The sequence below is a fragment of the Bufo bufo genome, chromosome 8, assembly GCF_905171765.1.
Source record: "Bufo bufo chromosome 8, aBufBuf1.1, whole genome shotgun sequence".
Lineage (NCBI taxonomy): Eukaryota > Metazoa > Chordata > Amphibia > Anura > Bufonidae > Bufo > Bufo bufo.
This window is the reverse complement of record NC_053396.1, coordinates 211,718,215-211,862,393: the sequence shown is the minus strand read 5'-3', so window position 1 is coordinate 211,862,393 and position 144,179 is coordinate 211,718,215. Positions and strand designations below refer to the sequence as shown.

General features: G+C 46.6%; 2 protein-coding genes across 12 annotated transcripts; both read left to right on the top strand.

Moving 5' to 3' along the window:
- Positions 1-39,405: 39,405 nt before the first annotated feature.
- Positions 39,406-103,267, top strand: LOC120978282. Of its 8 annotated transcripts, none has more exons than XM_040406528.1 (9): positions 39,406-39,542; positions 49,757-49,885; positions 56,135-56,227; positions 59,001-59,147; positions 69,244-69,351; positions 80,722-80,826; positions 83,598-83,813; positions 95,738-95,900; positions 102,408-103,267. In XM_040406528.1, exons 2-9 carry the CDS (start codon positions 49,852-49,854, stop codon positions 103,081-103,083), a joined length of 1,542 nt encoding a protein of 513 aa, XP_040262462.1. In that variant the 5' UTR covers positions 39,406-39,542; positions 49,757-49,851; the 3' UTR covers positions 103,084-103,267. The 8 variants fall into 8 exon arrangements, with proteins under 8 accessions (XP_040262462.1, XP_040262463.1, XP_040262464.1 ...); XM_040406529.1 differs by having other exon boundaries at positions 59,001-59,114; positions 102,408-103,264; XM_040406530.1 differs by lacking the exons at positions 95,738-95,900; positions 102,408-103,267 and adding exons at positions 92,287-92,440; positions 93,387-94,220.
- An 18,294-nt stretch (positions 103,268-121,561) lies between these two features.
- On the top strand, positions 121,562-131,493 carry LOC120977354 (zinc finger protein 585A-like). 4 transcript variants are annotated; one of them, XM_040405274.1, is made up of 6 exons: positions 121,562-121,645; positions 123,003-123,196; positions 123,440-123,551; positions 125,077-125,200; positions 127,997-128,098; positions 128,993-131,493. In XM_040405274.1, the coding sequence occupies exons 3-6, from the start codon at positions 123,477-123,479 to the stop codon at positions 131,458-131,460; spliced, it is 2,769 nt and encodes a 922-aa protein (XP_040261208.1). In that variant the 5' UTR covers positions 121,562-121,645; positions 123,003-123,196; positions 123,440-123,476; the 3' UTR covers positions 131,461-131,493. The 4 variants fall into 4 exon arrangements, with proteins under 4 accessions (XP_040261208.1, XP_040261204.1, XP_040261205.1 ...); XM_040405270.1 differs by having other exon boundaries at positions 123,003-123,551; XM_040405271.1 differs by lacking the exon at positions 123,003-123,196 and having other exon boundaries at positions 121,564-121,645.
- Positions 131,494-144,179: the final 12,686 nt, after the last annotated feature.

The window sequence follows — 144,179 nt, the reverse complement described above, 5'->3', positions numbered from 1 at the left end:
CTGTGAGTTGATCGCGCATGCGCGATCCTCACTTGTGCCGCGGCTACCTCCAACTTTCTAACTGCGGCTAATAGCTGATCGCGCATGCGCGATCCTCACTTGTGCCGCGGCTCTTCATTCGGCACTTGTCTAACAGAACTATAGATCGATGTGCTCCGCTCCTCCTGCTCTACAGATTGGATAGCATGCTCATCATCACAGGTTCCCTTTTAAAGGGAATCTGTCACTAGCAATGTTTAAAAAGTACCTTTTTTCCATCTGTGTTCTTCTTTTCCATGTCAGTCTTGTCCTTTCTTCTAAAAATCGATTCTTAGGATATGCAAATGACGCTGTAAGGAGCCCAGAGGGGCGTTTTTCTTTCTCCACGGTGCCCGGGAACGCCCCTCTGAAGTGCCGTGCCCGCCTAAATATGAAAACTACTAACGCCTCCATGTTTAGCTGAATCGCCTCCCAGAGGCGCGGCTAAGTCCTCAACACCCCCCCTCCTCCTCCTCAGCGCCGCGCTCTACAAACACCCGATCCTCCTCTCGTCGGCGTCCCAAATCCCGCGCAGGCGCAGTGCCGGCGATTGCCTGCGCTCTGATAATACGGCTGAGGGCAACAGCTTCAACATCGTCACTGGGCATCCTGATTAATTTTTAGGTTTTATTTTTTTTCCCATAACTCGGATAACCCCTTTAATATATATTTGAAATCTTAATTCTTAGGAGTGTCGTCCCTGTCCAATCATTTAAAAAGCATGAACTATCTACGGTATATCCAACATTGATTTATCATCCAGACTAAATAATGCTGACCGCAACTGAAAATACCTAAACCAAGAGAGGTTTTCTACATTATGTGATAACTCCGTGAACGACTTAATCTCTCTATCCTTAACTACTTGTGAAATGTAAAAAATCCTATTCTTTTGCCAAAATGTATCCGCTGCTATACCATCTAACATCTGTAGATGAACGTTATGCCAAAGAGGCGTGAATGTAAGTGAACCCTTTACCCTCAACCATATTCTAGTAGTAGCCCACATTTTAGAAAGTAATTTTATAATCCCTTTATAACCCCGCTCTTGGCTAATCAATAGTCCAGATTCCAAAAGAGTAAATATGTTATTATATGAATAACTCCCTACTAGGCTCCTTAAAAGTGCACTATTTTTCCATTCGTAACACATCAATAACTGGGCAGCAATAAAATAACCTTTGAAATAGGGGAGGTTTAAACCCCCACATTCCAATGGTTTGTATAGATGTTCCAATTTTAACCTGACTCGTTTTCTTCCCCACACTAAATCATTAATTATTCTTTCCATAAGTTTAAAATATTTCTCTTCTATCCAGGTAGGTGTATTCCTGAGCACATACAGAAATTGTGGTAGGATCACCTTTTTGACCAGTGAAACTCGATCAGCTCTAGATAGAGGGAGTTTCAACCAAATCCCTATTTTTGCTCTGGTTTTCGTTATTAATGGGATCAAATTGAGTTGGACAAAGTTTTCAACCCTGAGCGATATCATCAAGCCCAAGAATTGAAAAGTATCAACAACATCCAACTGAGTTATAAGAACCTCCTTCTGGGGTAGCGGGTCTATTGGCATCAGACTGGTCTTAGACCAATTTATATGAAAACCAGATACCTCACCAAATAGTTTAACCATTCGGATGATTCTTGGGAGGGTTATTTCCGTGTGGTCTATAAAAAAAAGGACATCATCCGCATATAAGGAGATACGATCTTCCACTCCTAATGTTCCAAATCCTTTAACTTGATCATCCTGCCTAATGGCCAGAGCTAGGGGCTCGATGTAAATATCGAATCACAATGGAGATAGTGGGCAACCCTGGCGAGTACCTCTATTTAGATCAAAACTAGTAGTCAGGATCCCATTAAGACTCAGTTTCGCCGTAGGGGATCTATACAGTAATTTAAGGATATTTATGAATCTTTCCCCAAAACCCATCCTTGTCAGAACCCTCCAGAGGAAACGCCACTCCATCCTGTCAAAGGCCTTAGAGGCATCCAATGACAGGATGGAGCGAGCCGATGGAGATTGTGATGCGTGGCCTTGTTTTGAATAAAGCCATTCTGGTCCGGATGGACAATGGAGGAAATAACCCTAGAGAGCCTTGTGGCCAAAATCCTTGCGAGGAGCTTTACATCTGCATTAAGCTGTGAAATCGGTCTATACGATCCCAGATCTGAGGGGTCCTTGCCTTTTTTTGGAATTAATGTTATTACGGCTTCCATTATTGAATCTGGCAATTTCCCATCCTCCACCGATTCAGCAAAGACCCCCAACAATCTAGGGAGAATAAACTCCTTGTATTTGCTATAAAATTCATATGGGAGTCCATCTGAACCAGGGGTGGAATTACCCGAACATAATTTAATTGCCCCCTCAAGTTCCTGAATCGAGAAATCTACCTCATGTGCTTTCTTTTGGGCCACAGTAATAGTTGTAAAAACAATACCATTGAGATAAGAATCCATAATTTCATCTGAAATCTTAGATTCAGCTTTATAAAGATCTGAAAAATAATCCAAAAAAGCTTTCTATACAGAACTTTGTCCACTAACCATCCTACCATTGGCCAGTCGGACATTATCTATATATTTTTTGGATTCTTGACTCGAGATCACTCTAGATAGAAGTTTCCCAGGTCGCCCTGACTCTGTAAAATATCTTTGCCCCTTAAAAAATAAACTTTGTTGGGCCTTGTCCAACAAAAAGTTAGAGTATGCTTGTGTGGTCTTCTGCATATTTTCCCTGTTCTCTTCCATGTTATTTATATAACATGATTCTGTAGCTGAGGACACTAGTTCTTCTAAGTTTTTCTAACCCTAAAGGGTTAACAAAGTTTGTAACATCAGTTTTTATTAATTTGAGGGGTGTAGTTTCTAAAATGGGATCATTCATGGATGGTTTCCATTATGTAAGCACCTCAAAATCACTTTATAACTGAATTGGTACTTAAAAAAATGGTTTTGGAAAATTTGTTAAAAATGTGAAAAATGGCTTCTAAACTCCTAGCGTCCTAAAAAAAAAAAAAAAATGACATTTACAAAATGATGCCAACATAAAGCAGATATATGGGGAATGATGACTGATAACACCAATTCGGCTTGAGCATCTCGATGCTCGGTACATGGCGGTACTCGGCCGAGTACCACATGTGCTCGAGTGCCATGCTCGAGTCTCCTCCCTGCATGTTTCTTGGCTGCTAAAATAAACGTGCAGGTAAGAACTGCCATCACTGTAATGCCGTAGCCATGTTGGCTGCTAGCATTACAGTGCTTGACTGGCCGGAACGCTTCATGATGCATGTTCGGCTCATTCGTAGTCAGAGAAAGCTGAGCATAGGAAGGGACAGAGAGTGTAGGGAGTGTAATTGAAGTTATTTTTTCACAAAAATGTATCAGAGACTTAAAAGTCCTTTTAAGGACAATTGTGTGTGATAGCAGCAATATATTTTTATAGCGCAAAATGCGCTAAATTGCTCAGTTGTAGGGAGAGCTGAGCATAGGAAGGGACAGACAGTGTATGGATTGTAATTGAAGGTATTTTTACACAAAAACGTTTCAGAGACCCAAAAGTCCTTTTAAGGACTATTGTGTGTGACAGCAGCAAAATATATTTTTAGGGCATCCTGCGCTAAATACTGTGTAATAGGCCGCTCCGGACAGTAAAATTATTCGTGCCACATCTCCAGTGTAAAGTGTGCACATCCAAATAATATCAGTGACATCCAGTGTACTTTTTCAATAGACGGTGTCCACTGCTGAGCGTGATATTACCAGGCCCACATCTAAAGTGTAAGGTGTGCGTTTAAAAAAATTATCAGTGACATACAGTGTGCATTTTCCATAGACGCTGCGAACAGTGAAATTACCTGTGGCACTTGTCCTGTATAACGTTTCCTCATCCCAAATACCTTTTTAAATTTTTGTGCGCATACACTTCCAAATCCTATGCTACTGTACGTGTGACATACTTTCAAGTATATATAACATTTAAATTGAAGGCGAGCAGTAAGGGACGGGGAAGTGTCCGTGATGCTGATGGTGCACGCAGAGGCCGTGGCCCTGGGCGCGAAAAAACTGTGCCTGCTGCCAGAGCACAAGAAAAACAATCATCCACTATACCTAGCTTCATGTCCCAGTTTGAAGGGTGGTGCAGATCAAAACTCTTGAAGTCAGACCAGTGCGATCAGGTGATCGTTTGGATTGCAGCAGATAATGCTTCCAGTCGGTTAAGCACCACCCTGTCTTCCACCAAGTCCAGTCTTGATATTCCTTCCTCCCACCATGGAGAGTCTGGCCAAACAAGCGATCCCACACTCGGATATTCCGAGGACCTCTTTTCATCACCATTACTTGATTTGGCCCTCTCGCCAAGCACGCTTGAAGAGGGACATGAGATCTTGCGCCCTGATTCCCAACCCCTTAAGCATCCACAGTCACAAGAAGATGATGGTGGGGAACGGCAATTAGTGTTTAATGAGGTGGATGATGATGAGACACCGTTGCCAATGAGTCAACCGCAATTACTGTCTCAAGAGGTTGATGAAGAGGATAAGACACAGTTGTCCATCACTGAGGTTGTGGTTAGGTCAACAAATCAGGAAGATGATCAGAGTGAGGAAGTGGAAGAGAAGGTGGTGGACAATGAAGTCACTGACCCAACCTGGCCCAACCAGGCCCGCAACTGTTTCACGGGACACCCCCTTGTGGAAATCTCCCTTGCCAAGGAGTAGAGGTCCGCAGTATGGCGCTTTTTTGAGGAAAGTGCGGACGACAAAAGAATAGTAGTTTGCAACCTGTGCCATACGAAAAAATGAGCTGAGAAGTGCACACATGGCATCCAAGCACCGTAATAAGTGGGACGAACGCCTGGGTCCACAATCTGTGGCTGTGGGTCACACCACTGCCTCCTCTTCCCCTACTTTACGTGCTGGCCAATCCTCTGTCGAAGGCGCAGGCCCAGATGCCTCCCGCCCTGCACCTGGACCTTCGCAAGCACCATCAGTGACCACATCCACTTCCATGTCCCAGCGCAGCTTCCAAATGTCCTTACCCCAGGACTTTGAACGCAAGCACAAATACCCAGCCACCCACCCACAGGCCATAGCACTAAATGCGCAGCTTTCCAAATTACGCAGTCCCCAGCCGCCACTATTTTTAAAGGTGCGCCGTGCACGCCTTACACCAACATGTGTCCTGTAACATCACACGTGCACTGACCAACGCAGTTACTGGGAAGGTCCACTTAACCATGGACACATGGACAAGTGCATTCGGCCAGGGATGCTACATTTCCCTGACGGCACACTGGGTGAATGTTGTAAAGGACGGGAGCGAGTCGTCCCCTGGGAGAGCACAGGTGCTACTGACGCCAAGGATTGTGGGCCCTACGTCGATCAAGGTTTCCGCCAGCACCTACGTTAGTGGCTCCAACCCCAACTTCTCCTCCTCCGAATTATCCACGTGCAGCACCAGGCAGAAATCAGTCGCTAGCTGGAAGTGTAGTGTAGCACTGCATTGGGGAAGCGGCAACAGGCCGTGCTGAAGCTGATATGCTTAGGGGACAAACAGCACACCGCCGCAGAGCTGTGGCAGGGGATAAGAGACCAGACTGAGCTGTGGCTCTCGCCACTCAACCTACAACCAGGCATGATTGTATCTGATAATGGCCGTAACTTGGTGGCGACTTTGGAGCTCGGCAAGCTCACCTACATCCCATGCCTAGTCCACATGTTCAACCTTGTGGTTCAGCGGTTTCTCAAAACCTACCCCAATTTGCCTGAGCTACTGGTGAAGGTGTGACGCGTGTGTGCACATTTCCACAAGTCATCGACAGCTTCAGCTGGTCTGTCAACGCTGCAGCAACATGAGCACGCTCTGGAACTCGACGTTCCACATGTTGGCCAGGCTTTGTGAGCAGCAGAGGGCAGTAGTGGAATACCAGCTACAACATGGCGGTCGCCTTTCCAGTCAGCTTCCGCTATTCACAAGCGAGGAGTGAGCATGGATTTTTGACCTCTGTGAGGTTTTAAGAAACTTTGAGGAATCAACACAGATGGTGAGCTGTGATAACGCTATTATCAGCATAACCATTCCACTTCTGTGTCTACTCAAACGCTCGCTGCTCACAATTAAGGACGACGCTTTGCATGTGGAAGAGGTGGAAATGGAGGAAAACAATACACAGGGTGATAGCCAGACCACCCTCAGTTCCTCTTCTCAGCGCGAATTAAACAATGAAGAGGAGGAGCAGCAGGAAACGGTTGCCTCCGCTGCAGAGGGTAGTACCCATGGAAGTTTAAATGCATTTGTTCTGCGTAGGTGGGCAGAAGAGGAGGAAGAGGATGAGGAGATTGAGAATCATCCTCCTGATGATGACATCGAAGTCTTGTCTGTTGGGACTCTGGCACACATGGCTGACTTTATGTTATGCTGCCTTTCCCGCAACCCGCGCGTTATACGGAGGACGAGCAAAATGGTGCAATACCAGAAGGCCCTGGTTGAAAAATTGCTCCATAAATTTGCATCTAACAATGTTGGCAGCAGAGTCCATAGTTCCTTGGGCAGCCGAGGAGGGGAGACAAGGGGAACACACAGCAGTTCCAACAGAGGCAGGGCAACACTCTCCAAAGCCTGGGACAGTTTCATGACACCCCGCCAGCACCCTCACCCTGATGGGCGGCCTAGTGTCACAAGAAGGGAAAAATTTTGGAAGATGGTGAAGGAGTACATAGCAGACCGTGTCAGCGTCCTCAATGATCCCTCAGTGCCTTTCAACTACTGGGTGTCCAAGCTGGACACGTGGCACGAACTGGCGCTCTACTCCTTGGAGGTGCCGACTTGCCCTGCCACCAGCGTTTTGTCTGAGCGGGTATTTAGTGCCTGTCTACTGAAAATGCGGACAGGTTGAGTCTTATAAAAATGAACAAGGCCTGGATTGCCCCTGACTTCTCGACTCCACCAGAGGAAAGCGGCTGAACATAAAGGCATTTTAAATGTGTTGTTTATAATGTACTGAATACACTGTATTCCCATGCACCCCTTCCACCACAAAAAAGGGTATATGGTTGAATCTTCCTTTTCTCATTCTCATCCTCCTCTTCCGTCATATGAACATGCTTATTCGTCGCATATAATGCCCTCGCATATAATTTTTTATAGGGTCAGCTCACCGGCAGACCCTCGCATATAATTTTTTAGAGGGTCAGCTCACCTGCAGGCCCTCACATATAATGTTTTACAGGGTCAGCTCACCGACAGGCCCTCGCATATAATTTTTTAGAGGGTCAGCTCACCTGCAGGCCCTCACCTACAATCTTTTACAGGGTCAGCTCACCTCCTGATGACGACAGCAAAGTCTTGCCTGTTGGTACTCTGGCACACATGGCTGACTTCATGTTAGGCTACCTTTACCGCGACCCACGTGTTATATGCATTTTAGACAAGGATTACTGGTTGTTCACTCTTCTCGACCCCCGCTACAAAGAGAACTTCTCATCTCCAATTCCTCTGGTGGAGAGGACAAGCAAAATGGTGCTATACCAGAAGGTTCTTGTGGAAAAATTGCTCCGAAGTTGATAGGGCAGACATCCAAATGGATCGTCGACGTCTCGGGGACGTGCGATCAGCCAGAAGTTATCTAGCGTTAACAAAGCGGCAGCAGGCCCTCGCCCATAATGTTTTTGATTGTCAGCTCACCTGCAGGCCCTTGCATATCTGTGGCATACAATGTACTTTTTGCATAGACGCTGCGAACAGTGACATTACCTGTGGTACCTCTCCTGTATATATATAACGTTTCCTCCTCCTAAATATCTGTGAAATTCCCAGTATTTTTTATTACTCATTCCAATGACAGGGGCTAGAAAGAGTCCTGAATTGTTATTTTTTGTCGCTACGTCCCAGAGTCAGGAGTGGGTAATTTGCACGCCCCTGGCTGCCTTGGATGTGGTAGCCGTAGCCGTTTCTCAGGCTACCTCTCCGGAATCAATCCCTGATTCCCCGTTACCAATGGTCACCATGGTAGGTGCACAAAATTACATTGAAAGTTGATAGGGCAGACATCCAAATGGATCATCAACGTCACGTGGACGTGCGATCAGCCAGAAGTTATCTAAAGTCAACAAAACTTCAGCAGGCCCTCGCTCACAATCTTTTAGAGGGTCAGCTAACCAGCAGGCCCTCACCTACAAGTCCAGTCTCACTATCCAAGAGTCTGGTCAACACAATTCTTACCATCGGGGGTCACGTAACTAGTTAGCATGGAGGAGTCTCGTTCGTTATCGGAATTAACCAAACAAATCGCTCCACCAACTCAGAACGGCCATGCACCACCACCCACAGAATTGAGAAAGAGCTATCAATCTGTCAATCCTTTCCGTGGGTGATGTTTCCCGTGTTGAGTCAAATTAGGCCGCAGACTCCACTCCTGGTGGTGCCCTATCATCAATTCCTTTAAGTTTCAGCTTTGCAACCATACTCCCCCCGGAACCCAAAGACTTTGGTTTCTCGGAAGCTGCTCGGCGGGTCATGGGAATAACGCCGCCGGATCGCCGGTCGGCATCGTTTATAGTCGGAACTACGACGGTATCTAATTGTCTTCGAACCTCCAACTTTCCTTCTTGATTAATAAAAACAAATTCTTTGCAAATGCCGGTCCAAGAATTTCACCTCTAGCGGCGCAATACGGATGCCCCCGGCCATCCCTCTTAATCATGGCCCCAGTTCCGAAAACCAACAACAAAGAACCGGAGTCCTATTTCATTATTCCTAGCTGAAGTATTCGGCGACCCGGCCTGCTTTGAACACTGTAAATGTTTTCAATGGTGAGCTAAGCAGCAGGTACTTTCCCATACATTTTGAAATGGTCAGCTCAGCAGCATGACCTTAACCATAATGTTTTAGAGGGTCAACTTACCTGCAGGCCCTCGCATATAATGTTTTACAGGGTCAGCTCACCTGCAGGCCCTCACATATAATTTTTTAGAGGGTCAGCTCACCAGCAAGCCCTCACCTACAATATTTTACAGGGTCAGCTCACCTGCAGGCCCTCACCTACAATCTTTTACAGTGTCAGCTCACCTGCAGGTCCTCACATATTAAGTTTTAGAGGGTCAGCTCTCCTGCAGGGCCTCACCTACAATCTTTTAGAGGGTCAGCTCACCAGCAGGCTCTCACCTACATTCTTTTAGAGGGTCAGCTCACCTGCAGGCCCTCACCTAATTATACCTAATAGGTAATTTGCCCCCATGCTGCCTTGCTTGGAAGTGGTAGCCGTAGCCGTTTCTCAGGCTCCCTCTCTAGAAACGAACCCTGATTCCCCGTTACCCGTGGTCACCAAGGTAGTCGCAGAAAATAACATCGAAAGTTGATAGGGCAGACATCCGAATGGATCGTCGCCGTCACGGGGACGTCTGATCAGACAGAAGTTATCTAGAGTCAACAAAGCTGCAGCAGGCCCTCGCCCATAATGTTTTAGATAGTCAGATCAGTAAGCCCTTGGGGTGTGTATGATGTCCTCCTTTATGTTTAACAAAGGGTGTATTGGAGTGCCGCTTCCTTGACAGACCTTTCACTTAGTGCATAGGCTTTATGAGTGTAGGAGTCCCACTACTTGAACAATTGTACCACAATGTGAATAAGGCCCTCCTTTATGTGGTATACAGGTTGTATCGGAGTGCTTTTCCCGAAATATATAATACGGCGTCCGGAAATTACAAGCGCGCATGCGCGGAACTTCATCAGTCCCGCGAGACCGTCAATGTTACACAGAGTTCAGAGACCCACAACCGATGCGGCCATCTTGGTTGTGGGTCTCTGAACTCTGTGTAACATTGACGGTCTCGCGGGACTGATGAAGTTCCGCGCATGCGCGCTTGTAATTTCCGGACGCCGTGTGATTCCTGCTCTCCTCCAGTATGTGAGTTTTCCTTGTATGTTTTTAATATTACACAATCACAGGCACCTGAATGTAATTATTAAGAATTATGTATACACATCACAATTAAGTGAGTTGGGGACACTGTTCAACTACAATATTGAATATGAATTGTGGAGTCGATGTATTACAAGTATGTGACACTCATTTGAGTAATCAGGATGAATTTTTTATAGATTATTTTTGTATAATTATGTAATGTTTTGTATAATCATGTAATTCACACAGTAATCATGTGTGCTATTTAAACATGTGAGTTTGCACTGATTGTTATGGCTTGACAAAGGCTCCATTGAGAGAGCTGAAACGTTGCTGTCTGCACATGTGGGAATAAACACCACTTTTTTCACCGTTATTCGTGTGCTGCCTTGGATTCTTCTACATATATAACTTACTGGATCAAGTCCGTGATCTACCCAAGGGATTGCACCTCTGCAAATTGTGTGCTGCTCATTTTTTTTCTTTTTCTATATATATATATATATATATGTTAGGAAGGCTGAAGCCTCAGCCTGCATTTGTGGGAGGGGCTTGAGCCTATATCAGCCCAACTCACTGCTACCCGGCAGGCGCTCCAGTCATCGCTTCCAGGTAGGAAGAGTCGCGTCTCTGCTCCCCTCTGCCATCCTATCCACTTCTTCACGCAGCAGCTTCCGCATTTCACGAGTGTAAGTTGCGGCTCCCCCCTCTGAGCCTTGCTTGCGGGTTCCCCCGCTGGTCGCGTCCACGGTGGCACCCCAGCTATCGCAGGTAACGCACCGCCGAACCACCTATGCCACGGCCGGCTGAGTGCGTTCCGCTCCGCCTTCACTAAGGAGGGATTCAGGGGTGGGCAGCAGCACTGCCTCCTGACCCGTGTAGTTCCACTTGTCAGGCTGACTCCCGGGGGGAAGGGGCTCGGGTCCCGCGCACCACATTTTGTGCCCACCGCACTTCTCACGGTGGCTGGTGGGACTCGTTGCCTCCTTCGGGGGTCATGTTGCGCTGGGTTCCGGGTTGCCGCTTTCAGGCGTCTGCTGCGCGTATCTTGTCAGCAGGTGGCGGCATTGGGCATGTCATTACGCTTATTCACCCTGCTGTCCTGCCTGCTGACAACCCATCATAGGTCAGGGGCAGCAGGTACGAGCTAGTATGCTCCTAGGAGCAATAGCAGCTGCAAGCCATGTAAGCCAGTATAAGTCATTAGCATACTTGCACTCCTCAGGGCCCGGGATGACTCGGCCAGAGGACCGCATTGGGCGTCCCCTTTTTCCTGCCGGATAATACATGGTCTAGCCATGCGGCCTTACCGGCGCTGATTCCTAAAAAAAAACAAAAAAACTCCCTAAAACGCTCAGGCTGTCTCTCTCTTGCCTGGATCGCCCAAGCGCTTTTTTTATTTTTTATATATTTTTTTTCTATGCCTTTTATCTCCTCCTAGTCACGCCCAGGCCTGTCATCGTCTGCCTGGTACGCCCAGGTCACTGTTGTCCTTGTGTCCTCAGCCACTTCCTGGGCCCCGGATTGTTCACCAGGCACGGTCGCTTGTCTTGTCATTGTCTTATTGTCGTCCCCTGGTTGGGCCAGGGCACAGTTTCTTTCCTGGTACGCCCAGGTCCTCCATGACTACTCACCTTCAATTGGTACTTAGGTCTCCTCCCACTTCCCCACCTTTCCGCCAGCTGGCAGTCGTGCTTTCTGGTCTAGCACAGCCCACGGGGCCACTTTCCCGCCTGGTCCTCAGATTCATCCACGCTCTTTGTCCGCCTGACTCACAGGTCCGTTATGTAATGTTGTCCGGCCCTCCGCGGGCCGCTGCTACGCGCAGCCTCTGTCTCGTCACATGGCAACGCGCTATCTCTCTCTCCGACCACCTGGTACCCTCAGGTTGCTTTCTTCCGTCAATAGCCAATCTGATACGCTCAGATCGTTTATTTGGCTCCAGGGGTGATGCCCCATCCTGGCCAGTACACCTGGCTCAACAGGTCTGGGGTCATTCCTCGTACAGCACTCTCATGTGTTCGCTGTTTCTCTTTTTTTCTTTTTTTTTCTTTCAGGTTCTAGCCTATTTCCAGGTTCCAGTCAGACCTGTCCAGGTAAGTGCTCACTGACATCCTCGGCGACCCCAACCGGTCAATGTTTCTCGGTTAATCAGATTCTTCATCTATCCAGGGAGGTCAATTTTCTCCTGCTAGTCCGTGTTACGGTGTTCTGTATTCGGGTCAAGCATGTCTCGAGCCTCTGATATAGATGAAAGCCTTTCTGTCCCTGAAACATTCGTTTCAGGCCAAGCCGGTCCTTCGTCCCTAAGGAATTGAACCATTCCGAAATTAATTGCGGAACTTAACAAGAGGGGCATCCCGCACCCAGCCTCCGCCAGAAAGGCAGAACTGTTTAAGCTGCTCATGACCAGCCCTAACCCTTCCGGGGATCAGCCGGGCACGTCATCCATCCAGCTCTCGCTGGTTCAGCTACAGTCCACCTTGAACACACTGGTCGACTCGGTGGTTGACGTCCAAGCTAGAGTAACGGAACTGGAGTCAAGGCCTCCGTGGCGCCCCCGGCACCTGCCACCCCCTCCACTTCCGTTTGTCTGATGCCAGGTACACCCAGGCCTATTCCCCAAGTGGCCCCCTCGCATTTTATCCCAGAAAATCTCAAACGAGACACCCTGGCAGGGAAAGACGTTAATCTTGCGTCAGTTCTCATTGCTGTCCAAGATGTACCCGAAAACAGGGTGATCAATTGTGGAGATGTGTCCGTGGTCCTTAGGGCCAAGGACTCCCGGCTCAACCGCAAGTTATCCATTCCTGAGTTTGTCCTGATGTTCCGCCTTTTTAGGGACATTGTCTGCACCGCACAACCGGAGAGAAGGGAAGAACTGGACACCTATTTGTACCTGGTCACTGACCTGGGTCACAAGTATGGGGGTTCAGCCTTCTACGATTACCATCGATTTTTCTCGGCAAAAGCGGCAGCAGCTTTGGCTCAATTTCAGTATGTCACCAGATGGGCCAGCATTGATACAGAACTATTCTGCCGTCACTTCGCGGGGCTCAGGGCACATACCTGCGCGGTGTGTCAGTCCATTTTTCATACCTTCGAGTGGTGTCCAAATACCGCCCACGCCGCGCAGGACCGAGCTCTACCGGGGACCTCCGGGACCCAGCAGGCCACCCCTTCAACCGACAAGCTCGGTCACCCCATCATCTACCTGGGAAGGAGCCAAGTTTGTAATAATTTCTACACAGGTGGTTGCTCCTATTGCAGTTACAGAGCCGTCAACGTATTCTCCTTGTGTTTTAGGGCCCACCCTCGTTCCTCCTGTCCCAAGAGGGCGGGTAAACAATCCTGACTAGCCGACATTAACGTGGACCTCCTGGTGGCTCTCCTCCGGGGCCACCACGACAAGAACTTTGTGGCGTTCCTGTTGGCAGGTTTCTCGGAAGGATTCCACACCGGGCTCGTCGCACTACCGCAGGTCTCTTGGGAGGGCAGAAATCTTCTGTCAGCCACCGGGGATCCAGCAGCAGCGAGGGAGTTAATACAGTCCGAAGTAGATAAAGGTTTTCTTATAGGTCCCGTTCCATCCATACCCTTTCATTCACGGTGCATCAACCCTATCGGCCTGGTCTCTAAGAAAAACACTAATAAAAAAAGGTTGATCTACGACCTGTCCGCCCCTCATGTTTCTGCTATTCCTAGCCTTAATTCACTCATTCTTTCGGAGGAGTTCTTCATGAAATATTCCTCCATAGACGAGGCCATACGAGCCATTCTGTTGTATGGCAGAGGCGCTTGGTTGACAAAAGCGGACATCGCGGATGGATTCAAGCTCCTCCCCATCCAACCTCAGTTGTGGCAGTACTATGGCATTAAGTGGGCTGGCCGATATTACTTCGCCAACAGGCTCACTTTCAGCTCTAAAAGCAGCCCTTGGTTGTTCGACCAGTTCGCCAAGGCACTACAGTGGATCCTGGTCTATCACGGCGGACTGCAGACGGTCATCCATTACCTGGATGATTTTCTGATCATTGAGGGCCCACAAGACAGATCAGGCAATCTCGCCACTCTCCTAGAGATATTCACCAGTCTAGAGGTTCCAGTCGCCCAGGCCAAGACTGAAGGTCCCGCCACTAGGGTCACATTCATGGGCATCGTTCTAGATTCCATCAAAATGGAAGCCCACCTTCCAGAAGAGAAGCTCGCCCAATGCCGAGAGGTTATTGCTCACGCTGCCTCCTCCGGGTGCCTCACCAAAATCGAGTTGCAATCTCTTCTGGGCCGGCTCAATTTCACCTCTAGGGTCATGCCCCAGGGCAGGACGTTCGTATTGAGGCTACTCCAGCTTCTACCCTCGGCGCCCGACCAGGACAGCGTCATCCGATTGGCAGACCTGGCCATGTGGGAGTTGTTCCTCTCCCGATGGAACGGCATCTCCCTCTTCGTTCCTCCATGGTCGCCCTCCTTCCCTACTATCTTATCGGATGCTGCCACTTCCTGCGGCTACGCAGCCATTTGCGGTCGCCATTGGCTGGTTGACCATTGGCCCACGTTCCGGGCCAGCAAAACATTGCGGCAGACGCATTGTCCCGATTTAATGTTCCCCTCTTTTTCCAGGTCATGTCCGAAGCCGATCCTATCAGATGTCCCACCCCGGCATTCAGTTCCCTGACCATGGTCTGAGTGCTCTCGTCTCCTCAGCAAGGGGCCTGGCACCGCAGTCCCTCACCCCAAATACAGCCAGGAACTACTAATCTGGCCTAAGAACCTACCAGAATTTTTCCAGGCTCCACCCGCAGGGTGATCTAGCTGATATCTCGTACATCATGGCCTTCATCGCTCATTGTAATCATCACCTATATCTCTCACACAACACCATCAAGTTGTAACTTGCGGGCGTCCAACACCACGCCAAGCTCCATAACCCGTGAGGGGGCTCCATTTTTTCAGCGCATGCAGTTAGGGCCACCTTGCGTGGGGTCCAGAAAAGCAGGGTCAACCCCCCTTCCCGCAGACAGGTGGTTACGGGTGAGATGTTTCGAAGGATTTCATCAGCCCTTGATGGCAACACTTTTGGGCCCTTCTCCAGCTTGGTCATCAAAGCTGCCATGTACCTGGGCTTCTACGGGTTCCTTAGGCCAGGTGAATTCACTTGCAGCTCAGTTGCGCGCAGCGGCGGCCTGTTAAAGGAACAACTAGTGTGGTGCCAGGACCACTATACGCTCAGGTTATTGTCCACTAAGACAAGCCAGTCTGGTCCCCCAGTCGAGGTGAAATTCTTCAAAACTAGCAATAATTGGTGCCCGGTACAAGTCCTCAGGCAGCTCATGAACGCTATCCGTGAAGCTCCTCCTGACAGCCCACTGCTACCACATCTCAATGGCCCTCTTACCTCTGCACATTTCATATTCCACATCCGTACACTAGCATCAGGTTTAGGCTTCGACCCTAGCACAATTTCTGGCCATTCCTTCCGTATCGGAGCAGCATCCGCAGCCTCCAAGCACAAGGTCCCCGCACATGTCATCTGGAGAATGGGACTCTGGCGCTCGTCATGCTTCGCCAGGTACATACCAAACCCACAAATTTCTTAAGCTTTTCGTTCTCTGGTATTGTGATTCAATAAAGGCCTTGCATTAACTGCCTTGGTTTCCTTTTTGCCCCTTTATAGGCTGCCCTCGTACCCGGCTCCAGGCACAACTCAGCCGGTTAGGTGTCGAGACGGGCACGCCTGCCCGGGTCCAACTTTTAGCCACGACCACAAGTTAGGAAGGCTGAAGCCTCAGCCTGCATTTGTGGGAGGGGCTTGAGCCTATATTAGCCCAACTCACCTCTACCCGGCAGGCGCTCCGGTCATCGACCCACCCTCCCATTCCCCCTTTTTCTAATCTTCTCCCCCAGGGAGGCAGCCTATAAGGGGGCTTATAGGCTGCCCTCGTACCCGGCTCCAGGCACAACTCAGCCGGTTAGGTGTCGAGTCGGGCACGCCTGCCCCGGTCCAACTTTTAGCCATGACCACAAATATATATATATATTTCGCAGAAAATTCAGTGCAACATAAAACATAAACAAAAACTGGAATTTGCGCTATATGTCTGTTCAGACATAATTCGTCTCTTTCACATTATAAGCTCCCCTTATATATAATTTACTTACAGTTTTGAAGACTCAGGGGTGCTGTCTGGCTAAGCCTCAGGGGTGCTGTCTGGCTTGGCCTCAGGGGTGCTGTCTGGCTTGGCCTCAGGGGTGTTGGCTGGCTTGGCCTCAGGGGTGTTGGCTGGCTTGGCCTCAGGGGTGTTGGGTGGCTTGGCCTTAGGGGTGTTGGCTGGCTTGGCCTCAGGGGTGCTGGCTGGCTTGGCCTCAGGGGTGCTGGCTGGCTTGGCCTCAGGGATGCTGGCTGGCTTGGCCGCAGGGGTGCTGGCTGGCTTGGCCGCAGGGGTGCTGGCTATCTTGGCCTCAGGGGTGCTGGCTGGCTTGGCCTCAGGGGTGCTGACAGGCGTGGCCTCAGGGTTGCTGGCTCGCTTGGCCAGGCAGAAGGAGTGTGGGAGACTGTGAGGCCTTTTTTCTCCAAGCTGCTCCGGAAAAAAAAAAAAATTCAATATACCTCAGGTCAGACCACCAATCCGACACCCAATGTTAATCAGACCTCAGCTAACAGCCCCAATAAGATCCCCAATGTTAATAAGACCCCAATAAGACCTCAGATAACACCTCAGCTCAGACCCAAATATGAATGACCCCCAATCAGACCTCAGATAAGAGCCCCATGCCTAATTGCAACCCCCAGTAGCCTTATAGCAGCCCACAGTAGCCTTATAGCAGCCCCCAGTAGCCTCATAGCAGCCCCCAGTAGCCTCTCCATCAGCGCCCAGTGCCTTTCACCAGCACCCAGTGCCTCTCCATCAGCCCACAGTCAGTGCATCTCCATCAACCCCCAGTGCCTCTCACCAGCCCCCAGTACCCTCTCCATTAGCCCCCAGTGCCTCTCAATCAGCCCCCAGTGCGCCCTCCCCGGTATTAAAATCATTGGTGGGCTGTGTGCCCCCCCCTCCCCTGTATTAAAATCATTAGTGGGCTGTGTACCCTCCCCCCCTGGTATTAAAATCATTGGTGGGCAGTGTGCCCCCCTGGTTGTAGCTTGAGTGGCGAGAGCCACAACTCAGTCTGTCTCTTATCCCCTGCAACAGCTCTGCGGAAGTGTGCTGTATGTCCCATAAGCAGATCAGATTCAGCACGGCCTGTTGACGCTTCCCCACTGCAGTGCCACACTGCTTCCAGCTACCGGCTGACTGGTGCTGCACGTGGATAATTCGGTGGTGGAAGTGGAGGAGGAGGCGGAGGAGAAGTGGGGTTTGGAGCAACTAACATAGGTGCTGGCGGAAACCCTGATGGAATTAGGGCCCGCAATCCTCGGCGTCGGTAGCACCTGTGCCATCCCAGGGTACGACTCGCTCCCTGCCTCCACAATGTTCACCCAGTGTGCCGTCAGGAAAATGTAGTGTCAAAATGCACTTGTCCATGTGTCCGTGGTTAAGTGGACCTTCCCAGTAACTGCGTTGGTCAGGGCACGTGTTACATTTCGGGACACATGTTGGTGTAAGGTGGGCATGGCACACCTTGAAAAATAGTGGCGGCTGGGGACAGAGTACCGCGGGACAGCCGCCGACATCAGGCTGCGGAAGGCCTCAGTGTCTACAAGCCTAAATGGCAACATTTCCAGGGCCAGTAATTTTGAAAGGTGCGCATTTTGTGTTATGGCCTGTGGGTGGGTGGCTGGGTATTTGTGCTTGCGTTCAAATGCCTGGGGTAATGACATTTGGACGCTGCACTGGTACAGGGAAGTGGATGTGGTAGCTGATGGTGCTTGCGAAGCAAGGGACAAGGAAAGTGCAAAACAGCAAAACTAAATGTTTGTACAAAATGTGACTTGCACGAAAATCTGCAACTTTTGCACATCATGAAACTGGCGTAAATAGGTTAATAAATTCCCCCTACCTATTACTGTTTATAGTTAGATCCAGCCAGCATTATTGCATTTACAGTTACTAAAAATGCTGATATCCACAGACTGTTCAGGAAAAATATTAGTATAGCGCCATCTGCTGTTACTACTAAACTTGCTCTGAATCTTTTCTGAGATGGGAGAAGACACTGCAGCTTCAGAAGCGGCTGGTTCACAACAGAAATCACTTCCGCAAGCAGGACGAAGCAATATTTCTTGTGACACATCCCCTTTAATAAACTTTCCACTCCCTGCAATTGCCAAAAGGGAAGTGCACTGCATACAGATGAAAACAGATCACACTAAACCCAATATGAGCAATGTAAATCCAATCACACAAAGCTCCTCCTAATGGCGGCTACCGGCAGCATTTTCTGGGGGCCTTGCCTGCTTTAAGCAGGAGTCTGGAGGATCTCCTTTATTTCGAGATACTCCAGGACAATGTAGGCAGCTGAACCCGATCGAAATTTGAACGTTTCGCTCATCTCTACTGATGTCCCATGGACTTATGTGACCACGACAGTCCATGACTGGCGGTCATTATTGTGATCAATAAAACCACAAATGTCTACGACCACAAACAGGATAAAGATTATCAGATGCGGGAACGAATTACCCATTTGTGACCAGCCGTGAATCGTATGCTAGTATATAACATATACTTCACATTATCATCAATTACTTATCAATTTATAACATTTCATTTGCTGGACCTGTACATCTGGCGGTCAGCTACTGTCACAAACTTTCCCATGACAGGTGCCAGGAGATCAGTGAGACTGGCAACATGTGGTTTGATCTGACAGGTTCCTTGTGAATTGCCAATCCCCTTGCCTCAGGTGTGGCTTATGTGGTCATTTAACCTTCCCTATTTATTGTGGCTTCTCCCACCATGCTGTGCGGTTTATAGCTTCAGTCTTTGTGGATTGCTGGTGTTTGGATCTCGGCGGAGTTCCTGTGCTTCCATAGCTATTTAAAGTTGTCTTCTTCCCCTTTTGTTTATTGTTTGAGTTTCCTTGTGTTGCTCTTTTCCCTGCCATTTGTGTTTAGGCCTGAGGCAGACTCCTGTTCGTCCTACCCTTTGGAGGAACAGGTTGTCTTTTGTCCTGACAATAGTACCATGGTCCTACAGGGAGCGTTAGGACTTTAGGTTCCTGTGTATGAACTCACCTACCTCTGGGGTCAGTTGATACTGGCAGTCAGTCGGGACTTTGATTAGGGTATCTCTAGGAGGTGACCTGCTCCTTTCCCTAGTTTCCAGGTATTTTCCCCTCACCCATTTCCCTCCCACGTTTGGTGTGGGTTTCCCTCCCACACCGAAACGTGACATCTACCTCTACCACTGGAGGCCCAGGGAATTGTAAATTCAGAACACATTGGCAGCTGACTGTGAAGAAAATACACTGAACAAAAATATAAACTCAACACTTTTGGTTTTGCTCCCATTTTGCATGAGCTGAACTCAAAGATCTGAAACATTTTCTACAGACACAAAAGACCCATTACTCTTAAATATTGTTCACAAATCTGTCTAAATCTGTGTTAGTGAGCACTTCTCCTTTGCCGAGATAATCCATCCCACCTCACAGGTGTGGCATATCAAGGTGCTGATTAGACAGCATGAATATTGCACAGGTGTGCCTTAGACTGCCCACAATAAAAGGCCACTCTGAAATGGGCACAGTTTTGCCTTACTGGGGGGGGGGGTCAGAAAACCAGTCAGTATCTGGTGTGGCCACCATTTGCCTCACACAGTGTAACACATCTCAGTCGCATAGAGTTGATCAGGTTGTTGATTGTGGCCTGTGTTATGTTGGTCCGCTCCTCTTCAATAGCTGTGCGAAGTTGCTGAATATTGGCAACTGGAACACGCTGTCGTATACGCCGATCCAGAGCATCCCAAACATGCTCAATGGTGACATGTCCGGTGAGTATGCTGGCCATGCAAGAACTGGGATGTTTTCAGCTTCCAGGAATTGTGTACAGATCCTTGCAATATGGGGCCGTGCATTATCATGCTGCAACATGAGGTGATGGTCGTGGATGAACGGCACAACAATGGGCCTCAGGATCTCGTCACAGTATCTCTGTGCATTCAAAATGCCATCAATAAAATGCATCTGTGTTCGTTGTCCATAACATACGCCTGCCCATACCATAACCCCACCGCCACCATGGGCCACTCGATCCACAACTTTGGCGTCAGCAAACCGCTCACCCATACGACGCCACACACGCTGTCTGCCATCTGCACTGAACAGTGAAAACCGGGACTCATCCGTGAACAGAACGCCTCTCCAACGTGCCAGACGCCATCGAATGTGAGCATTTGCCCACTCAAGTCGGTTACGACGATGAACTGCAGTCAGGTCCAGACCCCGATGAGGACGACGAGCATGCAGAGGAGCTTCCGTGAGACGGTTTGTGACAGTTTGTGCAGAAATTCTTTGGTTATGCAAACCGATTGTTGCTGCAGCTGTCCGGGTGGCTGGTCTCAGACGATCATGGAGGTGAACATGCTGGATGTGGAGGTCCTGGGCTGTGTGGTAACACATGGTCTACGGTTGTGCGGCCGGTTGGATGTACTGCCAAATTCTCTGAAACGCCTTTGGAGACGTCTTATGGTAGAGAAATGAACATTGATTGCATGGGCAACAGCTCTGGTAGACATTCCTGCAGTCAGCATGCAAATTGCACGCTCCCTCAAACGTTGCGACATCTGTGACATTGTACTGTGTGATCAAACTGCACATTTCAGAGTGGCCTTATATTGTGGGCAGTCTAAGGCACATCTAGGCAATATTCATGCTGTCTAATCAGCACCTTGATATGCCACACTTGTGAGGTGGGATGGATTATCTCGGCAAAGGAGAAGTGCTCACTAAGGCTACTTTCACACTAGCGTTCGGAGCGGATCCGTCTGATGTTTCATCAGACGGATCCGCTCCCATAATGCAGACGTTCGCATCCGTTCAGAACGGATCCGTCTGCATTAAAACTTAGAAAATTTTCTAAGTGTGAAAGTAGCCTGAGCGGATCCGTTCAGACTTTACATTGAAAGTCAATGGGGAACGGATCCGCTTGAAGATTGAGCCACATTGTGTCATCTTCAAGCGGATCCGTCCCCATTGACTTACATTGTAAGTGTGGACGGATCCGCTCGCCTCCGCACGGCCAGGCGGACACCCGAACGCTGCAAGCAGCGTTCAGCTGTCCGCCTGGCCGTGCGGAGGCGAGCGGAGCGGAGGCTGAACGCCGCCAGACTGATGCAGTCTGAGCGGATCCGCATCCATTCAGACTGCATCAGGGCTGGACGGAAGCGTTCTGCTCCGCTCGTGAGCCCCTTCAAACGGAGCTCACGAGCGGACAGCAGAACGCTAGTGTGAAAGTAGCCTAACACAGATTTAGACAGATTTGTGAACAATATTTGAGAGTAATGGGTCTTTTGTGTATGTAGAAAATTTTTCAGATCTTTGAGTTCAGCTCATGCAAAATGGGTTTAAAACCGAAAGTGTTGCGTTTATATTTTTGTTCAGTGTAAAAAGTGTATGCCGAATGACCAGATTAACCCTTTATGCCAGTGAATAAGAAATATCTGGGCTCTCGAGGCAATCAGTCAGAAACAACTTGAAGAATATAAACCACTTAAAGGTAACCTGTCACCCTGAAGATGCGATATAATCTGCAGGCAGCATGTGATAGGGCAGGAGGAGCTTAGCAGATTGATATATTGGTCTGTGGAAAAAGATTAAGTAAAACTTGTAATTTATACATTTAAATTCCTGCTCATTCTGGGCTTTGAAGTCCAGGAGGCGGTCCTATCAGTGATTGACAGGCTTCCCTCTATGGCTGTGTATACAGAGAGAGCTGTCAATCACTGATAGGACCGCCTCCTGGACTTCAAAGCCCTGAATGAGCAGGAATTTAAATGAATAAAATACAAGTTTTACTGAATCTTCCCCCATAAAACTGTATATCAATTTGCTCAACATCTCCTGCTCTATAACATGCTTCCTGCAGCTCAGACACCATGGTCAAACTGCAGGTTCCCTTTAATGAGTTTCCAAACAACATGAAAGTCATAAAATAAATTACAAGCATATTATATATTAAAATGCACAATTGTTATAAGCAGTGATTATGTTATCTGGATTAGGGTATGTTCACATCTGTACAGGGAGTGCAGAATTATTAGGCAAGTTGTATTTTTGAGGATTAATTTTATTATTGAACAACAACCATGTTCTCAATGAACCCAAAAAACTCATTAATATCAAAGCTGAATATTTTTGGAAGTAGTTTTTAGTTTGTTTTTTGTTTTAGCTATTTTAGGGGGATATCTGTGTGTGCAGGTGACTATTACTGTGCATAATTATTAGGCAACTTAACAAAAAACAAATATATACCCATTTCAATTATTTATTTTAACCAGTCAAACATAGAAACATAGAATGTGTCGGCAGATAAGAACCATTTGGCCCATCCAGTCTGCCCAATATACTGAATACTATGGATAGCCCCCGGCCCTATCTTATATGAAGGATGGCCTTATGCCTATCCCATGCATGCTTAAACTCCTTCACTGTATTTGCAGCTACCACTTCTGCAGGAAGGCTATTCCATGCATCCACTACTCTCTCAGTAAGGTAATACTTCCTTATATTACTTTTAAACCTTTGCCCCTCTAATTTAAAACTGTGTCCTCTTGTGGTAGTTTTTCTTCTTTTAAATATGCTCTCTTCCTTTACCGAGTTGATTCCCTTTATGTATTTAAAAGTTTCTATCATATCCCCTCTGTCTCTTCTTTCTTCCAAGCTATACATATTAAGGTCCTTTAACCACTTCCCATCTGGGCCCTTTGCCCCCTTCCTGACCAGGCCAAATTTTGCAAAACTGACATATCTCACTTTATGTGGTAATAACTTTGGAACGCCTTTATTTATCCAAGTCATTCAGAGACTGTTTTCTCGTGACACATTGTACTTCATGATAGTCATAAATTTGAGTCAAAATATTTCACCTTTATTTATGAAAAAATCCCAAATTTACCCAAAAATTTGAAAAATTCGCAATTTTCTAAATTTCAATTTCTCTGCTTTCAAAACAGAAAGTGATACCTCATAAAATAGTTATTATTTAACATTTCCCATATGTCTACTTTATGTTGGCATCATTTTGGAAATGTCATTTTATTTTTTTAGGACGTTAGAAGGCTTAGAAGTTTAGAAGCAATTCTTCAAATTTGTAAGAAAATTGCCAAAACCCACTTTATAAGGACCAGTTCAGGTCTGAAGTCACTTTGTGGGGCCTACATAGTGGATACCCCCATAAATGACCCCATTGTAGAAACTACACCCCTCAAGGTATTCAAAACCGATTTTACAAACTTTGTTAACCCTTTAGGCGTTCCACAAGAATTAAAGGAAAATGGAGATCAAATTTTTAAATTTCATTTTTTTGGCAGATTTTCCATTTTAATCAATTTTTTTCTTTAACACATCGATGGTTAACAGCCAAACAAAACTCAATATTTATTACCCAGATTCTGCGGTTTACAGAAACACCCCACATGTGGTCGTAAACTGCTGTATGGGCACACGGCAGGGCGCAGAAGGAAAGGAACTCCACATGGTTTTTAGATGCCATGTCCCATTTGAAGCCCCCTGATGCACCCTTACAGTAGAAACTCCCAAGAAGTGACCCCATTTTGGAAACTAGGGGATAAGGTGCCAGTTTTATTAGTACTATTTTTGGGTACATATGATTTTTTGATCATTCATTATAACACTTTATGGGGCAAGGTGACCAAAAAATTGGTTGTTTTAGCACAGTTTCTATTTATTTATTTTTACAGCGTTCACCTGAGGGGTTCAGTCAAGTGACATTTTTATAGAGCAGATTGTTACGGACGTGGCGATACCTAATATGTATACTTTTTCTCATTTATTAAAGTTTTACACAATAATAGCATTTTTGAAACCAAAAAATTATGTTTTAATGTGTCCATGTTCTGAGAGCTATAGTTTTTTTATTTTTTGAGAGATTTTCTTATGTAGGGGCTCATTTTTTGCGGGATGAGGTGACGGTTTTATTGGTACTATTTTGTGGGACATACGCGTTTTTGATCACTTGGTGTTGCACCTTTTGTGATGCAAGGTGACAAAAATTGCTTGTTTTGACACAGTTTTTTTTATTTATTTTTTACGGTGTTCACCCGAGGGGTTAGGTCATGTGATATTTTTATAGAGCTGGTTTTTACGGACGCGGCAATACCTAATATGTATACTTTTTTTTATTTGTTTCACTTTAACACAATAATAGCATTTTTGAAACCAAAAAAATGATGTTTTAGTGTCTCCATGTTCTAAGAGCTATAGTTTTTTTATTTTTTGAGAGATTTTCTTATGTAGGGGCTCATTTTTTGCGGGATGAGGTGACGGTTTTATTGGTACCATTTTGTGGGACATACGCGTTTTTGATCACTTGGTGTTGCACCTTTTGTGATGCAAGGTGACAAAAATTGCTTGTTTTGACACAGTTTTTTTTATTTATTTTTTACGGTGTTCACCCGAGGGGTTAGGTCATGTGATATTTTTATAGAGCTGGTTTTTACGGACGCGGCAATACTAAATATGTCTATTTTATTTTATTTTTTCTATTTTTTTTTTTTTTTTTTATTCCTTACTTGGGATTTTTTTTTTTTTTTACATGTGAACCTTTTTTTTATTTTATTTTTTCAACACTTTATTTTATTTTTATTTTATTTTACACTTTTCGTCCCCCATAAGGTCATACAAGACCTCTGGGGGACATTTACTTCACTTTTTTTTTTTTTTTTCACAGTTGATTTCTCCTGTAACTGGGGCTGAGATAGTAGCCCCAGTTACAGGACAAATGCACCCCTTTAGAGGCTGTACAGCAGCAATCCTGCGCTGTACAGCCTCAGAGCAGGGCTGATCGAGGTCTCTGAGAGACCTCACACAGCCCCTGCACTCTCCGGTCCCGGCGGTCACATGACCGCCGGGCCGGAACAGGAAGCGCACAGCGCTTCCTGCTCTGCAGACACAGCGCTCGGTGAGCGCTGTGTCTGCAGCGATCTAGAAGGCAGGGACACCTGGGCACTGTCCCTGCCTTGTCTTAGGGTTGCCCTGCTGTCACTGACAGCGGGCAACCCGATCAGCAGCTGCACGATTAGCGTGCAGCTGCTATTTCTGACAGGACGTTTTAAAACGTGCTGTCAGAAATAGACGTCCACCCATAGGACGTTTATATCCTATGGGCGGACGTGAGGCGGTTAACCTTTCCTGGTAAGTTTTATCCTGCAATCCATGTACTAGTTTAGTAGCTCTTCTCTGTACTCTCTCTAGAGTATCTATATCCTTCTGGAGATATGGCCTCCAGTACTGCGCACAATACTCCAAGTGAGGTCTCACCAGTGTTCTGTACAGCGGCATAAGCACTTCACTCTTTCTACTGCTTATACCTCTCCCTATACATCCAAGCATTCTGCTGGCATTTCGTGCTGCCCTATTACATTGTCTTCCCACCTTTAAGTCTTCTGAAATAATTACTCCTAAATCCCTTTCCTCAGATACTGAGGTCAGGACTGTGTCAAATATTCTATATTCTGCCCTTGGGTTTTTACGCCCCAGGTGCATTATCTTGCACTTATCCACATTAAATTTCAGTTTCCAGAGTTCTGACCATTCTTCTAGTTTTCCTAAATCCTTTTCCATTTGGCGTTTCCCTCCAGGAACATCAACCCTGTTACATATCTTTGTGTCATCAGCAAAAAGACAAACCTTACCATCGAGGCCTTTTGCAATATCACTTATGAAGATATTAAACAAAATTGGTCCCAGTACAGATCCCTGTGGAACCCCACTGGTAACATGACCTTGTTTTGAATGTTCTCCATTGACTACAACCCTCTGCTGTCTGTCACTCAGCCACTGCCTAATCCACTCAACAATATGGGAGTCCAAGCTCAAAGACTGCAGTTTATTGATAAGTCTTCTATGTGGGACAGTGTCAAAAGCCTTACTAAAATCTAGATATGCGATGTCTACTGCACCTCCACCGTCTATTATTTTAGTCACCCAGTCAAAAAAATCTATAAGATTTGTTTGACATGATCTCCCTGAAGTAAACCCATGTTGTTTTTCATCTTGCAATCCATGGGATTTTAGATGTTCCACAATCCTATCCTTTAATAGGGTTTCCATTAATTTGCCTACTATTGATGTCAGACTCACTGGTCTATAGTTGCTCGATTCCTCCCTACTACCTTTCTTGTGAATGGGCACGACATTTGCCAATTTCCAATCTTCCGGGACGACTCCTGTTACTAATGATTGGTTAAATAAATCTGTTAACGGTTTTGCCAGCTCACCACTAAGCTCTTTTAATAATTTTGGGTGTATCTCATCAGGCCCCTGTGACTTATTTGTCTTCACTTTAGACAGCAAACTTAGAACATCTTCCTCTGTAAAGACACATGAATCAATATAACATCTCAACATTCCCAAATATACATTTCTGACATTCAAAAACAAAACAAAAACAAATCAGTGACCAATATAGCCACCTTTCTTTGCAAGGACACTCAAAAGCCTGCCATCCATGGATTCTGTCAGTGTTTTGATCTGTTCACCATCAACATTGCGTGCAGCAGCAACCACAGCCTCCCAGACACTGTTCAGAGAGGTGTACTGTTTTCCCTCCTTCTAAATCTCACATTTGATGATGGACCACAGGTTCTCAATGGGGTTCAGATCAGGTGAACAAGGAGGCCATGTCATTAGATTTTCTTCTTTTATACCCTTTCTTGCCAGCCACGCTGTGGAGTACTTGGACGCGTGTGATGGAGCATTGTCCTGCATGAAAATCATGTTTTTCTTGAAGGATGCAGACTTCTTCCTGTACCACTGCTTGAAGAAGGTGTCTTCAAGAAACTGGCAGTAGGACTGGGAGTTGAGCTTGACTCCATCCTCAACCCGAAAAGGCCCCACAAGCTCATCTTTGATGATACCAGCCCAAACCAGTACTCCACCTCCACCTTGCTGGCGTCTGAGTCGGACTGGAGCTCTCTGCCCTTTACCAATCCAGCCACGGGCCCATCCATCTGGCCCATCAAGACTCACTCTCATTTCATCAGTCCATAAAACCTTAGAAAAATCAGTCTTGAGATATTTCTTGGCCCAGTCTTGACGTTTCAGCTTGTGTGTCTTGTTCAGTGGTGGTCGTCTTTCAGCCTTTCTTACCTTGGCCATGTCTCTGAGTATTGCACACCTTGTGCTTTTGGGCACTCCAGTGATGTTGCAGCTCTGAAATATGGCCAAACTGGTGGCAAGTGGCATCTTGGCAGCTGCACGCTTGACTTTTCTCAGTTCATGGGCAGTTATTTTGCGCCTTGGTTTTTCCACACGCTTCTTGCGACCCTGTTGACTATTTTGAATGAAACGCTTGATTGTTCGATGATCACGCTTCAGAAGCTTTGCAATTTTAAGAGTGCTGCATCCCTCTGCAAGATATCTCACTATTTTTGACTTTTCTGAGCCTGTCAAGTCCTTCTTTTGACCCATTTTGCCAAAGGAAAGAAGGTTGCCTAATAATTATGCACACCTGATATAGGGTGTTGATGTCATTAGACCACACCCCTTCTCATTACAGAGATGCACATCACCTAATATGCTTAATTGATAGTAGGCTTTCGAGCCTATACAGCTTGGAGTAAGACAACATGCATAATGAGGATGATGTGGTCAAAATACTCATTTGCCTAATAATTCTGCACTCCCTGTATTGAAGGCTCCGTCCCTTGAAAATTGCGGAGAAAAAAGTCCTGCATGCAGGACTTTTCTCTACTAAAAGTGTTCTCCCGAATAGATCTCATTATAGTCAATGTGGTCTGTTCAGCTCCATTTTGCTTGTTATATGCCAGCGAGCCCCTGAAGAGGATGAGAGTGATAGTGGCCCTGATGATGTTTTGTGTCACGATCTACTCCCTCAAGCTGTGGCTCCCTGGGGTTCGGCGCAGTGAACAAGTGATGCAAAGGAACCAGACAGAGAATAATGAACAAAGAACGTCTTGTAAAAACTTGTGGTACATCCAGCATCTGGTCACCAGATGAGGTATGGTGGCTGGTTAGATGGCACTCAGAAATATGCTGACAAAGTCTCTATCTCTCCTGATTCTTCTTTACTACGGCTGATCAGCTGGCACCTGTGTCTGTAGGTGTCCACTACGTAATGCAGGCTTTCAGATTTGTCTATACTGCCCTGGGGTGATGGGTGTCTTAACTTCTTCTCCCCCACCTTGCAGCAGTGTCTGTAAAGCTGATTGTAGCTGGTCACCCTGCTGTCTGAAACAATGTAGCTTGACGAGTTTCCGCAGCCATTGGACCTTCCTGTGAAGCAGTGTTCCTCACAGTAGAGATGGACTTCTGGTCCTTATGTGCAGAAGCTGATGGAACGTGTTCTCTCTCCTGACAAGAAGTCCGACCACCCCACTCCTATCAAGAGGGGGAGAAAATAAAGTGGTTAGCTCCATTTCCAATGCCACTATTACGTCATCTGCTGGTGTAACAGTATATATCACGTAGGTAAAACATCAGCATTTACAACAAGTAAAACAATGGCATTACAAACCAAACAAATGGCAAATACCCGGTCTGAGGTATTGCAAAAGGCCTTTCCTAAAAATGTCATCAATGACAATACCAATAAATAAAAAGGAGATTGTATTAGAAGTTCAAAAAATTGTAGATGTAGTATTATTTCTGAGGCTACTCAATACTGCTGTTTGCTAGCACAGATATCCTGCTGGGTAGAGTAGTTCCACAAAAAGCTAATAGAATAGCAGTGAACCCCCAACGTGGTAAGATAGACTGTATGTTGTAGTGTATTGCTGGCAGTAGTAGCATGGATGCTATCAAAGATAATCCCAATATGATTTAAGATAGACACATTACAAGGACTCCCTCCCCTTCCGTTGTAGCATCAGATTCACCAGTGTAAATCGTACGTTTTTAACATGTACTTCACATTGTCATCAACTATTTTCCGATTTCTAACATTTCATTCGATAAGGACAAAAGAACATAACCAACTAATGGCTTAAAACCAAGGAAAACTGAAGGATCTGTTCATCTGGTGGCCAGCTACCTCATGTCCACCACTGACTTGTCCGAATTGTGAATTTACCTCAGTAGCTGACAATATTAACGCCTTCGCCCATTGTGATGTACAATGCATTTGGAAAGTCTTCAGACCCTTTCACTTTTTTCACATTTTGTTGTGTTGCTGCTTGTGTTAAAATTTAAAAATAAATCTAGTTTTTCACCATCATTCCGCACTCAGTTCCCCATAATGAGAAAGTGAAAACAGAACTAGAAAATGCAAATGTATTAAAATAGAAAAACAAAAATTTGGCCTGGACATAAGTTTTCAAACCCTTTGCTATGACACTTGTAGTTTAGCTCTGGGGCCTCCCATTTTTCTGCATTATCTTTGAGATGTTTCCAGACCTTGATTAGAGTCACCGGTGGTAAATTCAGATGATTTGGAAAGACACAGCCCTGTCTATATAAGATCTCACAGCTGACAATATATATCAGAGCAAGTGCCAAGCCATGAGGAGGAAAGAAATGCCTGTAGAGCTCAGAGACAGGATTGTGTGGAAGCACATATCTGGAGAAGGGGACAAAAGAAATTCTGCTGCACAGAAACTTCCCAAGAGCACAGTGGCCTCCATAATTCTTAAAGGGACGAAGTTTGGAACAACCGGGATTCTTCCTAGAGCTGGCCAGCCACCAAACTAAATAATCAGGGGAGAGGGGCCTTGGTAAGAGAGGCGACCAAAAATCCATTGGTCACTCTGGCTGAGCTCCAAAGATCCTGTGTGCAGATGGAAGAAACTTCCAGAAGGTCAACCATCACTGTAGCCTCCACTAATCTGGGCTTTATGGCAAGAAGCATCTCCTTAGTAAAAGTCACATGAAAAACACCTGGAGGTTGTAAAAAAACACCTAAAGGACTCACAAACTGTGAGAAACAAGATTCTCTGGTCTGATGAAACCAAGACAGAACTTTTTGCCTTCTGTTCTAAGTGTCATGTCTGGAGGAAACCAGGAGCCCCTCATCACCTGTCCAATACCATCCCTACAGTGAAGCATGGTGGTGGCACCATCATGCTTTGGGGAACAGGGAGACTGGTCAGGGTTGAGGGAAAGTTAAATTGAACAAAGTACAGAGCTATTCTTAATGAAGACCTAATCCAGAGCTCTGGAGCTCAGACTGGGCCAAAGGTTCACCTTCCAACAAGACAATGACCCTAAGCACACAGCCAAGACAACACAGGAGCATCTTAGGGACAACTGTGAATGTTCTTGAGTGGCTCAGCCAGAGCCCTGATTTCACGGTCCCTCAGGTGACTGGTGTCAGGAGATCAAAGAGACTGGCTGAGCGTGGAGGAATCTAACAGCCTCCTTCATTTCTCTTTATTCAGTGTTGATAGGGTTAATGACCACTTCCCTTTTCTCAGCTGTTGCTCAGTGATCATCACTTCTACCCCTAATAGTCTGACCCCACTCTTCTGACTATGTGGTAGATAGCTTCATTTGGGTTTGGTTGAGCTGGTGTGAGGTTGTCTCTGGTGTTCCTGTTCTTTCATCTCTACAGAAGTTAAGTGTCGCGTTTGTATTTGTTATATTCCAAGTTGTTGTATCTGGGCCTGAGACACAGACTTTCATTCGTCCATCTGGGGAGGAATGGGTTGTCTCTGGTCCAAAACTTATTCCAGGGCCTTATAGGGAAATCAGGGCCTAGGCATCCTGCATATGAATATTCCTACCTTCAAGGTCTATTCATATTGATAGGTAGTCAGGGCCTGCATTAGGGTTGTTTAGGAGGTGGCCTGTTCCTTCCCTAGTTTCCAGGCCTAGTTACTGTTCCCCTTCCAGCCTGTGTTCAGTGTAGAGTCCCCCCCCCACACTGATCGTGACACCTGAACCCAAAGACACATCTCTGGAGAGACCTGAAAATGGCTGTCCACCAACGGCCCACATCCAACCTGACAGAGCTGGAGTGGATCTGCAGAGAAGAATGACAGAAAATCACCAAATCCAAGTGTAAGCCTTGTGGCATCATCTCCAAGACTGGAGGCTGGAATTGCTGCCAAAGGAGCTCCAACTAATTCCTGAGTAAAGGATCTGAATACTTATGTCCTGAGTAAAGGGGCTGAATACTTATGTCCTGAGTAAAGGATCTGAAGACTTATGTCCTGAGTAAAGGGGCTGAATACTTATGTCCTGAGTAAAGGGGCTGAATAATTATGTCCTGAGTAAAGGGGCTGAATACTTATGTCCTGAGTAAAGGGGCTGAATACTTATGTCCTGAGTAAAGGATCTGAATACTTATGTCCTGAGTAAAGGGGCTGAATACTTATGTCCTGAGTAAAGGGGCTGAATACATATGCCAATAGAAGATTGCATTTATTTTCTTCTCAATTAACCCCTTAAGGACCGGGCTCATTTTCACCTTAAGGACCAGGCCATTTTTTGCAAATCTGACCAGTGTCACTTTAAGTGCTCATAACTTTAAAACGCTTTGACTTACCCAGGCCGTTCTGAGATTGTTTTTTTGTCACATATTGTACTTAATGTCACTGCTAAAATTGGGTCAAAAAAGTTAATTTTTTTGCATAAAAAAATACAATTTTTACCAAAAATTTAGAAAAATTAGCAAATTTCAAAGTTTCAGTTTCTCTACTTCTGTAATACATAGTAATACCCCCAAAAATTGTGATGACTTTACATTCCCCATATGTCTACTTCATGTTTGTAGCATTTTGGGAATGATATTTTATTTTTTGGGGATGTTACAAGGCTTAGAAGTTTAGAAGCAAATTTTGAAATTTTCAGAAATCTTCAAAATCCCACTTTTTATGGACCAGTTCAGGTTTGAAGTCACTTTGTGAGGCTTAGATAATAGAAACCTCCCAAAAAACCCATTCTAGAAACTACACCCTTCAAGGTATTCAAAACTGTTTTTTCAAACTTTATTAACCCTTTAGGTCTTCCACAAGAGTTAATGGCAGATGGAGAAACAATTTTGAAATTTCTATTTTTTGGAAAATTTTCCAATATAATCAATTTTTTCCAGGAGTAAAACAAGGGTTAACTGCCAAACAACACTCAAAATGGGTTGCCCTGATTCTGTAGTTTGCAAAAACACCCCATATGTGGTCGTAAACTACTGTTTGGCCGAACGGTAGCACATAGAAGGAGGGGGAACACCATATGGGTTTTGGAAGGCAGATTTGGCAGGACTGGTTTTGTTTATACCATGTCCCATTTGAAGCCCCCTGTTGCACCCCTAGAATAGAAATTTCAAAAAAGTGACTCCATCTAAGAAAGTACACCCCTCAAGGTATTCAAAACTGGGTTTACAAACTTTGTTAACCCTTTAGGTGTTCCACAAGAGTTAATGGCAGATGGAGAAACAATTTTGAAATTTCTATTTTTTGGAAAATTTTCCAATATAATCAATTTTTTCCAGGAGTAAAACAAGGGTTAACTGCCAAACAACACTCAAAATGGGTTGCCCTGATTCTGTAGTTTGCAAAAACACCCCATATGTGGTCGTAAACTACTGTTTGGCCGAACAGTAGCACATAGAAGGAGGGGAACACCATATGGGTTTTGGAAGGCAGATTTGGCAGGACTGGTTTTGTTTATACCATATCCCATTTGAAGCCCCCTGTTGCACCCCTAGAATAGAAATTTCAAAAAAGTGACTCCATTTAAGAAAGTACACCCCTCAAGGTATTCAAAACTGGGTTTACAAACTTTGTTAACCCTTTAGGTGTTCCACAAGAGTTAATGGCAGATGGAGAAACAATTTTGAAATTTCTATTTTTTGGAAAATTTTCCAATATAATCAATTTTTTCCAGGAGTAAAACAAGGGTTAACTGCCAAACAACACTCAAAATGGGTTGCCCTGATTCTGTAGTTTGCAAAAACACCCCATATGTGGTCGTAAACTACTGTTTGGCCGAACGGTAGCACATAGAAGGAGGGGAACACCATATGGGTTTTGGAAGGCAGATTTGGCAGGACTGGTTTTGTTTATACCATGTCCCATTTGAAGCCCCCTGTTGCACCCCTAGAATAGAAATTTCAAAAAAGTGACTCCATCTAAGAAAGTACACCCCTCAAGGTATTCAAAACTGGGTTTACAAACTTTGTTAACCCTTTAGGTGTTCCACAAGAGTTAATGGCAGATGGAGAAACAATTTTGAAATTTCTATTTTTTGGAAAATTTTCCAATATAATCAATTTTTTCCAGGAGTAAAACAAGGGTTAACTGCCAAACAACACTCAAAATGGGTTGCCCTGATTCTGTAGTTTGCAGAAACACCCCATATGTGGTCGTAAACTACTATTTGGCTAAACGGCAGGACATAGAAGGACATATGGTTTTTGGAAGGCAGATTTTGCTGGACTGGTTTATTTACACCATGTACCCTTTCAAGCCCCCTGATGCACCCCTAGAGTAGAAACTCCATAAAAGTGACCCCATCTAGGAAACTACGGGATAAGGTGGTTGTTGTTTTGGGACTATTTTAGGGGTAAATTAGATTTTTGGTTGCTCTATATTACTCTTTTTGAGGCAATGTAACAAAAAAATTAAATTCTAAAATTGTTTCTACATTCGCTATTTAGTTTTGTGGAACACCTAAAGGGTTAACATAGTTTGTAAAGTAACTTTTGAATACCTTGAGGGGTGTAGTTTCTTAGATGGGGTCACTTTTTTGGAGTTTCTAGTCTAGGCTACATCAGGGGGGGCTTCTAATGGGACATGGTGTCAAAAAAAAAACTGTCCATCAAAATCTGCCTTCCAGAAACCATATGGAGTTCCCTTCGTTCTATGCCCTGCCGTGCGGCTATATAGCCATTTACGACCACATATGGGGTGTTTCTGCAAACTACAGAATCGGGGCAATAAATATTTAGTTTTGTTTGGCTGTAAACCCTTGCTTTATTACCGGCAAAATGGATTCAAATTGAAATTTTGCCCAAAAATTGGTGTTTTGGCACCGTTTTTATTTTATATTTTTAACACCGTTCATCCGAGGCGTTTGGTCAAATATAATTTTTATAGCGACGACTTTTACGCACGCGACGATGCCCAATATGTATGGCTCTCAGTCTTTGGAGACACTAAGCAGGCATCCTAAAACTGCGGCCCTCCAGATGTTGTAAAACTACAATTCCCACCATGCCCTGCTGATGGCTGTAGGTTGTCTGGGCATGCTGGGAGTTATAGTTTTACAACATCTGGAGGGCCGCAGTTTGAGGATGCCTGCACTAAAACTAATATTTTTTGGGGAAAGAAAAATTGTTTCTGTGTCTCCAAAGTCTGAGAGACATAGTTTTTTATGTTCTCTAGTGGACTGTTGGGGATTATAAAAATTTAGTACTCCATGGAAGTGTGATACTCCCTGAAGCAATCGATAATGCAGAGGCCCGGATGATCGGGGCACGTGTCACACTGAGTGGTGGTGTCCTTCCGTATCCCCCTCCTGTGACACACTCTGCACTTTTTTTGGGTCCGTCCCTTCTTTCCAGTATGGGGGACCACACCTGGAAAGTGTTGGCCAGGGACGATCCGGGTGCCTCCAATTCCCGAGGTACTCCGGCCTGCTCTTTCCCGGTCCGAAAAGATCAGGTCCTTGAGGACTGCCTCATAGAACTGGAGGAATGTCCCTGTGCTGCCATCGCTTTGGGATAGTACAAAAGAGTTGTACATGGCAACCTGCACCAAGTAGACCGCAACTTTTTTGTACCATGCCCGGGTTTTGCGCATGGCGTTATATGGCGTGAGGACTTGATCAGAGAGATCAACTCCTCCCATATACCGATTGTAGGCGACGATACAATCGGGCTTGAGGACCGTTGCCGCGGTACCTCGCACAGGGACTGGGGTGGTGCTGTTACCGTGGATTGTGGACAGCATAAGGACATCCCTCTTGTCCTTATACCTGACCAGCAACAGGTTTCCACTGGTAAGGGCACGGGTCTCACCCCTGGGGATAGGTACCTGGAGGGGGTAGGCAGGGAGGCCGCGTTGATTTTTCTGCACGGTCCCACAAGCGAACGTGGATCTGGCGGCAAGGGACCTTAACAAGGGAATACTAGTATAAAAGTTATCCACGTAAAGGTGGTAACCCTTATCTAGCAGTGGGTACATAAGGTCCCACACGAGTTTCCCGCTAACACCCAGAGTGGGGGGACATTCTGGGGGTTGAATACGGGAATCTCGCCGCTCGTACACACAAAATTTGTAAGTGTACCCTGAGGTACTCTCACAAATTTTGTATAGCTTCACGCCATACCTCGCCCGCTTTGTGGGAATGTATTGGCGGAAACTGAGTCTCCCCTTGAACGCAACGAGAGACTCATCAACCGCGACCTCCCTTCCAGGTACGTAGGCCTGCTCAAATTTGGGGGGGACATGCTGCATTATCGGAATAATGCAGACATTTCCGGATGGCCTCAAACCGGGGATGTGTCATGGCCATACTGTAGAGTGGGGTCTGGTAGAGGACTTCCCCACTCCAGTATTGCCTGACACTGGGTTTTTGCACTAGACCCATATGCAGCACGAGGCCCCAAAATGTCCTCATCTCGGCTGCACTGACCGGCGTCCAGCCACCGGGTCTAGCCAAAAATGAGCCCGGGTGCTGAGCAACGAACTGTTGGGCGTACAGGTTCGTCTGCTCCACCATCAGATTCACAAATGGGCTACTGAAAAAAAAACTAAAAAAGTCAATTTCAGTAAACCCCACTGTGGGAATCTGGATTCCTGGATTGCAAACAAAATCCAGAATCTTGGGCTGAAAATCCACTGGGGGACACCAGCTAAGTTAACCGGCAGGGGGCTCCGGTGGGCTTATTTGGTGGGCCGGGAAACCAGTACGAGCCCCAGGGCCGCTCGTACTAGGGTGGGCCGCAGGATCCCTAGCATGTGGGGCCCCTGGCTCCGCCTGGCAGCGTCTCCGCCGCCTTGGGGGCTCATCATCATCAGATGATGATGAGGAGGATGCGGATGACAAAAGGAACGTGAGGTCATCCTCATCCTCACTGGGGCTCTCAGAGTCGGAGGCAATCTGGGCGTATGCCTCCTCGGCCGAGAACATCCGGCGGGCCATAGGTGTGTGTGCGTGTATGTGTGCGTGTGTGGCAAACTTTATTATATGTGCGTGTGTGTGGGGGCAACGGGTGTTCACGTACTAAAAAAGGCAAAAAAAGAAAGGGCAAGTGTTAGGAAAAAAAAAGTTCAAATTTGCTGATCAGCGGTACAACGCTGATCAGCGGTCGGTGGGGTGGTGGGGCGGGCGATGCGCTAACAGTGGACGGACGCTAAAAAGTGCCGGCCAGTCAGCGCACGCAGAAAAAAAAAAAAAAAAAAAGTGGTGGTGAGGGGAAGGGGGGCTGGTGGGGGGCTGGGCAAGTGGCAGGGGGGTCTGATGGATGGATCAAAAAAAGTTTTGAAATAAAAGAACTTTTTTTTTTTTTTTTCTAACTAACTTTTCCCTTCTTTCCCTGCCTAACGGTGCCTCTCCCTCACTGACCCTAACCTACCTGGGTGGCGATGGGTGCAGGAGGGTGATGGATTCCGATTAGGGGGACACAGGAGCTGGTGCTGGACGATGCTGCACGGTCAGGGTGCTGGACAGAAAGAGGAGGGGAGAGAGGAGCGCAGGAAGTTTGAATCTCGCGCCTCTCTCCCCTGCACCAATCAGCACCCTGGACAGCAGGCATCAGCACCAGAGCCAGCACCGCCTCTCCAAATCCTCGGACTGCGATAGGTGGTGTATAATTACGCCACCGATCGCAGTCTTTTTCCGGTTCATCGGGTCACAGGACCCCCGAATGGACCGGAAACGCAGAAAACCGCAGGTCTGAATTGACCTGCGGTTTTCTGCGATCGTCGATACGGGGGGGTCAAATGACCCCCCCCCCTGCATTGTTACGGGATGCCGGCTGAATGATTTCAGCCGGCATCCCGTTCCGATTAACCCCCGCGGCGCCGGAATGCCGATTTTAAGTCAGGACGTACCGGTACGTCCTGTGTCCTTAAGGACTCGGGAAATAGGGCGTACCGGTACGTCCTATGTCCTTAAGGGGTTAACAAAGATTTCTAACATTCTGTCTTCACTTTCTCATTATGGGGGATTGTGTTCAGATTGATGGGGAAAACAACGTTTTGGGAGGCCCCAGAGCTAAAAGTCAAGTGTCATAGCAAAGGGTCTAAATATTGTATAGCGGTTGTGCTTGGTATTGCACCTCAGCTCATTCACTTGCATGGGACTGATCTGTGCCTAGGCCACATGACCGATGAACGTGACGTCATTGGCCTAGGAAGAGGCCACAACACTAACAGATCTCCGTGGTCTCTTCGAACAGCTGACGGGTGGGGGTGTCGGAAGTCAGACCCCCACTGATAAGATTTTGATGACCTACCTCGAGGATAGGTAATCAATGTCAAAATCTCAGAGAACCTCTTTACTATGGTTCTTAAAAATATCAGACCCTTTTCATCAAATAAAAACTATACATTTAAAAAAATATCATTGGTATCGCTGCATCTAAAAATATCCGAAATATTACGGAATCACGTTATTATTCCGGCACAGTGAAAATGAAATCGCACAATGACGGAACTACTGTTGTTTTGGTCACATTGCCTCTCAAAAATAAAAAATAGAATTAAAAAATCATAATTTTTTCCGTATATACCCTAATAAAAAGGTAGGGCTCACCCTACAAAAAAAAAAACCCAATAAAAACCTTTCAGACAGCTGCAACAACACAAAAAAAATTTTTTTCTCATTTTTGAAAAATAGTAAAACATAAGCAAAATCGCCCTAATCGTACCATCCTGCAGAAGAAAGTTAACATCTCATTTTTGCCAGACAGGGAACGTCATAAAAACAAAGCCAAAAAAATAGAGCTATTGTGTTTTTTTCATTCCACCTCACTAATTATTATTTTTTCAGCTTTACAATACATTATATGACCCATTAAACGGCTCCACTAACAAACACAACTTGTCCTACATATTTAATTTTATCCTGAGCAGAGCTGGCGCCATAGCCATGGGGTGCCTGCTGTTTCATATAGCAGCCATCTGTTGCTCATGTCCCCGATCGGCGATAATGCCGGTCGTGGACATTTAAACTTCAGATTCCGTGGTCAACCCTGACCATAGCATCTGACCGTATGCTCTGGCTCCCTCCGGCAGCAATCGGAGATGCCGGAGCTTGTATGCGGCAGCGCCCTGTTATAGAGAATGACAGGAGCTCCATAGAAAACTACTAGATTTCTTATAGACTCCAATGCTAATGCATAGGAGTCTATGAGAATAGCAATCTGATGATTGTTATGGGAACTATGAAAAAGTGTAAAAAAATAATAGTAATAAACTTTTTAAAGATAAAAAAATATAAAAATTCAAATCAGCCCCCTTTCCCCAAAATAACAAACTAAAAAAAAATACACATCATTGGTATCGCCACATGCAAAAACGGACATATTATAATAATTAAAAAATATTTCCCCATACGGCAAAAAAAAAGGCAAAATGGTCGATTCACCGTGTTTGGTCGCTCCATTTCCCACAAAAAAAATTGATAAAAAGTGATCAAAAAGTCGTACACACACCTGAATGGTATCAAGTACAGAACGACCCGCACAAAATGAGCCGTCATCACTACAAAAAAGTAATAGGAGTCAGAGTATAGCGTATTATCAGTATCAATAGGCCATATAAGGTATCGCCGGAGTCGTAGTGACCTGGAGAATGAAAGTAATTGGTCAGTTTTATCGAACATCGTAAATAAAATTAAAACTGTAAAACTGTGGCGGAATTGCTTTTTTTATCAACTTGCAACCCCTTTGGAAATTTTTTCCTGCCTCCTATTACATAACCTGCAATATTAAATGGGGGTGTTGGAAAGTACAACTTGTCCCGCAAAAAAAAAAAAAAAAACCTCATACGGAACAATTAAAAAGTGACGGCTCTTGGAAGGTGAGGCTGCTAAAACTGGCTAGGTCCTTAAAGGGTTACTGTTCTTATATTTGGAATGTTTTATTTCTTATTCCTTCTTGACTGGTCCTGAGCGCTGGGCCGCTGGGCTGACACTCCTGTCCCCTCACACATTGATGTACACTACACGCTCCTCTGATCTTCTCTAAGGCGTTGACAAAAAAAAAAAGATCCTCCTGGCTTTTTCATTGGCTGCTTCGCATCACCTGATCCTTTCGCGTTGCTCACTGGGAAATGTAGTGACTGAGGGGAAGCTCCTCGCTTGATGGTGGACAGACAGGAACTCACTTTCCCATAATCCCTTTAGTCGCGAAGCATGGGCCGCAGCCAATCGGGCTCTAGATGTGTTAGTCACGCCCCCCTGGGTAACGCTGGGAAGAAATGGCTTCCTCGGGTGACTACCAGCTGCTCCGCGCTGTCGCGTTCATCTGAGAGTCCCGCGCAGCTGCCCGGAGAAGGAGGGCGGGCGCGGTCCTGGACGTGCGCAGGTTAGAGCCTCACTTATAGGGGGGGCGTTGTGATACCGGCGCGGGTCAGACGCAGTGCACAGCGGGTGTTAGCGGTGACCCGCCACACTTCAGCGACCCGCTATGACTGGTTACTGTACGGAGCCCCGGGCGCTGGAGCCGTGTATGGTGGAGCAGCAGCTGTGCCCGGCCGCAGACCCGAGTGTGTGTCCGGCGCGGTGCACTGCGTGCAGGGACGTGTGACCATGTACAGTGAGTACAGTTATGACTAGTGCAGTGTAGTAGTATGCCCAGTGTAGAGTAGTGCAGTGAGTACAGTATATCCAGTGCAGTGCAGTGCTGTATATCCAGTGCAGTGTAGTAGTATGCCCAGAGTAGAGTAGTGCAGTGAGTACAGTATATCCAGTGCAGTGCAGTACAGTGCTGTATATCCAGTGCAGTGTAGTAGTATGCCCAGTGTAGAGTAGTGCAGTGAGTACAGTATATCCAGTGCAGTACAGTACAGTGCTGTATATCCAGTGCAGTAGTATGCCCAGTGTAGAGTAGTGCAGTGAGTACAGCGCTGTATATCCAGTGCAGCGAGTACAGTACCAGCGCTGTATATCCAGTGCAGTACAGTACCAGCGCTGTATATCCAGTGCAGCGAGTACAGTACTAGCGCTGTATATCCAGTGCAGCGAGTACAGTACCAGAGCTGTATATCCAGTGCAGTGAGTACGGTACAGCGCTGTATATCCAGTGCAGCGATTACGGTACCAGCGCTGTATATCCAGTGCAGCGAGTACGGTACCAGCGCTGTATATCCAGTGCAGCGAGTACGGTACCAGCGCTGTATATCCAGTGCAGCGAGTACGGTACCAGCGCTGTATATCCAGTGCAGCGAGTACGGTACCAGCGCTGTATATCCAGTGCAGCGAGTACGGTACCAGCGCTGTATATCCAGTGCAGCGAGTACGGTACCAGCGCTGTATATCCAGTGCAGCGAGTACGGTACCAGCGCTGTATATCCAGTGCAGCGAGTACGGTACCAGCGCTGTATATCCAGTGCAGTACAGTACCAGCGCTGTATATCCAGTGCAGTACAGTACCAGCGCTGTATATCCAGTGCAGCGAGTACAGTACCAGCGTTGTATATCCAGTGCAGTGAGTACAGTACCAGCGTTGTATATCCAGTGCAGTACAGTACCAGCGCTGTATACCCAGTGCAGTGAGTACAGTACCAGCGCTGTATACCCAGTGCAGTGAGTACAGTACCAGCGCTGTATATCCAGTGCAGTGAGTACAGTACCAGCGCTGTATATCCAGTGCAGTGAGTACAGTACCAGCGCTGTATATCCAGTGAGCACAGTACCAGCGCTGTATATCCAGTGCAGTGAGTACAGTACAGCGCTGTATATCCAGTGTAGTGCAGTGTGTTCTGTGTAGCTGTTGTCTTATACCTCTTTCACATGAGCGTGTTCCTTGCGGGAATCCTGCTCCGTGTGAGAGAGCGATCCTCCGTTCTGGACTTAGGAAGCGCACGGCGTTATACTGATTTATAATGCTCTGTGTGACCTGTATCTACAGAATTATACTGACAGCTGTATGTCAGTCTGCTTCTGTCACAGGAAGGTCACACAGAGACACATAGTATTATCAATCATGATAATGTGCGCTTCCTAAGTCCAGAACGCAGGATCCCTCTCTCACACGGAGCACGATTCCTGCAAGGGACACCATCATGTGAAGCAGTCCTTAGGGGTAGGTTCAGCTGAGCTGGATTTCCCGCTGTGGACACGGCTCATCTGGAGAGGATTTAAGCTAGGGCTACACTGCAACACGTGTCGCGCGACAATTTTTATACCGATAGTCTATGGCAGGCATGCTCAACCTGCGGCCCTCCAGCTGTTGCCAAACTACAACTCCCACAATGCCCTGCTGTAAGCTGTTCAGGCATGCTGGGAGTTGTAGTTTTGCAACAGCTGGAGGGCCGCAGGTTGAGCATGCCTGGTCAATGGTGTCGCACTGCCACATGCTGCGACTCAGCCACAGAAAAATCCAGCTATCATTATAAAAATTGTCGCGTGACACTGGTGCGACAAAATCTCGCCGTGTAGCCCTAGCCTTACTGCGTGGTAACGAATGCTGTGAGTTCCTTCACGGTTGTAAGGCCACGTTCACAGTGATCTGGTGATTGTTCGTTTCGCAGACGCGGCCATGCATATTGTAGTCCTCATTGGCCGTTACGGTTTTTCATACTGCCCTCGTACATTCACTGAAAGCCGGCGATGGACGAGAGATCTTTCTGGGAACGTTCAGTTGGCCTCTCTCACACGACCGTATGGCTTTTTCAGTGTTTTGCGGTCCGTTTTTCACAGACCCGTTGTTCCGTTTTTTGTTTCCGTTGTGTTTCTGTTTCTGTTCCGTTTTTCTGTTCCTTTTTCTATATGGCGTATACAGTAATTACATAGAAAAAAATTGGGCTGGGCATAACCTTTTCAGTAGATGGTTCTGCAAAACCGGAACAGATACGGAAGACATACGGATGCATTTCCGGACCCATTGACTTGAATGGAACCATGGAACGTGATTTGCGGGCAATAATAGGACATGTTCTATCTTTAAACAGAAATACGGAAACGGAATGCATACGGAGTACATTCCGTTTTTTTTGCAGAACCATTGAAATGAATGGTTCTGTATACGGACCGCAAAAAAAACGGAATGTAAACGGAAAAAAAAAACGGTCGTGTGAAAGAGGCCTAAGAAAGATCAGAGATCTGTGGTCTGGACCATTGGATGAAAATATTAAACATGGCCGAGCTTTTGAACGATAACGATCTGTCAGCGGTCGGCTAAGGCTACTTTCACATTTGAATTTTTTTCGGATCCGTCATGGATCTACAGAAACGCTTCCGTTAGAATAATACAACCGCACGCATCCGTCATGAACGGATCCGTTTGTATTATCTGTAACATGGTCAAGACGGATCAGTCTTGAACTCCATTGAAAGTCAAAGGGGACGAATCCGTTTTCTATTGTGTCAGAGAACACGGATCCGTCCCCATTGACTTACATTGTGTGCCAGGACGGATCCGTTTGTCTCTGCTTCGTCAGACGGACAGCCTCCAAAGTGGAATGGTGACGGAACGGAGGCAAACTGATGCTTTCTGAGTGGATCCTTCGCCCCGGGTAGATACGGGCCCCTGCTAATATACTTACCTTTCCTGCAGGGTGCGCGGCTGGCTGATGGGGTCCGCAGGAGACGGACCTCGTCTTCTTCCCAGCATGCACTGGGAGGGACCTGACGTCACACACAGCGTCCGCCAGCTCGCTGACGATGCAGCGCGGTGCTAAGTCGGGAGGCCACGGAGCGGTGAGCGAGAAGCTTCTTCCATTCACTGCCGCTCCGTGGTCCTCTATGGCGATAGGGCGATGTAGACACAATCTATACCGTTTCCCAAATGTATATAGTTTATATCGTATATCATTTATATCGCCCACTCCTATGTGTTCTATATTTTTGCGGATGCCACGGAACAGAGACGCCGACGCGGACAGTACACGGTGTGCCGTCCGCATATTTTGCGGCTTCATTGAGGCGAACGGGTCCGCGCCCGTTCCGCACAAAATGTGGATTGGATGCAGGAAAAAATAAAAAATACGTTTGTGCGCACGAGGCCTTTCGGTGATGAGTACCAGTCCTTGTTTTAGGACAGCCCCTTTCATTTAAAGGGTGCGTCCATGTTATAAAGTATGTTCTTGTTTGGGGCCGGCAGCAGGCGGAGGACCCCAGAGGTCACGCCCCCGTATCTCAGAGATGAGTCAGGAATGGGTCGCGCATCAGTATTTGTAAGCCAAAAACAAACAAGAAAATGTCTAATGGAAAGTTTTTTTTCACGTCTTCCGTGTTCTGGATTCGCTCCTGGGTTTGACTTCCAAATACTGATGCAAATTACTGACCGAGATACTTCCGCGAAGCCTCGAAGTGAAAAGCGCCGCGAGGTCTCCTGATAAGGATTTTATGATTCCTCCGGCCGCAGCGGGGTACGCCATTGCGCCGGCAGTCACATGACGCGTCAGCTGACCGCTGCACCCACTATCGCCCCCCCGGCTGTGCGTGCTCAAACATATATATATATATTATATCTTCTACGCGCATCGGGCAAGAGCGACGAGACATGATGGAACTTAGAATCTACGTGATCCGTAAGTCTCGTCTTGGGTCAGATCCGACGGCAGGAATGACGCAAGCGGTACCGTAATGTCTGTCCTCGTGCTTATAGATCCTTCCATTCTAAGCCACAACTAGATGTGAACAGAGCCGGAGCGCACGCTCCCCTGCCCGTGCGTCCATGGGGGAGGGGGAGGCATCGCATGACTCGGTTTGCAGTCAGCCGTAGAACTTGGTCTGTTCAGCAGAATTGTGTGACTGTGGTCTGGATGTGGCGCTTCATGCATGACATATGGCTGCGTATCAGACTTTGTGCTCCGTCCTGGGCCGGCGGAGGCTTCTGAAGGCAATTTATCAGAGACAGATGGTTATAGAAGCCGGCGGGGCGTAAGGGGATGTGGAGGAGAGAGCGAAAGAGATGAGGACGCGAGGTCCGAAACATGTTCGCCGTGGGCATTTTATTATTTGTCTTGCTAGGGTTTATTCCTATTTTTTGTCGCACCTTAGGCTGCCGGCGCACGTTGCGGATTATGGATTAGCCCTCATGCACACAAACGTATTTTTTTTTTTTTCCGTGTCCGTTCCATCTATAATTTTTTTTTGCAGAACGTATGCGGAACCATTCATTTAAAAAAAAAATAAGGCACTCCGCGTGCATTCCGTTTCCGTATGTCCGTATTTCCGTTCCGCAAAAAAATAGAACATGTCCAATTATTGTCCGCATTACAGACAAGGATAAGGCTGTTCCGTTCCGCAAAATACGGAACGCACACCGACGTCATCCGTATTTTTTGCGGATGCGTGCATGAGGCCTTCTCGCGAGGAAAAGCCGCAGCATAATACAGTAACCACCAAAGGGTACGAGATTAGGCTACTTTCACCTCTGCGTTTTTTTTTTTTTTTCCTTTCCGTCATAGCATCTCCATACCGGAGGAAAACGCTTCAGTTTCGTCCCCATTCATTAGGAACGGAACGGAGTGCAAGCAGCATTTTTGAGTGCGTCCTGGGATGCGGAGCAAGACAGATCCGGCATGACGCACAATGTAAGTCAATGATGCCGAATCCGTTTTCTCGGAAACAAAAGAAAACTGATCCAGCGCCCGTTGACTTACAATGGTTTTAGAGACGGATCCGCCATGGCTATATTCGAGAGAATACAGCTTGATCCGCCCATAACGGACGCAGCCGGCTGTATTAAAATAACGGAAACGGATCCTGCAAAAACGGAGATGTGAAAGTTACTTTGCTTTTTCACTTCTGTGTGGAAATTGACCTGCCGTGCCGATTTTGAAATCTGCAGCTTGTCAATTCAAGCGTGAGATCCTTTTCAATGCAAGCGCGAGATCTGCGGCAAATCCCCAACAAAAACCGCAAGTAACATGCGGTTTTTGATGCGGAAACACGTAGTAATCGGCGGGCAATTTCTACAAGACCGTCTGCACCCATGTGCCGCCAAGCCTTAGGGCTCTTTCAGACGAGCGAGTCCATTGCGGGATTCGCGCCCTCCGTTCTGGACCCCGCTCGTCTTGCAGGAGCGCACAGCATTATACTGATTTATAATGCTGTGTTCCTCCTCATGACCTTCCTTCTACACGGACATAACGCGGTCACTATGATTCTGTAGTAAAAAGGTCAAGCAGGGGCACATAGCGTTATAAAGCATGCCTGCACGTCCAGAACGGAGGGTCACGCTCACACGCAATGGACTCGCTCGTCTGAAAGAGCCCTAAGGCTACCGGCACACGGGTGCAGGGGGGGAATACCGCGCAAAAGACGAGCACGATTTTCCAGTTTTTTGGTGGATATGAAGCCAGAAATCTGAGGTGTCCTAGATTTCTGTTTTAGGCCTCATGCACACGACCGTAGACGGCCTGTGCGAACAGCAGGTCTGCAATATACATGCACCGGCCGCGTGTGCGCTGTGTCATGGACGCGGACCCATTCACTTGAATGGGTCTGCAATCCGTAAAATATGGTGTGGAACGGAGGCACAGATTGGAAGCAATATGGCGTGCTTCCATGGGTTTTCCTTTCCGTCTGTGCCTCTGCACAGTGCATGCACTTCTTTTTTGCAGTGCGGATCACGGACCCCATTCAAGTCAATGGGTCTGCGTCAGCAGATGGCGGGCACATGGTCGGTGCTCGTTCATTTTGCAGTCCGCAGCGTCGGCACGGCCAGAACACGGTCATGTGCGTGGGCCCTGAGGATGCGCCTCCTCTGGCAGCTCAGGGGATATCAAAGACGAAGAAAGCCTCAATCTTGATAAGTCTCCCCCTTTGCTGCCGTGCGGATTCTGAAATCTGCAGCACGTCGTATTTGTGGGCGGATTTCACCTTTTTGGAAGGATGAGATCTGTGGCAAAACCGCATCAAATCCACACCAAAGAAATGCCAAAACCGCGATCATTAGTGAAGATTTATGTGTGTTTTAGGTTTACATTTTGGAGGACGTTTCTTGCAGATTTTCCGCTCTGCACCCTGCGCAGCCGCCCCTGAAAGGGTCTCCTGACCAGGCGTGGAGCGGCTTGTGCTGTCTCTGTAATTTCCATTCCTTTCTCATTCTCCGTCTCATTTGCTGTGAATACCCTGCAGCCTTTCATGCTGTGTGGTTCTGGGGAAAAAAAAAGATCATGTGAACGAGGGTGGAAAATAGATCTGTCACAGTGTGAGGAGGCCTCTTTCACATGTCAGTGTTTGGTCAGTGATTGGAGCCTCCACAGAGATAAGGTATAATGGAAAGAGTTGCACCTGGTTTTTGGCCCGGAAAACCCTGATGGAAATCACTGAGCAAATATTGACCGAATACGAAGGTCCCTTTTCACACGTCAGTGATTTCCATCAGTGATTGTGAGCTGAACCCAGAAGCGGAGGCTACACAGAGATAAGGGACAATGGAAAGATCTGCACCTGTTCTGTGTTTTTGCATCTGATGAAAAACTGACTGTGTGAAAGCAGCCTCAACGTGATGCCTCCTGTCTGCACCATCAACCTCGCTAAACCAGGAATGTTTCTGGTTGAGCAAAATGATGCCTTTCTATAAAGTGATAATAATGTCTGAAATATATAAATTTTTATTCTTATGTAAATTTGTTAGAGAACCAGGGAGCTGGCCATAGCACCAGGAGCACCACTAGTGCACCCCCCCCCCCCACTGTGCTCTCCGTACTTTGAGTCGCAGTGGATCCGGTGAGCTCGGAAAGCAGCGTCTGGTTCACCGGGGCAGAGCCTCATAATGAATGAGATGTGACTCAAATGGGAGGGTGGGATACAGGGAGTATAGGGGCATTGCGCTAGCGGTCCTACTAGCGCTATGGCCAGCACCTTGGTGCTCCAACTAGGTAATTTACATAAATTATTAAAATATATATCTCTGCCATTGTTAAGTCTTTATAGAAACATAAAAAAAAGAAACACAAACAGAAACAAAAGAAGCATATTGTTTTACTCAGCATAATCAACCCTACCAGACAATATACCCGGTTTAATAGGGTTGATCATGCTGATGGAGGGTTTTTAAAGGGAACCTGTCAGCTGCACTATGCTCTCCTCACCGAGGGCAGCATAGTGTAGGGACAGACCCGTTGCCTTTATAGGTCTGTCACTGCTGTACTGGCATTCATGACTTTTATGGTACTGACCAGACGAATCCTGCAGCGTGCACCATCTGTGCAAGGGAGGTGACCTGATGCTGGCAGCACCCTTCCCCGCCTCCAGATGATGGCTGACTGTTGTGCATAGGAAAGAAACCTGTCAATTATGTTAAGACGGGGGTGGGCCGCGGCGGGTGAGTGTCATCAAAGTGCTGAATGCTGTGCAGACCGCTGAAGTCAGAGAGGGCAGCAGTCAGACCCAGAGCTGTAATTCTGTCTATCTCACTTCTACCCCCCGAAGACAGATCTGTACGTCAGGATTCTGTCATTAGTGGGGTTCTGGGTGGCGAGACCCCTGCAGATTGCTGAAGCAGAGGGGAAGAAACACTTAAAGGGAACCTGTCACCGGGGTTTTGTGTATAGAGCTGAGGACATGGGTTGCTAGATGGCCGCTAGCACATCCGCAATATCCAGTCCCCATAGCTCTGTGTGCTTTTATTGTGTAAAAAAAACCGATTTGATAGTTATGCAAATTACCCTGAGATGAGTCCTGTCCCTGACTCCTCTCACATACAGGACTCATCTCAGGGTAATTTGCATTTGTATCAAATCATTTGTTATACACAATAAAAGCACACAGAGCTACGGGGACTGGGTATTGCGGATGTGCCAGCGGCCATCTAGAAACCCATGTCCTCAGCTCTATACCCAAAATCCCGGTGACAGGTTCCCTTTAAAGGGATATTCTGGTGACTTTAAGTTATCCCCTGTTTACAGAATAGGGAGTAGCTATTATTATTACTATTATTATTGGTGGTGGTCCTACTGGTCCTGAGAAAGGGGTCCCGTACTCCTCAGGGCCCCCCTAAAACAAACAGATCAGCATTTGATGCATTCGGATGGCTACTTCATTCAGTCATTGGACTGCTGGAAATGGCTGATATTTTATATCTCATAATATATATATTATATTAGTTGGTAGTCACTGAGGTGGTGGAAATTAGCATTTGGCACTAGTCTATTATAAATGTAAATTAACAAAGCCCTTAGTTGGTAGTCAATTTATAATTTTACATTTATAATATACTAGTGCCAAATGCCAATTTCCATACCATCCTGCCCTTCCCCCCCCTCCTCACTGACTTTATTAACCCCTATCAGACCTCAGATCAGCCCTTTATTAACCCCTATCAGACCTCAGATCAGCCCTTTATTAACCCCTATCAGACCTCAGATCAGCCCTTTATTAACCCCTATCAGACCTCAGATCAGCCCTTTATTAACCCCTATCAGACCTCAGATCAGCCCTTTATTAACCCCTATCAGACCTCAGATCAGCCCTTTATTAACCCCGATCAGACCTCAGATCAGCCCTTTATTAACCCCTATCAGACCTCAGATCAGCCCTTTATTAACCCCTATCAGACCTCAGATCAGACCTTTATTAACCCCGATCAGACCTCAGATCAGACCTTTTTTAACCCCGATCAGACCTCAGATCAGACCTTTATTAGGCCTGGTTCACACCTGAGCATTTTACAGCGCGTTCGTACGTGCTGTAAAACGCTCAACAGACGAAAACCCATGTTTCCCTATGGGCATGGTTCTCAACTGCGCGTTTTACAACGCGTACAAACACGCTGTAAAACACCCTACCCCAAAGAAGTACAGGAGCTTCTTTGGGGCGTATTGTCGCGCGTTTCCTATTTCCAAAAACGCCCCCCGAAAACGTCCGTCAAAAACGCGCGTGAAACGCGTGTATCAAATTTGCTCAGGTGGGAACCAGGCCTCAACCCCTGTCCGACCTCAGATCAGACCTTTATTAACCCTTATCAGACCTCAGATCAGACCTTTATTAACCCCTATCAGACCTCAGATGAATAAAATAAAAAACTCCTCACCTCTCCTGCGCCGCGTCTCCTCTTCATCTCCAGGACCGGCGTCTCGCTCCCCTGTCTTCTCCGGGCCGCGCTGCACTGTCACCTGACAGCGTGCAGCGTCAGGTCATAGTTCGCGCGGGCCCCATCAAAGAAGACCAGGGAGGGCGAGTATCGGAAACGCTTGCTGCGCTTCTTCCCCGCTCTCGGCACCCGATGCATACTAGTGCATGCTTCCATAATGGAAGCGCTCACTAGCATTCGCTTTTATACGCATTATCAGTATATCAGCAAGGTTAGATGCCGATACCCATAATGTACAAAATCCTGAATATCGGCCGATAAGATCGGTGCTTCCGATAATTGGTCGATCCCTACTCAAAACCCCCCCCCAAAAGTCACAAAAATTTGTGCAACCATGACGTGCGCCAAAGTTTGCGACTTTTTGCCGCTAGTTTTCTGACACAGGGATAATAAATGTCCCCCATGTTCTTTATTGGAGATCACAAACAATAAATTTAGGGCTATGGCGGACCCTTCATCAGGTTCTGTATGTCTATAACTGTCTGCCACATATTATCATCCTTTTAAGACTTTGTTTTTTTTTCTTTCAGGATCATATTGACTTTAATGACTGATTTGCGCCTTTTTCGTCTGCCCCTGAGTAGAATTCTGCTTTAAGAAAAGAAGGGAAAGGTCCTAGGAAGTGATGATGGAGCACTGCCATTCATTCAAGTCCCTTGGTATGTACCCAAAGCTTTAATCTCAGGGCTGTGTACGTGGAATATATACTGCTCAAAAAATAAAGGGAACACTTAAACAACACAATGTAACTCCAAGTCAATCACACTTCTGTGAAATCAAACTGTCCACTTAGGAAGCAACACTGAGTGACAATCAATTTCACATGCTGTTGTGCAAATGGGATAGACAACAGGTGGAAATTATTAGGCAATTAGCAAGACACCCCCCAATAAAGGAGTGGTTCTGCAGGTGGTGACCACAGACCTCTTCTCAGTTCCTATGCTTCCTGGCTGATGTTTTGGTCACTTTTGAATGCTGGCGGTGTTTTCACTCTAGTGGTAGCATGAGACGGAGTCTACAACCCACACAAGTGGCTCAGGTAGTGCAGCTTATCCAGGATGGCACATCAATGCGAGCTGTGGCAAGAAGGTTTGCTGTGTCTGTCAGCATAGTGTCCAGAGCATGGAGGCGCTACCAGGAGACAGGCCAGTACATCAGGAGACGTGGAGGAGGCCGTAGGAGGGCAACAATCCAGCAGCAGGACCGCTACCTCCGCCTTTGTGCAAGGAGGAACAGGAGGAGCACTGCCAGAGCCCTGCAAAATGACCTCCAGCAGGCCACAAATGTGCATGTGTCTGCTCAAACGGTCAGAAACAGACTCCATGAGGGTGATATGAGGGCCCGACGTCCACAGGTGGGGGTTGTGCTTACAGCCCAAAACCGTGCAGGACGTTTGGCATTTGCCAGAGAACACCAAGATTGGCAAATTCGCCACTGGCGCCCTGTGCTCTTCACAGATGAAAGCAGGTTCACACTGAGCACATGTGACAGACGTGACAGTCTGGAGACGCCGTGGAGAACATTCTGCTGCCTGCAACATCCTCCAGCATGACCGGTTTGGCATTGGGTCAGAAATGGTGTGGGGTGGCATTTCTTTGGAGGGCCGCACAGCCCTCCATGTGCTCGCCAGAGGTAGTCTGACTGCCATTAGGTACCGAGATGAGATCCTCAGACCCCTTGTGAGACCATATGCTAGTGTGGTTGGCCCTGGGTTCCTCTTAATGCAAGACAATGCTAGACCTCATGTGGCTGGAGTGTGTCAGCAGTTCCTGCAAGACGAAGGCATTGATGCTATGGACTGGCCCGCCCGTTCCCCAGACCTGAATCCAATTGAGCACATCTGGGACATCATGTCTCGCTCTATCCACCATTCTATCCTCTATTGCACCACAGACTGTCCAGGAGTTGGCAGATGCTTTAGTCCAGGTCTGGGAGGAGATCCCTCAGGAGACCGTCCGCCACCTCATCAGGAGCATGCACAGGCGTTGTAGGGAGGTCATACAGGCACGTGAAGGCCACACACACTACTGAGCCTCATTTTGACTTGTTTTAAGGACATTACATCAAAGTTGGATCAGCCTGTAGTGTGTTTTTCCACTTTAATTTTGAATGTGACTCCAAATCCAGACCTCCATGGGTTGAAAAATTTGATTTCCATTTCTTTATTTTTGTGTGATTTTGTTGTCAGCACATTCAACTATGTAAAGAACAAAGTATTTCAGAAGAATATTTAATCAATTCAGATCTAGGATGTGTTATTTTTGTGTTCCCTTTATTTTTTTGAGCAGTGTACTTGGACAGTGTTGTGCTTTGGTGCCGGTGTACAAAATTGGTGGCAGCGGGCTCAGAGTGCCTTAAAGGAGTTTTCCGAGACTTAAGTACTGATGACCTGTCCTTCGGGGTGTCCACATTGTTTTATACATAAGTAATTCTGTAACGCCTAGATTCTGTAATTGGGGTGAAATAGTGCTCTATTTTTACAGTTATTTGTTTTTCCACCTTGTTTTATAGATAAGTAATTGCATTAGGCCTTGATTCTCTAAGGCTCCATTCAGACGTCCACATCCGTTCCGCAATATCTGGAACGGGTGCGGACCCATTCATTCTCAATGGGGCAGAACGGGATGCGGAGAGCACACTATGTGCTCTCCGCATTTCAGGAGCGCGAGCCCGAACTTCCGGGCTCCGGCCCCGAACTTTCGGGACGCGACTCCGCAAAAAAATAGAACATGTCCTATTCTTGTCCGCAATTGCGGACAAGAATAGGCAGTTCTAGGGGGGTGCCGGCCGGGTGTATTGTGGATCTGGAATACACCACGGACGTGTGAATGGACCCTAATTGTGGTGAAAAAGTGGTCTAATACTACTGCTATTTTACAGTTATTGTACATTATGTCCAACAGACAGGTGCCAGGGCCTTCCAAGGGAATGGGCAGTGGCAAAAATGTTTCTGGAGGTGGCAGAAGTAGCAGCTGAAGAAGGTGTGGGAGGGGGGGGGGGGGGTCGCAGCAGTCGCAGCAACAGGCCAGAGCTGCCAGTGTCATCCAGCGGTCATGTTTTGAACAGCAACCCAGCTGTCCTTGAATGTTTGACTCTGTCTTCAACATCATCTCAACTGACATCAGACACCCACAGCCAGGAGTTTCTGGGTTTTTCTGACACCACACTTAGTTGGCATGTCCCAGGAACACCTCCCCCCACCTATCCTGAAGAAGACTCTTTCTTTTTCTGCTCCTTCTGCTCGGGAAGTATTGTATGCTGCGGGTTCTGCTCCGAGCTTATTGAGTACAGTCAGCAGCTACTGCCCAGCCCAGATTTGGAGGAGACATCCGCCACTTCCTCCTGTAGGCGGGCAAGTAGCGAAGATGAGAGTGGCGTGGGAGCAGGTGTTGAGAGCGGTCAGGGACACGGCCATGAGACTGGTGAGGGTGACATCAGTGACGTGCAGACAGTAGTGGATGATGATGTAGCCAATTGCATGTGGGAGTGGGCTTCATCATCAGCAGCACCTTTAAGTCTTTTCTTCACCCACCTACCGAAGAAACCACCCAGTAGCAGCAGCAGGACATGGAGCAGAACCTGAGCCAGCAGGTGGTGGCCTACTTGTACTGCACTCTTCAATCCCACATCCAAGATCCCCTGGACTACTGGGCAGCCAAACTTGATTTGTGGCCGCAACTGGCCGAGTTGGCCCTGGACAAGCTTTCCTGCCCAGCCAGTGTGGCATCAGAGTGGGTGTTTAGTGCGACGGGGGGCATAGTTAACCCAAGGAGAACTCTCTTTTCAACACAAAATGTTGAGAGACTGACCTGTTAAAAGATAAGTCAGGCGTGGATCAGCCAGGATTTCCACCCACCAGTGCCTGATGCTTCAGACTAGATCATTCTGGCAGCCACACCAAAACATTGTGAAAAATGGCCCGTTACTTCTGGCCACGTGGTCCACTATTCTGATGCTGCCACATGCCTGATGCCACACACCTGCTGTCTCTGCTGCCATCTTCTCTTACTGCCACCCATTATCTTCTGCAGTTACTGCAACTGCTGTTGCCCCCCATCTCCCCACTCCTCATGCTGTTCACACCCTCACCATTCTGTGACTGGGCCACTGGTGTCCCTGTTTGGCCTTCTTGACATCATTGTTTATTTTACCCTTCTTCTGATCTGTCAGAAGAACCGAGAAAATGAAAAGCACAATGGATCCTGTCTTTAGAGTATCCATAGGGCCTCTATCCACACGGTCAGTATTTTGCATCAGGATTTGCTCATGATTTGGAAGCCAAAAGCAGGAGTTGGTCCAAAACACAGAAGCCATGCAAATATTTCCACCTCATGTTATCTCTGTTTTGGACCCACTCCTGTTTTTGCCTTACCAATACTGATCAAGCACTGAGGCAAAAAAACTGACCAAATACTGACCGTGTGATAGAGGCCATTAAAGTCCTGCATGCAGGGCTTCTTTTCCATCTGAATAAAACCAATTTCAGAGGCAAATGGCCAAAATTCATGCAAATTGAGCATAAGACCTGTATCACCCGGTCAGTATTTTGCATCAGGATTTGCTTATGATTTGGGAGCCAAAAGCAGGAGTGGGTACAAAACACAGAACACATGCAAGTATTCCCATCACTCATCTCTGTTTTGGGCCCACTCCTGTTTTTTTGGCCTTACCAATACTGATCAATTAATGACCAAATACTGACCATGTGAAGGTGGATGCTCAAAAGACAGGATCCATTTTTTTGGGGTTGTTCTTCTGACGGATCAGAGGAAGGGCAAAATTATCAGTGACGTCAACACAAACTTACTGCTGACACCCTCTCCACTCTGTCGGGGGGCTCTACTTGTATAAGCGTTTAATAGAACAGGTTCTGTAGACATCTATGTGGAATTAGCTGACGACTGTGTAAAAGGAGTGCGCTCTTTCACTTTATGGTACAATCTTGGGCCACTGCACGGTTAAGTACATTATACCTGACGCGACCAAATAACTCAAGTGTTTAGTGAGTCTAAGGGTCCATTCAGACTTCCGTAGTGTATTGCGGATCCGCAACACCCCCAGCCGGCACCCCCATAGAACTTCCGTTACAATAATCCGTCATTGATCTACAAAACGCTTCCGTTACAATAATACAATCGCATGCATCCGTCATGGCCGGATCCGGTTGTATTATGTCCTCTATAGCCATGAAGGGATCCGTTTGTATTATCTGTAACATGGCCATGACGGATCCGTCTTGAACACCATTGAAAGTCAATGGGAGATGGATCCGTTTTCTATTGTTCCACATTGTGTCAGAGAAAACGGATCTGTCCCCATTGACTTACATGGTGTGTCAGGACGGATCCGTTTGGCTCTGCTTCGTCAGGCGGACAGCAAAACGCTGCAGGCAGCGTTTTGTTGTCCGCCCCCAACTGATGCTTTCTGAGCGGATCCTTCCCCCCGGGTAGATACGGGCCCCTGCTAATATACTTACCTTTCCTGCAGAGTGCGCGGCTGGCTGATGGCGTCCGCAGGAGACGGACCTCGTCTTCTTCCCAGCATGCATTGGGATGGACCTGACTTCACACACAGCGTCCGCCAGCTCGCTGACGATGCAGCGCGGTGCTAAGTCGGGAGGCCACGGAGCGGTGAGCGAGAAGCTTCAATAAACTGCCGCTCCGTGGTCATCTATGGCGATAGGGCGATGTAGACAAAATCTATATCGTTGCCCAAATTTATATAGTTTATATCGTACATCATTTATATCGCCCACTCCTATGTATTCTAAATTTTTGCGGATGCCACGAAACAGAGATACTGATGCGGACAGTATTTTGCGGCCCCATTGAGGTGAATGGGTCTGCGTCCGTTCCACACAAAATGTGGATTGGATGCAGAAAAAAAAATACGTTTGTGCGCATGAGGCCTTCGGTGAGAAGTACCAGTCCATGTTTTGGGACAGCCCCTTTCATTTAAAGGGTGTGTCCATGTTGTAAAGTATATTATTGTTTGGGGCCGGCAGCAGAAGCCTCCCCGCAGCAGGCGGAGGACCCCAGAGGTCACGCCCCCCGTATCTCAGAGATGAGTCAGGAATGGGTCGCGTTCACTTGGGTGAATTTTGCATCAGTATTTGTAAGCCAAAACCAGCAGGAAAAAAATAAATTAAATAAAATGTATAATGGAAAGTTTTTCACGTCTTCCGTGTTCTGGATTCGCTCCTGGGTTTGACTTACAAATACTGATGCAAATTACTGACCGAGATACTTCCGCGTGAACGAAGCCTCGAAGTGAAAAGCGTCGCAAGGTCTCCTGATAAGGATTTTATGATTCCTCCGGCTGCAGCGAGGTACGCCATTGCGCCGGCAGTCACTGACCAAATACTGACCGTGTGATTAGAGGCCATTAAACTCCTGCATGCAGGGCTTCTTTCCCATCTGAATAAAACCAATTTCAAATGGCCAAAAATCATGCAAATTGAGCGTAAGACCTGTATCACTCGGATTTGTGCCCTGTGCTCTGGCGCGGTGAGGAAGCTGGCAGCCTGCGAGCGTCTTTCCCTCACCGCGCCTGCGCCGAATGCTGAACGGCGCGAGATTTCACCAGAGCACAGGGCTGGCAGACAGATGCGAGCGCTACCTGGCCCTGTCAATCAGGACTTGGAGGGAGGCGACAAAGGTGGGAGAACGGAGCCTCTAGGAACGGGAACTACGCCCCCGTTCTGGCGTAACAGGGGCGTAGATAAAAGTAGGAATAGGCGAGTTAGGTTTAGCTGACACTAGCACATCGCTAATGTCAGCTAGCTTAATAGGGTTAAATCTGGTGACAGAAGATTTTTTAGTATGAGGCTCCTAAAAGGGGTCTCTGGTGACTTCCTCTGTATTGGTAAATTTGTCCTATTGACTCCTGTATTATCTTTTTGTTTGAAGACTGTAGTATGGTAAAGCCTGGGGTCATGGTGAAGATCGAGGAGGAAGAGCTGTATGATCCACATTATGACGGGCGCTCAGAGACCAGTACAGGTAAACCGTCATTCAGAGGAGATCTGTCATTATCACTGCTAATCTCCGAGGGTTTTTTTTTTGTGCCAAGTTTCATAATCTTTCGTTAATGTGGAAGCCTCGACATAGACTTGTTTGGGACCTCTATCTTTGGAGGATCCAGCACGTCCTTGCTTTACATGAACTGCCCTTGGATTGTAATACTTCTTTTCTCCTGTGGTGGCACTGTAGGATATTTGATACCTCCCAGGTTCCTGTACAGATTGTCGTAGTCCTGGACCCTGCAGCTGATTTCAGTAAGACACCCTGTGATCAGCTTATACAGAATTGTGAAAAGCATCTTATTACATAATTTCATCCTTTTTTTTATTTTTTTTATGTGTTTAATAAACAGGAGTAATAGAATTATAGAGGACCTATCACCGATCCTGACATGACCGTTTTGATAGCTTCATGCATTCCCCATGTAATAACTGGAGCATCTATTCTTATGGTTCTATGTTGTCCCATTCCCCTATTATTTCTACTAGAAGTTATCAATGAATTGCTAGCAGTCTGCAGTAAGGGTACAGAGGGGCGGTAACCAGTTGGGGGCGTGTACCTGCACAGTGTAAAAATGGCAGCACTGATTGGACAGAGCGAGACTGTGCAGGTACACACCCCCAACTGGTTACCGCCCCTCTGTACCCTTACTGCAGACTGCTAGCAATTCAGTCATAACTTCTAGTAGAAATAATAGAGGAATGGGACAACATAGAGCCATAGGAATAGATGCTCCAGAATTGTTATTACATGGGGAATGCATGAAGCTATTAAAACTGGCCTGTCAGGAGCGGTGAAAGGTCCCGTTTAACCAATATAGTTTCTGTATCAATTTATCACTATTTTTCCTATTTCTACTTGAGTGAGAAATTGTCATGTTTCAGTATTACAAAAAAATAACGTCTCATTTGTTAAAACTAGAATACCCCTTTAAAGGGGTTTTCTGGGACTTAGATATTGATTGCATATCCTCAGGATAGGTAATAAGTATCAGATCATTAGGAGTTTGGTACCCCCCCCCCCCCCCCCCCCTTCCTCCCAGTGATCACTCGGAGAGGAGCTGGAAACTATATAATGAGTGGATGGAGCCAGAAGCACAAGGTTCCTTCTCCTGTGCACTGGATGCGTCGGGGGGACTGCAGCTCTGCTCCCATTCAAGTGACTGGGAAGTCAATAGCCATACGCTTGTTCTGGAAAGTACACTGTGGACAGAGCTTTGCATCCACTGTATAGTTTCCAGCACCGATGGATGACCGGTAGGGATTCCCATCTAATATTGGCGACCATGAGAATCTAAGCACTGGAAAGCCCCTTTAAATATTTTACTACTTAATGTGGACCATTAATATAACTTTACACCAGTTTTCTGGAGCACAGAGGTCGCACATTTTAGAACAAAGTTCATTTTGTGCAAAAATGTTTAACTTTTTCCACTGCCTTTTTGTAGGTGTTACGGGGACCGCGCCGATTTCATAAGCTTAACATCATTTATGCCACAAAACTGGCGTAGATTCAGTTTCCGTCACATGGACAGTACAAATATATAAAGGGCTTGCTCCTTCTAAGGCCCCTTTCACACGAGCGTGACGGATCGGCTCCGGATGCGTTCAGGGAAACTCGCACCATTTTGCAAGCAAGTTCAGTCAGTTTTGTCTGTGATTTGCATTCATTTTTTTTCCGCGCGGGTGCAATGCGTTTTTCACGCGTGTCATAAAAAAACTGAAGGTTTACAAACGAGATCTCTTGGCAACCATCAGTGAAAAACGTATCGCACCCGCACTTGCTTGCATATGCGATGCGTTTTTCACGCAGCCCCATTCACTTCACTTCAACGCAAAATATAGAACATGCTGTGATTTTCACGCAACGTGAAAAAAAAACGCTCATCTACACAGACCCATTGAAATGAATGGGTCAGGATTCAGTGCGGGTGCTAATAAGTTTGGACTGGCATAGTAAATATGCCCCACCCAACGCCTCCGAACAGTATATATCCAGCCCCCCCCCCCCCCCTTCCAACCACCTCCAATAGCAGTGTCTGGCCATATGTGGTGGACGCGCATGTACAGTGTCATTTACACTCTTCTCCTGACACTTGCCACCCTCCCTACCCCTCTGGGCATGCCCGGTAGCTTGGAGCCATTCTGCTGGTATATAGAAATATTCAAAAAGCAAGCGATGCTACCTTCCAAAGCTAGAACTTCAGCGCATGAAAGGCAGGAACTTCAGCGCATGAAAGGCAGGAACTTCAGCGCATGAAAGGCAGGAACTTCAGCGCATGAAAGGCATACCCCTTTAAATTGGATCAAAATTCGATGCCGAATTATTTCATAGCCAATGTAAATGGGGCCATGGAACTAATAAGCACTTGAAGGTATTGCCCAACCATCAGAACTTGTCACGAGAACGGGATCCTGGAATATGTAGAGTGAAAGTCTTGCCTTCCATTTATCTTCTCAATGCCCCTTTAACGTCGGCACCTGACAATAGCATCACAGGGTGTTAATAGGCTGATTTAGCCATTGCGGCTGGATGTCAGCAGTAACCTGGGGCTAACGGTCGGACCATTACCTTCGATTGTATTTATCCTGCTGCTTTTAGGATCTCGGTCTGCACAGTTGTGAAGTTTTTACCCCCCCCCCCCCAAAAAAAAAACTTACTGCATAATAACATGTTGCATAAAACCCCTTTGTGTGAAAGTTTTCTGGACTACGTTTGCTGCTCACACACCCTTTACATTTATATTTTGAAGGGTATCCTCTAATGAATCCAGAAACCATGATAAAAGAAGAAAGAAACGAGGAAGATTCCTTTATCAGGAATGAAGAAATGTATGAGGAAGAAGAAAGTCCCGAGAGCAGCTTCGGTGAGCCGCTCTACAGAACATCATTTGACATAAGTAATACATTAGTTGAGTCATGTTATTCTGACCACCGGCTAATATCCAGAGTAAGGCTACATTCACACAACCGTAAGTGTTTTGCGGTCCGCGAATTGTGGATCTGCAAAACACGGATACCGGCCCGTACATGGCCGGAGCTATATAGTAAATGCCTATTCTTGCCCTCGATTGCGGACAAGAATAGGACATGCTCTATATTTCCGCACAGCTGCAGAACGAAACTACGGATGCGGACAGCACATGGTGTGCTGTCCGCGTTGAACGGATGCGGACCCGTTCATACGGTGGTGTGTGAATGTACCCTAACTGCAGCTAGACAGGCTGGGAGTGAATGATTAAGGTCCTGATAGGTGGTCATAGGTATCTGGAGCCATGCTTACTGCAGTGCATCCTACCGCTGCTGGAGGGTGAGTGGGGCAAGATCCATAGAGCAAACACGACCATCGAGGTGGTCTCACAGATGCTCAATTGGGTTCAAGTCTGGGGAATTAGGGGGCCAGGGTAGCACTTGGAACTATTAGTCATGCTCTTCCAACCATTGTCGGACACTTCTCGCCGTGGACATGTCGTATTGTCTTGCTGGAAGATCACATCTGGCCCCAAGGAAGACAATTGGCATGTATGGGAGTACATGATCTGCTAGGATGGATTCAGACCCAAATCAGTTGAGAGTGCCTTCTACATGGATGAGTGGCCCAGAGAATGGCCGGAAAACCTTCCTCAGACTATAATGCTGCCAACATCAGCTTCTGTTTTTCCAGCAGTGGTTTCAGGGTTTTTGTCCTCTGATGTTTCTTGCCCGACTTGCCAATGTCCACTGTTGAGGAAGTAGAAAACGTGACTATTCGAAGAAGGCAACTCCTTACCAATCAGTGGGGGTCCAATTCCTATACAGCCGCGAAACCTGAATCCTTTTCTGCTGATGCAACTTCGTTAGTAGAGGTGCAGTAACCATCTGTCTGTTTCAGAGCCCCATATACAGTAAGGTTCGCTGATCACACATCTAGTAGACTCCTGGTTCTTTTAGGCGGTGAGCTGCTCCACTGTAGCGTGTCAGTCCGCCCTCTCGCACCTTCATAGCTGACGTTCCTCTCACATGAATGGCTTGTGGCGCTCCGCAGATTCCACATCGTTAATTCACAACGGTGACATTTCTCCACTCACCATACGCTTCCACCACAGCAGCACGAGAACAGTTCACACTGAGCGGTTTCAGAAATACTGCTACCCTTGGCCTGAAAGCCAATAATCATCACTTCCTGCAATAGATAAATTGTCCCATTTACCCATCACACACCTTATATACCCACCGAGGGATTTGTGTGCAGACAGCCTATTACACCTTATATACCCACTGAGGGATATGTGTGCAGACAGCCTATCACACCTTATATACCCACCGAGGGATTTGTGTGCAGACAGCCTATTACACCCCTTATATACCCACCGAGGGATATGTGTGCAGACAGCCTATTACACCTTTATATACCCACTGAGGGATATGTGTGCAGACAGCCTATCACACCTTATATACCCACCGAGGGATTTGTGTGCAGACAGCCTATTACACCCCTTATATACCCACCGAGGGATATGTGTGCAGACAGCCTATTACACCCCTTATATACCCACCGAGGGATATGTGTGCAGACAGCCTATCACACACCTTATATACCCACTGACGGATATGTGTGCAGACAGCCTATCACACACCTTATATACCCACCGAGGGATTTGTGTGCAGACAGCCTATTACACCCCTTATATACCCACCGAGGGATATGTGTGCAGACAGCCTATTACACCCCTTATATACCCACCGAGGGATATGTGTGCAGACAGCCTATCACACACCTTATATACCCACTGAGGGATATGTGTGCAGACAGCCTATCACACACCTTATATACCCACCAAGGGATATGTGTGCAGACAGCCTATCACCCCTTATATACCCACCAAGGGATATGTGTGCAGACAGCCTATCACACCTTATATACCCACCAAGGGATATGTGTGCAGACAGCCTATTACACCCCTTATATACCCACCAAGGGATATGTGTGCAGACAGCCTATCACACACCTTATATACCCACCAAGGGATATGTGTGCAGACAGCCTATCACCCCTTATATACCCACCAAGGGATATGTGTGCAGACAGCCTATCACACCTTATATACCCACCAAGGGATATGTGTGCAGACAGCCTATTACACCCCTTATATACCCACCGAAGGATATGTGTGCAGACAGCCTATCACACCTTATATACCCACTGAGGGATATGTGTGCAGACAGCCTATCACACCTTATATACCCACCAAGGGATATGTGTGCAGACAGCCTATTACACCCCTTATATACCCACCGAGGGATATGTGTGCAGACAGCCTATCACATGCCTTATATACCCACCGAGGGATATGTGTGCAGACAGCCTATCACACCTTATATACCTACCGAGGGATATGTGTGCAGACAGCCTATCACACACCTTATATACCCACCAATGGATATGTGTGCAGACAGCCTATCACACCTTATATATCCACCGAGGGATATGTGTGCAGACAGCCTATCACACACCTTATATCCCTCGGTGGGTATATAAGGTGTGATAAGCTGTCTGCACACATATCCCTCGGTGGATATATTAGGCTACTTTCACACTGGTGTTTCTGGGTCCGCTTGTGAGATCTGTTTCAGGGCTCTCACAAGCGGCCCAAAACTGATCAGTTTAGCCCCAATGCATTCTGAATGGATAAGGATCCGCTCAGAACGCATCAGTTTGCCTCCATTCCGCTCTTGAGGTCGGACACCAAAACGCTGCTTGCAGCGTTTTGATGTCCGCCTGACGATGCGGAGCCAAACGGATCCGTCCTGACACACAATGTTAGGCTTCGTTCACATCACCGTTCAGCCTTTCTGTTGTCCTGCTCCGTTTAGGAGCTGGAGAACGGAAAAGACGGAGAAGGCATATAACTGAGCCAAACGGAGCCTAAGGACCCCATAGACTATAATGGGGTCCGTTATCTTTCCGCTCAGAAGATGATTTTGGAGCGGAGACAAAAGTTGTGCATGCAGGACTTTTGTCTCCGCTTCAAAATCATCTTCTGAGCGGAAACATAACGGACCCCATTATAGTCTATGGGGTCCTAAGGGCTCCGTTTGGCTCAGTTATGTGCCTTCTCCGTCCTTTCCGTTCTCCTGCTCCTAAACGGAGCAGGAGAACGGAAAGGCTGAACGGTGATGTGAACGAAGCCTAAGTCAATGGGGACGGATCCGTTTTCACTGACACAATATGGTGCAATTGAAAACGGATCCGCCTCCCATTGACTTTCAATGTAAGTCAAAACTGATCCGTTTGCATTATCATGAACAACAAAAAAAAATATATATATATATTTTTTTTCATGGTAATGCAAACGGATCCGTTCTGAACGGATGCAAGCGTTTGCATTATAGGTGCGGATCCGTCTGCAGATACCACAGGTGTGAAAGTAGCCTAAGGTGTGTGATAGGCTGTATGCACACATATCCCTCGGTGGATATATAAGGTGCTATAGGCTGTCTGCACACATATCCCTCTGTGGGTTTATACGGTGTGATAGGCTGTTTGCACACATAGCCTATCACACCGTATAAACCCACAGAGGGATGTCTGCACACATATTCCTCGGTGGGTATATAAGGTGTGTGATAGGCTGTATGCACACATATCTCTCGGTGGGTATATAAGGTGTGTGATAGGCTGTATGCACACATATCCCTCGGTGGATATATAAGGTGTGTGATAGGCTGTATGCACACATATCCCTCGGTGGATATATAAGGTGTGTGATAGGCTGTATGCACACATATCCCTCGGTGGGTATATAAGGTGTGTAATAGGCTGTATGCACACATATCCCTCGGTGGATATATAAGGTGTGTGATAGGCTGTATGCACACATATCCCTTGGTGGATATATAAGGTGTGTGATAGGCTGTATGCACACATATCCCTCGGTGGATATATAAGGTATGTGATAGGCTGTATGCACACATATCCCTCGGTGGATATATAAGGTGCTACAGGCTGTCTGCACACATATCCCTTGGTGGATATATAAGGTGTGATAGGCTGTCTGCACACATATTCCTCGGTGGATATATAAGGTGTGATAGGCTGTCTGCACACATATCCCTCGGTGGGTATATAAGATGTGTAATAGGCTGTCTGCACACATATCCCTCGAGGAAAATGTGTGTGCAGGCAGCCTATAGCACCTTATATACCCACCGAGGGATATGTGTGCAGACAGCCTATCACACCTTATACACTAGGCCTGCACGATATATATCGCCAAAGCAATCGTATCACGATAATCGCCAATTGCGATATGGCCGATTTAAAAATGCAATTATTTTTCGCTTTATAAGACGCACTGTGCGTCTCATAAAGCGATGGTTGACTTTTTACGTGGCTGACACTGATGTATCGCCGGCCGCTATGCTGCACAGCGCGGCCGGCGATGCATCAGTTACAGTGCGGGGAGAGGCTGGAGGCAAGTCGCGGTGGGCCCCGCGCACATAACAGTCTTTGTATGCAAAGTCTTTCTTTACTGCTGAAACAATCCCTCTCCTATTGATAAAATCACCAGCCTCTGTACTCACTATGAATGCACTGCAACGAGCGGGCCGGCCGGGGTATGACTACAGTCAGTCACGCTCCTGCTTCATTAATGAAGTGGGAGGAGCGTGAGTGACTGAGTGACGTTAGTCATGCCATCCGCGCGTCCCCTCCGTAACAGTGCGCCATCCGCGCGTCCCCTCCGTAACAGTGCGCCATCCGCGCGTCCCCTCCGTAACAGTGCGCCATCCGCGCGTCCCCTCCGTAACAGTGCGCCATCCGCGCGTCCCCTCCGTAACAGTGCGCCATCCGCGCGTCCCCTCCGTAACAGTGCGCCATCCGCGCGTCCCCTCCGTAACAGTGCGCCATCCGCGCGTCCCCTCCGTAACAGTGCGCCATCCGCGCGTCCCCTCCGTAACAGTGCGCCATCCGCGCGTCCCCTCCGTAACAGTGCGCCATCCGCGCGTCCCCTCCGTAACAGTGCGCCATCCGCGCGTCCCCTCCGTAACAGTGCGCCATCCGCGCGTCCCCTCCGTAACAGTGCGCCATCCGCGCGTCCCCTCCGTAACAGTGCGCCATCCGCGCGTCCCCTCCGTAACAGTGCGCCATCCGCGCGTCCCCTCCGTAACAGTGTGCCATCCGCGCGTCCCCTCCGTAACAGTGCGCCATCCGCGCGTCCCCTCCGTAACAGTGCGCCATCCGCGCGTCCCCTCCGTAACAGTGCGCCATCCGCGCGTCCCCTCCGTAACAGTGCGCCATCCGCGCGTCCCCTCCGTAACAGTGCGCCATCCGCGCGTCCCCTCCGTAACAGTGCGCCATCCGCGCGTCCCCTCCGTAACAGTGCGCCATCCGCGCGTCCCCTCCGTAACAGTGCGCCATCCGCGCGTCCCCTCCGTAACAGTGCGCCATCCGCGCGTCCCCTCCGTAACAGTGCGCCATCCGCGCGTCCCCTCCGTAACAGTGCGCCATCCGCGCGTCCCCTCCGTAACAGTGCGCCATCCGCGCGTCCCCTCCGTAACAGTGCGCCATCCGCGCGTCCCCTCCGTAACAGTGCGCCATCCGCGCGTCCCCTCCGTAACAGTGCGCCATCCGCGCGTCCCCTCCGTAACAGTGCGCCATCCGCGCGTCCCCTCCGTAACAGTGCGCCATCCGCGCGTCCCCTCCGCAACAGTGCGCCATCCGCGCGTCCCCTCCGTAACAGTGCGCCATCCGCGCGTCCCCTCCGTAACAGTGCGCCATCCGCGCGTCCCCTCCGTAACAGTGCGCCATCCGCGCGTCCCCTCCGTAACAGTGCGCCATCCGCGCGTCCCCTCCGCAACAGTGCGCCATCCGCGCGTCCCCTCCGCAACAGTGCGCCATCCGCGCGCCCCCTCCGCAACAGTGCGCCATCCGCGCGCCCCCTCCGCAACAGTGCGCCATCCGCGCGCCCCCTCCGCAACAGTGCGCCATCCGCGCGCCCCCTCCGCAACAGTGCGCCATCCGCGCGCCCCCTCCGCAACAGTGCGCCATCCGCGCGCCCCCTCCGCAACAGTGCGCCATCCGCGCGCCCCCTCCGCAACAGTGCGCCATGCGCGCGCGCCCCCTCCGCAACAGTGCGCCATGCGCGCGCGCCCCCTCCGCAACAGTGCGCCATGCGCGCGCGCCCCCTCCGCAACAGTGCGCCATGCGCGCGCGCCCCCTCCGCAACAGTGCGCCATGCGCGCGCGCCCCCTCCGCAACAGTGCGCCATGCGCGCGCGCCCCCTCCGCAACAGTGCGCCATGCGCGCGCGCCCCCTCCGCAACAGTGCGCCATGCGCGCGCGCCCCCTCCGCAACAGTGCGCCATGCGCGCGCGCCCCCTCCGCAACAGTGCGCCATGCGCGCGCGCCCCCTCCGCAACAGTGCGCCATGCGCGCGCGCCCCCTCCGCAACAGTGCGCCATGCGCGCGCGCCCCCTCCGCAACAGTGCGCCATGCGCGCGCGCCCCCTCCGCAACAGTGCGCCATGCGCGCGCGCCCCCTCCGCAACAGTGCGCCATGCGCGCGCGCCCCCTCCGCAACAGTGCGCCATGCGCGCGCGCCCCCTCCGCAACAGTGCGCCATGCGCGCGCGCCCCCTCCGCAACAGTGCGCCATGCGCGCGCGCCCCCTCCGCAACAGTGCGCCATGCGCGCGCGCCCCCTCCGCAACAGTGCGCCATGCGCGCGCGCCCCCTCCGCAACAGTGCGCCATGCGCGCGCGCCCCCTCCGCAACAGTGCGCCATGCGCGCGCGCCCCCTCCGCAACAGTGCGCCATGCGCGCGCCCCCTCCGTAACAGTGCGCCATCCGCGCGTCCCCTCCGTAACAGTGCGCCATCCGCGCGTCCCCTCCGTAACAGTGCGCCATCCGCGCGTCCCCTCCGTAACAGTGCGCCATCCGCGCGTCCCCTCCGCAACAGTGCGCCATCCGCGCGTCCCCTCCGCAACAGTGCGCCATCCGCGCGCCCCCTCCGCAACAGTGCGCCATCCGCGCGCCCCCTCCGCAACAGTGCGCCATCCGCGCGCCCCCTCCGCAACAGTGCGCCATCCGCGTGCCCCCTCCGCAACAGTGCGCCATCCGCGCGCCCCCTCCGCAACAGTGCGCCATCCGCGCGCCCCCTCCGCAACAGTGCGCCATCCGCGCGCCCCCTCCGCAACAGTGCGCCATCCGCGCGCCCCCTCCGCAACAGTGCGCCATCCGCGCGCCCCCTCCGCAACAGTGCGCCATCCGCGCGCGCCCCCTCCGCAACAGTGCGCCATCCGCGCGCGCCCCCTCCGCAACAGTGCGCCATCCGCGCGCGCCCCCTCCGCAACAGTGCGCCATCCGCGCGCGCCCCCTCCGCAACAGTGCGCCATCCGCGCGCGCCCCCTCCGCAACAGTGCGCCATGCGCGCGCGCCCCCTCCGCAACAGTGCGCCATGCGCGCGCGCCGCCTCCGCAACAGTGCGCCATGCGCGCGCGCCCCCTCCGCAACAGTGCGCCATGCGCGCGCGCCCCCTCCGCAACACTGCGCCATGCGCGAGCGCCCCCTCCGCAACACTGCGCCATGCGCGCGCGCCCCCTCCGCAACAGTGCGCCATGCGCGCGCGCCCCCTCCGCAACAGTGCGCCATGCGCGCGCGCCCCCTCCGCAACAGTGCGCCATGCGCGCGCGCCCCCTCCGCAACAGTGCGCCATGCGCGCGCGCCCCCTCCGCAACAGTGCGCCATGCGCGCGCGCCCCCTCCGCAACAGTGCGCCATGCGCGCGCGCCCCCTCCGCAACAGTGCGCCATGCGCGCGCGCCCCCTCCGCAACAGTGCGCCATGCGCGCGCGCCCCCTCCGCAACAGTGCGCCATGCGCGCGCGCCCCCTCCGCAACAGTGCGCCATGCGCGCGCGCCCCCTCCGCAACAGTGCGCCATGCGCGCGCGCCCCCTCCGCAACAGTGCGCCATGCGCGCGCGCCCCCTCCGCAACAGTGCGCCATGCGCGCGCGCCCCCTCCGCAACAGTGCGCCATGCGCGCGCGCCCCCTCCGCAACAGTGCGCCATGCGCGCGCGCCCCCTCCGCAACAGTGCGCCATGCGCGCGCGCCCCCTCCGCAACAGTGCGCCATGCGCGCGCGCCCCCTCCGCAACAGTGCGCCATGCGCGCGCGCCCCCTCCGCAACAGTGCGCCATGCGCGCGCGCCCCCTCCGCAACAGTGCGCCATGCGCGCGCGCCCCCTCCGCAACAGTGCGCCATGCGCGCGCGCCCCCTCCGCAACAGTGCGCCATGCGCGCGCGCCCCCTCCGCAACAGTGCGCCATGCGCGCGCGCGCCCCCTCCGCAACAGTGCGCCATGCGCGCGCGCGCCCCCTCCGCAACAGTGCGCCATGCGCGCGCGCGCCCCCTCCGCAACAGTGCGCCATGCGCGCGCGCGCCCCCTCCGCAACAGTGCGCCATGCGCGCGCGCGCCCCCTCCGCAACAGTGCGCCATGCGCGCGCGCCCCCTCCGCAACAATGCGCCATGCGCGCGCGCCCCCTCCGCAACAGTGCGCCATGCGCGCGCGCGCCCCCTCCGCAACAGTGCGCCATGCGCGCGCGCGCCCCCTCCGCAACAGTGCGCCATGCGCGCGCGCGCCCCCTCCGCAACAGTGCGCCATGCGCGCGCGCGCCCCCTCCTAGCACAATTCCCTTAAAATATTGCATTGCATATTGTTATCACAATTTTTAGGGACCTAATCGCAATTGCACAACATTCCCATATCGTGCAGCCGTATTATATACCCACCGAGGGATATGTGTGCAGACAGCCTATCACACCTTATATACCCACCAAGCCTGCTCAGCACACGGGACTTCCTTCACGAGCTGCACGCTGCTGATGTCAAAAGTAGGAAGTGGTTCTAATAATGGAACTCGACAGTGTAGCTCCAGGATTGTTACTCGTGTGTGCGGTATGGTTTCTATTCAGACCCTACCATGAAGGGTTAAACAAGTCAATGCAAATCACCAAGTCATCTTCTGTTTACCTCATAATAAAAGCTGTAAAGAAACTGTATCACCCACATTCTTTTTTACTAATTAATAAGCGACATAAGTGAAACACATATTCATCAATTTTTATTGTATAAATGTAGATTTTTATATTTTTTTTTTCAATTTTTCAGTACATGATTTATGAGGACGGCCATGTTGCCTGAGCTGATATTAACACCCTTGCAGCCACTCAGACCATAGGCAAAACAGACAAGATGCTTCCATTGTCTCCTATGGGAGAGTGTTGTGGGCATGTTCTGTGGCCTGTGCAGAAGGAGGCGGCAGGCTGTGTCCATCACCTATTGTGAATGGTGGATCTTATCTCATATCTGTCTAGCTATCTATCTTGTTATCCTTCGTTGTGATCCTGCCTGTAGTCACAATGAGATGACTGCTGAGAAGTGACCTGTACAGAACAAGACGTGTTAGCCTGTTATGAGGATAAGGCTACTTTCACACTGGCGTTTTGGCTTTCCGTTTGCGAGATCCGTTCAGGGCTCTCACAACAAGCGGTCCAAAGCGGATCCTGCATTCTGAATGGAAAAGGATCCGCTCAGAACGCATCAGTTTGCCTCCGATCCGTCTACATTCCACTTTGGTGTCCGTCTGATGAAACTGAGCCAAACGGATCCGTCCTGGCACACAATGTAAGTCTATGGGGACGGATCGGTTTTCTCTGACGCAATCTGGCACAATAGAAAACGGATCCGTCCTCCGTTGACTTTTTCAGCGGCGTTCAAGGCGGATCCGTTGCAGATAATACAAACGGATCCGTTCTGAACGGATGCAGACGTTTGTATTATCTGTGCAGATCCATGACGGATCCGCACCAAACGCGAGTGTGAAACCTTTAGAATTCAAACATCTTTTTTAAGTGTAGAGACCTGAAAAGTGAAAGATAACCACAACAAATTCTCTGGCCTGCAGATTCTCTTTGCATTTGTGTTTTTTCTGCTTCCCATTAATGCAAATTCTTCTGCCTCCAGGTCATTATGTAAAAAATGTTGTGGTGAAGCGCAAAAAAGATGACGGTGCTCATGGAATAGTTGATCAGCAGTTTGAAGAGAGGATCAGCTCCCCTGAACCCAGTCCAGGTAACTCTTCATTCATGATAATAGGAATCGGAATTAGTGGGGGGGGGGGGCTGTGTATGTGCTGAATGTTTGCAGGTGGGAATTGGTTGTTTCAAGGTGGTCGTTTTTGAACCAAGGGGGAACACTTTGCACAATGTGCCGTAAAAAACTGCGTGTGCTTGGTGTATGCGGCTCCTGCGTAGACCTGTGTGTCTGCATGGTTACCAACCTCTACTTTTGTATTGCTTTGCTCTACTCGCTGGATTTGTTTGGAGTCGGTAACCCTATATCGGCATGGTAGGAGTCATTTCAGCTGGACTTTCAGCAAAGTTGCTCTATTTTTAGATGCATTGGAGCAATAAAAAAAATAACCGCACATGTATACACACCCTGTAATTGTCGCACGACTGTCGCCTTACCATTTCTGTGCCGCCATGCGAGAAAATTACTGCTGTCTTGTAAAAATCGAAAAAAACGGTCCTCCCAACCGCATCTGCTTTGCTTTATTGCTCTGTATTTTAAAGGTCTGGAATACAGCGCTTATTATAATCAGTGCAGCAACACTTGCCGGCCCTTTTTTATTTTTGTATATAAAATATGCCGCTTCCACTGCGTTTGACACCAACCGCAGAAGCCACCTCCTTATTTTTTTTTTATCTGTGCTTGCGTCCGAATTTGATCCGTCTTTTTAACTCCCAATTTACGGCCGGGGGGGGGGCGGCCCCAGAGGAACCGGAAATGTCCCGTGGCCGGCCTGTTTTTTCTGTAGAGAGCCAGACGGCCTACAAGGTGCGCCACAGAAGGATGGCAATAAGGGTTGATGAGCTGATCCGCCAAGTCCAGCGCCATCCTGCGCTTTGGAAGCCTTCGGACCCTGGGTACAGTGACCGGTATCGAAAAACATCCGCGTGGCTCTCTGTGTGCCAGAACCTGTACCCGGAATGGGATGAGCTGGATGAAGGAGATAAAGGGATCCTAGGTAAGCCCCATTGTACCAGTCTAGAAAATATGTCTACGTATACTAGGTCTAGACAGGAAATGTGCCCCGTAAAATGAGACCCTAGGTTCAAGCCTATATTATTTGTCCTGTGTGCAAAAGCCAAGCATTCTATTTCCAGTCGAAACATCTGTTAAGTACAAGGTATTCATTTTAATATTTTTAGTTTTTTTTTTTTGTCTTAAATAAAGGAGAATCGGAAACATTTGTCGTAAAATTATCTTCATGCACCATACTGCCACTTTAACGCTGCCATCCATACTTTTAAGTTACAGCAGCTCCTAAAAGAAGTGGGATGAGTTGCAATTTTATTAGATTTTTTTCTTTAATTTTTTTTATGGCGGGTGGGAATTTTTTGCATGCAGGTTTGTGTATACATATGTATATATACTTTCTTCTACTCGTTGTTTTAGCTATTTTTTTGTATACTAAAGGCTAATAACTACGGCAGACTTGGGTGCCTTTTATTTTTATTATTTTTTAGATCTCTTGTTGCCATGGTTACCCTTTGTCACCCTGCGACCTTTGCGTGAAGGGCAGATAGACACAGGGTGCCCCTTCCTCCCTGGATGTAGAGGTCACTATTCACATGCCATCCACAAAGTTTAAATGGCTAGAATGATATCCGCTGCAGATGCCATGGAAACATCTCCTGCATCTGTGAAATCCACGGAAGGTTCTAAAAAAAAAATTAAAAAATTCCCAAGGAGGTGTTTGGTCCCATCGTTCTCCTGTGGGAAGATATTTTGAGCCTTAAATGAGGTGGTGCTGTCAATTATCCATAATGCAGAGAAGAAAACTGCACTGGAACAATGCGGCGAGACGTCCGAGAAGTGGAGGAAGATTTGATGGGCAAGCGAGGAAGCAGTAGACCAGTACACCACTAAAGCAACGAGAGCCCAGGATGGTGGAGGTTCTGTTGACGACATCATGAATGACGACAAATTTTATCATCTCCTTTTTAAAAAAAAATTTGAATCTGAAAAAATTAATTCTACAGCGACATAACAGCTGTGAGGATCAAGACAAACTTCTCGAACCAAGAAGCGGCCGGTTGTATGAGCCCTGAGAATCCCGTCACTGATGGTGTTTTAGATCCTTAGAAAATGCCCCCAGCTTCCCAAAAAAATTGTCCTTACATGTTTATTTGGGGGAAAATATAGAGCGGCATATGTAATATTGTAAAAATAAATAAATAAAAATGTTTAATTTCTTAAAGACGCTGTACTTAACAATTGTTTTGACTGGAAATTAAATAAGGTCTTGAGCTTAAATTTTTATTGGAATTTTTTATTTTTTTATATTATTTTATATTATGTTACCATTTGTTTTATTTCTTGGGGTCAGATATATACTTTACCCATTTTCCCATCACAAAGGTCCACAGGGGTCCTTGTATTTAGTAGAGCAGGATAGGTTGTGCTTCAGTTTTGAGTTTCTGTGTAGGAGTTTAGATTTTTACTTCCGTTATTGATGTATTTATTTCCTTGTCTTTTGTAGAGAATCTTATCCAGAAAAGGTGGAGGAGTGCCCGTGATCAGTTTAGAAGGGAAGTGGTCCACTACGAAGGTCTGAGTGGGTCGGGTCCCCTTAACAAGAAGCCATATATGTACCTTCAGCAGCTGATGTTCCTGAAACCTGTCTTGGACCTACGGCCGTAAGTGTTGATTATATCCGGATGTTTTCTTTCCTTTTTTGCTTTCTTGCAAGTGTATTGAAGTGTTTTTTTGTTTGTTTTCTGCTATCGCTTGCTATAGTGCAGTCACCAAATCTGGATCAGAGGCAGACTCCAAAGCAACCCGTGAACAGCAGCTGGGGGAGTCTGACCCTGAAGTGCCTGCAGCAAGACCAGCAGTGGTGGCATCCGAGAGCTGCGTAGAGCCACCCACCAACCCCTCTGTCACTCCCACCTTCCAGCAAGCTCCACCATCTCGACTTCCAGGGAAGAAAAGCAAGAAGACTGTTCCTAACTTCTCTACTGTGGAAACCTTTGATGGCCAAGTCCTGGACTTTGTTCAGCGAAACATTGAGGAGGACCCAGAGGATGCGTTCTGCCGCAGCCTTGGACATTACATAAGACAAGTCCCTCAGGGATGGAGATTGCGGCTGCGTACCGCCATCCAGACCCTTATAGAGGGCTTCACTCCTCCCAACAACCCCGAACAGATCCTTGGCTTACTCAGCCAGGTCAAGCTGGCACGTCCTGTTTGCGCGGCTCAACCAATGCACATTGAGTCCACCGCCTACCAGTCATCAAGTCAGCCCAACAAGACTACCTCCACATGTGCTTCTTATCCACAGTCTTCTCCTCATTCTTCTCACCGTCATCATCTGCCGCAATCCAGACACTCTACAGGCTATAGCCATAAATCTAATCCCCAATCAAACTATACCATCCTCTCTCTTCACGAGCACAGCCCTCTTATGCCTTCCAACTCTGGTCTCTCTAAAACTTCTGTTTCATCCCCCTCTCACATGCTCCCCTCTGCTCTTTCCCCTAGTCATTCCCACCATTTGCCCACTTCACCTTCTTGTTCTGCCTTGTATTATGGGCCTACTCCCCATACCCACCCCTCCTACACCGACTCGTGCTCTCCTGATTCCCATCAGTCCTCCCCCATGAATGTTTCATCCTCCCCATCTTCGCCTCCTAGGTTTTTAGACTTGAATTAACCCTTTTTACAGGGGTCCATCGAGAGCCCTTTTGTATTTTATGTATATGGTTTATATATTTGGTCCAGTTTGGGTAACATAGGTTAGGGAAAGAGTACTAATAAAGTCAGTATTAGAGTTGCATGTGCTGCACTAATCTAGGTAAAGAAAAGTGTCTTCCTCACTTCCTTTGCTGTAGTCAGTTGATAATTTCTCACGACGCGTCACGGTCCCACATTTCCTGCATACCAATAGTGTGAAGTCACGGCAAGAGCGGATGTGTAACCGGAGACTCGGGCTGCCATGCATGTTAGATAGGGGTTAGACGAAAGCTGACAGCCCCATGCAAGGTGCTGCTACCGCTGTCCCACAAAAGACGAACCTCCAATTGTAAAAATATAAAAAGGCAGCAGTGTCCTTAGTGCCTTAACCTTATAACAGAAAAGAGTGAAATGCTGCTGCCCGGAGGCAGATGCGTTTAACAATCTCAAATCCGAATCAAGCTGTTCCCTCCTGCGTGGGATTCCATGACTGGTACCAGTAATGTGGAAAATCATGGGAAATAAAAGGCAGGAGGTCACTGGGGGCTAATATAGTAATAAAGAGATATATTTATTGGTAAAATGTAGGGCAGCACGACATGTTTTAATAGTCTGCTGTCTTCCTCCGGCACATTCAAGCTGGAGGCCATATCTCCCCCAACAACAAAAGGATTAAAATTTGTACACATTTAGGGGCCCTATCTTTAGCATGTACATCAGGAAACATCCCTAAAGGGGTTGTCTCGTCATGGACAATGGGGGCATATCGCTATAGGGAGAGCGGAGCCCCGAAAGTGAAGGAGGGTGCACGGCCCACGCTCCCATTCATTTCTATGAGGCCGAGCCAGCTCGGCTATTTTTCGACGGCCCCATAGAAAATGAATGGAGGGCTGCTGCGCACGCGCAGTGCGCCCTTCTTCACTTTCGGGGCTCCGTTCGTTCTCCATATATAGCGATATGCCCCCGTTGTCCATGATGAGACAACTCCCTTTAAGTCCTCCAGCCACCACCTTTCCGGGCTCCGTTCTTGATATAGGTGCGAGTCCCAGCAAGTGGGACCCGCACCTATGAGACAATGGGAGCGTATCCTAGCGATAAGGCCCCCCATTGTCCATGATGAGAAAACCCTCTAAGTACACGCTAAACGTGCCTACAGGGCTCCATAAGACTAAGGTCAAAAGAGTAGCCTTTTGATCTCCGTCTGGTGGGCATATGCCTGTATACTGCAAAATTAGTATTAGACTGCGCTATTCCATCCTGCAGTTTCCTGTAAAAAAATAAAATAAAAAACACATCGGTTTAACCTATGGCTGTATGACATCCATTACGAGCCTCCGTTAAACTGATGCTTCAGAGAACTCCTGTGATGTCACTGCTCATATATGAACAGTTATCAAATGAGATTCCTAAGGCAAGCACCAGAGGGAGCACGGCCATGTTCCCAGCCAGCAAGGAGAGGAGCGATCTACTGTGTAGTAGTCCAATGAGGATTTGTCCTCCTACTGCTGCAAGCTGGTGGGCGGTGGTGGCTAAAACGAGGCAACTTAGCAGATCGCTCAAGGAACGTGTTAATACAATTTTTAGGGTCCGCTTACACAGGCAGATGTCAGGCCTATAACGAGCTTTTCACACAGACCAATGCAAACTGAGTGGGGAGCGAACGATGGTTACTGCCATCCTTTGTCCCTATTCACTTTGCATATTGTCGGGGCAGCATATCCGTTTACACAGGTGCAATGTGCTAGACCGGGGATGGGCAAACTGCTGCTCTCCAGCTGTTGTAAAACTACAACTCCCAGTCTGCCTACAGCTATCGGCCTACAATAGGGCATGATGGGATTTGTAGTTTTACAACAACTGGAGAGGTGCAGTTTGCCCATCCCTGTGCTGCATAAAAGATGCAACTACCCGACATAAATAGCGTTGTTTGTTCGGTGACCAGCAGCACCTTTACATCCCCCAGTTATTGGGAACCGGGGGCTCTTATGAACGTTTGTTCCCGGTATTTGGACTGGACTGTTCCTCAGCCAAGAGTCCTAAAACTCCAGTGTTTGGACATCTCCAATTTCAACTTTCCTTTCAACTTTTTTTGCTTTCTTGAAAAGTCCAAAGGGGCCCTTCCCGTAAAATGTGTACGTAGTATAATGGGGGAGATTTATCACAAGTATAGCAAAGGAAATGTGGAGCTGTACGGATTCTACTTCATAGTTTCTAGAGACCCTTTGGGAAAGTAAGGTAGAAATCCGATTGTTTGCTATGTGTAACTACTTTTTATGTTTTTTGATATGTCAAACAGTGTTTTACCCAACTAAGAAATTAGGGGTCAAAATGTGAGCTGTTGGTTTACGTTATTTTATGTAACTAATGTTATTTTATGTTATTTAATGTTTGTGCACATTTTACTCAGTAAAACAAGTATTGCGTTACAAAAACTGTGTGCGTCTGTTCTGTAAAGATATAAGAGATAAGTATAAGTGGACTGTTTTGTGTTGAAAGAGGGTGTGCTGTAGGGCTTATTGGTTCCTATATACCATATAAGACGCACCTGTCCATAAGATGCACCTAGGTTTTAGAGGAGTAAAATAAGAAAAAAATATTTTTCTTTGGACCTCAGAGCCACAATGTTAATCAGACCTCAGATCAAACCCTCAATGTTAATAAGAACCCCAATTAGACCTCAGATCAGACCCCCATGTTAATAAGACCCCCCCATGTTAATAAGACACTCAGATCAAACCCCCATTCAGACCTCAGATCAGACCCACATGTTAAGATCCCTATTCAGACACTCAGATCAGACCCCCAATGTTCAGATCCCCATTCAGACCTCAGATCAGACCCCCAATGTTCAGATCCCCATTCAGACCTCAGATCAGACCCCCAATGTTAGGACCCACATTCAGACCTCAGATCAGACCCACATGTTAAGATCCCTATTCAGACACTCAGATCAGACCCCCAATGTTCAGACCCCCATTCAGACCTCAGATCAGACCAACAAAAAAAAATATCGACTTACCTCTTCTGCTCCGGACACTGCTGCTCTGGGGATCCAGAGCTTTTCTGGCTGCACTGTCGTGACACGACGCAGCACAGTGCGAGGTCACACAACGCCGACGTCCTCGCTCTGTGCACAGTATGAGGCCGACAAAACAAGACCAGGAAGTGCTGAGTACAGAGCCCTGGGAGCGCTGCATCCACTTCCCGGTCCTCCTGTACTAATGATCGCTTCCATAATTAAAGTGGTCATTAGTATTCACTCCAGAAGACGCACTGGCATTCCCCCCCCCCCACACACACACTTTGGGGGGAAAAGTGCGTCTTATACGGCGAAAAATATGGTACTATGATCCACAAATGTAGAGCTGTGATACAGTCTTACAGGAGCAGTGCAGGTGTCTGACCTTGACCTTGGCTCTCGGGAATGTACCAATTCTACTTAGAGAGATCCAGCCGGTAGGGAAATAAGTCTGCAAAATAGTTCACCAAGGTCCCACTAAAAAGACTGTTTTCTTCCTTGTGTACAGTAGGAAACCCTCCAGCCACATAAATGTATTTGGCAGATATGCCTGTGACAGATTTTTCTTTTGTAAACCCTGCAGAATTTGGGCTCTTAATTCAGTCCTTTGAAAGGAGTGCAGCTGACCACAACGGGGCATAGGACTGCATAAATTTATCCCAAAGTGGGTTAATGGGAATTTCCTTGGCGTTTCGGGGAGGTCCTGGGAGTTGGTGATTTTATGCACCATTACCGTGGATTGTGGAAGTTCGGAAATTGTCATTACCTCAATACAAGATGTGATATTGAGACAGGCCTCAGTAACGGTCTTCATGGTTGGGCGCTGTCTCTCTTATATTGGGTCAAACGTGGTAGATTTACCAAGTAAAAATTGAAAATACAGTGAAGCAAAGGAAGATACAGTGGGCAACGGTATACAAGATGCGCTAAAAATTGGCAAACATGCTTTGTACCACATTCGTAATCCGGTTTTAGACACTTTTCTACTACTCTTTTGACTTCTAGAGTTGAGCGAACCTGCTTTTTTCGCCAATCGCAGCCAATCAGATTACAACCTTTTACTTTCCAATGGAGCTCTGAAAAGTGGAATCTGGTTGCTACGGGCAACTAAACCAGTTTTCCATTACACCAGTTTTGATACATTCTACCCCCTTTGTGTTTCTTATATTCACGCTCAATGTTTCAAAGAGATAATGGCTGAATTGTGGTCTGCTTGGACAGTTGATGACCACTTGCTAGGTTATGGCCTCACATTTAGGCCTCATGCACACGACCGTATGTATTTTGCAGTCCGCAAAAAATACGGATGACATCCGTGTGCATTCCGTATTTTGCGGAACGGAACCGCCGGCCCCTAATTGAAGAGTCCTATCTTTGTCCGTAATGTGGACAATAATAGGACATATTAAATTTTGGGGCGGAACGGGCATACGGAAAAGGAATGCAGACGGAGTATCTTACGTTTTTTTGCGGACCCGTTGAAATGAATAGTTCTGTATACGGTCCGAAAAAAAAACGGAACGGACACGGAATGAAAATACGTTCGTGTGCATGAGGCCTTACTTCTCTGAGACTGGGCTAGGAAAGTGGGGGATTTGGGGATTTTTGTTGGGCTGCATCGTGCCTTTGTTTGGAAAAGACTGAAATTGAGCCTGGACCCATCTACTGTAGCTGCGGTCACCAAATGGATTGGCTAGAGGGCAGGACGCATCTGATAACCCGACCTGTTAACCATTTGCTTGGACAAAGGAAATGTAGGGTGTGTTTGCCCAAGGGAAAGTTTTATAAACCCACCTGAATATGTGTGTGTGTGTGTGTGTGTGTGTGTGTGTTTTGGGGTCTGTGAGTGTGTGTGTGTGTGTGTGTTTTGGGGTCTGTGAGTGTGTGTGTGTGTGTGTGTGTGAGGGGGGTCTGTGAGTGTGGAGCTATGCTGTAACATCGGGACCAAAAAAACGGAATGCCAAGCTCTACTGGCAGGAAAACCTGAACTACATCTTTTAGTTTTTACGCAGTCCCTTTTACCGTCATTTGTATTGTCCTTCCGTAACTTGTATGCACTATTTTTAAGTTATATGAAACGGTTACGTTTAATATCTGCAGATGGGACCTGGTTATAGTTAGTATTCCGATTAGTGATGAGCGAAGCAAGCTTTGGATTCAAGATCCGAAATCGCTTCGCACACAACTTTGGATAAATGCTGTACGGAGACGGATCTCCGATGAGGGGGAGTCAGTTAATACCGAAGCCTTGCGAGACTTTCGTGAATAACTTCGGTATTTGATTTTTTAAAGTGGAAAACCACTTTAAAACTTGAATCCAGAATTAGAGGGTCGCTTTAAACACTCGCAGAGGTGTCAAGAGAGAGAGAGAGAGAGTCACCTAGCAGCACCTTGAGGCAAAAGTGCAACATTGAACTACACAATGCCGCTGTGCTGTACAATAATATTGCCATATAGTGCATATGGCTGGGGCCATACGGAGCAACTGCAAACTAGGGTTGCATCGGGTATCGAATTATCAGGTGTTGCACCTGAGGGGTTAACTGCCGCTAATCGCAGCTCCCTGTCATAGAGGTCAGGTGCCGGCTATGTGATTCTGCAGCCGGCACCCGCCTCCTGTATTTGTATTAATGGTTTAAAATCATTGGTGGCGCAGTGCGTCCCCCCCAGTATTAAATCATTGGTGGCGCAGTGTGCCCCCCTAGTATTAAATCATTGGTGGCGCAGTGTGCCCCCCTAGTATTAAATCATTGGTGGCGCAGTGCCGCCCTCCCCCAACCCCCCCAGTATTAAATCATTGGTGGCGCAGTGCGTCCCCCCCAGTATTAAATCATTGGTGGCGCAGTGTGCCCCCCTAGTATTAAATCATTGGTGGCGCAGTGTGCCCCCCTAGTATTAAATCATTGGTGGCGCATTGTGCCCCCCCTAGTATTAAATCATTGGTGGCGCAGTGTGCCCCCCCTAGTATTAAATCATTGGTGGCGCAGTGTGCCCCCCCAGTATTAAATCATTGGTGGCGCAGTGTGCCCCCCCTAGTATTAAATCATTGGTGGCGCAGTTTCCCCCCCCCCCAGTATTAAATCATTGGTGGCGCAGTGCGCCCTCCCCCCAACCCCCCCAGTATTAAATCATTGGTGGCGCAGTGCGCCCTCCCACAACCCCCCCAGTATTAAATCATTGGTGGCGCAGTGCGCCCTCCCACAACCCTCCCAGTATTAAATCATTGGTGGCGCAGTGCCGCCGTCCCCCCAACCCCCCCAGTATTAAATCATTGGTGGCGCCGTGGCGCCGTGCCGCCCTCCCACAACCCCCCCAGTATTAAATCATTGGTGGTGCAGTGCGCCCTCCCACAACCCTCCCAGTATTAAATCATTGGTGGCGCAGTGCGCCCTCCCACAACCCTCCCAGTATTAAATCATTAGTGGCGCCTTGCCGCCCTCCCCCCAACCCTCCCAGTATTAAATCATTGGTGGTGCAGTGCGCCCTCCCACAACCCTCCCAGTATTAAATCATTGGTGGCGCAGTGCGCCCTCCCCCAACCCCCCAGTATTAAATCATTGGTGGCGCAGTGCACCCTCCCCCAACCCCCCCAGTATTAAATCATTGGTGGCGCAGTGCCGCCCTCCCCCAACCCCCCCAGTATTAAATCATTGGTGGCGCAGTGCCGCCCTCCCCCAACCCCCCCAGTATTAAATCATTGGCGGCGCAGTGCGCCCTCCCACAACCCTCCCAGTATTAAATCATTGGTGGCGCAGTGCACCCTCCCCCAACCCCCCCAGTATTAAATCATTGGTGGCGCAGTGCCGCCCTCCCCCAACCCCCCCAGTATTAAATCATTGGTGGCGCAGTGCCGCCCTCCCCCAACCCCCCCAGTATTAAATCATTGGCGGCGCAGTGTGCCCAACCCCACAAAAATATTAAGTATAAATCACCCCCTTTCCCAATTTTACATATAAACAATAAATAAACATATTACATATCGCCACGTCCGAAAAGTCCAAACTATTAAAATATTAAAAAATATCTCCTATGCGGTGAATGCCGTAACAGAATTTTTTTTTTTATAAAAACTGCGCGATTCGCCATTTTTTAGTCACCTTGCCCCCCCAAAAAATAGGATCGGACTGTTCGATTATGGGCCGGACGTTCCATAAAATGCGGAATGCACCCGGCTTTTTTTGTGTTTTTTTTTTTTCGCATGGTATCGAGTATCGCAATACTTTTTTATGGTATCGAAATCGAATAAAAATTTTGGTATCATGACAACCCTACTGCAAATACTACATCAAAAAAAAGTCCAGGAGAGAGACAGCACTACTTACTGATCCACTTTGGTAGATCCCAATGATGGCAGCGTTGAGCCTCAGCCTGTCGGGCTCCTGATAGTCAGTCATAGGATGATAGAAAACCGCAGACTCTTAGAAGTCGAAACGTCGCACAGTTGGTGAATAAACTCTGAAACTACCCTGAAGACGCGGAGTGCTGCGGAGTTCTACCCATCCTATGCAAACACTATATGGCACAGTCTAAATACTTGGGTACCGAGATGCAGGGAAATGTGATCTGCTGCAGCCTTGGAGCAATGTCAAGACGACTGCAAATAGGGGAATCTACATGTGTCTTTTTGGGTGAGAAGTTGATATTTTCGTCTGGGTAATTCCATTGTCTCTTCTTTTTACCAGATTATATTTTAGTGAAGATTAAAGAGGAGGAAGCAGGGGAGCCTTATGGGATGAATTATCAGCGTCGTCCTATAGGAAAAGGAACTCACCGCCGGATTAGTATGGGTAGGTTTGGCATCTCAGAACATAAAAGATGAAGGTAAAATATTGCAAAATCGACTTCTTGACATATTGATCCTAGCTGAAATTTGTCTATTTTTCTCGCACCTATTAGGTTATGCTCGCACCTTTTTTTTTTTCATGCTTATTTTGGTGCATATTGTGTACCAAAATACACATCCAGTGAATAGGATTTCTGTTCACACTCAATAAAATGTGTACACAGAGCTTTTGCAACGTGGTGGAAAAAAATCAGCCATAGAAGTGGTCTGTGACTTATGTTAAAGACACAAGTATTTGTCCTATTTGATGGTATTATGGCTAAGATCCTGGTGCATCCGCAGCAATGCAAATTGCTGCATCATTTACGAGGAAAGACAGGCAGTACTATCTGTGCTGGCATTATTTCCTGGGAAAGACAGGGAGGCAGTACTATCTCTACCTACATCATTTTTAGAGAGAGACAGGAAGGTAGTACTATCTGTACTGGGATCATTTCCTGGGAGAGACGGGCAGTGCTATCTGTACCCGGGATCATTTCCTGGGAGGCAGTACTATCTGTACCGGGATCATTTCCTGGGAGGCAGTACTATCTGTACCCGGGATCATTTCCTGGGAGGCAGTACTATCTGTACCGGGATCATTTCCTGGGAGGCAGTACTATCTGTACCCGGGATCATTTCCTGGGAGGCAGTACTATCTGTACCGGGATCATTTCCTGGGAGAGACAGGGAGACAGTACTATCTGTACCTACATCATTTACAAATAGAGAGGGAGGCAGTTCTATCTGTACCTGCATCATTTACAAATAGAGAAGGAGGCAGTACTATCTGTATCTACATCATTTACGAGGAAAGACAGGCAGTACTATCTGTGCTGGCATTATTTCCTGGGAAAGACTGGGAAGCAGTACTATCTCTACCTACATCATTTTTAGAGAGAGACAGGAAGGCAGTACTATCTGTACTGGGATCATTTCCTGGGAGAGACGGCCAGTGCTATCTGTACCCGGGATCATTTCCTGGGAGGCAGTACTATCTGTACCGGGATCATTTCCTGGGAGGCAGTACTATCTGTACCCGGGATCATTTCCTGGGAGGCAGTACTATCTGTACCGGGATCATTTCCTGGGAGAGACAGGGAGACAGTACTATCTGTACCTACATCATTTACAAATAGAGAGGGAGGCAGTTCTATCTGTACCTGCATCATTTACAAATAGAGAAGGAGGCAGTACTATCTGTACCTACATCATTTACGAGGAAAGACAGGCAGTACTATCTGTGCTGGCATTATTTCCTGGGAAAGACTGGGAAGCAGTACTATCTCTACCTACATCATTTTTAGAGAGAGACAGGAAGGCAGTACTATCTGTACTGGGATCATTTCCTGGGAGAGACGGCCAGTGCTATCTGTACCCGGGATCCTTTCCTGGGAGGCAGTACTATCTGTACCGGGATCATTTCCTGGGAGAGACAGGGAGACAGTACTATCTGTACCTACATCATTTACAAATAGAGAGGGAGGCAGTTCTATCTGTACCTGCATCATTTACAAATAGAGAAGGAGGCAGTACTATCTGTACCTACATCATTTACGAGGAAAGACAGGCAGTACTATCTGTGCTGGCATTATTTCCTGGGAAAGACTGGGAAGCAGTACTATCTTTACCTACTTCATTTTTAGAGAGAGACAGGAAGGCAGTACTATCTGTACTGGGATCATTTCCTGGGAGAGACGGGCAGTGCTATCTGTACCCGGGATCCTTTCCTGGGAGGCAGTACTATCTGTACCGGGATCATTTCCTGGGAGAGACAGGGAGGCAGTACTATCTGTACCTACATCATTTACAAATAGAGAGGGAGGCAGTACTATCTGTACCTGCATCATTTACAGATAGAGAGGGAGGCAGTACTATCTGTACCTACATCATTTAGAGGGAGAGACAGGAAGGCAGTACTATCTGTACCGGGATCAATTACAAAAAGAGACAGAGTGGCAATATTAAATACCTGCACAACTTAGGCTACTTCCACACTCGTTTTGTGCGGATCCGTCAGATAATACCACCGTCTGCATCCGTTCTGAACCGATCCGTTTGTATTATCTTTAACATAGCCAAGACGGATCCGTCTTGAACACCAGTGAAAGTCAATGGAGGACGGATCCGTTTTCTATTGTGCCAGATGGTGTCAGTGAAAACGGATCCGTCCCCATTGACTTGCATTGTGGGCCAGGACGGATCCGTTTGGCTCAGTTTCATCAGACGGACAAGCAGCGTTTTGGTGTTAGTCTCCAAAGCGGAATGGATTCTGCGCGGATCCTTTTCCATTCTGAATGCATTAGAGTGCAAACTGATCCGTTTTTTGGACCGCGTGTGAGAGCCCTGAACGGATCTCACAAACGGAAAGCCAAAACGCCAGTGTGAAAGTAGCCTTACAGGGAGAGACAAGCGAGGCAGTACTGTCTGCGCATATATCATTTACGGGAAAAGACAGTGACCATCTACAGTATGTACAGAATGAGTCTGTAGCAACATAATCTACTGTTTTTGCCTCGGCCATTTTGAAGTCAAGGTCACCTAAAAAGCAACTGCCAATTTTACTAGGATTATCGTACAACCACCTAATGTCTCCCCCTGTAGCTCTAGCCTACCTGTTTTGCAAAAATATGTATAAAGTGAATACAACCCTTAGGAATGAAGACCTATTGGAAATATGATTTGATAACAAGTTCCGTAACTAAATTTCTCCCCACACTGTGCTTAATGAGCCAGGAAGAGAAAAGGACGGCAGGGTCCACAGGATTTCTTCCAAAATGGTCATCGACATTGATCGGTTGATTCAGATGGTGCACGATCGTCCTGAGCTCTATGACCCCAAAGTGCCTTCCTATGCTGACCGCTACAAGAAGAAGAAAGCCTGGGATGAGATCTGCAGTGTTGTCGTTCCAGGTTGGGATCGCTGCAGTGAAAAAGAGAAAAATCTCAAAGGTGAGCTTTTTTTTTATTTTTATTTTTACATTTTCCTGATCAAAGAAAGAAAGAATAATTTATGTCTGAAAATATTTAATAAAAAAACTTGGGTAGAAGATTATGGATAGTTTATTGCCTCCATAACAAAGGTGTGAACTTTTGAGACTGTATTTGGAAGTGCAGGGCTGTGAATCGCCATGAAATCCGTATAAGATGACCGTGCAAAATGACACCAAATAATGGTCTTCTAGTGGAGCTCATTTAAAAAAGAAAGCTGGTACGATGGTTCTGAAAATGTGGTCTTCTCAAAGGGGTAGGCTTTCAGAGAGGTTTTCTGTACTTTTTTTTTTTGTTTGTTTATACAGTGTCATCCAGAGAGTATACGCATAAACACGGCCACGTAGTGTTCCCGTGGCAGTGTATTTCATGCCTTACGTTTGACCATCAATATCAGAACAGTGGGGACCTGACTCTCCGCACCTCTGCAGTCCAGACCAATGTAAGCAATGGAGAGGCCGCAGCGCTCGCGTGAGCACTGCAGCCCCTTCAAACAGCTGGTCAGTGGAGATGCTCGGGGTCAAACCCCCAACCATCTAATATTGGTAGCCTGTCCTAAGGATAGTCCATCGATTTAAAAAAAAAACCTAGATAACTTCTTTAAACTCACATACACAGTTCCACTCAGAGAGTGCCCCCATACACAATGCCCCATACACATTGCCATCCCGAGAGTGCCCCCATACACATTGCCATCCCGAGAGTGCCCCCATACACATTGCCATCCCGAGAGTGCCCCCATACGCATTGCCATCCCGAGAGTGCCCCCATGCACATTGCCATCCCTAGAGTGCCCCCATACACATTGCAATCCCGAGAGTGCCTCCATACACAATGCCATCCGGAGTGCCCCCATAGACATTGCCATCCCTAGAGTACCCCCATACACAATGCTATTATCGAGAGTGCCCCCATACACAATGCCATCCCGAGAGTGCCCCCATACTCGTTGCCATACCGAGAGTGCCCCTATACACATTGCAATCCCTAGAGTGCCCCCATACACATTTCCACCCAGAGAGTGCCCCCATACACATTTCCACCCAAAGAGTGCCCCATACACATTTCCACCCAGAGAGTGCCCCCATACACATTGCGATCCCGAGAGTGCCCCCATACACATTGCCATCCCGATAGTGCCCCCATACACACATTGCCATCCCGATAGTGCCCCCATACACATTGCCATCCCAAGAGTGCCCCCATACACATTGCCATCCCGAGAGTGCCCCCATACACATTGCCATCCCGAGAGTGCCCCCATACACATTGCCATCCCGATAGTGCCCCCATACACACATTGCCATCCCGAGAGTGCCCCCATACACATTGCCATCCCGAGCGTGCCCCCATACACATTGCCATCCCGAGAGTGCCCCCATACACATTGCCATCTCGAGAGTGCCCCCATACACAAAGCCATCCTGAGAGTGCCCCCATACACATTGCCATCCCGAGAGTGCCCCCATACACATTGCAATCCCGAGAGTGCCTCCATACACAAATGCCATCCCTAGAGTACCCCCATACACAATGCTATTACCGAGAGTGCCCCCATACACATTGCCATCCCGAGAGGGCCCCCATACACATTGCCACCCCAAGAGTGCCCCCATACACATTGCCAACCCGAGAGTGCCCCCATACACATTGCCATCCCGAGAGTGCCCCCATACACAATGCCACCCCGAGAGTGCCCCCATACACATTGCCACCCCGAGAGTGCCCCCATACACATTGCCATCCTGAGAGTTCCCCCATACACATTGCCACCCCGAGAGTGCCCCCATGCACATTGCCATCCCGAGAGTGCCCCCATACACATTGCCATCCCGAGAGTGCCCCCATACACACATTGCCATCCCGATAGTGCCCCCATACACACATTGCCATCCCGATAGTGCCCCCATAGACATTGCCATCCCGAGCGTGCCCCCATACACATTGCAATCCCGAGAGTGCCCCCATACACATTGCCATCCCGAGAGTGCCCCCATACACATTGCCATCCCGAGAGTGCCCCCATACACATTGCCATCCCGAGAGTGCCCCCATACACATTGCCATCCCGAGAGTGCCCCCATACACATTGCCATCCCAAGAGTGCCCCCATACACATTGCCAACCCGAGAGTGCCCCCATACACAATTCCATCCCGAGAGTGCCCCCATACACATTGCCAACCCGAGAGTGCCCCCAAACACATTGCCAACCCGAGAGTGCCCCCATACACATTGCCAACCCGAGAGTGCCCCCATACACATTGCCATCCTGAGAGTGCCCCCATACACATTGCCATCCTGAGAGTGCCCCCATACACATTGCCATCCTGATAGTGCCCCCATACACATTGCCATTCCGAGAGTGCCCCCATACACATTGCCATTCCGAGAGTGCCCCCATGCACATTGCCATACCGAGAGTGCCCCTATACACATTGCAATCCCTAGAGTGCCCCCATACACATTTCCACCCAGAGAGTGCCCCCATACACATTTCCACCCAGAGAGTGCCCCATACACATTTCCACCCAGAGAGTGCCCCCATACACATTGCGATCCCGAGAGTGCCCCCATACACATTGCCATCCCGATAGTGCCCCCATACACACATTGCCATCCCGATAGTGCCCCCATACACATTGCCATCCCGAGAGTGCCCCCATACACATTGCCATCCCGAGAGTGCCCCCATACACATTGCCATCCCGAGAGTGCCCCCATACACATTGCCATCCCGATAGTGCCCCCATACACACATTGCCATCCCGAGAGTGCCCCCATAGACATTGCCATCCCGAGCGTGCCCCCATACACATTGCCATCCCGAGAGTGCCCCCATACACATTGCCATCTCGAGAGTGCCCCCATACACAAAGCCATCCCGAGAGTGCCCCCATACACATTGCCATCCCGAGAGTGCCCCCATACACATTGCAATCCCGAGAGTGCCTCCATACACAAATGCCATCCCTAGAGTACCCCCATACACAATGCTATTACCGAGAGTGCCCCCATACACATTGCCATCCCGAGAGGGCCCCCATACACATTGCCACCCCAAGAGTGCCCCCATACACATTGCCAACCCGAGAGTGCCCCCATACACATTGCCATCCCGAGAGTGCCCCCATACACAATGCCACCCCGAGAGTGCCCCCATACACATTGCCACCCCGAGAGTGCCCCCATACACATTGCCATCCTGAGAGTTCCCCCATACACATTGCCATCCTGAGAGTTCCCCCATACACATTGCCAACCCGAGAGTGCCCCCATACACATTGCCAACCCGAGAGTGCCCCCAAACACATTGCCAACCCGAGAGTGCCCCCATACACATTGCCAACCCGAGAGTGCCCCCATACACATTGCCATCCTGAGAGTGCCCCCATACACATTGCCATCCTGAGAGTGCCCCCATACACATTGCCATCCTGATAGTGCCCCCATACACATTGCCATTCCGAGAGTGCCCCCATACACATTGCCATTCCGAGAGTGCCCCCATGCACATTGCCATACCGAGAGTGCCCCTATACACATTGCAATCCCTAGAGTGCCCCCATACACATTTCCACCCAGAGAGTGCCCCCATACACATTTCCACCCAGAGAGTGCCCCATACACATTTCCACCCAGAGAGTGCCCCCATACACATTGCGATCCCGAGAGTGCCCCCATACACACATTGCCATCCCGATAGTGCCCCCATACACATTGCCATCCCGAGAGTGCCCCCATACACATTGCCATCCCGAGAGTGCCCCCATACACATTGCCATCCCGAGAGTGCCCCCATACACATTGCCATCCCGATAGTGCCCCCATACACACATTGCCATCCCGAGAGTGCCCCCATAGACATTGCCATCCTGAGCGTGCCCCCATACACATTGCCATCCCGAGAGTGCCCCCATACACATTGCCATCCCGAGAGTGCCCCCATACACAAAGCCATCCTGAGAGTGCCCCCATACACATTGCCATCCCGAGAGTGCCCCCATACACATTGCAATCCCGAGAGTGCCTCCATACACAAATGCCATCCCTAGAGTACCCCCATACACAATGCTATTACCGAGAGTGCCCCCATACACATTGCCATCCCGAGAGGGCCCCCATACACATTGCCACCCCAAGAGTGCCCCCATACACATTGCCAACCCGAGAGTGCCCCCATACACATTGCCATCCCGAGAGTGCCCCCATACACAATGCCACCCCGAGAGTGCCCCCATACACATTGCCACCCCGAGAGTGCCCCCATACACATTGCCACCCCGAGAGTGCCCCCATACACATTGCCATCCTGAGAGTGCCCCCATACACATTGCCATCCCGAGAGTGCCCCCATGCACATTGCCATCCCGAGAGTGCCCCCATGCACATTGCCATCCCGAGAGTGCCCCCATACACATTGCCATCCCGATAGTGCCCCCATACACATTGCCATCCCGATAGTGCCCCCATACACATTGCCATCCCGATAGTGCCACCATACACATTGCCATCCCGAGAGTGCCCCCATACACACATTGCCATCCCGATAGTGCCCCCATACACACATTGCCATCCCGATAGTGCCCCCATAGACATTGCCATCCCGAGCGTGCCCCCATACACATTGCAATCCCGAGAGTGCCCCCATACACATTGCCATCCCGAGAGTGCCCCCATACACATTGCCATCCCGAGAGTGCCCCCATACACATTGCCATCCCGAGAGTGCCCCCATACACATTGCCATCCCGAGAGTGCCCCCATACACATTGCCATCCCAAGAGTGCCCCCATACACATTGCCAACCCGAGAGTGCCCCCATACACAATGCCATCCCGAGAGTGCCCCCATACACATTGCCAACCCGAGAGTGCCCCCAAACACATTGCCAACCCGAGAGTGCCCCCATACACATTGCCAACCCGAGAGTGCCCCCATACACATTGCCATCCTGAGAGTGCCCCCATACACATTGCCATCCTGATAGTGCCCCCATACACATTGCCATTCCGAGAGTGCCCCCATACACATTGCCATTCCGAGAGTGCCCCAATACACATTGCCATCCCGATAGTGCCCCCATACACACATTGCCATCCCTATAGTGCCCCCATACACATTGCCATCCTGAGAGTGCCCCCATACACATTGCCATCCTGAGAGTGCCCCCATACACATTGCCATCCTGATAGTGCCCCCATACACATTGCCATCCCGAGAGTGCCCCCATACACATTGCCATCCCGAGAGTGCCCCCATACACACATTGCCATCCCGATAGTGCCCCCATAGACATTGCCATCCCGAGCGTGCCCCCATACACATTGTAATCCCGAGAGTGCCCCCATACACATTGCCATCCCGAGAGTGCCCCCATACACATTGCCATCCCGAGAGTGCCCCCATACACATTGCCATCCCGAGAGTGCCCCCATACACATTGCCATCCCAAGAGTGCCCCCATACACATTGCCAACCCGAGAGGGCCCCCATACACAATGCCAACCCGAGAGTGCCCCCATACACATTGCCAACCCGAGAGTGCCCCCATACACATTGCCAACCCGAGAGTGCCCCCATACACATTGCCAACCCGAGAGTTCCCCCATACACATTGCCAACCCGAGAGTGCCCCCATACACATTGCCATGCCGAGAGTGCCCCCACACACATTGCCATCCCGAGAGTGCCCCCGTACACATTGCCAACCCGAGAATGCCCCCACACACATTTCAATTCCGAGAATGCCCCCATACACAATGCCATCCCGAGAGTGCCCCCATACACATTGCCATCCCGAGAGTGCCCCCATACACATTGCCATCCCGAAAGTGCCCCCATTCACATTGCCATCCCGAGAGTGCCCCCATACACATTGACAGTCAGTGTTCCCCAATTAACATTTCCAGACGTAGCGCCTCCATGCACACTGCCAGGAAGGGACCTGTAAGTAGCCGGCACATTGACCCTCATGGATAAAAAGCAATGCAGTCATTTACGAGTCCACAGCAATCCGTCAGACGTAAGCCTGCATTGTCCCACCGCAATAATTGGAATGGTCTGATCGGACAGCAGTGACATTAGTTTACGTGCTTGACGTAAAACTGTAATAGATGTTATATGCCCTGAGCCTATAAGGTAACGCCATAGAAAAGTTCATGTGACATTCCCATTTGTACAGTTGAAAGAAAAAGTAAGTGAACCCTTTGGAATTACCTGGTTTATGTCATTGATTACTAATAAAATGCGGTCTGATGCCTCAGGACCTGGACGCCTTGCAGTCATTAAGGGAATAATGAATCCTAAGGCCTCTTTCAGATGAGTGTGTCCTGGGTGGAGATTCTGTAGAAGGAAGCTCATGCAGAGACACACAGCATTAGAAATCATTATAACGCCGCGAAACAAGCAGTGTCCGTAACGGGAAATCACGGGACACACTTGTCTGAAACAGGCCCAAGGTTAGTATCATACTAGCAGATCAGTCAGACGATTGTCGGGATGGAAGCGTTCCTTCCCGCCAATCGTCAGCGGAGGAGGCCGCTGCTATTACATGTAGCGATCTCCTCCACAGTATGGCTAATGCCATCGCTTGTCCCCATACTGAATCATTGTTTGCCGGCAGCAGACCGTGATTAGGCAGCACGATGCCCACCCCGGGCAAACGCTGATTTTTAAGCATGCTGAAAGTTTCCGATTGCCCGAGGAAGGAACGTTTGCATTGGAACCTAAGAGTTGTGCCTGTTCTGTGATTTTTATTATTATAATTTTTTTTGACCCTCACGTGGTTTTGGCTTACAATCACCGATGGAAATCACTGACCTAAAGGCACCTTTACACCGGTCAGTTGAGCAGACTATTGTCGGGAAGGAAGCGTTTATTCCTGACAATCGCCTGCTCGTCGGTGAAGGAAACCTTACATTTACATGCATCGATTTCCTCCACAATATGGAGAGGAGCCATCTCTAATGCCATCGCTCGTCCCTCTACAGAATCATTGTTTGCCAGTGCTGTTTAGACTGCACAATCTGCTGCCGGCAAATAATGATTTAGGTGACCGCACCAACAATCTGACGAATGAGCATTTTGCTTGGTCGTAAGGTAATCAGCGGCACCTTTACACCGGCGTATGAAATCTTATAAGCGATAATCTGCCAGAGGTCTTAAGGTGTACAAAACATTTTGTGGGAGAATATAAGGGTAGAATTCATCATCTCAAGCTGAAGAGACATTGGGTGGAAAGGCAAAACACTTACCCCAGGAACAAGGGAATCAACTAAAATGGTTGATTTGTGGTTCCGTATGGCCAAGTCACAGTCCTGACCATAGTGGACACTTTGCATAATTCAATAGTCCAGGTGAATATAAGAAACGTAATATATCTTATCAGAGAAAAATGTCTCTTTCTCCTCTTATCAGCTCTTTTTCTGCTCCATTCTACACTAACATTCTTTCGGAATTTTCTGCTAATTTCATCTCAAGAGACCAAGAGAGGCTGTCAGCTCTTTGGAGAATCAGATTACAAGCTCGCATAGATATCTATAGAGAGGGGAGGGGGGAAGGAGGAGTGAGCTGCAGAGAGAGACAGCAGCTAATAGTAAGTGTTATATCTCACCCCAAGTGCTTTATTCACATCACTTTTGCTCAGTACTTGTCTTTTATATCCCATTTGGTGATTCTGAGTGAATGAGAGAAAATTAGGCTTGATGCACACCACCATATGTTCCCCAGTGTGCTACTCATTTTTTTCCACTCATAGCACACTGACCAGTTCATTTCTGTGGGACCATGCACATATCAATTTTTTTCACTGATCCATATGCCCTCGGCGCAGGTCCTATTCCTTTGAATATTTGTGGATCGGTCTCTACCCATTCAAGTCTTTGGGACTCTGAAAAATACAGGTAACATACGGAAGTCATCCGTGTGCTGTTTGTATTTTATACATGCGTTGCAAGGCGACGTTGAGAATTCCCCTTATGGCACCATGGCGCAGAAGACCTGTTCAGCAGTTTCCGCAGAGACAGAAAAATACACAGCCAGAAAAACTCCTCAAAGATGCGATCCCACAAGGACGCTGAGTGCTTGATCGCACTTGCGCAAAATAGGCTGGAGTTGTGGGACACCCGGCAGGATGCATACCGTGACCATTTCTGCAAAGATACATTGTGGGAGGAATTTGCCAAGAACCTCTTTTCACAGCAAATGGAGCAAGGAACCAGGGACGGGCGCAAGAAAAATTTGTAAGTTGCGCCATAGATGTCCCATTGCATCAGCTAAATAAAAAAAAAAGTAATTGGCCCATTTACCTGTTTCTGTCATGTGACACCTTAAATGACCCCATTTATGTACTTCATTGCCTATCCCTACTTGAACCTTTTGCTACCATGTTATTTTTACAATGAAAATAATGTATATATTTTTTTTACTTACAGTAAAAGCCATCAAGACTAGATGGAATTCGTGTCGAGACCAGTTCCGGCGTGAACTCACAGTGAAAGGGAAGAGCACTGAGGGACGACTCAGCAAGCGACCCTATATTTTTACAAACCAGCTAATGTTTCTCCGTGACATCCTGCATCTTCGGCAGTAAGTAGTTTTTTTTTATTAATTTTTTACATTTTTTACATTTATTTTTTAAGATTTGGTAGACACAGAATGCTAACAGATTATCTGAGAATGTCCATTTATTTATGTACAATTGTATCTTGCTAAACCCAGATGGAAGTATGCCAAGTATAGTGCAGCACCCCTTCTTTTCTGTCTACCACCCTACACATACCCTCTGTTCAGCCAATGATTTATGACACCCTCCACAAACCGAACCTCACTCCTGTCTTCAAGACTTCTCTCGAGCTGCACCAGTTCTCTGGAATGCATTACCTCTGACAATCACGTTAACTCCAAGCACAGTTTTAGGAACTTCCTAAAAAGACATCTTTTTAGGGTGGCCTATCACATCCCCTAATCTAAATCTTCTCCATTCACCTCTCTTTAACATTATTCTTTAGAACCTGATGTTTTTATCACAAGCATCCCCTACACACCAAGCACTACAGATATTGGCTGGTGACTGGCTTATGCAACTTTATATCTACTTCCCGAGTTTCTTAAGACGGCTGGACCATTCTACAACACGAGCACTTTTACACCTTTTGTGTCACCCCTACTTTTTCATAGATTGTAAGCTCATGCGAGCAGGGCCCTCACTCCTATTGTTTGAATTGTAGATTCATTTATTACTATGTGAGTTCTAATTTTGTTTGAACTTGTAACGTGTTGTGGAATATGTCGGCGATATATAAAAATTAAGTACCATAGGCACCTATGGTATGTATCATATCTCCATCCATCCATCCATCCATGTAGAACTGTTATAGGAGGTCCAGATGGTGATGTGGAAGTATGCTAAGTACCATAGATACCTTTAGATACCTATGGTACGTAGTATATTTCCACATAGAACTTTCCATAAGATGTTAAATGTGGCTAAGACATAGATTTCAAAGCTTGTTTGTTATTTTTTACACTCTAGAGCACGGGACAGTCAGGAAGATCTTCCAGATCCAGAAGAAGAAAGTGAGCACTCGAATGATACTCAGCTGGATGTTGCTGAGGTAGATACACCCTCCGTCAGTAGTGCATGCTCGCCGCAACCGAACCCAGAAGAGCCCTCCTTCCTGGGGATGTCTGTTGCGCCACCCAGTGTTCCTGATCCTGTACCCAGATCCAGTGGAACACGAAAGAGAGAACAGGATACAACTGTGGCTTCTACAGCCCCGTACACTCAGGCACAGATAGATTCAAGGGTTTTGGACTACTTAAAGCGCAGCAGTGCCGAGGGTCCTGAAGACATTTTTTTGAGGTCTCTGGCACCCCATCTGAAGCAGGTGGCTCCAGAGAGACAACTTCGGTGCCAATCTGCTCTCATGGGGGTTATCGAAGTTTTTGCATCAGCCAGCGACCCAAGGGAGTTGTACCAGGCAGTGGAATACTACCGTGCCCAGGCAGATGGCCCAAGTACATCAGGCCCATACAGCCCTGGACCTCCCGCTCCCCGTCCTTCTCAGTTCAGGCCTCACGAGAGCTCACAGTCATTCTATTCTCGGGACAGGCCTGGCTACCATAAGCCAAATTACTATGCCCCTCCAGCACCTTGACCCATCCTATTCTGGACCAACCTTTTCCAGCCCGTATCCACCTCAGCTCCAAGGGCAAGACCGCAGTAAGGGTAGTGCCGGTGCACCACCTGCTGCTAGCTCTCGGACACAGGAGATGTTTGATAATAAAATGGTGTATTTTTTCCTTCTGTTTTCTCACCATGTTGGTGAAAACGTGTTTACACTTGTTGCACCGTGTTGGTGCTTTCCTTTGCTTTTATTAAAAAATTTTAACAATTTCAGTTGTCACTGTTTTGTGAGTGCTTCTTGGGTTATGTGCTAAGCTTGACCATCGGTCGAGAGGTGATGTTTTTGAGGTGAGAGACATTTTAGTGTCTGTACCAACTTGCAGGATGACAGGCCGAACTGGATGGACAAATGTCTTTTTTCGGCCTTATGTACTATGTTACCTGTATACTGTTTTGAAAACTTTTTTTTTTTCTAAAGTTCAACAAAAACTCATACGGATTAATTACTCTTGTATAGTGTCTTGTTAACCTGTTGAACGTCATCTATAGAGATGAGCGAAACGACATCAGATGCTGCATTTCGGATGCTTCGCTCTAAAAATTCGTTATAATACTGTACGGAGATTAGTCTCCGTACTGTATTAGAATGTATTGGCTCCGATGAGCTGAAGTAAGTTCATTCGGTAGTCGGTAATTGATTATTGCAGTGAAAAAACTTGCAGTGAAAAAGACTTTGTGAATAACTTACTTCGACTCATCGGAGCCCACACATTCTAATACTGTACGGAGAAGAATCTCCATACAGTATTATAACACATTTTTTTAGCGAAGCTGCTTCGGATGTAGCATCCGAAGCTTGCTTTGCTCATCTCTAGTTATCTATATGTGTGCTTAACAAAAAAAGGGACACCCACATAATTCATTTTTTTTGTTCCTTTAGTTTAACTTTTAAAATTTTATTTTTCCAATTTTTATTTTAAAAGACGTTGATTTTGATGTAATGTGGATAGGGAAAAAAACTAAAGCATTAAATAAAAAATTTAGAAAAAGTGAAAATCCATAAACAGTAATGGAGAGAAACATTTTTGGGGGAGTAATGAAAAAGAAAAACCTCACATTTCTAGGGAAAAACTAGCAAACAAAATTTTACAAACTGTGTTTTGACTCTCAAGAAATCCCAGAAACATTGATGAACTGAAATATGCGGGGAGGAATGGTCAAACTTCTCCAACATTGTGCAAAGCTTATTTCCAGCTATCGGAAACATTTGCTGGAGGTGATTGCTGCAAATGCTTATTTGTCAGCTGATTGACATTTTTCATCAAGATGCAAGATGCCCGATTATCGCCAGCATATCTCCCTGTGTAATCGGATTGAGGGGGAAATGACTGCAGTAGCAATTTTTCCTCCCATGTTCACTTTGCAAAGGCCCGTGTAATAGGCTGGTAGAAACAGTGTTTATTATCGCTGGTCCTGCCCAAATATCAGACAGGCTAATACAGATTTTAGAGAAGTCAGACCACATATTAATAATAATCAATGCAGCAATCCAGTTCATTGCAAAGGATTCACTAACTTTTTGTTGAAAATGCACAGAGGATTGCATGGAAAATTTCAGTTTTTCACCCAGTTTAAATAATATGTTAATTTGAAACTTCTGCTTTGAATTGTCTTTTTTCGCTCTTCGTTAGTTAAGTGGTTTCATTATTAAATATCTGCATTTTACCCAGTTTGTAAAACCTGTATCCTGTCTGCAGCCAAAGAAATCCAGACACGTTGGAGATCTCTGAAAGATTGCTTCAGGAGGGAGCTAACTCTACAAAAGAAGCTGGAGAAAAGTGGAATTCCAACAAATAGGAGGCGGAAATACGTCCACTATGACGGCCTGCTGTTTTTAGAGCCCACCATGAAGTTGAGAGAGTGAGTGGCACCAACTAAGCTCTGCATGATGGTCCAGTCTCTGAAGACATTGGGGGAAATTTATTAGGGCTTTCATGCCACAAAAGCGATGCTAAAAAAAAATTACAAATTATCACCTCTCCATAGTTTTGCCATATTTTGCATGTTTTACAAATTTGCAAGGGGCAAGGTTTTTAGTGTAAGGATGGAGCCTCTGCCACTCACTGGATTTACTATAATTTATGCCAGAAACTGGCATAAATTATAGCTCAAGTCTACACCAGCCCCTAGCTGACGTAGATTTGAGTTTCCGGACCATGGAGGGGAATGTTAATAAATTAATTGTGCCTAACTCCAGGGCACAGGAGATCAAGACTGGCACAAGAAATGCCACTCTTCATAAATTTCCCCCATTGTGCTGATAACATTATTGCTTGGCTTAAAGGAATTGCCCTATTAAGACAGCCCACATTCTTGAGGACCTTTGACTTAAAAATAAGATGGATGACATTTCTATGAGTTTAGAGCATACAGCACCTGGCCTGAACACTGACCTGTTCAATTGAATGTGTATTGTCACATGAGCTATTTTCCCACCACCCATGACGGAGACATCCCATCCAAGGACAGGCAAATTGAGAAGGTAAAAAGGTCCACACCCCCACAACACTTAAGTCCAGGTTCCCTGTCTTCTGGATAGTATGTTCTCAGGGAGTAATAGCTTCCTGGAACATTTAACTCAAGTGTTCACACCTGGGGAAGGTCCAGGTCTACCAGCCATAAGGGGGGCATAAGTCTCTTGTTGATGCCACCTGTCCTTTTTTCAGTCTGGCTTTTCCTCCACTCTTTCCAAGTCCTTCACCATCTCTGGTTAAAGCTTCTGTGGCCATGCCAGGTGGCTCTGGTCTTGTCCAGCCCATGGTTTCCAGCTTTTGGCATTATTCTAGTGGTTTGGGCTGTGATTTCCTGCCTCCAAGATGGCCGCCGCTGGCTTAAGTGGCTTTTGAGCATGTACGAGAGACTGTAAGTAATTTTACTTCCAGTGTTATCGACATAATTTCTGGCATTGGGCAACGCTGGGCTAGATAAGATAAAAAGGTTCTTCTTGAATTGCCAAGAGCCTCTCTGAGGTTATATAGCACCGTGCGAGTTACAAATTGGAGGTGAAGGAAGTCATACATCTTACCTTGCGATCCTTTCTGCATCCATTCATTACTTCACTGTGATTGATGTCTTAGCGTGGGGATATTGCTCCCACGACCTTTCTGAAACCTCAAGACCTGCCAGTCCGGTACTTCTCTTGAGGATGTTGGGTATCATCTCTGTCATGATCAGTGAGAACATTCCTTTTTATTTCCGTTGTCTAATGTGGCAGTTTCTCCCCCTGCTCTGTGTTTTAGGTTGCGAAAGCACCTAGGAAATATGATTCTAAGAATAGAGAATGTGTGGTGTACAGAAGTGTGTTACCTCAGCCCTATACTAAGCCTCTTTCAGTTTTGAAACAGCGAGCAACGTCATGCTCTGCTGTTTCCTGGCCGGCTGGTGGTCGAAACTGTGTCTCATCTCGCCTTAGTAACAGCAAGATGAGACAACCTTTTTAACCCCTATATAGGAATCTGGACTTAGCTGCAGGGAACGTACCAGGCTGCTACCTCTTGGAGTAGTCTCTTTGTGGTTGGCAGCAGACCCACAGGGGTCAGAAACACCAGTGCAGGGCACCAAGGTGTCAGACAAAATCATAGTCAGGGACAGGCTGAGGTCATGGCAGGGGGAGTCCATGCAATACAGTAAACATTCCGAGGTCAGGGCAGGCAGCAAAGGGCCATTGCGGTAATCAGGCACAGGTCAGGTCAGGCAGTGGAGAATCAGCTGGGGGTTGGTACACAGTCAGACCCGGCACGGCACACCTTTGCAGGGACTATCAAGCTATACAAAACCTACTGCACAGAGACCCTTCCACATGGGGAGAGTGCTTAAAGTATCCAAGAATTGCCAGCCATTACCTGGTGAAGATTAGGGTGCATGAGCGCTGACCTTTTAAGAGCCGGGCAGACTGGAGAAGCCTAGCTGGCAAACTAAGGCCATGCCCTGCAGCCGGGAGCAGAAAGCCAGTTGCTGGGCCCGCTGCTGATTGGCAGAGGAGGGCCAAAGGGGAAGCAGGACAGTGGTGGGTGCGGGCTATCGGCATAACAGTTTGGATAGGATGATAGCAGAACAGTCTCCAAATATGGTAAAGAATATTATGTCTATGGTTAGATTGAAGGTTAGGGCTTCTTTGAAGTCCTTAAAGGATAACTGTCATTTTTTTTTTTTTTGAGTATTGGATTGTGGTGATTAATATCTCCTTTGTGGCCCTATTTAAACTTTTCACTGTGTACTCAATTACCCCTTAATTCAACAGTTTAGTTCCCTCTACTGCCTACTTTTACCTCTGCTTAAAATCAGGTTGCTATGCAGGTCTGTCCTCTGTGTTGAAGGACGGAGGACCAGAAGCACGCAGCCTGCAAGGTCAGATTACTGAAAGCCAGGTCCTCCCCAGCAGCTGATAACAGTGCCTGTGCTGTGTGCACTTCTCCCTGTCCCTGCGCTTGGCAGACGTTCCCTCACTCAGCAGAGCTGGAGAATGCAGAGTTGGAGCAGCGCAGAGCAGGGAAGGGAGATCTGCCGTCTGCTCAGTGTATAAATGAAAGCAACATGTGGTAAGAGGACCCCTTTGTGCTGCAGGAGATTAACCCTTTAGGGGGGAGGGCTCTGGTTACTGACACTTTTGGGGGGCTATTGTTACTGGCTAGTGAGGGCAGGCGGGATTAGCCTCAGGGTGAGGGCAGGGGCGGCCATCTTAACTGAATAGTGAAATTGCAGTTTTATGCAGACTGGTTGCTAAGGGCTGAATCTTATTAAATATGGGGCAAGTCAGTCTAATAGTAACTGATTCTGGAATATCATGTTATTAGTAACTACATATATGAAAATTGAAATTAGGGTCTAAATGTGACAGTTATCCTTTAAAGGGAACCTGTCATCAACTTTATGCTGACCTCACTGAGGGCAGCATAAAATAGTGACAGAAATGCTGATCTCAGCAGTGTGTCACTCATGAGCTAAAAGTAAGTGGTTTCTGAGAACCAGCATCATAATCACTGCAGCCCAGGCCTTTAAAAGAGTCAAATCCACCTGAGAAGAGTCCTGGTTATCCATAATCTCCTGCTCTCCCGCCCGTCTGCTGATGATTGTCAGTTCTCTCCTAGAGAGAAAGGGAGAAAACTAGGTAGAAGACTGTCAGTCATCAGCAGGTGGGCAGGAGAGCAGGATCTCATGAATAACCAGGACTCTTCTCAGGTGGCCGTGACTCTTTTCCAGGCCCAGTCTGCAATGATTGTGATGTTGGTTCTCGGCAGCCATTTACTTTTAACTTTTAAATGACAGACGGTTGAAATCAATTCACCTGTCTCTACTTTATACTGCCGTTAGTATGGGAAGCATAAAGTTGATGACAGGTTCCCTTTAAAGCAGAATTTTTCTGGTTCTGGAGTAAGGACTGTGATTTGGAGACTTACAATGAGGAGGATTATGGGTTGGAGTTTGGTGAGATCCCATCGAAAGAAACTTCATCTTCGGGGGATGATTTGCCAGGGAAGGCTTTATTTCCAGAGAAGGATACAGAGCTATTGCTGAAACAGTCCGACTATGTAAGATCTGAGACAATCCAGATCTATTGCAGATCAGATGCTTGAAGTGTTGGGGTCCAGGTGGCATAGGTTTTTTTCAAGACCACAAGAATATGGAAACTTGCTGCCTGTAGGGCAATTTGGCTTAGATTATGGAAGAGGAATCAAGGCTCTAAGCCCAGACTGTGTTCTATACCTTGTGAAGGCTCTAGATTATTTGATTCCTGTTTAGATGATATTCTTGAGAAAGCATCTGATAAGAAGGAATTTCCAGTCCTGCAAATGTCTACTTTTTTTTCAGTAAATCTCCAAAAAAATTTAGGAGACAGAAGGATAGAGAAAAGGAATGAACAAGGGATATGTTTCTCGAGAAGTCTAGGAGACATTTTTAATTTCAGTCAGGAGAGTACATCCAGACATAGTAATGACCCCAGAGGTTCAGTGAGGCACAGATTATCCCCGTGTTTTCATATTTGAGAAGTGATTTCCAGGAACTAGTGGATCTTGGAGGTAAGAACTCTCCCCACCCCCCACAGGAAAGATTTGTGCAGATGAAGTGCCCCAAAGATCTGGACAAGATACTAGATTTTTTTCGCTGTTGGCAAAGGAGGTATTGTAACTTGTGTCTAGGTCGAAGGTAGGGAAGGGATTCTACTCCGTTATTTCTAGTGAAGAAAGCCAACAGGACATTGAGAGCCGCACCTGCCCATAAGACGCAGGTTTTACAGGAGGAAGATAAGAAAATAAATATTTTTCATTAGACTTCTGATCACACCACCAATCAGACCCCCTCAGCTTAGAGTCCCAATCAAACCCCTAATGTTAATCACACCTCAGCTCAGACCCCCAAGGTTAACAAGACCCCCCCAATCAGACCTCAGATCAGATCTCCAATGTGAATAAGACCCCCATTCAGATTTCAGATCAGACTCCCAATTTGAATAAGACCCCCATGTTAATCAGACCTCAGAGCAGACAAAAAAATAACTAAATAAACTTACCTCACCTGAGATCCAGTGCATTTCCTGGTCTTCCAGACGCACTGTGCTGTGAACCAACGTCGCACAGAGTGAGGTCACACAGCGCACCAACGTCCTCACAATGTGCCGAGCCCTGCAGGAGAAGACCAGGAAGCAGTGAGTACAGAGCCCACACTGGGAGCGCTGCATTCACGGTCCCCAGGTCCTCCTTCACTAATGAGCACTTGTATAGTAGAATCGCTCATTAGTATTTGCCCCATAAGACGCACTGACATTTTCCCCCTACTTTGGGAGGTAAAATGTGCGTCTTATAGGGCGAAAAATACGGTAACTCTCAACCTAATATAGTTTAATCGCTTTCTTACAAAAAAAGAAGATTCAAAATGGAGACAATTACTTCAGTTTTAAACCTTTCCGGACTATGGATTTAGAAGGTGCCTATAACCATTTTCCCATTCATGCATTTTAAGAACATCAATTTGGGGGGGGGGGGGGGTGTCCCTAGTGCACCTTCAGTACAAACTCCTTCCTTTTGGGTTCTCTTAGGCCCGAAGGATTTTTACCAAACGGGTGGCAGAAGTGGGAGCCTACCGTATGTCATATTGAGGAAGAGTCCCATATTCGATTTCCTGATAGTTTCCCATTCAGAGCAATCTCTACTTCAGGACTTACAGTTCCTCTGTTCTACCCTGACAACACTATGTTGGAATATAAATTTGGAAAAAAAGGTCCTGTCTTCCTGGGGATTCAGTTGGACTCCATCGTTTAGAGTTTTTTTTTTTCTGGCTGCATTGAAAGTATCTCTGATTATAAGCTGGGTTTGGCCATAAAGATGGCTTTGAAGGTGGCTGTTCATCGTTGAGGAAGAGACAAGATATCTTTTACTCAGGCAACACCATGCCAGTGTCTTATGTAAACCATGAAGGGGGAACAAAAGTCCCTTCGCTGTTAAAGCTAGCCATGGAAATTTTCCCGCTGGCAGAATCGAGAGGGTTGTTGCTGTCTACAATTCATCTAAGGGGAAGAGACGACATTGCATACTTCCTGGGAGAGTGGTGTCTGAACAACAATGTGTTTCAGAAGATTGTAGAAAGGTGGGGGCGGAAGGTTCCACAGGCTTTTGTCCTCCTAAATTTATTTTGTTCATAGTTAATCTCGCATGGGTGTTATCACTGGTGATGGAATTGTGGACTTTTTTTTATCTTCTCTCGTTTCCTGTCTTGGGATGGAATCTCTCCTCACTTGGGTGTAGTAATGGATTTCAAAGTCAATTACTGGTAAGTACATTTTTGTTTTCTGAATGGACCATCGGTCTGTGCCAAGAAGATCTCAGCATGTTCTAACGTTGTCCATTTTTCCTGCAAGACTCATTCATTCTAATGAATATTTTTGGGGAAAACACAGATCGCACACAGACCTCTCCCATGTTCACCGTCCAGAACACAGACAAGTTTTCTACCATCCGTCTGAAAGGGGCCTAACACTGTACTACTGGAGACGTCTCTCAATCAGCTGTTATTGAGAAGGGAAGAGCTTTCTAATTTGTCACTGCGGGAGGAAATGAGCAAGCATTACAGTCCCCTTTTAAGGAACTCCACGTATATTTTCATCACTACATTCCTGTCTATAACATTTTTACATTTTCTTTTTGATGTTACATGTACATTTGGTATTAAATGTCTGGGATCGGATATTTCTTTGATCCTGGCTGTTAAGTTGGCTGTCAGTCAGGGCATGCATGATCATCAGTATGTGCTGTTACATCCTATTGCGGTGAGAAGACCACAGGTAGAACATCATAACATGAGAATAGATTAAAAACTGTAAATAGACATATTTCAATATATGATAATGTATCTCTTATTTTCATCTTTATTCAGCCCCTTTGGTGGCAGCGCTGCACCTACACCCGCCAGCAATAACAGGGAGCCTGTTGAAATTCTGCAACCATTTGACATTGAACGATCAGTGAGCCCCACTCCCCTACCACCACCGCTGCCTCCACCGCCAGCACCTGCACCAACCTTCCTGGCGCCAAAAAGAAACAGAAAAAAAGCTGTCAACACATCAGAGAGCGAGTGGGAATCACACCTTCTAAATGTCATGAACACCCTCAAAATGAAAACGGAGGAGAAAAGTGACACAGATGAGATCTTTTTGAGAAGCCTCCTGCCCTTTGTCAAGAAAGTTCCCGATGAAAGGAAAATCGATATGCAGCTGAGCATGATGCATGTGGTGAAACGGTTCATGAAGCCACTGCCACCCATTCCACATTGCAATAGTAACAACTCTGCTCATATTCCACCACAACCGACGCTGAAGCCCCACCGGAAACACCGACACCAGCGTCCAACATCCCCCCAACCCTCATTGTCAGTACCTGACCCATCACGTACACCCACAACCCCACAGACTCAACCAGCAGTTTCCCGTAACTCTCAAGAACAAGAGAACAGTCATGGTCCACAACCATATTCTTCTCCATCTTCATCCTCCTCCTCAATAAACCCATCACCCCAAAGTCATAGAGACTCTCCGCACTACTTTGACCTGTAGCCAACTAGCCATTGCATTTGATATGTATATTTTTTATATTTATATAATAATTTTTTTTAATTATTTATATCACCCCCAACATTTCTTATAGGTTGTTTTGCTGAGCCATGATAGCTAAACTTCAGTTCTACGCCCTTCCTCTTTTCACAGGACCCCCTGTATTACAGGTGATGGAGAAGTAAAAAAAATAAAGGTTTTCGAAGCAGAATTCCTGTTCAGTCTCGTTATTTGCAAACCATTTAGGTTTGGGAGCTTCTAAGGCTACTTTCACACTTGCGGTAGAGTGATCGGGCAAGCAGTTCCGTCGCCGGAACTGCCTGCCGGATCAGGCAATCTGCAGGCAACCGGACAGCATTTGTAGATGGACTTTCACATTTTTATCGGCCTGCGGACCGGAAGGCTGGATCCGGCATTGCGGTATTTTGAATGCCGGATCCGAAACTAATACATTCCTATGGGGAAAAAAATGCCGGATCCGGCATTCAGGCAAGTGTTCCGTTTTTTTGGCCGTAGCATGCTGCGGTTTTATCTCCGACCTGAACAGTCAAAAAGACTGAACTGAAGACATCCTGATGCATCCTGAACGGATTGCTCTCCATTCAGAATGCATGGCGATAAAACTGATCAGTTCTTTTCCGGTATTGAGCCCCTAAAGAAAAACACTAGTGTGAAAGTACCCTTAGTCAACATTAACAAGAAAGAGATTTTTCCCATTCATTCTGGTATATTTACATTTTACCAAGTCCTGGAAAGAGATATTTCTTTCAAAATTCTGGTTTAAGCACAGCGAGCGAACCGTAGAATAACCCCCACAATCATGGTCGCCGTTAAGCGTTGACCGGTTGGAACTATGGCCCATATTTATCATGTATTTTTGCCTTTGTTCTGGTGCATTTTACTCCACAAACTCTGCTCTGGGATACATTTATTAACCATTTGCGTCATACACGTCTGTTTTTAAAAGTGCAGTGAAAAGCGGGTGTGCCTTGTTGGCCAGAATTGAGGCCCATTTATTAATTGCAGCTGTTTGTCTATCTCACTTCAGTAGGCAGGAGACATAAATGCTGGAGGGAAACCTATCTGGGCAACATCTATGAACAAATTTGACATTGCGCAAAATTTTGATAAATTTGTAACACATAATGACAAACGAATAATGATAAATTCCCCCCATGTTTTTTTTTTAAAGAAATAAAAAGATTTAAACAAGCTGTCTGATCAAGACACCCCATCCCAGAAATCAAATGAATAGCCGAATGTAGACTCATTGACAAAACATTGAGTGATACTTTGTGTGAGAATGGAATGGTAGATGTAAATGCTGACAGTATTAGAACAAAAGCAGAAGTTTATCGGGAAAACTGTAGATTGGAAAGGAGGCTCTAGGACCCTGTAGGGCTGCCTCTAGCCTAGATACAAGATTAAATAAGGTGATGCAATAAGTTTTTAATTTTTTAAAGTATTACCACAACAAACACTATATAAACGGTGTATGTCTGTAATCGTACTGACCCAGAGAATGAAGGTAACAGGACAGTTTTACTCCATAGACAACGCCGTAAAAAGGAAACCCATAAAACTGTAGCAGAATTGCTATTTTTTCCAATTGCACCCCGTTCGGAATTTTTTTTTCCAGCTACCCACTACATCGTATGCAATATTAAATGGTGCCATTAGAAAGTGCAACTTGTCCCGCAAAAACGGGTATACGGCTATGTGAATGGGAAAATAAAAACGTTATGGCCCTGGAAAGGCAGGGAGTGAAAAACAAAAATGGAGAATTGCAAAGTCTTCTCTTAGGCTTGTTTTGCGTCTTTTCCGTCCAGGAACAGCCTGCCGGGTCCGTCGCTGCCGGAGTTTGGCCGGCCCCAATCATTATAATGGGGACCGGCGGAGATCCGTCCACAACCCGGCAAATATGCCGAGGAGCGGACGGACAAATAACGCTGCGCTATGTGGAACAAGCCTAACTCCTAATGCCTGTCTCCAGCTTATAGTCTTGATTAGTTATTAGGGGTTGTCTTGACACAGACCACTGATAAAAGAGAATAGTCGCATCATTACGTTACCAGTGCACGTGTCTGATACATATTGTATAGGTGCTTATGGCCAGATTATGAGTTCGACAATTGAAGACGTTGATTGGATGTTTACCAGGAGCAGAGTGAAGGTAGTCTGAAATCCATGTTCCATCAGAGGATCAGCTTGCTGCTCTGTCCCCCCTACTTTATACTGTAGCTTTGCTTGTTCACCATATTATTTATAGAAACATTTTGATAATCTAGCATCCTTGGGACTGTTGGGTGCCAGATTAATAACATTTCCATACCACTGGACTTATTCCACATATACATACACTTACCGGTCCTGATAGTCTATCCTCCTTTGCAATAGGTACCTGGAGGCAATGGGGGAAAATAACTGTAGAGCCTCAGGGCCTGATGTGATGTGCTACAGTATCTTCTCAAAAAATTAGCATATTGTGATAAAGTTCATTATTTTCTGTAATGTACTGATAAACATTAGACTTTCATATATTTTAGATTCATTACACACAACTGAAGTAGTTCAAGCCTTTTCTTGTTTTAATATTGATGATTTTGGCATACAGCTCATGAAAACCCAAAATTAGCATATTTCATCCGACCAATAAAAGAAAAGTGTTTTTAATACAAAAAAAGTCAACCTTCATATAATTAAGTTCAGTTCTGCACTCAATACTTGGTCAGGAATCCTTTTGCAGAAATGACTGCTTCAATGCGGCAATGTGGCATGGGGGCAATCAGCCTGTGGCACTGCTGAGGTGTTATGGAGGCCCAGGATGCTTCGATAGCGGCCTTAAGCTCATCCAGAGTGTTGGGTCTTGCGTCTCTCAACTTTCTCTTCCCAATATCCCACAGATTCTCTATGGGGTTCAGGTCAGGAGAGTTGGCAGGCCAATTGAGCACAGTAATACCATGGTCAGTAAACCATTTACCAGTGGTTTTGGCACTGTGAGCAGGTGCCAGGTCGTGCTGAAAAATTAAATCTTCATCTCCATAAAGCTTTTCAGCAGATGGAAGCATGAAGTGCTCCAAAATCTCCTGATAGCTAGCTGCATTGACCCTGCCCTTGATAAAACACAGTGGACCAACACCAGCAGCTGACATGGCACCCCAGACCATCACTGACTGTGGGTACTTGACACTGGACTTCAGGCATTTTGGCATTTCCCTCTCCCCAGTCTTCCTCCAGACTCTGGCACCTTGATTTCCGAATGACATGCAAAATTTGCTTTCATCCGAAAAAAGTACTTTGGACCACTGAGCAACAGTCCAGTGCTGCTTCTCTGTAGCCCAGGTCAGGCGCTTCTGCCGCTGTTTCTGGTTCAAAAGTGGCTTGACCTGGGGAATGCGGCACCTGTAGCCCATTTCCTGCACACGCCTGTACACGGTGGCTCTGAATGTTTCTACTCCAGACTCAGTCCACTGCTTCCGCAGGTCCCCCAAGGTCTGGAATCGGTCCTTCTCCACAATCTTCCTCAGGGTCCGGTCACCTCTTCTCGTTGTGCAGCGTTTTCTGCCACACTTTTTCCTTCCCACAGACTTCCCACTGAGGTGCCTTGATACAGCACTCTGGGAACAGCCTATTCGTTCAGAAATTTCTTTCTGTGTCTTACCGTCTTGCTTGAGGGTGTCAATGATGGCCTTCTGGATAGCAGTCAGGTCGGCAGTCTTACCCATGATTGCGGTAATGAACCAGGCTGGGAGTTTTTAAAAGCCTCAGGAATCTTTTGCAGGTGTTTAGAGTTAATTAGTTGATTCAGATGATTAGGTTAATAGCTCGTTTAGAGAACCTTTTCATAATATGCTAATTTTTTGAGATAGGAATTTGGGGTTTTCATGAGCTGTATGCCAAAATCATCAATATTAAAACAAGAAAAGGCTTGAACTACTTCAGTTGTGTGTAATGAATCTAAAATATATTAAAGTCTAATATTTATCAGTACATTACAGAAAATAATGAACTTTATCACAATATGCTAATTTTTTGAGAAGATCCTGTATATACTGAGTCACCTGGCCACAAACTTCTTCCAAGGTCCTAATTTTACCATTTAATCTGACGAGAGACTATCCTGGTTGCATGCTAGTATCTCCACCCAAAATGAACAATGCCTTTTGTTTGTGCATCTTGGGGTTTTTTCACTTTCATATGTGCCACAGGAGCAAGAGGCCTATGTGGTCATTTTTAGTACTAATATCCTTCTATAGGGCAGTTACCCTAAGTACTTTCTCTTCTGTTTTATAGAGGCCACATTTCTTGGCCCATTTGAACAAGTTATCTATGCCTATTGTTCTGACACTAGGGGCAGCTGGTAGCAGCCATGTGTATACCGTGCGGCTCCCCCTTGTGGGCAGACAAGCAGAACTTTATCATAACTGTGGCTGGGTAATGGAGTGAGGGGGGGCTTTGAGCTCTGACCTCTATATAGATGTAGTATATTGTGAGGCTGTCTCTATGTATGGACCTGGATCACGTACAATCATGAGAAAAAACAAAGTACTCCTTTTCAATTCTATGGTTTTATGTATCAGGATATAATATAATAAAAAAAAATCTAATCATTAGAGGTTCTTAAAATTAGATTACTTCAACCTCTGACAAGGACATAACATCACACAACAGATTCCACCCTGTTATTATTTATTCACCCACAATGAAGCCATGCGTGAAAAACGAAGTCCACCCCATGAATTCACAGCTTTACAGCAGTAACTTGAAGCAATCATTTTCAGGGTGACTTTCTCAGTCTCTCACATGATTCTGGATGAATTCTGACCCGTTCTTTACAACCTTGCTTCAGTTTATTGAGGATTTTGGGCATTCGTTGCACAGCACTCTTAACCCCATAGTGACCACCAATACGCCTTTTTTACGGCGGTCAGTAAGAGGCCTTCGGCTGGGCTGCTGTCAAGCTGCACAATTTGGGCCATTTTACCCTTTCATGCCGCTGGCAATAGCACCCGAGGCATGTAAGCGGTTACAGAGGAAGCAGACTCCTTTGTCTCCCATCTGCACCCTGCAAATGAGATTGCGAGTGTCCAGCAGGCTATGCCTCTCTAGCGCAGCCTGCTGGTGAATGTCAGTAATAAACAATTAATTACAGGGACAGTGTAATGTATTTTAGAAGCGATCAAAAGATCGCTTATTATAGCCCCTAGTGAGACTATTAAATGATTTTAGAAAAAAGGTGAAAAGAAATTTATTAAATAGAAAAACAAGTAAAAAATAAGCTTTTTTTTTATTGAAAAAATGCTTTTCAATAGAAGAAATAGCAAAAATAAAATCTCTTCCACATATTTGTTATTGCTGCATTCGTTAAGACCCGCACTACGCAGTTATGACGTTGATTATCCCATACATTGAACACTGTAAAAAAAAAAAAAAAAAATTAAAAGGGATCAAAAAGTGTTATGAAATCTACAAGTCGTCTCGCAAAAATCAAGCCCTCACAGGGCTTGGGATGAGACGATGAAAAAACATTTTCTTTCTTTTAAAAAAAAAAGTTTTTTACTGGTTAACAATGGAAGAACAATGATTTCAAGCATCACCCTCCTTTTAACATGTCAAGTCTGCCATTTTAACCCAATCAGCCTGACATAATGATCTCCAGCCTTGTGCTCGTCAACATTCTCACCTGAGTTAACGATTACTAAAATGATCTCAGCAGGTCCTTTAATGACAGCAATGAAATGCAGTGGAAAGGTTTTTTTGGGATTAAGTTAATTTTTATGGCAAAGAAGGACTATGCAATTCATCTGATCACTCTTCATAACATTCTGGAGTATATGCAAATTGCTATTATAAAAACTTAAGCAGCAACTTTTCCAATTTCCAATATTTATGTAATTCTCAAAACTTTTGGCCACGACTGTATGTATGTGATGAGTGAAACGAGCTTCGCTCACAACTTCGGTTTAACCCCTTCAACCTCGGGCCTGTTTTCACCTTCCTGCCCAGGCCATTTTTTGCAAATCTGACATGTGTCACTTTATGTGGTAATAACTTTAAAACGCTTTTACTTATACAGGACATTCTGAGATTGTTTTCTCGTCACATATTGTACTTCATGACAGTGATAAAAATTAGTTTAAAAAAATCATTTTTATTCATAAAAAAATACCAAATTTACCAAAAATTTAGGAAAATTAGCAAATTTCAATTTCTCTACTTTTATAATAGATATAATAATACCTCCAAAAATAGAAACTACTTTACATTCCCCATATGTCTACTTCATGTTTGGATCATTTTGAAAATTACATTTTATTTTTTGGGGACGTTAGAAGGCTTAGAAGTTTGGAAGCAAATCTTGAAATAAACCCACTTTTTAAGGACCAGTTCAGGTCTGAAGTCACTTTGTGAGGCTTACATAATAGAAACCACCCTAAAATTTTAGAAACTACACCCCTCAAGGTATACAAAACTAATTTTACGAATTTAAGAATTAATGGAACATGGCGTGGCAACACTCTCCAAGGCCTGGGACAGTTTCATGACACCCTTCCAGCACCCTCACCCTGATGTGTGGCCTACTGTCACTAGGAGGGAAATTTTTTGGAAGATGGAGAAGGAGTACGTAGCAGACCGTGTCAGCGTCCTCAATGATCCCTCTGTGCCTTGCAACTACTGGGTGTCCAAGCTGGACACGTGGCACGAACTGGCGCTCTAAGCCTTGGAGGTGCTGGATTGCCCTGCCGACAGCGTTTTGTCAGAGCGGGTATTTAGTGCTGCTGGGGGCATAATCACTGATAAGCTCATCCGACTGTCAACTGATAATGCTGACAGGTTGACTCTTATAAAAATGAACAAGGCCTGGATTGCTTTAAATGTGGCTTTTATGGTGTATTGAATACACTGTATTCCCATGCACCCCTTCCACCACAAAAAAGGGTATATGGTTCAATCTTTCTTTTCTCGTCCTCCTCCATCATATCAACATGCTTATTAGGCTGCCCTCAATCCTAATGTTTTAGAGGGTCAGCTCACCAGCAGGCCCTCAATCATAATTTTTTCAATGGTCAGATTAGCAGCAGGCCCTCGCCCCTAATGTTTTAGAGAGTCAGCTCACCAGCAGACCTTCAACCATAATGTTTTAGATGATCAGCTCAGCAGCAGGCCCTCGCCCATAATGTTTTAGATGGTCAGCTCAGCAGCAGGCCCTCACCCATAATGTTTAGATGGTCAGCTCAGCAGCAGGCCCTCGCCCTTAATGTTTTAGATGGTCAGCTCAGCAGCAGACCCACACCCCTAATGTTTAGATGGTCAGCTCAGCAGCAGGCCCTCGCCCTTAATGTTTTAGATGGTCAGCTCAGCAGCAGGCCCTCGCCCATAGTTTTTTCCATGGACAGATCAGCAGCAGGCCTTCACCCCTAATGTTTTAAATGGTCAGCTCAGCAGCAGGCCCTCACCCATAATTTTTTCCATGGTCAGATCAGCAGCAGGCACTCGCCCGTAATGTTTTAGAGAGTCAGCTCAGCAGCAGATCGTCACTCCTAATGTTTTAGATGGTCAGCTCAGCAGCAGACCCTCACCGCTAATGTTTTAGATGGTCAGCTCAGCAGCAGGCCCTCGTCCATAATGTTTTAGATGGTAAGCTCGGCAGCAGGCCCTCGCCCATAATTTTTTCCATGGTCAGATCAGCAGCAGACCCTCATCCCTAATGTTTTAGATGGTCAGCTCGGCAGCAGGCCCTCGCCCATAATTTTTTCCATGGCCAGATCAGCAGCAGACCCTCATCCCTAATGTTTTAGATGGTCAGCTCGGCAGCAGGCCCACGCCCATAATTTTTTCCATGGCCAGATCAGCAGCAGACCCTCATCCCTAATGTTTTAAATGGCCAGCTCAGCAGCAGACCCTCATCCCTAATCTTTTAGATGGTCAGCTCAGCAGTAGACCCTCATCCCTAATGTTTTAGATGGTCAGCTCAGCAGCAGGGCCTTGCCCATAATGTTTTAGATGGTCAGCTCGGCAACAGGCCCTCGCCATAATGTTTTAGATCGTCAGCTCAGCAGCAGGCCCTCGTCCATAATTTTTTCCATGGTCAGATCAGCAGCAGGCCTTCACCCCTAATGTTTTAGATGGTCAGCTCAGCAGCAGGCCCTCACATATAATGTTTAAGATGGTCAGCTCAGCAGCAGGCATTTGCCCCTAATGTTTTAGAGAGTCAGCTCAGCAGCAGACCGTCGCTCCTAATGTTTTAGATGGTCAGCTCAGCAGCAGACCCTCACCCCTAATGTTTTAGATGGTCAGATCAGCAGCAGGCCCTCGCCCATAATGTTTTAGATGGTTAGCTCAGCAGCAGACCCTCACCCCTAATGTTTTAGATGGTCAGATCAGCAGCAGGCCCTCGCCCATAATGTTTTAGATGGTTAGCTCAGCAGCAGACCCTCACCCCTAATGTTTTAGATGGTCAGATCAGCAGCAGGCCCTTGCTCCTAATGTTTATGAGGGTCACCAGCAGGCTATCAATCATCATTTTTCAAGGCTGTGTATGATGCCCTACTTTATGTGTAACAAAGGGTGTATTGGAGTGCCGGTTCCTTGTAATTTTTGGCAGCCCTTTCACTTAGTGCATAGGCTTTATGACTGTAGGAGTCCCACTACCTGAACTATTGTACCACAATGTGAATGAGGCCCTCCTTTATGTGATATACAGGTTGTATCGGAGTGCCTCTTCCTTGTAATTTTTGGCAGCACTTGCACTTTATATACAAGTAAATATACAGGAAAGAATGTTTCCTAAAATTTTTCCTCTAAAATCGATTTTATCTTCGGTTTTGTGCGTATTGTTGTTAGTCTGTAAAATTGGCGTACTACTCGGACAACATCGTTCCCAGCAGCGACCTAGGAGTCCAAGATGCATCCAGACATCCTCCCGATGCGGTTACTGAACCATTTCAGTGGGGTTTCCATCAATTTCTGACCTTTTTCTGTGAACCAGACACCCTCCCCTCTTCAGAGCAGGGGGTGCCTTGTTTAATGCTCGGCTTCTCCCATTGACTTCCATTGTGCTCGATAGAGCACCCGAGCATCCCAAAGTGTTCTACTCGAGCACTTTGGTGCACGATCAACACTAGTGCTGATAGGCTGTGTTTGGTAATCAACAAAATATGGCACCGGGCATTACGGCCAAATATCTCCACTTTCGTCATCTGTCCAAAGAGCATTGTTGGAGAAGTCTTGTGATGTGTTTGGATGCAACTTTGCAAACTTCAGCCGTGCTGCCATGTTCTTTTTAGAGAGAAGAAGCTTTCTCCTGGCAACCCTTCCAAACGAACCATACTTGTTCTGTCTTTTTCTAATTGTACTGTCATGAGCTTGAACACATAACATGCTAACTGAGGCCTTAGCTCTTGTATTGTTTTTTTTACAATCTCTCTGAGCATTGCACAGTCTGACCTTGGGGTGCATTTGCAGGGACGTCCACTCCTGGGAAGATTGCCAACTGTCTTGAATGTTTTACCCTTGTGAATAATCTTTCTCATTGAAGAATGATGGAATTCAAAAGTGTTTGGACAGGACTGTATAACCTTTTCCAGATTGACGAGGCAGCGACTGGTTTGTTCTCTAATATCAATTGTCAATATCTTTCCTCCTTGACATTGTGTAAACACAATGTTTTTTGACACCGATATTATCACATTGGGTACAATACAAACAGCACCATATAATTATTGTCTCTGCCACCAGTATAGTAATATCGCTATTATCACAATAACGGATCATATTTTCTCCCATATGCAAAGTTTAAAGTTTAGATTCATTCCATATATATTCAGAGATTTTCTAACTGCCTTTCCAACATTAGCCTTGCATTATATTGTTTGCAGCTATAAGATCCATCATTTCATGTACGAGATGATACCATCTACATCAGATTGTCAGCGTGATTCTTTCACCCCAGACTCCTTCCCCGATGCCTAAACCTGAATTCCATGATTCCCCTTATGAATTGACACTTTTTTACTATAATTCATCATATCTATCATATATATATTTAACAATTTGTTATTTATAGTATACCTATGAATTATTTGAACAATTTCTGATCATTTTTAACAGCATTTTTATATTAATAATTATTAATATTAGTAATATGATCTATTATTATTTATTAATTATTAATTTACTGTGTATTTATATGGCATGATTTTATTATTAATTTTAATATCAGTTCGAAGACTTTTTAAACCTCTCTATCATCATCATATTTTTTTTCATATTTTTGATCATATTATTATTATTATATCATCATCCATTCTAATTTAATTTTATTTTGTGGAATTTGACTACCACTTTTTTTAGACTTGAAAAAGGAGTATTTTCAACTCCGAAACGTGTTGTCATCTATATCTAAATAAAAGGAATCATCAACTGCTTGAGGTCGTGTTATTGCGCCAGGAGATATGGACCCCATTTTCTCCACACCCATTTATTGTTTCTTAATTCTTATGGAAGCGGTAATTGTGTATTTATTTTTTTGCACACAGCTTCTGCATTTTGGCGTAGTGTTTGTTAAATAATGACACCATGTAATTTGTCATTAGTTTTTGTTCCACTGAGGTTCTATTCACCTAATTTTAAGACTTTCTAAGGACTCAATGTTTTTTTAAATTATGTTTTGATACTTAACCATAGAATTCAAAGAGGCAATAGTTTTCCTCACAACTGTATACAACTAAAACCTACTTGTCAGCTTTTATAAAGTGCTGTGGAATTTTTTTTAGGGACCACACCCTCTTTTCCCAACACGCCGCTGATGATGCAGCATCCTGGGTTGCTTTCCAGATGAGACAGGAGACTTCTTTAGCACCCAGGAGATTTGCCAACTCATCGGGGCGGTCTCCTGGACATTCTGGGTGATTTTGCAAATATTAACTAAAATTATATTTTTCTGCTGCACACACATTACAGGTGCATCGCAGTAAATATAGTTTTCAATTTCAGTAATTCAATTCAAAAAGTGAAACTATTATATGGATTTATTACACACATTCCAAGCGTTTATTTCTTTGAATGTTGATGATTATGGCTTACAGCTAATGAAAACCCAAAAGTCAGGATCTCAGAAAATGAAGATATTATATACAGTAAGACCAATTTAAAAAATTATTTTTAACATAGAAATGTTGGCCTGCTGAAAGGCGTGTCCAGTATATTTACTCAGTACTTGGTCAGGGCTCCTTTTGCATGAATTAGGCCCCTTTCACACGGGCACGATTTCCGTGCGGGTGCAATGTGTGAGGTGAACGCATTGCCCCCGCACTGAATCTGGACCCATTAATTTCTATGGGGCTGTGCACATGAGCGGTTATTTTCACTCATCACTTGCGCGTTGCGTGAAAATCGCAGCATGCTCTATTTTGTGCATTTTTCACGCAACGCAGGCCATTTTTGTTTATCACTTCAAAAATTTGTTTCGGCATGCTTGATGCAAGCGTTTCCATGAGGTGAGTGGGAACATTTCTCCAAGTGGTGAAGACGGCCGCACGAAGGCCATCTACTGTCTGGAACTGTTGTCCATTTTTGTAAACTTCCTTTGCCATCCATCCCCAAAGGTTCTCAATTGGATTTAGATCAGGGGAACACGCAGGATGGGCCAAAAGAGTGATGTTATTCTACTGGAAGAAGTCCCTTGTCCTGCAGGCATTGAGTACTGTAGCGTTGTCCTGTTGAAAAACCCAGTCGTTAACACTCAGACGAGGGCCCTCAGTCATGAGGAATGCTCTCTGCAACATCTGGACATAGCCAGCGGCCGTTTTACGCCCCTGCACTTCCTGAAGCTCCATTGTTCCACTGAAGGAAAAAGAACCCCAGACCATTATGGCGCCCCCTCCACTGTGGCGCGTAGAAAACATCTCAGGTGGGATCTGCTTGTCATGCCAGTAACGTTGGAAACCATCAGGACCATCAAGGTTAAATTTTTTCTCATCAGAGAATAAAACTTTCTTCCACCTTTGAATGTCCCATGTTTGGTGCTCTCTTGCAAAGTCCAAACGAGCAGTTCTGTGGTGTTCAAGGAGACGAGGTCTTTGAAGACGTTTTTTGTTTTTGAAGCCCTTCAGTCTCAGATGCCGTCTGATGGTTATTGGGCTGCAGTCAGCACCAGTAAGGGCCTTAATTTGGGTCGAGGATCGTCCAGTGTCTTGACGGACAGCCAATTGGATCCTCCGGCTCAGTGCTGATGAAATTTTTTTGGGTCTTCCACTTAACTTTTTTATTCCATAACCCTCAGGATCATTTAAGAAATTCCAAATGACTGTCTTACTGCGTCCTACCTCAGCAGCGATGGCGCGCTGTGAGAGACCCTGCTTATGCAGTTCAACAACCCGACCACGTTCGAAAAGGGAGAGTTTTTTAGCCTTTGCCATCACAACGTGTGACTACCTGACAGAAAATGACAATGAATCCACATCTTTGCACAGATTTGGCCTTTTAAAGGCATGTGGTCCTAAAATTTGGATCAGCTGAAAAACAGCCTGTTTCAGTTTAATCGTTATTTTCAATTAATTGAATGCTCAAAAAATGTTTTGTCTCACTCTCATTTCTTCTTGTTGCATGTTGAAGCTTTACTTGGAACCTTGTTAAGATCCAACAATGTAAAATATGATTTTTTGCCATTTTTCAAGTGGTCTTAAACTTTTGATCAGGACTGTATGTGACGTTTCCACCTGTTGGAATTCTACCCTCCATATGTTGGACCGACTATACGAACAAAGAAAGTCCATAAACGTTTTTTTGAGAATCCAAGCGGACAGGAGTACTCCCCTGTGTAACTTCTGTGTCAGCCAGTGGCAGCTCATGTGTGACACCTGCCGTTTGCTCAGGCCCTTTGAGGAGGCCACGTTATTTGTCAGTCGCCAGGACTAAGCGATGAACAATGTAATTCCACTGCTTCATGTCCTGGAACAGATGCTAGTAAATCTGGCTGGTCAGGGGACTGGAGACGTGGCGCCTAGATCTCACGGCCACATGAGACTTGTGGGGGCTGAACTAGAGGAGGAGGAGGAGGACATTGGAGCACAAGCAATGTGTAGCAAAATGGGTAGTTTTTCTACACAGGTGACAGGAGAGGAGGAGCAGGAGCAGCCAGAGGAGCTACAGGGCGATGAGGAAGATGAGACAGAGTCCCCAGACACATCGTGGCAATATGCAGTGGAGATGGAGGCAGGGAGTCCCTCAGAGTCACTTGCACAAATGGCCCGATGCATGCTCACTTGCTTGCATAGTGACAGCCGAATTGTCACCATTCAGCAGAGGGATGACTTCTGGCTCTCCACCTTGTTGGACCCTCGCTACCGGTCCAAAATGGGGGCCTTTTTTACACCCGCTGAGAGGGAGGACAAACTGAACTACTATAGAGACATCCTATGTAGCCTAACAGCGCCATCGTCCATCCTCTCGCAGGTCTGACCGGGGGGGGGGGGGGGCCTCTGCGCTCACGTCCCTCTGCCATGGCTGCTATAGCTGGGTGGGGGGGTAGGAGCAGTTCCAGCTCCATCAGCAGCAACTTGAGTCTAGAGTCGCTAATGAGCAGCTTTCTTCACCCGCCTAGTGAAGAAACTACTCACCAGCAGCAGCTAGATCTGGAACAGGACCTGAACCAGCAGGTGGTGGCATACTTGGACAGCACCCTGCCATCCCACATTGAAGATACGCTGGACTACTGGGCAGGCAAACTGGATTTGTGGCCGCAACTGGCAGAGTTTGCCCTGGAAATGCTGTCCTGCCCTGCCAGTAGTGTGGCATCAGAGCAGGTATTTAGTGTTGCAGGGGCCATAGTTACTCCAAGAAGAACTTGCCTGTCCACCCAAAATGTGAAGAGACTAACCTTTGTCAAGATGAATCAGGCGTGGATCAGCCAGGATTTCCACCCACCAATGCCTGATGCATCAGACTAGATCATCCATGGTGCTGCACCTTTGACAAAAGAGACACTTTGACAAAAGAGACCGGTTTCTTCTGGCTACCTGCCTCAACTACTATTCTGATGCTGCCACCCGCCTGATGCCACACATCTGATGCCAAGTGCTCCTTCTTTCACCCACCATCTTCAGCTGGTACTGGTATTGCCACCCACCCCTCCCCACTCTGTCACCGGGTCACTCTGTGGTCTCCTGATGCTGCTGACACCTCCACACTATGTCACATTGCCACTCTGTGGTCTCCTGAAGCTGCTGCCACCTCCACACTGTGTCACCTTGCCACTCTGTGGCCTCCTGATGCTGCTGCCACCTCCACACTGTCATTGTGCCACCCTGTGGCCTCCTCCTGATGCTGCTGCTGCTGCCACACTATGTCACCTTGCCACTCTGTGGTCTCCTGATGCTGCTGCCACCTCCACACTATGTCACCTTGCCACTCTGTGGTCTCCTGATGCTGCTGCCACCTCCACACTATGTCACCTTGCCACTCTGTGGTCTCCTGATACTGCTGCCACCTCCACACTATGTCACCTTGCTACTCTGTGGCCTCCTGATGTTGCTGCCACCTCCACACTGTCATTGTGCTACTCTGTGGCCTCCTCCTGATGCTGCTGCTGCCGCCACCTCCACACTGTCATTGTGCCGCCCTGTGGCCTCGTCCTGATGCTGCTGCTACCTCCATACTCTGTCATGGTGCCACTCTGTGGCCTCCTGATGATGCTGCTGCCACCCCCACACTCTGTCATTGTGCCACCCTGTGGCCTTCTGCTGTTGCTGCTGCCACCTCCACACTGTCATTGTGCCACCCTGTGGCCTCCTCCTGATGCTGCACCCGCCACCTCCACACTCTCATTGTGCCACCCTGTGGCCTCCTGCTGCTGCCACCTCCACACTCTCATTGTGCCACTCTGTGGCTTCCTAACGATACTGCTGCCACCTTCAGACTCTGTTATTGGGCCACTCTGTGGTATCCTCATGCTGCTTCCACCTCACTACTATGACTGGGCCACTATTTTTCCTTTCGGCCTGGCTGACATCATCATTTTTTTGACCCTTCTTCTGATCTGTCAGAAGGAAGGAAAAATGAGACGCACAATGGATCCTGTCTTTGTAACAGCTGTAAGGCCTGCATGACATGGTCCCTATTTTTCATCAGAATTGGCTTATGATTTGGTAGCCAAAAGCAGCAGTGGGTACAAAACACAGAAGACATGCAAATATTCCATTCACGTGTCATCTCTGTTTTGGATCCACTGCTGTTTTTTTTGGCTTTAGCAATACTGATGGATTACTGACCAAATGCTGATCGAGTGAAGGTGGATGCTCCACAGACAGAATCCGTTTTTTGGGGGTTATAGTTCTGACGGATCAGATGAAGGGCAAAATAATCAGTGATGTCAACACAAACTTACTGCTGACACCCTCTCCACTCTGTCGGGGGGGGGGGGGGGGGGGGGAGATTCTACTTGTATAAGACATCTATGTGGAATCAGCTGACGACGGTGTAAAAGGAGTGCGCTTCTTGGCGCTAACATTCACCTGTAAGGCTGAGTTCACACTTGAGTTATTTGGTCAGTTTTGTCCCCGTGACTGCCCAAATAAGTGAAGGGTGCAGTGATTCTAAGAGCGACGCCTGTCATCTGCATGTGATACTGACTCACAGTATTATTTCACTACCACAGCAGACTCCCTATGCGTGTTACTGCAAGGCACAGTGTTCTACACCACTATAAAGGCTCTCTGCAGCCAGGAAATAACCTTTTTTTTTTAAGCGATTTGCCGCAAATAAATTAGTATCAAACCCAATTTTTTCGAAAAAATTCGGCGGACCGGCCGAATAGAATTTTTAGGAAATTCGCTCATCTTTAGTTATTACACCAGGTACCTTTGGCAGTGTGAGCAGGTGTGAAGTCCTGCTGGAAAATGAAATCAGCATCTCCATAAAGCTTGTCAGCAGAGGGAAGCATAAAGTGCTCTAAAATTCCCTGGTAGGTGGCTGTGCTGAGTTTGGACTTGATATAACACAGTGGACCAACACCAGCGTATGATATGGCTCCCCAAACCATCACTGATTGTGGAAACTACACTGGACAGATTGCGTCCTCTCCACTCTTCTGTGCATTCACAAGACTACTGAATTATCGCATTACCCGCCACCATCTTGAAAGAGCCTCTTTGGAGGCAATACATTCTAGGCGTGTAAGGATCTAGGGATCGGGAAGGACTATGAATAAGGTAGATGAACAAATCGGGCTCAGTCATCACTAATTAAAAGGCTTACGAAACCTTTGCAGGTGTTTTATATTGATTAGCTGATTAGGGTGTGACATCTTGAGTCTAGAATATTGAACTTTTCCACAAAGGGCACATTTGCTAAACTTGCCTTTTTTTGGAGCTAAAAAAGAAACAAAATACTGGCGTATTGGCAACACCAGTCTTCAATTTGCATCTCATTAAGTATCCCTTAATTAATCAGGTTTTTCTTTTTCGGTTTAAGTGGTTGTTTTGTTGTAACAGGTTCCTAATCACTAAGACTGGTCTAATTATAGAATGAGCTTGAAAATGTGGCACAAATGAGCTGAAATTAGGCAAAATGTGGAGCAACTCGCCGCTCAAAATAGAGGCAGAAAATTAAGCCTCCTGACGAAGCCGCTGAGGTGAAACGCGCGTCGAGGTCTCGCGCTCAGGGCCTGTCATTCATCCCACCACCATGTCTTCAGGTACGTCCCGCTATTAGCACGGTTTCATGCTGCGTGCAGGGCACCCTCGTATGTATCCACACTGGGGCCTCTGTACTTAGGCGCACGTTTGTTATTGTTATTTCAGCCTGTGATCTACATTCTTTGTATTATTTTTTATTGGCTGATTGTGGTGCCTACACCATTTCCGTGCTTGCCAGCTACGGCTCTGGGTTTACCATAATTGGTCTGTGGTACTCTGCATACTACACCCGTATTGGGTCTGTAGTACTCTGCATACTACACCCGTATTGGGGAGACCTTTCATATGTGATATCTATCTGGCTATCCCAGAGTCTTAGCTCTATCTTTGGGTCATACCATTCTGCGCCACACATTGCGCAGTTTCATGGTGGTGTTTTTGATGCTGCTGGCCTTGTGCTTCTCCGTGTACTGTATAACATCCCGTTGTTCTCCAGATTTTTTTATATTTTATAATAAATGATATTTTGTGATACTATATTCCACTTGTTTGGTTTTTAGAAAATTAAGCCTGCCCTGGAGTGGAGTAGAAATTAGGCTGTTTTTACGACTAAATTAGCTGCAAAATAGGAAGCACCTACATAAATAGGCGCAAAAGTTTGTAAAACTTTTGAATTAATGTTAAAACTAAAAAATCTGTTGGCAAATGAGACTTAAAAAATGAGACACCTGACAGACACAGACACTGTAGTAAATGTGCCCCACTGACTTTTGGGTTTTCATTAGCTTTAACCCATAATCATCGGCATTGAAATAGACCACTCTGTGTGTGATGAATCTATTGAAAATATGAGTCTCACTTTTTGAATTGAATTACTGAGATAAACTTTTTGCTGATTTTCTAATTTATTGAGATGCACCTGTACACACATGGCTCTGCTACACACAAAGCTTAGCTGCATGCACATCACAGCTTTGCCGGATCCATGTCATACAAACAGCTGCTGCACACACGATACACAAGGCATTGCTGCACACATTATGGACAGTACACAGCGCCTTTGCACATGAAACACGATACACACATAGACCTGTTGCAAACATGATTAAGCACGGTACACACATGCAGCACGGTACACACAGCCCTGCACAAAAACAGCTCTGTGTACGCTTGAAGCAGGATACACACACAACACTGCTGCACACTTGGGAAACAGCTTAGGCTACTTTCACTTTAGCCTTTTTAGCGGACGCGTCATGGATCTGCAAAAACGCTTCCGTTACAATAATACAACCGCACGCATCCGTCACGAACGGATCCAGTTGTATTATGTCTTCTACAGCCATGACGGATCCGTCTTGAACACCACTGAAAGTCAGTGGGGACTGATCCGTTTTCTATTGTGTCAGAGAAAACGGATCCGTCCCCATTGACTTACATTGTGTTTGCCTCCGCATCGTCAGGCGGACAGCAAAACGCTGCAGGCGGCCTCCAGAGCGGAATGGAGACTGATCGGAGGCAGACTGATGCATTCTGAATCCATTAGGACAAAACTGATCCGTTTTTGAGAGCCCATGACGGATCTCACAAACGGAAAGCCAAAATGTGAGTATGAAAGTAGAAAGTGTACGGTCATACATTCAGGTTTTTTATGCACTTTTTGAAGCCAAAAACAGGAATAAAATCAGAAAAAAGATGCGGCAGTGCCTGCGCTTAATGCTTTCTCTACTTCTATGATCTACTCCTGATGTTGACGTGTGGCAGCAGCCTCGCTCACTGAAGAAGCCCATCCTTTTATCACAGCTCCTGACTCCTCCCACACATGTGACTGGTCACATGATCATGACATCATCACAGGTCCTGTTGCTCACAGAGTCTACTTGGTCGCTGCCTCTGGTGCCGAGCGAAGAGTAGAGCCGGACCTGGTGCAGGTTAGAGGGGGAAGGCTTATAGTAAGGGATGCACTACTAGTCCCAGCAGACAGGTTCCCTGTCTACTGTGGAAGTACAACTCCAGTATGAGCCTCAGAGTGTGTGCCTGCTGGGATTTGTGGTTCCACGACTGCAGAGGGCCTCATCTTCTGTAATATCGGGTAATAATCTTTGTATAGCGCAAAATAGATGAGGGATAACTATTAGATCATTGGTGGTCCAACCACTGGGACGTCCACCGATCATAAAGGGGTTAATGGGGTCACAGCAGTCAGATCCCCAAAGATCTAACAGTTATCCCCTATCCTGCAGACACTGCATAGCTTGTTCTAACCGGAATACCCCTTTAAAACTGTGGAAGTTGGGAATTAAGCTGAATCTGGGGTAGCGCATTCCAGAGAACTGGTGAAGCACGAGCGAAGCCTTGGAGACAGCACTGGGACGTTCAGATGATGGAAGATGTTAGTTTTATGGCAGATTTACATGAGCAGATTATCAGGAACGAACGTTACTACAAACTCTCGTTCCCAATAATCTGCCTGTGTAAAAATGTGCTGCCGATCCTCTAATGAATGAGGAAAACGCTCATCAGGTGAAATGCTCTTTCATGCAGCACATCGCAGCAGATCCCACTGTGTGAACATGGATCTACTGTTCAGAAACAATGAATCTGTAGGAGCACAAACAATGGCAGTAGTTATCACTGGTCCAAGTTGTTACCTACACACTGACCGGCAGGCAGTTATCGGGAACGAATGGTCCCTTCCTGATAATTACCTGCTCACTTAGTGTGTCTACTTGTAAAACAGAATAGAGGAAGCTTACCTGACAGATCTCGTTCTCTTGGCTGCAGCAGTGACGCCATGTTGATAATGTGACCACTGCAGCCGTTCATTTGTCTCTTTAAGCGCATTGCTGAGGCCAGTGATTGGCTGCAGTCAGTGATGAACGAAGTTATGAAAAGTTCCTTCGTTGAACTTTGACAAGAACCTCGATTCGCGACGAGGTACTTGATCATTCCATTGTATGTAGCGGGCACAATTATGGGGAATAGCGATCTCACCCCCCCCCCCCCATCACTGAACCACTCAGATGCCCCGTTTAATGCTGATCGCGGCATCTGACAGTCACATTGAGGCCTTTAAGGGGTTAATCAGGGGTTAAAAAAAAAAAGCACACTCACATCATCCATTTGCTCGCGGTCATCTTGATTGAAGAAAATGCAACAATTCTCTTACGCTGACGTGATGATGATGTCACCACGTCATCAGGCTGGGCGGGCGCGGTGACATAATCACATCAATGCGCTAAGGCCTCTCCACGAGTATTTAAAAAAAAAAATTTACCACCATTTCAGGAAAACTGTATTCGTTACCACGCAGCGCCAGGAAATTCTAATTCGTGACAAATCTAATTTTTCCTGAAATTCGGATTGAAGTCAATTAGTTTAACTTTGATTCGCTCATGTGATGATCTGATCTCGCCACTGCAGCCGGGAACACAGAACCCTGCCGGTAGGAGCAGAGCAGCGGCGGCGCCTGGATCTGTCCGGTAAGTGTCTATTCTTTATTACAGCTCAGTCGCCTGATTTCTCCGGTTTCCTCTGGAAACTGGACAACCCTATTAAGCTCCATTTACATTGGACTGGCAAGACCCTCCGGTAGACAGCTGCCGCAGGTAATAGTTCACGTGGCTTTGCATCCTCAGCACATACCCTATATAATATTTTTACAGGATTGTTTCCCTGTTCTTTATCTTCATTGTATTAAATGTTGTTTCTCTCTGCTGCATTAGGAAAGTGACATTTTGGAATGCAGTCCTATCAGCAGGGATGAGTGCGCCTGGAGAAGGTCAGGATCCCGGGATGATGCCCACTCAGCACACTTCCTGCTTGCAGACCCCACAGGTTATATACAACGTCGCCTGTAATATCTGCACTGTATCTGTATGTACTGTTTAGATGTATTACGCTGCAGCAAACTCTGCAGCAAAATGCACATGGAACATATCCAGATTTGTCCCAGATTTTGCAGAATTGCTGTGGATTGCAAAAGATGAAATCCACAGTGGAAATCTGAAACATACAGTACAGACCAAAAGTTTGGAGACACCTTCTCATTCAAAGAGTTTTCTTTATTTTCATGACTATGAAAATTGTAGATTTACACTAAAGGCATCAAAACTATGAATTAACACATGTGGAATTATATACATAACAAACAAGTGTGAAACAACTGAAAATATGTCATATTCTAGGTTCTTCAAAGTAGCCACCTTTTGCTTTGATTACTGCTTTGCACACTCTTGGCATTCTCTTGATGAGCTTCAAGAGGTAGTCCCCTGAAATGGTTTTCACTTCACAGGTGTGCCCTGTCAGGTTTAATAAGTGGGATTTCTGGCCTTATAAATGGGGTTGGGACCATCAGTTGCGTTGAGGAGAAGTCAGGTGGATACACAGCTGATAGTCCTACTGAATAGACTGTTAGAATTTGTATTATGGCAAGAAAAAAGCAGCTAAGTAAAGAAAAACGAGTGGCCATCATTACTTTAAGAAATGAAGGTCAGTCAGTCAGCCGAAAAATTGGGAAAACTTTGAAAGTAAGGGCAATTTGACCATGAAGGAGAGTGATGGGGTGCTGCGCCAGATGACCTGGCCTCCACAGTCACCGGACCTGAACCCAATCGAGATGGTTTGGGGTGAGCTGGACCGCAGAGTGAAGGCAAAAGGGCCAACAAGTGCTAAGCATCTCTGGGAACTCCTTCAAGACTGTTGGAAGACCATTTCAGGGGACTACCTCTTGAAGCTCATCAAGAGAATGCCAAGAGTGTGCAAAGCAGTAATCAAAGCAAAAGGTGGCTACTTTGAAGAACCTAGAATATGACATATTTTCAGTTGTTTCACACTTGTTTGTTATGTATATAATTCCACATGTGTTAATTCATAGTTTTGATGCCTTCATAATCATGAAAATAAAGAAAACTCTTTGAATGAGAAGGTGTGTCCAAACTTTTGGTCTGTACTGTAAATTAACGACCTGTGTATATAAAGTCCGCACCCACAAGTACATTTTTGGCTGGTAATTTTACTTGCAGCATGTGGGCTACATTTTGTATCTGCCCCGCATGAACATATCCTAATGGGATGTCCATTTTCAAGTATAAGGGGATTCTGAATTAATTGAGGTGGCGTCGGGGGAGAGTCTCAAGACTATTCTATTACCCAGAGCATCTATAAAGTGTGTCCATCTCTGTGCATCCATCTCATTGATTTCATTGGATGCTGTGTAATGCTTCATTTCCCCTGTGGTGGCGCTGCAGGGAAGTGGGGCACTTGCTGCTAAATTCACTCACAGATTACGAATAAGCGCGTGGGTCCGAGCCGCAGGAGATCCAGTATTTTTTGTCTAGTCTGTATTGTTTTTTCCCCTTAGGTAACAACGTTTGAAGACGTAGCAGTGTATTTCTCGCGGGAGGAATGGCAATGTCTGCGTTTCACGGAGAGGGAAATGTACAAGGACGTGATGATGGAAAACTTCTATTGTCTACTGTCTATAGGTAAATTTTGCTTTGCATTTCCTATACATTTTCATTGTTTTATTTTGAGTCTAAGACGTCATACGCACAGTAAGCAGGGAGCATGTATGGCGGCAAACTGAGATACAGATGCATTCTGTGTACCGCCATATGATACCTAGTCTAGGAACCGTAATCTCCCCTAGGAGAATTCCCCCATAACGCTGCATGTGACATGTCCTCTGCATGAAATGGGAGGCACCTGGAGGTTCAGTATGAATCCATAGATCTCTGCGGATACAACACAGATAAGTAATATGGCTGTGAGCTTAGACCTCGTTCTTAGTGGAAGTTGCAGTCTAATTTCCCTGTCTCATGTTCTCTCACTCTAATCATTTTATATCCTCTGGTGTCATTCCAACACAGGTACAGGGCTCGTGTGTCCGAGCATGAACTAAAAGGACCCTTTCACACGGGCGAGTTTTCCGCGCGGGTGCAATGCGTGAGGTGAACGCATTGCACCCGCACTGAATCCGGACCCATTCATTTCTATGGGGCTGTGCACATGAGCAGTGATTTTCACGCATCACTTGTGCGTTGCGTGAAAATCTCAGCATGCTCTATATTGTGCGTTTTCCACGCAACGCAGGCCCCATAGAAGTGAATGGGGCTGCGTGAAAATCGCAAGCATCCGCAAGCAAGTGCGAATACGGTGCGATTTTCACGCATGGTTGCTAAGATGAAAGTCTATTCACTGTATTATTTTCCCTTATAACATGATTATAAGGGAAAATAATAGCATTCTGAATACAGAATGCTTAGAAGGTCAATTGAGGGTTAAAAAATAAAAAATAATTAACTCACCTTCTCCTCTTGATCGCGTAGCTGCCTGTCTCTTCTTACTTCATGAGCTGCCGGCTAAAGGACCTATGGTGATATCACATCACATGGTCCAATCACATGGTCCATCACCATGGTGATGGACCATGTGATTGGACCATGTGATGAGCTCAGTGAAGTCACCACAGGTTCTTTGACAGGTCCTGAAGAAAGAACAGGAGACCGGCAGCTACGCGATCAATTGGAGAAGGTGAGTTAATTTATTTTTATCGTTTAACCCTCAATTGACCTTGTACTAAGCATTCTGAATGCTATTATTTTCCCTTATAACCATGTTATAAGGGAAAATAATTACATCTACACAACACCGAACCCAAACCTGAACTTCAGTGAAGAAGTTCGGGTCTGGGTACCACATTCAGTTTTTTATCACGCGAGTGCAAAACGCATTGCACCCACGCGATAAAAACTGAACAATGGAACGCAATCGCAGTCAAAACTGACTGCAATTGCGTACCTACTCACGCGAGTTTGCCGCAACGCATCCAGACCTAATCCGGACACGCTCGTGTGAAAGGGGCCTTACAGTCCACTGATAACTGATCTCCGGATAAATGGGAACACTACCTATGAGACATTTATGACCTATCCATTTGATACCCTTTGTCTCAATAGGAATCACTGGGTGATCATCTGTTATGAAGAGGAGAAACTTGACTGGCCACTGCAGGAGAAAGGTGGTATTACATGGTACCCATTCAAATGAATGTCAGTCCATGTAATAATACAGGGTCGCTATGAATCCTCCAGAGCAGCACTCTTTGCTGTTGCTCTTTAGGCTGGTTTCACACGAGCGAGTTCAGTGCATTGAACTCGCAGTGTATGTCTACAAGAGCTCCCGTCCTTACCTACATAGCACTGTGAGGATAGCATAGCATTATATTGATTTATGATGCTATGTAACCTTTAGAGTTCTGTAGTGTATTGTATAACACTGACATGATGCTGTCAGTGTTATTCAGTACATTCCAGAACTCTAAGGGTTACATAGTATCATAAATCAATATAATGCTATGCGATCCTATCAGTGCTACATATGTCAGGACGGAAGCTCTCTCAGACACACGCTGCGATTTCAATGCATTGAACTCGCTCGTGCGAAACAAGCCTTTAAAGGCTATGTACACATTTATGATTGCATGTTACTCATTTTTGGCTAAAAATATTTTTTTCAATTGGCCTTTATTAAAACTATTGAGCCGTTCTGTCACAAGGGATTAATGGATTTTCTAGCTGTGTGACTGGTACTTTCACTTTGTGTCATCTAATAACCCTTATCTCTAAACTACTGATAGGCCATAAACACTTATTTAAGCCACATTCTTATTAGAACTGAGCTATAATGATTGTTTATAAGGTCAGAGAGCAGAGTAAGGAAGTCCGTCAGATCCTGGTCTGACTGAAAAGACAGAAAATCCAAAGGGTGCGACTAGAGCATGTCAGCTCTGTACAGACAAAAAGAATGTCATCTTTTTAATAAAAGCCAATTTGAAAAATTATTTTTAGTTCAAAATGAGTACAATGCAATAATTTAAAAAAATTTACCCTAAAGGTGTACATAGCCTTTAAGAAAGTCACAAGCAGCGAGCTCCACTCTATGACGCCTGTAAAAGCTTTTGGACATGGTTTGTTCTAATGCGATTTATAGGCAGGTTTCACTTAGACCTAATTTTTCATATGTGTGCAAACCTCATTTTTGTGGATAGCACACTGACCCTATTCATTTTCGATTGCGGATGAGTATAGCCATTGATGGGAGTCAATAGATCCGTGGTACAGACTCAACCGTGAACATGAGGCCTTATTGGGAAAACAGAAACAGATCCCACAGAGGTGTAGAGATCGGAATATATCAGATTGTTTTCTGCATTTCAAAACAATTTATTACAGAAGTATCCAACAAAAAGATTCTCTTCTGTGTTGTCTTTTATCGCTAAGGTTACATCACTGTGAAACCTGAAATTGTATCCATGATAGAAAAGGGGGAGGAGCCGTGGATCGCAGAACGATGGCCGCCCAAGCTATCATGGAGGGGTCCAGGTAAAGAATATGATCTTTGCTTACAAAGTAGAAACAGTGTAATAAAATTTGGTTTGTGCGGCCGTATTCTGACACCCATAACTTTTTTCAATCAGTATAACTGTGTGAGGGATTATTTTTGGTGGGGGTAGCTTTTGTGTTTTTAATTAGTACCATTTTGGGTTATGTACAACTTTTTAATCACTTTTTATTCCAGGGTCTAGAGACGAGATGGCCAAAAATCAGGAATTCTGGCAAACTTTTTATTTTTTTTCCGACATTTTTCATGTAGGCTAAATAATGTGATAATTTAATATGGATACCAATTATAGTTATTCTTTTATTTTATTCATTATTTTTTTACTTAAGCAAGCTCTACTAATGTGGAAAATGTTTTTCGTGTTTTAAGAGTTTTTTTTAACTTTTTTTGTATTTCACCATTAGGTGGTTTGATCACTAATATGCTATGTATTGCAGTGTATAGTCTGCTAACAAGATGCTAACAGGCAGCCTTTTGGGCCCTACCTCTGACAGGGACTTGTATGAATACTAAGATGGCAGTCATGGGGGCCATTTTAGGCCCCAGCTCCCATAGCAACCATCAGCACTCTTAAGACTGGGGTGTCAGTTACCATGACAAGCCTTTTAGATGCTGCAGTTACTATTGATCTATTAATCAGCCATGATCGGAGCTAACTCCAACCTCAGCAGTTACAACTGACACTCACTGCTGGTGGTACGGGCTCAACTCCTTACTTAGCCAATGCCATTCAACCAGAGTGGGAGGGGGTTATAAAGGGCACTTTCTAACTTCTTTTCTGGAAAGTTTTTCTGAAATAGCAAATAAATGTACTATTTTCTGACCGACTATATGAGTAGCGTTACTGGGCACTGAATTGTATCTTCCTTTTTCAGATGGAGATCTGATATTGCTGTCAACTCGGTATGGAATGTCTGCAGCCTCAAAGCCTCATGGAACAGTAAGCCAAAGTCCTGATGATACTAGCAAGCTACTGCCCCCTGCTGACCCTGTGGAAACCAAGAAACAGGAGCAATCACGACCTTGTTCTGAACACAAAAACCAGATGCCTAAGAGGCTCTCTGTTAAAAAACACCAGAAGTCCCTCACCGCCGTGAAGCCGTATTTCTGCCACCAATGTAGAAAGAGTTTTAGCACAAAACCGCATCTTGTTAGGCATCAAGTCACTCACTCAGACAGAAAACCACTGACCTGTCCAGAATGCGGAAAATGTTTTATGCAATACTCAACTTTTTTTTTACACAGCAGGATCCACAAGGGAGAGACGCAGTTTTCATGTTTGGAATGTGGAAAGCTTTTCATGCAGAAGTCTGATCTTGTCAAACATGAGAGAACGCACATGGGACAGGGACAGAAGCCCTTTGTTTGCACCATATGTAACAAAAGCTTCAGCATAAGTTCAGGTCTTGTAAAACACTTGAGGATCCATACAGGGGAGAAGCCCTATACCTGCTCTGTGTGTGGTAAGTGTTTTAGGCAGAAGACACATCTGGACAAACATAAAATAACCCATTCTGAGGAGAAGTTCTTCTTTTGTTGGGAGTGTGGGATACGTTCTTCATCTGCTACAGATCATGCAAAACATAAATTAATACACTCTAGTGTTAAGCCATTTTCATGCTCTGAATGCCAAAGGCGATTTAGGTGGAAGTCATCGCTTTTGGAACACATGAGGATTCACACGGGTGAGAAACCATTTTCCTGCTCACAGTGCACAAAAACATTTCGTTGGAAGTCTTCCCTAGTGGAACATCAAAGAGTTCACTCAATAGACAAGCTTTTTTCTTGCACAGAATGTGCAAAATCTTTCTATAAACGATCTAACCTAGAGCAGCATCAAAGGACACACACAGGAGAGAGGCCATATGCATGCTCAGGGTGTGACAAAAGGTTTAGCCGGAAAAGACATCTGTTACGGCACCAGGTGGTTCACAGCGAAGAGACTCCATTTTCTTGTTCGGAGTGCGGAATATGCTTTAATCGGGAGAAGGCACTGACCCAGCACCAGAAAATACACAATAAAAAGATCTGCCCTTCCAAAGATTGTGGGAAAGTCTTTACCTACCAGTCTGAACTCTTGAAGCATCTAAGATCTCACTCTGGGGAGAAACCATATACCTGCTCAGTTTGCGGGAAATGCTTTAGCAGCATGTCGAACCTTGGGAATCATCAGCACATTCACACAGGAGTAAAATCACATGCCTGCACAGAATGTGACAAACGGTTTGCTCAGAAATCTGCCCTCATCAAACACTTTAGAACCCACACAGGAGAAAAACCTTACGAGTGTCCTGTTTGTAATAAACGCTTTAGCCAAAAATGCCAAGTTGCCAAGCATGAGAAAGTCCACACCAAAGTGCAGCAATTTTCTTGCCAAGACTGTAATAAAAATTTCTTGACCAAGTCAGATCTTACCAGGCATCTCATGGTCCACACAGGAAAGAAACTGTTCTCCTGTTTGGACTGCGACAAAAGCTTTTGTAGAAAGTCCAACCTTAAACAGCATGTGAAAACTCACTCAGGGGAGAAGCCTTTTTTATGCGCTCATTGTAAGAAGTCCTTTATAACCAAAGCACATCTGGCCCGCCACCAGGCCATGCATGAGGAGGAAAAGCCTTTTATCTGTGCTCATTGTGGCCAAGCTTTTGCTCAATACTCTACCTTTGTGCAGCATGAGAAGATTCACAAAGACGTCAGTCCATTTCCATGTTCTGATTGTGGAAAAGTCTTCTCTCAAATGTCGGGTCTTGAGAAACATGTTAGAACCCACACTGGTGAGAAACCATACTCCTGTTTAGAGTGTGGAAAATGTTTCAGCGTCAACTCAGCCCTCATAAACCATAGAAAAGTACATACTGGGGAGAAACCATTTTCGTGTACTATGTGTGTGAAAAGTTTTAGCCAGAAGTCCCATCTAGATAGGCACAAAAAGGTCCACAGTGAGAAGAAACCATACACTTGCTCATTATGTGGCAAAGGCTTCACAGACAGTTCCAGGCTGATTAAACATAAGGCTGTCCACCAAGGGAACAAACCATTCTCTTGTACTGAATGCAAAAAGAGCTTCAACTGGAAGTCGTCTCTTGTAGAACATACCAGACTTCACACAGGCGAAAAGCCGTATGTGTGTCCTGTGTGTGGGCTAACCTATTCGAGGAGGTCTGCTCTTAAGAAACACCAGAGAACTCACACAACGGGTGAAGCAGATGACTGTAGATTCTCAAATATCGAACAAAATAATTCACTACATGGAGAAGATAGTGGAATTTCAGAAAATCAAAAACATTTTAATGACATTACTGTAAAATTAGAAATCAAAGAGAATGAGGATATGGGTTTCTAGTAATGGAACTGGCATTAAATGTACACCTCTTTGTCCAGTGACTCTTTGTTCATGTTCAGACGTTTGACAGTTTACGTATTAAGTAGTGTTGAGCGCGAATATTCGAATTGCGAATTTTTTTCTCGAATATCGCAATTTCGAGATTTCGCGAATATTTAGAATATCGTTCTATATATTCGCGAAATCGAATATTCGTTTTTTTTCTTTTTTTTTTTTATTATATTTTTTTCTTTCCCACTTCCCTAAAGTTGTTCTTACCTGTCCTTTGGATTCCTGGCTTCCTGGCTGCTCCAGTCAGTGGCGGTTTCAACTTACTGCTATATTCCATATTAGCTAAATTACAATCTAATCTATATGTGTATTTTACGAAATTTCGCAATAGTCGCAATTGCGATGCGAGTAATATAACACGAAATATTCGCATGAAGATTTCAACTTAGCACTGCTATACTCCATATTCTAGCCTAATTTGGAATATAGCTGTGCTAAGTTAGCACTGCTATATTCCATATTAGGCTAGAATATGGAGTATAGCAGTGCTAAGTTGAAATCTTCATGCGAATATTTCGTGTTATATTAGTCGCATCGCAATTTCGACTTTTTCAAATGTTCTTAATATTGCTCTAACTTCGTCTTTTAGAAATTTCGTAATATTGCTCTAACTTCGTCTCTTAGAATATTACGAATATTCTAAAAGACGAAGTTAGAGCAATATTACGAAATTTCGTAAAATACACATATAGATTGTAATTTAGCTAATATAGTGCTATAATCCCTTTTTTTTCCTGTAATTTTTTTTTGCCTCTTCTGAACTTAAGTTTTGTAAAATATGTACACTATTAAAAATTATTACTATAGCAGTATATTAGCTTAAATACAATCTATGTGTATTTTACGAAATTTTGTAATATTGCTCTAACTTCGTCTTTTAGAATATTACGAAGATTCTAAAAGACGAAGTTAGAGCAATATTAAGAACATTTGCAAAAGTCGAAATTGCGATGCGAGTAATATAAGACGAAATAGTCGCATGAAGATTTCAACTTAGCACAGCTATATTCTATATTCTAGCCTAATATGGAATATAGCAGTGCTAAGTTTAAATCTTCATGCGACTATTTCGTGTTATATTACTCGCATCGCAATTTCGACTTTTGCAAATGTTCTTAATATTGCTCTAACTTCGTCTTTTAGAATATTCGTAATATTCTAAGAGACGAAGTTAGAGCAATATTACGAAATTTCGTAAAATACACATATTAGCCTAGCCATAGTCATTAGCATAGGAACGTTGCCTTATACTATCAAGATAAATTTTCGCAATATGCGAAAAAATAATTTCGCGATAATTGGAATAATTGCGAATATTCGATTTCGACGAATATAACACGAATATTCATGCGAATATTCGCGAAATATCGCGAAATCGAATATGGCACCTCCCGCTCATCACTAGTATTAAGGGGTCGTCTCAGTAATTATTGGCATATCCCTAATGTTCCTCACAAATCGCCCATCATGAGCACAATCACAGATATAGCAAGTCAATCAGCGCTCGATTACTATATTTATATTTTCTTTCCCTCCTCTCATACACATTCCATTATTGTTGGCAGCACATCCCTATTTACATGAGAGATGTACTGCGGACAAAAAAATCATTATGTCCTTCTAAAATATGCAATCAATGCCAAATGAGCGAGCAATTGTTTGCTGTGCGATCGCTGGAAATAATTACCTCGGGCAGCAATTAGCGATAAATATTGCCCTGTGTAAAAGGCCCTTAAGATAGGCATTGTCCAATCTGTGGTATTCTGACTACTGAAACCACCACAATCACTAGTACGAGTAAGTGGTGACAATGTCTGGAAACCGTGTTAATTCTTAGGGCTCATGCACACAAACTTATGTATTTTTCAGTCCACAAAAAATACGGATGATGTCCGTATTTTGTGGAACAGTTGGCCCCTAATAGAACAGTTCTATCATTGACCGTAATGCGGACAATAACAGGACATGTTCTATTTTTTTGTGGAACGGACATACAGAAATGAAATGCACACGGAGTAACTTCCGTTTTTTTTTTGTGAATGGTTCCGCATACGGTCCGAGAAAAAAAAATCGAACGGACACGGAAATAAATATGTATATACTAGCAGAAGGACCCGGCTTTGCTCGGGTATATTTAATCTATTTCAGTTAATGTTTGTGTATGTCGTTAAAAGATATCGACAGTATCCCCCATAACAGTGACCTCTACAGCACCCCGCCCCTTTAACAGTGAATGCCACAGTCCCCCACCCCTTAACACTGACCCCCCCCCACAGTGCCCGGCCACTTTAAAATGGGACCTCCACAGCAGCCCATCCCCTTAACTTTGACCTTCCCAGCAGCCCGCCCCTTTAACAGTGAGTTTCACAGCACCCCACTCCCTTGACAGTGACCTCCTTAGGGGCCCGCCCCCTTAAAAGTGACCTCCACAGTACCCCGCTGCCTTAAGAGTGACCTCACAGTACTCTGCTGCCTTAACAGTGACCTCCACAGCAGTTGCCCCTTTAATAGTGGCCCCTTAACAGTGAACTCCACAGTGTCCGCCCCTTTAACAGTGACCTCCACAGCGGCCTGCTCCCTTAACAGTAACATCCACAGTGAACGCCTCTTTAACAGTGACCTCCACAGCGCCCTGCCCCTTTAATGCTAAGGCTACACAACGACATATGTCGCGCAACATTTTGTCTCAACAATTTTTATAACGATATACGGCTATGATGTCGCACTGCGACATGTGACATGCTGCAACTGCGACACGACAGTTGCAAAAAATCCATCCAAGATGGATTTTTCTGCGACTGTCGCGTCGCAGCATGTCACATGTCGCAGTGAAACACCATAGACTATCATAAAAAAAAATTGTCTAAAGCTGACCTACAGCAGCGAAGAAAATGGCTGGGTTGTTATGGAAACCTGGAGTAAAACTGTGTGTATGTGTAGACTAAGGGCCTGCTAGCTTCTATTGGCTGATAAGGGACATGTGACCGTGTGTATGGCAGTTAGAATTTAAGTGAAATGCTGGCAGGCTTGTATTGGCTAATGCAGGTTATTTTTTGGAAATATCTCAGGAACGTTACGTCCTAGAGAGCTGAGACCCCCACAAGATTTATTTCCAGGTAGCAAGAGATGTGTATACCAAGTTTCGTTGAGTGATCGTGGAACATACATACATATGCCCTGAACAGTGAAAACCGGGACTCATCCGTGAACAGAACGTCTCTCCAACGTGCCAGATGCCATCGAATGTGAGCATTTGCCCACTCAAGTCGGTTACGACGATGAACTGCAGTCAGGTCCAGACCCCGATGAGGACGACGAGCAGATGAGCTTCCCTGAGACGGTTTCTGACAGTTTGTGCAGAAATTCTTTGGTTTTGCAAACCGATTGTTGCTGCAGCTGTCCGGGTGGCTGGTCTCAGACGATCATGGAGGTGAACATGCTGGATGTGGAGGTCCTGGGCTGGTGTGGTTACACGTGGTCTGCGGTTAAGAGGCCGGTTGGATGTACTGCCAAATTCTCTGAAACCCCTTTGGAGACGGCTTATGGTAGAGAAATGAACATTTATTGCACAGGCAACAGCTCTGGTAGACATTCCTGCAGTCAGCATGCCTATTGCACGCTCCCTCAAACGTTGCGACATCTGTGGCATTGTGCTGTGTGATCGAACTGCACATTTCAGAGTGGCCTTTTATTGTGGGCAGTCTAAGGCACATCTAGGCAATATTCATGCTGTCTAATCAGCACCTTGATATGCCACACCGGTGAGGTGGGATGGATTATCTCAGCAAAGGAGAAGCGCTCACTAACACAGATTTACACAGATTTGTGAACAATATTTAGGAGTAATGGGTCTTTTGTGTAAGTAGAAAATGTTTCAGATCTTTGAGTTCAGCTCATGCAAAATGGGAGCAATGTTGTGTATTTTTGCTCAGTGTATATAGATATATATAAGAAATTCTTGTTCATCAACAGACTCCAGGAATGAGATTCAGTGTGATACCGGGTACATAACATCCAAGGTGAACCGCCCATAAAAACACTCCATCGATCAGGAAATGCTCTTTTGTTGGCTGATATCTGTTATTCAGCTGTATAGCCCCTTGCAGGCGAGCGTGTCCGGATGCGTTGCGTCTGCAATCAGGGAAAATTGTGCGAGTAGGTACGCAATTGCAGTCAGTTTTGACTGCAATTGCGTTCTGATTTTCAGTTTTTATCGTGCGGGTACAATGTGTTTTGCCGTCGCGTGATAAAAAACTGACTGTGGTACCCCGACCCGAACCCGGACTTCTTCACTGAAGTTCGGGTTTGGGATCGGTGTTCTGTATATTTTATTATTTTCCCTTATAACATGGTTATAAGGGAAAATAATAGCATTCTGAATACAGAAAGCTTACTAAAATGTGGCTTTAGTGGTTAAAAAATAAAAAAAAAATAACTCACCTCCTCCTGTTGTTCGTGCAGCCGGCATCGTCTTCTTGCTTCTTCTTTCAGGACCTGCCAAAGGACCTTCTATCTTCATTCAGCAGGACCTGCGCTGACGTCATCTGAGCGCGATTACGTCATCAAAGGTCCTTTGGCAGGTCCTGAAAGAAGACGATGCCGGCTGCGCGAACAACAGGGTGAGGTGAGTTAATTTTTTTTATTTTTTAACCCCTAAAGCCACATTTTAGTAAGCATTCTGTATTAAGAGATAACATGTTATCAGGGAAAATAATACAGTAAATTGACTTTTATCTATTTACTTACATCATCTCCTAGCAACCATGCGTGAAAATCGCACGTATACGGAACGATTCATTTCAATGGATCCGCAAAAAAAAAAAAACGGAAGGTACTCCGTATTTCTTCCGTTACCGTATTTCCGTTTTGTTCAAAGATATAACATGTCCTATTATTGTCCGCATAACAAACAAGGATAAGTACCGTTCTATCAGGGGCTAGCTGTTCCGTTGCACACGGACGTCATCCGTGTTTTTTGCAGACCGCAAAATACTGAAAAAGTCCTACGGTCGTGTGCAAGAGGCCTTACAGTGGATGCAGTATGTTCATTTTCGATATAATACAACTGGATTCATTCTGAACGGATGCAGCTGGTTGCATTATTCAAACAGATGTGTTTTCCTGCGGTTTTGAGATCCTCTGGCAGATCTCAAAACCGGAAAGGAAAAAGCAGATGTGAAAGTAACCTGATTAAACTCTCTTCCCCTCTAAAAATAAGAACGGAGAAAAAGTTAAAGACTCTAGACAGGAACTAGTGTACATGCAGTGACTTAAAAAAATGATATCCAGAAAACAATTTACCCATTCTTTATTACTTTTACAATCTAGGTTGTTTTAATATATAATAAAAAAAATTTGATTGATTGATGTGTTCCTTTAAAGGGGTTATCCAATATCATACAACAGCCCCCCCATGTGCCGGGCCCCTCACAGGGAATACACTTACCCCACTCCCTGCACCGCTCCTGGTCCCCGCACCGCCGCTGCTGCTTCTCCCCGTGCGCGGTGTCGGGGGGGGGGGGGGGGGGCCTCACTAGCATCACGGGTGACGATAAGGAGCATTGGCTCTTCCCCCCACCCCCGAAACTGGATGTTTTCATCCGTGTACAGGGAGAAGCAGCAGCGGCGGTGCGGGGAGCGGGGTAAGTATATTCCCTCTAAGGGGCCCGCCACATGGGAAGGGGGGGGGGGCTGTTGTACGATATTGGATAACCCTTTTAAACTGACAAAAATTTCTAAATTGCTGACTGAATTTCACGCCGTATAACCTGTGCCATGTACTGTAGACATTTTGCCGAAACGCGTCACAGTATGAAAGATATGTGACAATAAAAAAGCAGTTCTACAAGCCAGTGCCGGCCCTTTACTGAATTTGGGACCCCAACCCTGGGACACGTGCACCGACCAGCAGGCGTATCACAGTGCCAACTGACCACAGGGTTCTGGTGTGAACTCAGCACTGTTTGGCGGTACAATATCAGCACTTTATGGCAGGCGTTTGGCAGTGCTGTCCTATTCCACATCCATCACCATTAAACCCCAGGAAAAGATGCCTGAATCCATATTATTGTTTCTTTCGAGTGTCCGTCTACTTGATGACTTAGCAGCCGGTTTTCCTCCCCCGAATATAACAACATGAATAATCCTGCAGTAACTACAGAGGGAGTATATGAACCCGCTTAGGCCACCTGCACACGTGGCGGGATACGCGCGGTTCTTCTGGGCACTCCGCAGTGCTTCCGTTCCGTGCTTCCGTATCTCTGGATTTGCGGACCCATTAAAGTGAATGGGTCCGCATCCGTGATCTGGAATGCACACGGAACAGTGCCCGTGTATTGCGGATCCGCAAATGCGGTCGCAATACGGCAACGGGACACCTACGGTCGTGTGCAGGAGGCCTAAGGCTACTTTCACACTAGCGTTTTTACTGGATCCGGCAGGGTTCAGCAAAAACGCTTCCGTTACTGATAATACAGCCGCCTGCATCTGTTATGAACGGATCCGTTGTATTATCTTTAAGGCTACTTTCACACTAGCGTTCTGCTGTCCGCTCGTGAACTCCGTTTGAAGGGGCTCACGAGCGGAGCAGAACGCTTCCGTCCAGCCCTGATGCAGTCTGAATGGATGCGGATCCGCTCAGACTGCATCAGTCTGGCGGCGTTCAGCCTCCGCTCCGCTCGCCTCCGCACGGCCAGGCGGACAGCTGAACGCTGCTTGCAGCGTTCGGGTGTCCGCCTGGCCGTGCGGAGGCGAGCGGATCCGTCCACACTTACAATGTAAGTCAATGGGGACGGATCCGCTTGAAGATGACACAATGTGGCTCAATCTTCAAGCGGATCCGTTCCCCATTGACTTTCAATGTAAAGTCTGGACGGATCCGCTCAGGCTACTTTCACACTTAGAAAATTTTCTAAGTAATAATGCAGACGGATCCGTTCTGAACGGATGCGAACGTCTGCATTATCGGAGCGGATCCGTCTGATGAAACATCAGACGGATCCGCTCCGAACGCTAGTGTGAAAGTAGCCTTACATAGTCAAGACGGATCCGTCATGGACACCATTGAAAGTCAATGGGGGACGGATCCGTTTTCTATTGTGTCAGAGAAAATGGATTGTCCCCATTGACTTACATTGTGTCATGACGGATCCGTTTTGCTCCGCATCCCTTGACGGAAAGAAAACCGCAGCACGCTGCTCTCCGGTATGAGAACGAAACAGAATGCATTTTGGAGCGCTCCGTTCTGTTCTGTTACATTTTGTGCCCACTGACAATGAATGGGAACAAAACTGAAGCGTTTTTTCCGGTATTGAGACCCTATGACGGATCTCAATACCGGAAAATAGAAACGCAAGTGTGAAAGTAGCCTAATCCAGTTTTCCTTTGGATAAATACCCCCCTCTTCCATTACGTATGAGAGCGTGAGAAAGGCAGCACACGAACATCATCGGTGTCTTGAAACCCAACATATCGGACTCTTCTTCGCCCCGACATCTGCGGAAGTCAGGAGACCGGCATACACATTTTATGGTTGACCAAAGTATGGCCACCTTTAAGCCTCATGCACACGACCATTCTGTTTTTTGCGGTCCGTAAACCGTGAATCCGCAAAAAACAGAAGCCGCCCGTGCGCCTTCCGCAATTTGCGGAACGGGCGGCCCATTGTAGACATGCCTATTCTTGTCTGCAAAATGGACAAGAATAGGACATGCTATATTTTTTTTGCGGGGCCTCGGAACTGAGCAACGGATGCGGACAGCACACTGAGTACTGTCCGCATCTTTTGCGGCCCCATTGAAGTGAATGGGTCCGCACCCGAGCCGCAAAAACTGCGGATCCGAAAAACGCACACAGCCTCGTGCCTGATCCGGTACAAATGCCGGCTAACCTGGCCGGAAAGCGTCCAAATCACCACCGGACCCCGTTATAGTCTATGGGGATCTGGGGGAGACCTGCAGAATCTGGCAGACTCTTCAGGGATGTTGCATCCACAGTTTCTCTCCAGGCACAGATCACACATACTGCTCTGCTGCACACACATTACACTCACAGCTCTGCTATATATATATATATATATAATACGTAGTTCTGCTGGAAGCAAATCACACATACAGCTTTGCTTTGCACACATTACATACACAGCTCTGCTACACACAGATCACATAGCTCCACTGCAGGATGGAGGAGTATAAACCCCCACATTATCCCACAGCCGGACTCCTCCCTCACATGTGACATATCACATGATCATGGCATCATTACAGGTCCTTTATCCCAGTAGGATCCAGTATCAATGGGTGCAGGTAGGGCTTGTAGCAGGGACTTACTGGTAGGCTATGGTGGGGGAGGTGCAGGGGGGGAGGGGGGGGGGTCACTGCTCTGCTATTCCAGGCAGTAAGGAAAGCAGGTGTGGAACTACAAGTCCCAGCTGGATACAGTGAGCGACTCATCTTGCCAGGGATCTGTGGCTCTATACTGTGGCAGAGCCATGGAAAGTTCACATGGGTCATGCTGGGACAGTTAGTCCTACCTAGCGATAGGGTGCGCTAAGGTTTGAAGTTGGATAATGCTGGAGCTTGTGGTTCCTAAATATCCCCTGTGTCTGCCATAACATTAAAATAATAACATAAAAAATACCGTAAATAAAACCGTTTTTCACGCAGCCCTGGCCCCATAGAAGTGAAAGGGGCTTCAGTGAAAAACACATTGCATCCGCAAGCGATGCGTTTTTCACTGATGGTTGCTAAGAGACGTTGTTTGTAAACCTTCAGGTTTTTTTATCATAAGCGTGAAAAATGCATCAAAACGCATTGCACCCGCGCGGAAAAACTGAACCCAATCGCAGACAAAACTGACTGAACTTGCTTGCAAAATGGTGCGAGTTTCACTGAACGCACACGTGACGCTCGTCTGAAAGAGGCCTAAGGGATCTGGGATCAAAGTGAGATGTCTAGATGACTGGGTCAGAGCATTCCAAAATGGCTGCTCTCATGGGGTGTTCCTGATATCCAGTGATTAGTACCTACCAAAAGAGGTCCAAGTCATGGGCTCCCAAAGCGCATTTATGTTTGTGGGGAGTGAAGGCGAGCCCGTCTGGTCCGACCCCCCAGAAGAGCTGCCGTAAAGCAAATTGCTGAACAAGATAGACCCAACTACACTGGGCACATGAGCTTCAGAACTGGACCACGGAGCAGTGGAAGCAGGCGGCCCCTGGTCTGGTAAATCACGTTGTCCCTTATATTATGCAGATGTCACCTACCTGTGAAAGAAAGGTCGTGGATCCAGACTGTTAGGCCCCTTTCACACGGGCGAGTATTCCGCGCGGATGCGATGTGTGAGGTGAACGCATTGCACCCGCACTGAATCCGGACCCATTCATTTCTATGGGGCTGTGCACATGAGAGGTGATTTTCACACATCACTTGTGCGTTAAGTGAAAATCGCAGCATGCTCTATTTTGTGCGTTTTTCACGCAACGCAGACCCCATAGAAGTGAATGGGGCTGCGTGAAAATCGCAAGCATCCGCAAGCAAGTGCGGATGCGGTGCGATTTTCACGCACGGTTGCTAGGAGACGATCGGGATGGAGACCTGATCATTATTATTTCCCCTTATAACATGGTTATAAGGGAAAATAATAGCATTCTGAATACAGAATGCATAGTACAATAGCGCTGGAGGGGTTAAAAAATAATAATAATAATTTAACTCACCTTAATCCACTTGTTCGCGGAGCCCGGCTTCTCTTCTGTCTTTAACTGTGAGCAATAGGACCTTTGATGATGTCACTACGCTCATCACATGATCCATTACCATGGTGATGGATCATGTGATGGACCATGTGATGAACGTAGTGACATCATCAAAGGTCCTATTGCTCACAGTTAAAGACAGAAGGAGATGCCGGCTGCGCGAACAAGTGGATTAAGGTGAGTTAAATTATTATTATTTTTTAACCCCTCCAGCGCTATTGTACTATGCATTCTGTATTCAGAATGCTATTATTTTCCCTTATAGCCATGTTATAAGGGGAAATAATACAATCTACAGAACACCGATCCCAAGCCCGAACTTCTGTGAAGAAGTTCGGGTTTGGGTACCAAACATGCGCGATTTTTCTCACGCGAGTGCAAAACGCATTACAATGTTTTGCACTCGCGCGGAAAAATCGCGCATGTTCCCGCAACGCACCCGCACATTTTCCCGCAACGCCTGTGGGAAACCAGCCTTATTCTGATGCCTGATTGGAGTCGAGAAGGAATTTTTTCCCCTAAAGTGAGGAAAATTTACTTCTACCTCACAGTTTTTTTCCCCCCTTCTTCTGCATCAACTTGCAGGCCGAACTGTATGGACGGAGGGCTTTTTTCAGCCTATGGGAAGAAGCCAGTGAAGGCCATGTGAGGCTCTTGACACATGGGTGGAGATTTTCTAAACCTATAGAGGTATAAATTTGAAAGCGTTTTCCAGAGGATAGGTCAATATCTGATTTGTGGGAGTCCAACACCCGGGACCCCTGCCGATCAGATACTGATGACCTATCCTGAGGATAGGTCATCAGTATACAAAATGTCGGAAATCCCCTTTAACCCTTTTGCTACCAGCTCCGTACGGGCGTCATGGCCGGCAAGTCTATGCCGTTTCAAACAGCAGAGACCTGCGGCTAATTACCGCAACTGGAAAAAACGCAGATCGCGGTAATTAAATGCTTTAATCAAGTGAGACCACGGCACCTGAATGCGCAAAAAGTACTGAAGCGCCGTGCGGCCAATCGGGACTTCAGTACACGCGCTGAATGCTCTGAATCTCTATGAAGACATTCAGAACATTAATGCTGCAATTCTAATTTTGGCCACCAGATGGCAGGCCAACATAAGAAATGAGCAAAATGCTAAGAAATTTAATCGCTTATAGGTCAAAATGAAAAATTCTAAAACATCATTTATAAGATCATTTATGGGCCTTAAAATGTTGATAACATATTTTTTTTAAAGTTACAAAATATGTAAAAAATATTAAAGTTTAAATCACCCCCTTTCCGTATAATTAAAATACCTAAATAACAATAAATATAAACATCCTGGGTATCACTGCGACCGAATACGCCCATAATATAAATATAAAAAAAATAAATCCAATACGGCGAATGGCGTAATGGAAAAAAGGGTCAAAATGACCGATTTGTCATTTTTCCATTGCTTCTCCCTCCGAAAAAAATGAAATAAAATGTGATCCAAAAGTCACGCACACTCCAAAATGGTATCAATAAAAACTATGAATTGTCCCGCAAACAATGAGCCCCTAAGCAGCTCAGTAGACATAAGTATAAAAAAGTTATGGGATCAGAATATGGTGATGTAAAAAATAAAAAAAATAAAATTCTCAAAGTTTAAATTTATTTTTACACTATTTACACATAAAAAACCTATACATATGGGGTATCGTTGTAATCGTACTGACCCAGAGAATGAAAACGCTGTGGGAACAAAAACTGGAAAACGGTGGTGGGATTGCGTTTTTTTTTTTCCAATTCCACCTCATTTGGATTTTTTTTTTACTGCTTTCCCCTACATTTTATGCCATAATTAATGGTGGTATTAGAAAGTACAGCTTGTCCCGCAAAAAATAAGCCATATCATACGGCTATGTGACTGGAAATATAAAAAAGTTACGGCTCACGGAAAATAGGGAAGAAAAATGAAGACGAAAAAACCCTCCGGTATCCTAAGGGTTAAGGGGTTTACATGGCCGAGCTAAAGCCGATCTGTTCACAGTATTGCGATGACTTGTCCTCATGAAGCTGCATTGTTTCTGCTGCCCAGAAATGATAACTTATGTTCCTGTACCAACAATCATTTCACCTGTGATCGGCGGCAGCTTTTCACGGGCAGAATGTTGGGAACGTTCTGTCCGATTATCTGGACGTGTAAATCCACCCTTAGACTTCTAGACAGAGGCTCAGTCCGGATGATAAATCTGGGGCAGGGATAGACGCTTTTGTCTAACTCTATACCAACTATAGGATGACTTGAGACACATGAATTGTGGAGCATATTTGGCACAAAAAGTCACTTCTTAGGCCATACCCATTTCCCATTAAGCCTTTCCCTTTTTCAGAGAAATGCACCAAATTGTGTTACTTTTGGTGCATTTTATGTCAACATCTAGGCTTACTCCCTTTAGTAGATGTGGGCCATGGTTTTGTGGAGTCCACACTTCAAAGGGTCAGAGTTGTTGCGGTGGCACAAGGCACAGTAATGGCGAGGTAGTTTTTAAGTCGTTGCTGATAGGTATACAGCATGTATGAAGTTTTGGGCATTTACAGTGTTGTTCTCTGAAAAGAATGTCCTCTCCTCTTTAAGTATCAATTCTTCAACACTTCCGAGATCTCTGCTTGCTGTCAGTGAATGGCACAATCTATCTAGAGCAGTGTTCCTCAACTCCAGTCCTTAGGGCCCGTCTGCCGGTTATGATTTCAGAATATCCCTCAAAATGAATGCCTGTGGTAAGTCCTGATGCATTGACACTAATGATATCACTTGGAAATCCTCAAAACAAGACCGGCAGGTGCTCACTGAGGACTGGAGTTAAGGAACGCTGATCTAGAGGGTAGTTTCAGGAAAGCATGTAACCACATCTACCACCAGGGGTGCACCACCATGAGAGGCGAGG

Coding starts and splice junctions, on each gene's coding strand:
- LOC120978282 (XM_040406523.1), top strand. CDS start 49,852: ATGATGGAGCACTGCCATTCATTCAAGTCCCTTG. Junction 49,886..56,134: donor CCATTCATTCAAGTCCCTTG/GTATGTACCCAA, acceptor TTTTGTTTGAAG/ACTGTAGTATGGTAAAGCCT. Junction 71,985..72,084: donor CCTGTCTTGGACCTACGGCC/GTAAGTGTTGAT, acceptor CGCTTGCTATAG/TGCAGTCACCAAATCTGGAT.
- LOC120977354 (XM_040405274.1), top strand. CDS start 123,477: ATGAGTGCGCCTGGAGAAGGTCAGGATCCCGGGATGATGCCCACTCAG. Junction 123,552..125,076: donor CCTGCTTGCAGACCCCACAG/GTTATATACAAC, acceptor TTTTCCCCTTAG/GTAACAACGTTTGAAGACGT. Junction 125,201..127,996: donor CTATTGTCTACTGTCTATAG/GTAAATTTTGCT, acceptor TTTATCGCTAAG/GTTACATCACTGTGAAACCT.